The sequence below is a fragment of the Musca vetustissima genome, unplaced genomic scaffold (genome assembly GCF_032173495.1).
Source record: "Musca vetustissima isolate MV318-11 ecotype Yass unplaced genomic scaffold, APGP_CSIRO_Mvet_v1 utg12772, whole genome shotgun sequence".
Classification (NCBI taxonomy): domain Eukaryota; kingdom Metazoa; phylum Arthropoda; class Insecta; order Diptera; family Muscidae; genus Musca; species Musca vetustissima.
The window spans coordinates 1-144,179 of record NW_026882418.1 but is presented as its reverse complement, the minus strand read 5'-3'; the positions used below and the strand labels follow the sequence as shown (position 1 = coordinate 144,179).

General features: G+C 31.9%; 11 protein-coding genes across 11 annotated transcripts; 7 read left to right on the top strand and 4 right to left on the bottom strand.

Annotated features, from left to right (window-relative positions):
- The first annotated feature begins 43,781 nt into the window (after positions 1–43,781).
- Positions 43,782–45,888, top strand: LOC133328774 (uncharacterized). The gene is made up of 4 exons (XM_061537320.1): positions 43,782–43,992; positions 44,649–45,154; positions 45,245–45,614; positions 45,677–45,888. Exons 1-4 carry the CDS (start codon positions 43,782–43,784, stop codon positions 45,886–45,888), a joined length of 1,299 nt encoding a protein of 432 aa, XP_061393304.1.
- A 1,205-nt stretch (positions 45,889–47,093) lies between these two features.
- On the top strand, positions 47,094–49,003 carry LOC133328773 (uncharacterized). The gene is made up of 4 exons (XM_061537319.1): positions 47,094–47,311; positions 47,787–48,292; positions 48,363–48,732; positions 48,792–49,003. The coding sequence occupies exons 1-4, from the start codon at positions 47,107–47,109 to the stop codon at positions 49,001–49,003; spliced, it is 1,293 nt and encodes a 430-aa protein (XP_061393303.1). The 5' UTR covers positions 47,094–47,106.
- Positions 49,004–57,961: 8,958 nt separating this feature from the next.
- Positions 57,962–61,675, top strand: LOC133328775 (uncharacterized). The gene is made up of 3 exons (XM_061537321.1): positions 57,962–58,166; positions 60,539–61,035; positions 61,103–61,675. Exons 1-3 carry the CDS (start codon positions 57,962–57,964, stop codon positions 61,673–61,675), a joined length of 1,275 nt encoding a protein of 424 aa, XP_061393305.1.
- Positions 61,676–65,698: 4,023 nt separating this feature from the next.
- LOC133328776 (uncharacterized) lies at positions 65,699–68,562 on the top strand. The gene is made up of 4 exons (XM_061537322.1): positions 65,699–65,943; positions 67,380–67,991; positions 68,090–68,306; positions 68,367–68,562. The coding sequence occupies exons 1-4, from the start codon at positions 65,713–65,715 to the stop codon at positions 68,558–68,560; spliced, it is 1,254 nt and encodes a 417-aa protein (XP_061393306.1). The 5' UTR covers positions 65,699–65,712; the 3' UTR covers positions 68,561–68,562.
- Positions 68,563–71,819: 3,257 nt separating this feature from the next.
- Positions 71,820–73,181, bottom strand: LOC133328777 (uncharacterized). The gene is made up of 2 exons (XM_061537323.1): positions 72,074–73,181; positions 71,820–72,019 (listed from the first exon to the last, which is right to left on the bottom strand). Exons 1-2 carry the CDS (start codon positions 73,179–73,181, stop codon positions 71,820–71,822), a joined length of 1,308 nt encoding a protein of 435 aa, XP_061393307.1.
- A 2,843-nt stretch (positions 73,182–76,024) lies between these two features.
- LOC133328772 (uncharacterized) lies at positions 76,025–77,325 on the top strand. The gene is made up of 2 exons (XM_061537318.1): positions 76,025–77,055; positions 77,123–77,325. Exons 1-2 carry the CDS (start codon positions 76,155–76,157, stop codon positions 77,323–77,325), a joined length of 1,104 nt encoding a protein of 367 aa, XP_061393302.1. The 5' UTR covers positions 76,025–76,154.
- A 2,273-nt stretch (positions 77,326–79,598) lies between these two features.
- On the top strand, positions 79,599–80,953 carry LOC133328771 (uncharacterized). Its single transcript, XM_061537317.1, has 2 exons — positions 79,599–80,677; positions 80,757–80,953. Exons 1-2 carry the CDS (start codon positions 79,603–79,605, stop codon positions 80,951–80,953), a joined length of 1,272 nt encoding a protein of 423 aa, XP_061393301.1. The 5' UTR covers positions 79,599–79,602.
- A 1,760-nt stretch (positions 80,954–82,713) lies between these two features.
- LOC133328770 (uncharacterized) lies at positions 82,714–84,311 on the top strand. Its single transcript, XM_061537315.1, has 2 exons — positions 82,714–83,824; positions 84,112–84,311. The coding sequence occupies exons 1-2, from the start codon at positions 82,714–82,716 to the stop codon at positions 84,309–84,311; spliced, it is 1,311 nt and encodes a 436-aa protein (XP_061393299.1).
- Positions 84,312–86,018: 1,707 nt separating this feature from the next.
- Positions 86,019–87,359, bottom strand: LOC133328769 (uncharacterized). The gene is made up of 2 exons (XM_061537314.1): positions 86,288–87,359; positions 86,019–86,221 (listed from the first exon to the last, which is right to left on the bottom strand). Exons 1-2 carry the CDS (start codon positions 87,357–87,359, stop codon positions 86,019–86,021), a joined length of 1,275 nt encoding a protein of 424 aa, XP_061393298.1.
- A 2,828-nt stretch (positions 87,360–90,187) lies between these two features.
- LOC133328768 (uncharacterized) lies at positions 90,188–91,592 on the bottom strand. The gene is made up of 2 exons (XM_061537313.1): positions 90,509–91,592; positions 90,188–90,387 (listed from the first exon to the last, which is right to left on the bottom strand). Exons 1-2 carry the CDS (start codon positions 91,590–91,592, stop codon positions 90,188–90,190), a joined length of 1,284 nt encoding a protein of 427 aa, XP_061393297.1.
- A 3,479-nt stretch (positions 91,593–95,071) lies between these two features.
- Positions 95,072–144,060, bottom strand: LOC133328779 (uncharacterized). Its single transcript, XM_061537324.1, has 5 exons — positions 143,968–144,060; positions 138,774–138,857; positions 102,990–103,110; positions 95,344–96,285; positions 95,072–95,271 (listed from the first exon to the last, which is right to left on the bottom strand). Exons 1-5 carry the CDS (start codon positions 144,058–144,060, stop codon positions 95,072–95,074), a joined length of 1,440 nt encoding a protein of 479 aa, XP_061393308.1.
- Between the last annotated feature and the right edge of the window lie 119 nt (positions 144,061–144,179).

Here is a 144,179-nt window from a genome sequence, read left to right as displayed (position 1 = left end):
TTAATCACTTTGAATATTTCTTCATTCCGAAAATTTATTCGTTTTTAGTGCGAATGTTCGCAATATTTCTAGTCAACGCATAGTTATTCCTTATATTTTACAATTTTATCAAATTTCAAATTTGCTCGTCCTACAATTTAAATATGTATATGTAAACAAACTTCATCAAGGACAATCGACATAAAAATATGAATACATAGAATAAAACATCAAATACCATAATCCTTGTTAGGAATTATAGTTTACCTTTCCAATAAAACAAACCTGTCACAACCATACCAATTATATTCAAAAGAAACAAGCACTTAATTTTCAATAATCTTTAGTTTGACAAAACATTTTAACACTCTCCAACTATAGACACAAAGACATTTTAATATTTTGGTATACCCTTGTCAAAGTCAATTGGCAGAAGGACACTACAAATATAAATTTACATATATTTCTGGTCATTTATAGAAAATACAAAAGATGTTCTCGGAAATTGCCTCTGAAGGTAATTTGCAAAAAAAATAATAATAAGTTTCTCCTTATAAGCACAATTTACATCGTCCATACAAACATTGAAAATACATGAACTAAGAAATCAATATTTAAGATTACAGGCAATGTAAGAAGCTTCAATGGCATCGAACTTTAAAGTAAGTACAGCCAAAAATCCTTTAAAAATGTATTTTGCTTACATTTTTAAAGGATTTTTTAAAATCTAAAACATTTACGTGTATACACAACAAATGCTGTCCGTTTTAAATTTAAATTTTAAAAATAAAAATTATGTATGTATGTCATGGCAAAAGATTTCAACATGACCAAATGTCCTTATATCAAAGAAGACATAAGGCGTGGTTGCTTATGAGGCTGCTGTACCACACCAACATACAACTATAAAAACACACACAATTTACATAAGAAGACATTCAGCCAGCCAGATATGCTGGCAGGCAAGCAGTCAGCCAAGTAGTCACTTTGACAAAACCATACAATCTTCCTGCTGTGTTGTTACAGCAACAACAACACAAAACTTGAATATTTCTCAAACCCACCCCTTTTTTGAGCGTCAGGGCCCACAGAAACTCACACTAATGTATTTACACAAATTTATTCATCTTTTATTATATACAGTAAATATATGTGTATGCATCTCTGTGTGTGTTTGTCTGCCTTTGTTGCTTGTCCTTCCATCTATTCATGCATATGAAATACGAACATAAAAAAAGACTATTAACACAAGACGATAAAGAATATTCCAATAAGAAACAATGCCACCATTTTTAGGATTTTTGCCTTTGTTTTCGAAAAGACGCAAAACCCACCCTTAGTGTGCTCTGCTGCTGTTGTTGTTGCTGTTGTTCCTGTTACTGGTGCCTTGTATTATCCTTTTGGTTCTGGTTAGATATCTCTATATTTTTTATAGCATGCTATTAAAAATGTGTGCATTTGATGTTCACATAAAGAAAACAAAATTATGAAATGTCCCTTTTTTATCATTGTTTTTTTTTTCTTTTTTTGCCTAAAATTTTATATGACCTTAATATAACCTTTTCTTTATATATACTTTTGTAAGTGTTCTTGTATGGGTTGTCTTGATTACACCCACACATACACACATATTTTACATTATCTTATATGTATATTCAAAAGTTTTTTCAGAACTCATTAAAAGTTGTAGGGATATTTTCTTGTAGTAAGGGAGATATTTATTCCACACCACGTCTAAGGATTGGAATAGAAGCCTGACGTGAATTTCTCTAAGATATCTCCAGTATACAAGTGGACTATGCATATATGAAAATAAATATTTGCAAGATCTGTAAGAGAAAAGTCAAACTAATTTCCCTAAGTTCTTCCAGAGACATAATAATGTCATTTTAAAATTCTTTATAAAAGCTTTAAGCGCGATTTCTATTTTTTTTAAATGTTCATATATTGTAAATATACTTGAGTGCTTTAATCGAGGAATTTGTAAATAAAGTTTTTGAGATTATAAGCGGGGCTGTGCAATGATCGCTTTTTTTTCAAAAAAAAAAAAACTTGGTCATATAATAGTCGCATTTTTCCGAGGAACTATAGAAATTTTTAAGGGCCTATATGAGGATTTTTTTGCAGAATATATTTTCTACTATTGAATACTTTTTGTAGGTCCTACAGACGTACATTTTCCATGAATATTTTAAAGGACTTATCGACGTGGATTTTTTTAACGAATACTTGTTCAAGGCGAAACAAATATTTTTCGAAAACCTATTAGCGTAGTTTCAAAAAAAAATTTTTTCGAGGATCTATAAGCGTAGATTTCTAAAAATATTTTTTCGTGGACCTATGGGCGTAAATCTCTAAGCAAATATTTTTTCGTGGACCTATGGGCGTAAATCTCTAAACAAATATTTATCGTGGACCTATAGGCGTAGATTTCTAAAAAAATATTTTTTTCAATGATCTATAAGCGTAGATTTCTAAAAATATTTTTTTCAAGGATCTATAAGCGTAGATTTCTAAAAATATTTTTTCTATAAGCGTAGATTTCTAAGAAATATTTTTTCAAGGATCTATAAGCGTAGATTTCTAAGAAATATTTTTTCAATTACTTATAATCATGGGTCTTTTCAAGGTCCTATCTATATATCGTGTGGATTTTTTTAAATAAAAATTTGAAAAAAAAACATTTAAGAAAAGTTTTTTTAAAGACCTTCGTCTTTTTTTCAAGGATCTTCAGACGTGGATTTTGTAAAGAATATTTTTTCAAGGACCTACAGGCATGAATTTTGAAGAGCCTACAGGCGTGGATTTTGTAAAGAATATTTTTTCAAGGACCTACATGCCTGGATTTTGTAAAGAATTGGGTTTTGTAAATAATTTTTTTTAAGGGCCCACATGCGTGGGCTTTGTAAAGAATTTTTCAAGAACCTACATGTCTACATGCCTGGATTTTTTAAAGAATTTTTTCAAGGCCCGACATGCTGGATTTTGTAAAGAATTTTTTCAAGGACCTACATGCCTGGATTTTTTAAAGAATTTTTTCAAGGCCCGACATGCTGGATTTTGTAAAGAATTTTTTTCACGGACCAAGAATATTTTTTTAAGTACCTATAGCCGTGGATTTTTCAAGGTCGGATTATTTGCTGGATTATAATTAAAATAATATTTTTATTTATAAAAATATTTTTTTAAGAAAATTCAGAGTTTTAAGCTTTTAAAAAATCCGAGCCCTAAGCATAAATTAAAAAAAAAACTTTCTTTTTCATAACAACTGTCTTCAAATGCATGGTTTAAGCCATTTGGCTCCCATCAAACATATACAAATAGAGTTTGTAAACCTCTCACCGTCATTCCCTCTACAATATTTAAAAAGATATCGTTCAGTGTCTGTAATTAATGTGATTACCCAAAAAAGCTTTTGCTTATCCTAATTACATTCAACATACAATTTAATTACGAAACACTATATTCATAAATAGTGATAATTGAATTAAATTCTTACAAAAATCAACAATTAATCATAATAGAAATTTGGAAACCATTCTGAAAAGTCACTATTACATCGAAACTCAACCTATACAAACTTTCTATATACTCGTAATGTAAAACACCACAAACGTCAACGCCTTCTAACTGGAGAAAATTTAATTCTAATTCAAGGAAGTGTCAATAATGACATAGAAATTGATTGTAACAAAAACTGAAAATGGAAGGTTTTCTAAGGAAAGGCATAGACATAACACCTACATCTTTACATATCTATGTTTGTATATTTAACTTTCTAGCATAATATCCAGACATTTTTCATTAATATTAGATGAAGTCAGCAAGGATATTGACAACCAGACAAACACTAATCAAAATCATTTTCGGGTAATGAAGTGCAGCTAACAAGAGCATTTTCAAATACAAGAACAACAAGGTATATAAATAACTCAACGTCTATAGAATACATTCTCAAAGCTATAGCAAATTAGTTTATCTCAAACGTTTGGCGAAATGGAGACATTTAGTAGTGTAATAGTGCATTTTTTTGGAAAAGTTTGCTCCGGATGAAATATTGGAAATTCTTCGGCCTCGTATGACTATGGCGCTATTAGAATTTAATTTATATGATTTTTATATATCATTGTCCTCTAACGTATGCTTGATTTATTCAATAAAATTGTCATCGGAAACCTACCCTACAACGCCTTTATATCTCAATAAATATTTTTATAATTACTATTATATGTATATGAATTATGTCCATATACAGATCTATTCCCTTTGTTAAAAGCAGGTCATTTGTATTGTAGGGCACAATATTGTCGACCAAAACAATTATTAAATTGTCATTGCTTATATATATTTTCTGAAAATAGTAGTAGTAAATTTACAATTAAGTTTGTCATAACATGCTGCTTCTTTAAAATAAAGAAAAGAAAGGGTTGGGTTCAAAAATAGAAACTAAAATCCAGGGAAAGAATATGTGTGTGTATGAATGTCAAACCTTCTATCAAACTATAACTCCCAAGTTTTGTAATATGAACACCAAAAGATACAGTCTCCAAAGGACAGTAAAATCCCTACAACATCCCCTGTATCCCCTCTCTTAGTTGTCTTGGTGAAAAACAAACTTAGGAACCATTTGACTTTTTCATGTCCAGCCTTATTGGATAGAATCATGAATCCACAAATAATAAATATGACCAAAAAATGAAACAGCCCAAAATATGCTGTGGCACCGATACACACAGACGCACTCACACTCTCCATCATACACAAGTGTATTTTGTGTATCCCAATTGGCATTCAAATGTGTCCTTAAATGTTCAAATTTCTGAGCCAAAGATATTTATAAATGGACCAACACACATAGAAAGAGAGAGAGCTGGCCATAAGGGCAGGAGTATTTGTGTATAAGATACCCTTACTTTTAGATTAGTTTTCTAATCAACAACTACAAATACATTGGCCGTAACAAACAACAACAACAACAGCTACAGAAACCCAAACCAAAAAAGGCAAGACCAAGACACAGTTAACTTTATAACATCAGAAGCTAGGAAATTAACTCCACTATGGTATTTAGGAAAGAGGGTGGTATGAAAGGCATTGGGAAAGGAGGACAAAATATTTAACATTGAAAAAAAATGTAAGCCTGTATTTTTATTTGAATCGTTTATTTTGAAAGTGGTTTAAAACCATTTTAGGTTCTGATACAAATCTTGTTTTCCTAATGGAAATGTGGATTTTGTAAAAAATATTTTTTTAAGGGCCTACAGACGTGGATTTTATAAAAAATATTTTTAAAGGACCTAAAGACGTGTATTTTTTTAAATGACCTGTAAACTCGGATTTTGTAAAGAATATTTTTCAAGGTCCTACAGGCGTGAGGATTTGTAAAGAATATTTTTTAAGCACCTGTAGGCGTGGATTTTGTAAAGAATATTTTTTAAAGGACTTGTAGGCGTGAATTTTGTAAAGAAAATTTTTTAAAGGACCCATAAGCGTGGATTTTGTAAAGAATATTTTTTAAAGGACCTGTAGGCGTGAATTTTGTAAATAAATTTTTTTTAAGGACCCATAGGCGTGGATTTTGTAACGAATATTTTTTTCAAAAACCCATAGGCGTGGATTTTGTAAAATATATTTTCTTAAGGAATTTCAATATATATATTTTTTTCAAACATATTGTGATATATATTCTATCATGTATAAGGGCTCAAACCTACAAACAAAATTAATACCACTTAAGAATATTTTGGAAACTACAAACCCAAACCTTTAAATATCTCTATATAAGAAAATATTGACTTAAACCTTTTTAAAAGTCTTACAGGTCTACCAGGTCTCTGGTGTGATATGGACATTCTCTCTACTTAAGAAATGAATTTATTGTAAAAAAATATAGTTTCGAAAGAGCCCGGCACACTTGTCCCCTATTCTTCTGTCTATTGTCTTCGAAGCTGAACAAAATTCAACAAAAGTTGGCTGTGGAAGAATCACTTCGAAAAAAATTCTGCAAAATTTGTCATGTATTCAATTTTGAGTGGTAACCCACAATTTGTTTGCCTGAAGTCTTCGAAGAAATTCAACAAAAAAGAGAAAGAGAAGAAAAATCCCTCGCACATCGGCTCGATTAATGGGCCATCTGCCTTACATCCTCGACCTATCACCTAATTACCTTTGTAAAACGATAACACAATGTTGATGACAAATATTCAAAAATGTTCGTTATTACACCAGAAATCTATAGTAGAATGCTCAATAACTAACTATCAGAATCTTTTCTAGAAAAATAATTAAAAGGAGTGTTTATTTAAAAAAATAATTAAACTTTAACTCTTTTAAACAAAAACATGAAACAGAATTTTCTGAACCCCCTTGTGAATGCTTTTTCAGAAACAAAAATTCCAGTCCATTTGTAGGGTTCAATTTGCTTTAAAATCTCTTGGGTGAACATTTAAAATTATTCCTTGTTAATTCACTTATAAAAAATATTTTGAAAGTAGATTTAAAAAATATATGTTCTATATTTTATATATTTCTTTTTTTCTATATTTTCTCGTGGGCGTAGATTTTTATAAAATGTTTCCTCAAATTACAGATCTATCCTCCTATATGAAAGACATGTTTTATGCTTACGTTTTCTGTATATCATTTTAAGAAGTGTGTATGTGTTTGTGGAATTTTTGTAAATGACTATAAACCTAACACCGACATACATCCACACAATTGCATAAATGTAACCCACATAAGAAGACCACACTATAACTTTAACGAAGAATACACATGCCTGTTACTATTTTGGTTAAGTGTCCATGTTCATACACACACAAACACATTCACACATACACATAACTAGAAATCAACAAGGATGTTTGTCTTCTTCTTTGTACATATGTATACATGCATAAGAAATTAACTGCCTTACACAAATACATACATAAATAAATGTTGTTGACTAGTTATGTTGGGGAAAATTTAGTAACTAAAATTCATTAATTTTCATAAAAAACTGGAGTATATATAAAATGGTTCCAGATAAAATTACGCAGTCTTATGAAAGTTGAGCAGTATCAGACTTAGGATACAAAATCACGAATAAGTAAACACAACTTCTTGCCAATAATAGACTACCTTAACGAATGTGACGAACATTTTCTCAAGATTTAATTAAGGGGCTCATAATGTCATATCGCAATGAATTAAAAATATAAAATATATTATCTATAAATATAAGATTTATTAAAATAAAAGACCATGTTCTCTAATAAAATTATCACAATTTTGCGGCTATAACAGTTTCTCAGTCTAAAAATGGGTTAAAAATCACTCAGATTCCCTTACATAAATATTAACTTTTTTAAACATTTTTTTTAATTCATTAAATTATAAGTCAAATCTGTTCTCGGTACATAACCATCCCTGAGAAGATAGTCTTCAAAAATCATTTTGTTCTTTTCGCGGAATTAAATACTCTCCACATCATTTTTAAAATGTACTTCGGTCTTGGATTCAGATACCCAAAAATTCTCTGTATTAAATTTCATTTCAATGAATTGTACCATTTTTTGTTTTTGTTTTTTTTGGTTCTTTAATTTTTTTCAACATAGTTTTTTGGTTGTTTTGCTTCTTTGTTGACCGAGCAATAAAAATGGTTTGCTAATAAATGTAAATTTTAAGTATTTCCTCTTCGTTAGAAACTCAAAACTTTATTTCACCAAATAGAACTTTTTTTCTGAGAAAAATTAACAAAAATATGCAAATTAAGATAAAGACATGGACAGTGATGGATGAAATTATAGCACAACTACGATCAACATTTTATAGGACATTAACACCACTTTAACACCACTTTCCAAAGTAAAATCGAGTGACACCATAGTGAGGACCAATATAAGCATATAATAGACACGTTTTATGAGAATATTTCTGAAGAACTATCAAATTTTTACTTATGGATCATACAAATGTTTCCAAATTAATTTTTTTCGAAAATATATGAACAAAGATAGTTCTGAATATCTTGACATTTTTAAGAATAATTTTCGAAGGATTTGCAGATGAAGATTATGAAAGAATATTATTATTTTCTGATTATTAAGCCTGTATTTTAAAATATTTTCCAAAGATTATCAGATTATAATCTTATAAATTTTTCCAAAGATAGTAAGAGTTATGAGTGTGACATTTTCCCCCACAGTATTTTCAGAGTTTTTTAATGATTGGATCGGATTAATAAGCATTTTCCCGAAAACTTTAAGGATTTTCATGGCTATAATCGTGATTTTTTTAAGAATATTTTTGAGGGATAATCAAAGTAGAATTATGTCTATGAAAGTAATAAAGTATTAAGTCTATCAAATATGCCTATAATTTATTGTAGCCATTATAGTGGATTTTAAGAATATTTTCTCTGGGACATCAGCATAACAACCTGACATTTTTTAGTAATATATTCCCTGGGACTAAGGTTAGACCTTGGACCCTTTAACAATATTTCCTGAAGCATTATCAGCATAATAAAAAGCGGAGATTGTTTAAGAATAGTTTTTGAAGCAGACCTACAGTCGTGGATTTATTATTATTGATCATTTGAAAGTAATTTTTATATGATTATTTATACTCTTTCGAGTCGAGCTTAATGATATAAGTTTTGCAATGAAAAGGAAAGAACCTACGTACCCACCATTATGCGACGCGTTCCGCCATTGGTTAAGCGGCTCATCAGGCATATTGGGCTATGTGGCTTTACAAAGGTCGTATGTTGATAACTTGTATTTATTCCGCCCAGAACGTTAAGTGGTCTGGTAACATTTGTGTTTCTCCGATGACCGAAATTCGAACCCTAGCCGATTTTTTGATTTTTTCTAAAAGACTGTTGTCCCGATGGTCTTTTAGAAAAAATCCAAAAATCGGCTAGGATCTAGCATGGATTTTTAAGAAAGACTATCAGAACAACGTACATTATAAAAAAATATTTTTTGAAGGGCTATCGGAACAAACGTGGATTGTTAGGAATGTTTTTAAGGACTATCAGAGCAAGAGACGTGACATTTTTAAGAATATTTGCTGTAATACTATCATGACAAAAGGTGTCGATTTTACAGATTTTTTTTTTTTTGTGTAGGACCATCAGATCATCCTTGGATTTTTAACATTATTTTGCGAAGGACTATCAGAGAACAGTCGTAAATTTTGAAGAATATTTTCACAATGACTATCTAAGGCACCATCAGGATTTTTTTCTGAGCAAGAAATGTTGAACTTTAAAAATATTTTCTTTAGAACTATTATAGTAAGTAAGATGCGTGGAGTTTTAAAAATGTGTAATGAAGGACTATTGAACCAAGAAACGTTGATTTTTAAGAATATTTTCTGAAGAACCATCCGAGTATTCAAAATAGGTTTTTGTACCATACACAACTATGCTTTAAGGGTTTTAATGCTTGTGAAACCCCAATAGTTTGTAACGCCAAGAAAAATTGGTTCTACACCCATCTTTTAGAATACCGATCATATCTCGAATAGCTGACTCGTTCCAGACATGTACCCCTCCGTCTGTCCATTATTAAACACGATACAAGCCACAGTTATTGACCAATGTCACAAAATTTTGCATATAGGACGGGTTCTGCCCAAAGAAGACCCCTATTGTAATGATTGATTAATATTTAGTGGATCAAATGGACCGAAAACTTTATTTTTGTATTTTTCGGCCACGCATAAAATCTTCGACAATGTTCAGTTGATATTTCGTGGATGAAATGGACCGAAAACTTTACTTTTGTCTGATTTTCTAGTAGCTATAGACGTCACAATTATAAACCGAACATCACAAATTTTCAATGGAAAAGGGAATCTGGCCAAATAATTAGAGGAACTGTTTTTATTTGATTCGTTGAATATTGACCGATCATTCAACGGATCAATCACCTCGGGAAACAAAAGTCGGACAATATGCTAGGGTAAGAAAAAGGAGCTGCTGACCTCTAATCGGTCAAAAGAGTGGACATGTGGCGAAATATTGCCTAGGTTCAGAATATAGATTCGCAGAAATTTTGAGTTCAGAGGTAATTATGTAGGGTATCATATGTTCGGCCCCGTTCGATTAAATTAATCTACACACTGGTTATAATATTTTCTGAATGAATTATTTTAGTGTTATTTTACTGAAATAATATATATATATATATATATAATTGTCCCCCATAGCATATTGCGCTAAAAATACTGCTATAATTTTTAACACTTGTGTTCCTACTGTTATTCTTTTAATATCATACAATTATTTCTTCCAGTTACTTCCGATTGCCTTTGTGTTTGAGTTAGGAACCAACAAAAAAACTACAACAACATAGCATAAGTTATAGAAGTTATGGAGCCATGAACAAAATTTCAACTTTGCTAACCAAAAAAGTTTAGGCACCTATTTTGTGGAACCCAATGCTGCCATTCATAGTCGAAAATCGACCTCTTCTCTGTAACATCAGGCAATTGCCTGTATATGTATATGTGTACATAGAAAAAAGCAACAAAAAAGGAAACTTTGAATATGTTTCATGGTGAAACATGAAATTGAAAATAGAGCAGCAACAACAACACTATCATATGAACAAATGAAATGTAACGAGAAGAAATATATATGCGTACATGTGTAAAGAAAAACGGAAGGATAAGAAGTCCTACACTCTATTTTCGGGTTATGAACAAAAAAAAACTATGAGAGGGAATTCAATTTGAAGGCACATCAAATGTAGATACTAAGGGCAAACAAAGAAGACTTTTTGAATATATGTAATTTTGGAGGGATTGCCGGTATGAATGAACGATTTACATATTTGACAGCAAATATAGAAATGTTTATATATTTTTTTATTTTTATTATAAATCGGCAGTTGAAATATGAAAATTGTATAAAAGAAATCAATCAATGATGCTTTGTTTATGGTAAACACTGTGTGGCCAAAAGAAAGCATGACGGAGGATAGACCTTAAGCTGGCATGTATGATTAAATCGATTTAGAATTTATTTTTTTCTTCACGATTTTATTTGATAACTTATTTATTTTATTCTTGCTTCATGTTAATTTGATATATTTCGTCAATGCGCAACATTTTAAATTATATATAATCAAAATTATTCAATAATTTATTGGAATAAGATTTATATATTTTTCTATCACTCATATTCATACGATCCATTTTATCCACTAATCACAAGTCATTCAACAACGTGGCAACACCAATTGTCGCATTCACAATACAATCCATGAAAAATAACCGCCAAATTATGAACGTTTGAATTACCTATTGTGAATAGCATATCCTTGTGCACGCAACAATCAAGAGTCCCATTTGGGAATGACGAAGAGACGAAGAAACCACCCCTTTTTGTTCTTCCTGTCGCATAATTTGCATGTTTTTTTCTCATCCTATCCGCTATTAAGAAGAAAAATGTCATGGCATTTCGCTTGACCCCACCTCTAACCCGTAGTTTTGCATTTAAATCCTAATTTTTTGAGGGTTAATAGCACTTTAACAAGAATTTACAAATACATGAACACACCTCATTCTCTGCAAGCAGTCAGTACGAGTGTGTGTGTGTGTGATTTTGCGGGCAAATGTGAGTGCGATTTAACCTTGACTATATTACGGAAGTCATCAACGGGACACACAGTGGGATATTTTGATATGAATAAATATAGAAAATTTTATCAATAATTTCAGTTGAGCTCTGATGTTCAAATATAATAATGGGTGACAGAGGATAACTTAAAATCGCTGGCTAGAAATGCATCTGGCAAGAAATGCATAAAAGCGTGCAGGGACCATACGTATGACTAATATATTATGATGCTATTTAATTATTTCGGCGATCAGATAGCACTTCGAAAAGTCGTAGTAATGACTTTCTAATCCAGGATCAGGAACACCCACGAAGTCGTGATCTCTTTGAGAGTTTTTTTTTTTTGAAAATAGGCACATAAACGTTGCTTGCTCCCCAATCCTGCTCTAATTCGTAAAAGAAGATGTATGAATCCTTTGGATTTGGCTGATTTTATATTAACACTTTATTTTTTATAACACTTTGTTTTTTTCGTTCCTCTGCTGGCATATGACCTAACAACAATCCTTCGACATTGTCCCCTCAATTGGTTTTTCATCTCACTATCCCACAGTGCATTTGCCATCAACTTTATAGTTCGTTGCACATAAAACCTTCAAAATTTAGCAACAACAACAGTCCAGTAGAAACAAAAAAAAAACTAAAAAAAATAAGCCAAACGTTGAAAATACCACAAAAAGTGGCTGACTGGCTGCAACCCTTAAACTTGTTGAATACGTCTGCAGACCAGTCGAAAAATAGAAAGAAAAAAACATTGGATTTGTCTATGTTTTCACAGGAGAGAAGGAAAAAATCAACGAAAAGGTATTCCCTGTTTGTTTTGGCTTAGTTTTTACACATTAGCGCGTTGAAAAAAAAACTGGATTTTTTTTTCTAGGAAATATTTGAGGTGAACTTTTTTCTTTGGCAAGGTCATGTTTTCTGATATGGGATAGTAATGTTTGGTTGTCGTTGTTGTAATTTTTTCATTGTTTTGGTGTCTATGGTGATATATTAGTTAGGACAATACAGGAAATGCGAGTATCTGTTGATGAAGCGTGTGAATTTATTGGTTATTATTGACAATAATCATTGTTTTAGTCGCCGTATACCACAGGATAATCAAGTTGGTTACTGACTTCTACGAGTCCTCTATGAAAAATAAATAAAAAAGCTTAACACATTCGAAAGTTATAACGAAATTTATATGATTGCTGTACATTGATTTTCATTTAAACGTGAATTTTAATATGTATTTCTTTAATGTATTTATCATGTTGAGTACCTACATATAGCTCAGATCCCCATAGACTACTTTCTAAATAATCAGCATGATAATCTCATTTCTGAATGAATTACAGCGCTAACTGTGGATGGGTACAAATGCACCGCGGTTATTGATTTAATTTTAAATCAAAATTTAAAAATTTATATGGGAAATATTTATAAGTGGGATATATTTAAAAAAAAACGTCATGATAGACCCATGTTTAAATAAATTCAGATTTATGTTCGTTGGAAAGGTGAAATTTCGCAGTAAGAAAACATTATTTTGATGTTTTTTTTTTTTTTTTTTTGGTTGGTGCATGTGATTTGCACGATGTTAAAAATGGAAGTGAACACAGAGAAAATTCGGTACATTTCTTTTCTTAACAAAGGCGAAAATGCAAGCCAAGCGGCTAAAATTATGAATCGTGTTTATGGTTCCCATACTGTAACATCCAATTGTGTGCAATTTTAGTTATGTAGATTACGTTCAGGAGTTTTTGATGTTAAAGATGCGCCTCCCACAGGTAGGCGGGTCGTCGAAAATGCCGATAAAATCTGAGAAATTATTACAGTTGACAGGCATGTCAGTAGAGGTAACATCGCGGAGGAGCTAAAAATCGATCATAAAACAGTTTTAAACCATTAACCAGAAATTGCCAGAATTGACCAACAGGATGTCCATATTCCACTAGGACAACGCTAGGCCACACACATCTACAGTGCCTCGCCAGAAACTTCGGGAGCTTGGTTGGGAAGTTTTAATGCATCCGTCATACAGTCCGGCACCAAGCGATTATCATATTTTTCTTGCATTGCAAAATTTCTTTAATGATCAAAAATTGATATCTAGGGAGGATTGAGTTAATCGACTACTAGAGTTTTTTTTGAAAATATAGAGCAGGACTTCTATGAGAGAGGCATTATAAAATTACCTTTACAATGGCAACAAATCATACATACAACAAAACGGTGGCCCAAATCGGACATTCCGAAGCATGTTAAATTAAGTCCTATAGTTCATATAAAAATAATGGATTTATTTCCCTCGAACTAATATTAAATTTTGGGTTATGTTTGCACCGCCATCTTGGACTCAATTTATCCAATCAATTTTCAAAATCCCTCATCATACGAAAAGTCACGCGTCATTGGACGAACATCCCGAGGTTCGGCCTATTTTGAATCCTATATGTCTTTGGTATTTCATTTTCTCATCGCAGGAATCTATCATGGAATCTAGGTTAAGATAATTTGAATATCCATATCATAGTGGAGGATAAACAAATTGGTCCGACCGAACTTAAGGACGTTTTTACACGTTTTTCTTTTCCGGAACACATAAGTCTTCTGTCATACACATGTTCTGCCTATTTTTCAAGGCATTTTACGTTAACCCGGGCCGAACTTGGATATCGTCCACCATAGTTGTACTGACAATTACTTGAAATAAAATATTCCAAAAAGTGGACCTATAAAAAGGGAACAATTCTACCAAGCGATTTTTGCAGACCAAATACAAATTTCATCCATTTTTAATGAGATTTTTCCTAAAACTTCAAAACGCTATTAACAATGCATGGTAGGGTGGAACATGTGTATAAAATTCTCAAAATACTGCAATTTAGAGGCCAAACTTATATGAGACCATCACAGACTGCTGCTGGTTCATTATAAAAATTTACAAAAAAAATGTTTGTATTCGTACGTGTCTAGAGGCTATATCTAAAGCTGGACCAATATCAATTACATCATGTAGGAATTACCTAACAGTTGGAGTTACCATTATATGAGGTCCTCAATTTCGAACCTAGTATTTTCCATCACAATACCTTCACTCTAAATATTAAAAATACCGAAAATCGATCATTATATGGTGGTTAGGCCGATATAGTTCATTCTTGAACCTTACGTTCTTATATTTTATATCTATATCTTCCGAAGGTAGAATGATTACAACAGATGACTAAATCTTCTAAATCGTCTTAGAATTCCATACTTTGACGGGTATAAACTGACAATTTCGTGTACAGAATATCCCCAATACGTTTAACAAATCAGTTAACTATTTTGATATAAAAAAGGAGGTTATATGGGGACTAAACCCAAAAAGCGGGGAATATAAATAATTTTATGGAGGGAGATTTGTTACCAAATACGACTACAAAATACCCAATAGCAGCGAATTCGGTTGAAAAACGCGCTGAAAATACTGCAAATTTGGCTATATCATTATATGGTGCTACCGATAAAAGTGGGCCGATATTTATTATTTTTAGTGGAGACATTTGGTACCCAAAACAAACCGAACGTATCAAATTTCAGCAAAATTGTTTGAAAATTGCGCTCAAAACCACCAAAATATCGAAATTTGGGGAGAGAACCAATACATCCCATTTTCGAACTTGACAAAAGACAACTCTATGGAAAATTTTGGCGATCTACCTTCGTTTATATGCTAAAGTGATTCCAACAGACAGACGGCCGAAAATGATTATTTCGATGATTAAAAACTTAAAAACAAACTTATTATTCCTCCAAACTATGATGGAGGGTGTACAAATGCAATGGTATGCTTCGGTATCCGTTTATAAGATCGTAACATTGGAACAAATCATAGATCTATGTATGAACCAGAATGAAAACAGAAATTGACAGTAATAGGTCTTATAACACGAGCCAAATCCAATGAAAGTTCAGTTTGTTCACATTTTCAAAAAATACGATATAACCCGACTTCATAGCTTTCAATCGTAATGGATCTACAGGTCATATTTTCGTTTGAGTTTTCGTCAAGAACATTTAGAGGACTAAATTAAAAACAAGGATATAGACCTAGGCAACAGATAAAAATGGTATTTAATAATAAATGGACTTTCGGGTGAAAGTGTCCTACATTCATTATACTTCCCCGGGAAGTTGTCCCCGTATCATCCAGTGGTATTTATGTAGGGTATCACATTGTCGGTACCACATTGTTCGCCCCATTCAAGTTTACCGCATTCCTTATTCTTTAAAAAATCTGCTAACTCTCACAAAAAATAAGTTCTTATAGTCTAACTGTACTCAAATAAAACTCAATATTGTATATCATAAACAGTGGTAGTTTGTCAACATTTCTCATATGGCTAATTTGTGTGCTTTTCTCTTTGTCAAATAAAATAATTTGAGGTTATGACCAGGAAATACGAACGACCATTCATAATTTCAATTATATGACAAATCAAACAAATTTTAACATCACCTTGGGGTCATTGAACACTCACGGCATTTGGGTGAGAAACACATAGAAATGTGAAACTAGCAGACTACAGACATACAGCATCCTGTTGGTCCTATGCATGTTGTAGTTGTGGACGCACCCAAATCAACAGAATAAAAAAAAAACAGATTTAATTTCATACAAAAACATTCAAAAAAAAAAAACAAAAGCTTTCATACAAAACCCAGACTATAGATTTGCTATTGTACGTGTGTAGCCAGGAAGATCAATGGTCAAGGATATGTTGACGAAAAGAGAAATACCAACTAAAACGGAAGCTTTGCCTTCCGTGCGTAGCACCCAATGCTTTAGCAGAACAAACGAAAACAAGTTTCAAATTTGCCATTGATGCTGTTCAGCCGTTGAGATCCTTTTGCCAGACAATGGTCCAGTGAATGTGGTCTCTGTGTGTCCGTTGATGTTAACAATACCGAATATTAGTTGTTAGACAGCTTGTGCGAGTACAACTGGACCAGGTGTGGTGGTAGTTGAGAGACACAAGCCACAATCAAAAGCTGATCACTGACACAATGATCAGCATCGTCAACATCATCCGTGCAGCAGGAAGTAACTACCACCAAAAACAACACAACTAAAATCTATAGAAAATCACCCAAAAGCAGAGGTATTTTTTTGTATCTCTTGTTTCTATTGAACAATTGCATTAAACTTTGTTCTTCCTTTCATTGTCACCGTATTGTTTTCCAAAGAGGGGGAAATGGAAACTTGAAAATCAAGTTTATGTCTCTCCCAGTGTGTGCGTGTGTGTGTGAAATTTTGTTATTATTTGTCAACATTGTTGCATTACTGTTGCTGGGGAATACCCATACATAAACACAAAAACTGTAATTGGAGATCCTTATCACCGCTGCAGGGTCTCTTAGTTTCGGTATAAAAGCTAAGGCTGCTGCGCAAACGCATTCAGTTTCATTTCAACCTTTGCAGCAGCAACATTTCAACAAAAATTAAAAAAACGATCGCCATCGTCGTTCTACGGCATCGGTCGTGCGACAATGAATCGAAATGATTCAAAACGCGATGTGTTTTAAAATAAAAAATATGTTTTTGTTTCTAATATTTTGATACAAATTCAATCAACAAAATTCCAAAATAAATAAAAAGTTAATTGTGTTACCCAAAAAAATTGAACAATGCAGTAGCAGCCTAAGTATAGCTCACCCACAACAAGCAATGTCAGATTGTTTTCAATTATTTAAACAAACAAAAAAAGATCAGAACCAAATTGTTTAACAACAACAAAAAACACTTAACAAATGCAAATAATGACAATAGTGTTAAATCTGCAATAGTGTTTTTTAAACAAACAACGATCACGAAAATTTCATCATCATCATTGCAGTGCTGAAAAATAATATGCATTATTTTTTCTTTTCTTTCTATATTTTCAACAGGTAAGTGTGTGTTCATTAAAATAAAAATAAACTAAAGAGGATTAGATGTTCAATTTTAAAATAAATAATTTAAGAATGTGAATCCTTTTTATCAAATTATGAAAAGTTGAGAAAAGCGAAGCTAACATGGTGAAAATGATGACAATTGAAATTATATATGGCTAAAAAATAAGAAATGCTAACTTTTCTCATGAACAGTTGTTTGGTAAAAGATTGATCAAACGTTTGAAAAAATAATAAACCATTTTTTTAGGTCCGAGAGATAAGATAAATTTCAAATAATAAATAGTAATATGGGGGTGTGCACTCAATGGTGAAAATGATGATGGTAGGGAGATATGATACCCAATAAAAACCCTATATAACTGTACAGCCAATGCGGTTGAAAGATGTGTCAAAAATCCCAAAATTCCGAATATGGAAGGCTATACAAAATGATCCTCAACTCATTTCCCAACCGAAGTGGCTGTTATTTGGCGTTCCAAATTCACGAAGTTGAAAAAATATATGTTGAGTCTATGTTTCGGCATAGTTGCCTATATAAATCCCCGCCTCATTTTCGGTATTTTAAAGGTTTTATTTTCCCACGGAAGTGGATGTAATGTGGTATACAGGCTTTTCGGGGGCTTATATACAGCCATATAAAGGTCCTGCCACATTTTCGGTATTTTAAGGTTTAAGACGTATTTTGCCACTGCAGTCGCTGAAAATTGGCAATTCGAATTTTTGCGAAAAAAAAAACTTTTTTTTACAAAACATTCAGGTGTAATTCCAGTAAATATATTAGTAGAAAAAGTATGACCATTGTCTACAAAGGGGTAAGACATAGAAATATATATGTTCGGATATCGTCACTAATCCTCATCAGCTGACTTAAGTTTTTGTTAGGCTATTCTCCCCAGAAGCTATTTATTGCTTCTTTACAAAAAACCTTTCATACCCAAATGTCTCTTGTAGCAACTCGAAGTTCTTACTTTACCAGCGATACCACATCACTTTAAAAAGGCATTTTTTCCACAAAATGTCCCCTCTAGTCTAAGTTTTCAAATAGCACCGACTCAATGGTCTCACATTTTGATATCTTGGAATTTTCTCAAAGCATACAATCTTCTAGCTGACAATTTATAATGACATAGGCTCCGAATAAATGTTTCAATCGATTGGAAAAGTTTTTAATATGATCCCGTAAAACTTTGAGTTATGGAAATTAAATATAATGTGCCTCCTTAGTTGTACAGTCATTACATGTGCTTGGTCTTAAAGAAAATTCGAGCAAACATCCATAACTCGAACCACCATTATGCCGAAAAAAAAGCTTCGACTGAAATTAATTATAATTTGCCTCTTTAGTGCTTCTGTCATTACATGTGTTTCGGCTTAAAAAAATCGACCAGTGAAGGACTGATGTATGGAAGTTCGACTGTATTTGTAAGGTCCTAACCACAATGTGTCTGTAATACTTTCTTAAAAAAGTCTTTAAATAAGTATATAAAGATAATGGATATCTTTATTTTTTTATAATTCGCAAAAAAATGTGTTTTTTAGTTTTTTAATGAAATGTGTAAATATTAATTTTATTTCAAATTTCATTCATTTAAATTCTACTGACCCAGTCTAGCCTCATTATTTTATATATTTTTATATCTATTGGATATGAAATCGATTCATCCTATCCTAACACATACAAACCATATAATACTTGAACTTATTTTTTCTTTATTCTTCTTTATTAGTTTTTTGTCTTACTTAAAAATGTTCTATGCGATATTCAGGATTAACCATAAAAAAGTGTTTAAAGGAAAAACTCTTAAAAAAAAATTTTCAATTTCTTGCCTTAAATAATTCAATATGATATAATTTTTTTCCAATCATAAATTTCTATATTCTAGGATGGATGCCACAACACAGCATACATATACGTCACTGGATCACCCAGGAAGTCAGAAGCAACGAAACTCAACGAAATGAAGCTCAAAAACAAGCAAAGATATCCAGGAGCACTTTATAAATCCCAACCCAAACAAAAATTCAAAATTTTCAAAAGTGAACAAAAAAATGTGATAAACAATCTTTAAAATTTCCAAAGAACGAATTTCAAAAACAAATAATTCAAAGTAAAATCAAGATATATATTCAAGAAACACCATTATCAGAAAAACAATGTGAAATGTATGTCAAAATCATATAACTGCAAAATTAATACAACAAAAAGCAAACAAAAAAAAAACTCTGCTAAAGAAAAACGCCATTTTGTAAGAAACTCAACAAAAAAATTAATAGTCCTGAAACTAACACAAGGATAACACAACTCAAGGGCAATACAAAATTAAACTCAAGAAAACTAAGCGAATTTCTAAAATAACCAAAAATAACTCAGGCAAATTCAAAACAAAATTCATAAGGAGAAATTACTCACAGAGACGCAGCATCAGCAGCGAAGCCAAGAAGACACTCAAAACTCCCCTCCCCCTTTTTCATATATTTAGAAAATATATATTTTATCTAGATAACCATTACATGCAGAGGAGAAATAGTATCTAACCCAAGGAGAATAAATGCGGAGCGAAAGGATAATTTTCTCCAAGCACAGCATCACAGGAGATGCTGTTATCCAAAATCTAACAAACTAAAGCTAAGCACACACACACAACCACCCCTTAACACAGGCGACAACCACAGCAGCAGCAGATACATTAGCATCACACTCAACTGTTTAAAAAAAAAAGCTCAAAAGCAGTAACAGAACTCTCTTAAGCCAGCAAAACACGACTCATTTGAACCAACCAACCAACAAAAAAAGCAAACAAAATTCAACAACAACATCATCATAATCATGCTTAGCAGGAAATGTATTTCAACTGAATTTCATTAGAAACTCGAAAAACAATTATCAACTTCATCATCATCGTCAGTAACAGCAAGCGAACGGCAGTGGCAGTCTATGCCTTTGCTTTACATTTCAACCAACCAAACCGGACAATCCAAGCCACACCGAACCAAACCCAACCTCCCCTTTAAACGAAAGCGAAATTTCTGTCAAGAATTGAATTTCTTACAACGAGCAAATGAATTCATAATGATGCTCTTTGGCTTTTGAGAATCTAAGGAATGGCAAGGCGTATGGAATTGGATGGATGTGGACGGACAGCTTCCACTGGCAAACCGGTGGATGAATACTAAATTAGTATAACGCCAAACAAAACGGGTAAATTTTTTTCTTTCAAAAATCTTTTGTTTTTTGGTTGGTATTCGTTCTTTTTTGTTTTTTTTTTTATATTCTTTATTTACTTCTCATCAATTGAAATTTTTTGAAATTATGTTCTGAAGTATAAGGATTAAGACGATATTCTAGGTGGTGCCTTTTTACTTTACTTTTTTTTTTGTTTAGCTAAGGGTTTAATTATAAGGGTTAACTGTTAAAAGAAATACAAAACAGAAAACGAAAAAAAGAAATAATCTATTTGAGTTTAAGGCTAATTAAAAAAATAATTTGAAATTGAGTAGAAGAACTTTTTATAAAAAAAGGACGAACAAATATTCCAAAAAATCACTTCAATAAAAAAAGCTAAAAAAATTTAGAAAATTAATTCAATATTTCAAATCTAATACAACATATTATTTCGAACGATATTTACCATATTTCGAATTACTTTAATGAGTTTCCATAATTTAATGGATGTTTCTCTATCTCGAATGAAAACTTAAGCTAGTCTATTCAGCAAAAGAATAGCAATTTGATATGTCTCAAATGATTTCATAATTTTTGAATGATGAGATAAACAGAAATATTGACAATTTAAATATTTAAAAAAAAATATATATAAAACACTTTATATTTGCACTTAAAAAAATACTTATATCAAATTAATTATTGAAAATATTTTAAAAAGACTCTCCGAACTGTTTCTCTATCTCAAAGAAATTTACAAATTCTCATGTAAAAGAGAAGAAATAATATTTTTCGAACTATGTGTGTTAATTTTGCCTCGAATGAAAAGCAATAGAAAGAAAATATATACAATATTCGACATTTAATTGAGATATATTTAAATTCAATCAAAGAGATAAAATAGTTTCAAATTATAAATTTCGTTTATAAAAACTGACATTTGTTCTACCTCAATTTTCCTTAAAATAGAAAAATACTTTTTTGTATAATAATTTTTGTTTGTTTTTAATTAAAGTCATAAAACTCCGTTTCTCTACTTCGAAACAAAATCTAAGTTTGACGTTTTAAATTTTATAAAACGAAATTTCACTATTCTAGCATACTAACAAATGTCTAAAAAGTAATTTGCACTTCAAACTCAAAGAAGAAACAAAAATACTAGTTAAAAAATATGACAAATTTTAATTTTCCAGAATTATTTTCTATACTCCTCAAAGCAAGAAGTCCTTTTTGGTACTTCATCAGATTATCATTTATCATTTAATTAAACATTACTTTTGACAAAAAAATTATGATTTCTAAAAATAATTTAATTTTATTTTTAAACTAAGGAGATATTTGATAATATTCAAAATCAACCCACATTTCTAAATTAACACAAGTATACACTCCTATTTCGAAACAAATTCTAGTCCTAAAGTCCACAAAATTTTCCATTTTATACAATTATTGAGTATAATATACTGCAATGATAAATAAAAATATTACAAAATAAACATTATTATTTTTTTTAAATCAGCAAAAGTTTATCTGGATAAAAAATAACCCATTTCAAGATTTTTAAAAATAATTAATTAACGCTCTTTTATCTCAATAGATAATTTTCCTCATTGGAAGAGGAAAAAAAATTAAATAATTTAATAAACCGTTTTTCTATCTAAAAAATAATTTCCCTAAAAAAATTTATGTTTTTTTTAAAATTATTTAATTTTTTCGTCCGTATTAGTAAAAAATTATGAAATTGGCTCTATCACGATAGACATTACATTATTTTTATTATTTTTTTTTTTTAATAAAAGTTCCTACATGAAAAACATTTACAACACATTGTTTTCGAGATTTAATATAAGCCTTTCACAAACATAATTCATTAACTTTGTTTCCCTATCTTAGAAAATATAATTAAAATAAAATATATATTTTAACTTTCTGCAAATCAAAAAAAAATCGTAAAGTGTTAAATATACCAACATTTCTAAATTGAACCAAATATTATTTCGAAAAATATAAATTTTTATATTTATCATTAAAAAAACATAAAAATCCCTCTAAAATAAAAACTTTAATGAAAATGGAGTATTTAAGTTTATATTCTAAAGGGATTTAATATTTCCCATTCACCAATGTGTTTCTCTTCTTTTTATTTTTTATTCTTTTAAATTTTATAAAATAAAAAATTAAATGTTATTTTCAAACTAAAATGGTTTTCAAAAAATATGGAACACAAATCTGTTTAAAATTCCTCTATAATAGAGGCAATAGCAATCAGGAAATTGAATGCCTCTATTATAAAGTAATTTTTAATTTCGGAATTTAAATTTTGAATAATGAAGCCATTATTTTCTAAGATACAGAAACGATATTTTTTTTAAATTTTTTTCTTAAACCAAAAATATAATAATTGAATGTCAACAAATAAAATTAATGTTTTAAATTTTATTGTAGATAAAAGGAATCTGATTGAAGTCGAATTTTATATGTATTAACAGAAAAACAGACATTTTTAGATTTCCTATATATGCTACTAATATTTCTAAATAAATAGTTTGCATTTCATATATTATTATATCATCCAAATACTTAATGCCAGAAAAAATATGTTTCTTGTACATACTATTACTTAAATGCTATTACTATTACTTAAATTACTTAAATGCATGACTTTCTTTGAGATACAGAAACGCAGAATAGTTAAATGCATGACTTTCTTTGAGATACAGAAACGCAGAATAGTTTGAATTAATACAATGATATTTCAAACCCTGAAAAATGTACTATATCGACCGGCAACATATTTCTCTAAAAAAAAATTAAATGCACACAAATTCATTTTCATTGTACTTTTAAATGATTTTAAAACATTCGATATTTGTGCGTAATGTTTTTAAGAATTTGATATTTAATTCATAATTCATTATTCGTTTTTCTTCGAGATAAAGAAACATAAAAAATAACATTGACATTTCTGGAAATTGTTATGACAATATTTCCATATTTATATATATATATTTTTACAAGACCATTTTGAAATAACCCTTTTTTAAATATTATTATATTTATTATTTTAAATAATAATTCTAACTACTTATAAATATTTTACACAACGAATAAACCCATTAAAAATTACCACACGAGGCCTTAATTACATTTACAATTAAACAAATTTTAAATTTATTTTAAATGATCCATTAACTTTAATTTATATTTTAGTAAGAAATTATATGAATAGAATGAAGTAATATATATTAAAAAAGTTAAAAAAAATGGTTTTTACAGTTGGTTTCAATGTTAAACTGAAAGTCTGGCATTGCCATTTTCAATCTGAATTAAATTGAAATATGCAAATTTCACTGTTTTCTTTGCTGACTAAAACTTTTTCTTAATTAAAAAAACCTAAACATATTCGTTAAATGCACTCAAGCCACAAATGCCATGAAATGAAATGACAGTAAGAAAATAAGCCATTATCGAACTTCGCCAAGTATTTAACAACTAATTTCCAATGAATATTTTCTTAATATTAAACATCTTAATACTAAAATCCCTTTGAAAAAATACCAGCTAAAAAAAATTATTAAAAACTACCGATGCTGAGAATTCAGACCAGTTTCTTAAATCACCCTTAAATATTCTTTACTTACAAACACCCAACAAAAAACCCACCCCTTTTTTGTAATACAGGACATAAAAACAATAAAAATGGCGTCCTTAGGGAAAATGTTGGTAATAATATAAACTAGAAATACTCAAATAATACCTACTAGAATTTTATATACAATTTTCTTATAAGAAAATCTTGAAACAGAATTGTAGTACATAATTCTATTTCATAGATATATAGTAAAGAATTGTATTAGGAATTTATCGAAATTGGAATAATTGGTAAGGAAAACTGTATCGTTCACAAAAACTACCATAAATCCTTTTTTAATAACAAAACTAATAATTTTAAAGCTAATTTTAAACCTTAGTTTATTTTAAATCCGCAACCCAATATTAAACTATACAATTAATGTAGCGAAATTTTTAGTCGACTTTTGTCGAAGAGACTGGCTATGTGTTTCATTTCTATAATAGTTAATCTATGGAATTTCTCACATTTTAAAACAATGTTTTTGTAATGTAGTGTAAATATATGGATTTACTAAATATATGAATTGCAAGAATTCTTTTAAACTTTCAATTAAAAAAAAACTTCCTTTAAAATATTTTATCGTTCGCATATTCGGAACCAAGTCTGTTTCTTAACTTTTGATATAATGTAATAGAAAATAGTCATATTCATAATATAATAAATTCTCAAATAATCCAAAAAAATATTTTCCAAAAACGATATATAGATTTGTACATACCGAAAAATATGCATGCACATTGTTGATACCTGGAAAAAATAAAAAAAAATGTTAAATAAATTTGCATAATAATTGAACAAATTCTAAAAAAAGACAACAGCAATATTTCCATAAAAAACTATAACAATGGCATTTGAATTCTTTAAACATTGTTCCTTTTTGGAAATTTCCAATGTTTTAACTATTCTTTGCAATGATTTGCCGCTTCAAAGCGTTCATAATGAGCATAGAAATCAATTATAGTAATGAGATAAAAAATTTTGCATCTAAAAATGTATAAATAATAAATTATATTAAATTAAGTGTTACGAAAATTAATAATTGTCACAATAACACATTTCACCATTACCAATGTCCAACTAAAAGTATATAAATAATAAATTAGTAACAATTACCCATACACCATACTTATACATCTGCCTGTGAACATAATATTTTAAAATATATATCAATAACTGTTATTAAGGACTTCATTATATTTATAATATTTACACTATATCGTATTTTTAAGTTTATATTTAGTCACACACACTATTTCCTTACAAATACATACACTAATCTTTTCTCTTTCTCTCTCTCTTTTTTAGCAGGTACAATGTGAAGGATACAAAACCAAAAAGGCAACATAACTGTTTTATAAAAAAAATGAGAAAAAAAAATAAATTTGGCAAGAATTTGTGATATTTGGCAATAGAGTTTATTGGGTAAATAAAAAAAAAAAACAACAACAAAACAAAACCAAAAAAAAACATAAGTAATAATTATAGTAATTTATTTATTAAAAACGAAATATTGGAAATAATCTTCATACAAAAAATCGAACAAAATAATAGGAAAAATACAAAAATTCAAAATCAATGTTTAACAAAAATTTATATTTGAACAAAGAAAAAACATTAATATTATATAAAATTATAAGGACATTATTATGGTTATATATTTGAGGGTTCTGGTTGTGTGGAATTTAAAATCGGCAAATACACATTTAAACATATTATTTTTAATTTGATTACAAAAACTAATTTCAAATTTGCATTTATTTGCTTTCAAATTATGCGGCAAAATTATGTTTGTAATTAATATATGAAAACTTTTTGTTATTGCAAAATAGTCAGGCGTAAACCCAGTTTGTTCTTTTTGTTTATAAAACAAACATTTATTTAAAATAGTTTTTAATCCTATAACCAACTTGCTGCCATCTTCAGTTATCACCCTGTTCCTCTAAAATTAATAAGGCACGAAAATATTTAGCTTCTTTAACAAATGAAGAGGTAGATAAATTCTGAAATAAAGAAATGATTCTTCAATCCATTTCTTCAATCCATTTTATAAAAATAAAATACTGTGAAAGAAACTCATAGATTATAAAATGCTGTGTATGACCATTGGCCAAATAAAAATTGAATTGTCAATGACACACAAAAATGTGACTGACATTAAAAAAAAATGTTCATAAACCGACACCAAAGCCAACATTACAAACAAAAAATAAACAACTTCAAAACTGGAAGTGTGTGTAATAAACTTCAAAATCCTGCTTATAACAAACTATATTTGAAGAAATAGTCTTGATATGGTATTGAAAATTCACAATTAAACCATTCCAAAATACACTTGGAGATACATATTTTGCAAATGCGTTTTCACTTAAAAAAGGCAAACAAGTTTCAAAAACACCAACATTTTAATTTCTACTATTCTCAATTGAAGCAAATTTTGAAAAAAATTACATAAGAATACTTCAAAAATTTTAATATTTAAATTGTATTTAAATTTTCATTATTACTTTTCACAAATCAATAATTACAATAAAAAGATTCCAAAACAAGTTTTACATTGTAATAAATTTTGAAAAAAAAATCAGATGAATTTTTGGGAAATATTATGAACACTGACATTGATCTGTATTCGAAAACTACATTGACTATGATCAAGAATTATTATAAATATAGAAAAAATCTTAAAAACATGTTTTTAATTGAAGCAACAAAAAATTCCTAAATATGAATATTTAAAATCTAGTTGATCCCAACAAAGCACCGTAGAAGAAACTTTCCATTTAAAATTCAAAAATCTGCCTAAGAAAAATATACCCACCAAAATTGAATACATGTTCATATTTCATTTCTTTCACAAATAATGAAGTAAAATTATTTGTTGATTTGTTAAAAATATAGGGTTAATTTCTTTCTTTGCTTCAAAAATTATTTTTATTTCTATAAAACTGAACTAGAATATCTTGAAATTTAAAATTACCTTTACAAAAATACCTATTTAAAAAATAAATAGATACAAAAACAAATATTAAAAAAAAGCAAATCTACTTTTATTATTTTTCAAAATCTCTCTCTTCTAAAATTCAAGCATTGATTTGTGGGTATTATTCCCGAATTTCATTACTTAAAAAAAAAATAATGTCCAAAATCAATGTAATGACCCCATTAAAAATTGCCCTTCATGGAAATTGAAAAATTTGCTTCACATTTCTTATTTAATATGATATAAAAAATTACAAAAATTATGCGACTAGCTTCATAAAGACATTGAAATCACCATTGCAAAAATCTACACACACACAAACGAAACACAAGAAAACTGCCAACACCAACAACAACGAGTCATCTTCATCATCATAGTAATAAAACTGACTGCTCAACTGGATTTAAAAAGATAAATTACAACATTAAATTACACGCGACAAAGTACCGAAAATTGTCTAACTTAACGGAAGTCATAATGCGCCATTATAATGCTGCTTGCGAAAAGAAAACGACGACAACAAAGAACAAGAAGAAAATAAAAACAACCGCCAATTCAAACAGCAGTTCCCATTCCTAAAACAAGTTTAGAGATAGACATTCAGCCGTTTAAGAAATATTTTGGCCTAGGCATAAAACAAAGAATAACGACCAAGAAAAAGTAATAAGTTTGTTCGGGGAAATGTTGGCAAATTTACAAATTGTAATTTTGAAAATGAATTATGAGATTTTTTTGAAGTTGTAAAATAATGTTTTGGAGATGGAGGGGGAGACGAAATTTTGAAATTATAAAAAAAAAAAATATATATATATATATAAATTTTTAATCAATATATATAATATAAAAAATATAATATTATTTATGTAATTTCCATATTTACAGAGAAGTGTTGAACACAAAAAATATAACCTTTAATGTGTGAAACATTAAATTTAAAAGAAAAATTATCATATACCAATCTACCGCAATCAAATAATGCTAAATATAGAATCCATTAAACGGCTCTAATTAAAAGTATTGATTTCAAAATTTAGTTTAGAGTTTATCAAAATTAAAAAAATGTTTTCTTTTTTACATTATTTAATCCAAATACACATTTTCTAACATCGTACACAATATATTTTGGAACATGAACATTTTTTATGGAAACATATAAAAATATATGAAAATTTTGTCCAATGTTTTTAAAAAATACATTTAAATCTCAAAATAAGCCACGAAAACCCAAATAAAACAATCTTAAAAAAAAAAAAAAAACATAATGTTTTGTGGAAAAAAATCCAACATAAGTGATTAACAAATATTTGTGCTTTAAAAAAACAAACTGATTCCGTCCCAAATCGAAAAAAAACGAATCAATGGCTTTCAAAAACCGCATTTTTATCACATCGCTGGAATTTTAATATTTAACATGTTGTTACGAGTAAATAAAATGTTTACAACAAAAATATACCAAAATTAAAACAAAGAAAAATATCAAAAATATACAACAAATTTAAAATTAATTGCCAAAAAATTGTTAACTTAAAAAAATGCTATTCAGAAAATAACAATTCAAAAAAAACATAATGTTGTCTGAAATTCAACGCAAAAAATTCTAAAATAAAATGATCAAATGGCAAATTTCCTGTAAACTACACATTTTTTTCATACAAAAAGAATACCAAAAATATCAAACATGTTTGGATGAAAATACAAAATTAGTAACATCTTTAAAATAAATAAAATAAAAAAGTCATATAAAAATAAAATCGAAAATACACTAATCAACCAAATCCAAAATCCATTAACAGCCAAAAAATTTTTTGACCAGTTTTCCAGAAAACCCGAGAAATATCAAAAATCATAAAAAATCCGGTAAATTGTAGACCTGAGGAGCAAATAGGATATGGCCTTAGCCGCTCAAAACAAAAAAAAAAACTGATTCCGGCTTCCAAAAACCCTATTTTATCAAAAGAATGTGAACACTTCAAAAAAATATTGAGGCTACTGACGAGTAATTGAAATGTTTATAATAAAACAAAAATATACCAAAATTAAAACAAATCAGAAATATACAACAAATTTAATATTAGTTGCCATGGTAAATGCTTTTCAAAAAATAATTATAAAAACATATTTGATGTCATCTGAAATTCAAAGCAATAAATTTTAAAATATTTTTTAAATAAAAAAATTAAAATAAGTGATCAAATGATAAATTTCTTATTTTGTACAATTACGTCTCCAGACATCGAATGATAACCGAGTTTAAAAATATAAAAAATGTTTTTCTACTGGATTTAAAACGTGAATACCATTTTTCTTTTAATTATGTTGCTGAATTCATCATTTGATTTTTTAACCTCCAAAATTGTATATACATACATAAAAATATATTCTTAAATATACTACTCTCGCAATACCTTGCAACAATTTATTAAATTTCTATGTAATACAATAAAAATTCAAATTTCAAATCAAAATTAAAAAATTCAAAATCTGAACTTCAAAATCATGCCAAAATAGAACTGTATATCATAGAAAAAATTCACAAAAATTAATCCTTAAAATTTCTTTTTTGATTCTTCCTCTTCTTTAAAATAATTACAAAATTATATATAGTTTTTTAAAAATAAATTATTGAATATCGTAATATATGTGCCACAAACAACAAAATCATTATCCACAAATTTATATTTTTGATCACAAAAACAATAAAACAAGACTGCAATGGCAGTATGTAAAAAAACTATAATATTATTACAATAACAAAAAATATGATTTTTTTCTAATCTGGAATATTTGGAATTTTTTATGAAATTTAAAGCTCAATAATCATAATAAGGATAAGAATATACTGTTATTACAATCTTTAAGCAAAAATATGGATAAAGCGTGGTAACTTTGGAAAAGTAAACAAACATCTACAAAATGTAAACTTTCTTACAGATATTCAAAATTAAATATTTTTTAACTTTTGATAAATTTATTCAATTTTAAAATTAAAAAAACCAAAATTTATATTTATCTATAGCGCAAAATCATAACATTTATACGGACTCAAAAACAGTAATTTCCATAAGCCTCTAATAACTGAAAACCATTTAAAACAAACCCCAAACCTAAACATTTTCTAAAATGTGGTCAACTATTACAGATAATATTAATCTATACAAATAATAATCAAAGAAATCAACATAACCTCAATCTTGAGAAAAAATATCAAAATGAAAAGAATACTCCACCCGCAGAAACAAAAATTCATCCTTTCATCTACAAATTTCATGGGGTAAGAATCCACCACCACCATTGACAATCCAAAATTCATTCAACTGACAAAATTTGAAAAATAATTGCTATCATCAATATAGACAGGCGGCGGGCGGCCCCATACCAACAAAATTGTCCATTCACACACACTTGCAGACAAATCTGTGTATAAGAAAAAAAAAAACAAACGCCAGGATAAGACATAAAAGAAGAACATCCTCGACATCATCGTCACAACATAATCAAACAGAACAGCCTCCCAAATTAATTGAAGCATAACCCAATTGAATGGTACTGTCTGAGTCAATGGCAGCTATGACCACTACCACCACCACAATTATAACTTGGCAAAGATTTACATTTTCCAACCACATCCAGTACGTCCCATAAGGTTTTTTGTTTCTTTTACTACTTCTTTTTGGCCAAAGGTTCAAGTCTTTTGAGAAAGTTTGCCATATTTACAACTAAAACCTTGCCTACTGCTTTTAAGAAATCAACTTCTTTGAAAATATTAATTTGAGAAAAGAAAAAACAAATCATCTTAAATGTGATTATAAGACATTTCCGTATTCCAAAGTAAACTGAAAATATAAAAGAACGCTTTACCAAAAGATATACACTGAGAAAAAATAAAGTAATAAAAAATAACTATAGACCAAAATTAATTAAAAAAAAATTTGCAAAACTTTTAAAGAAAATACAATTTAAGAGAGATCAATCAACAAAATGCATTCAGCCAAATATGTTAACAACAACACACAATGAAATTGTCAAATTAAAAAAAAACTTAGTAAAACAATCGAACTAAAATTTAAAAAGCCAACATTTTGAAAAATATGTTTATAGAAAATTTTTTGAAATTTATTTTAAAAATATTTAAAAATGGCATAATTATACATGGTAGTCTCATGCAGTCCAATTGTTCATAAATCTAATTTTGACAACATTCAGCTTTCAAAATTAAAAAATTTGAATGAAATTTATTTTCTTGGAAATGTACGCACATCATTTGTTCAGTGGCAAATATTGCAAAATTATTAATATTTATTAAAATTTTGAAGTTCAGTGCCTCTAAAACATAGAAATTATATTTTTTTAATTTGTTGACATTATTTAATGGAATTTATTTTTTATTTTATTTGAAATTGATGTATAAGTTACATATTAAAAAGGGGTTTTCATTTTCAAATGGGACTACCTTGAATTATTATGACAGGATACAACGCAAATATTATTAATCGGATTTTTTTATGTAAATCCAAATTTCATTCTAAACCCTCAGAGTACATTTTCCGTCCAAAATCAAAAGTGAAAAAATTAAGCATAAAAGTAAAACTTACAGCCTGGTTTTGTAAAAATCCAAACGAACGAATTAATTTTTATTTATGTTTATAAATGTTTTCTGATTCAAAACAAAATTAAATGACATATTTTTCAAAACCAAGGATTTTTGTCGTAAGTCACTCGAATTCGTTCAAAAACAGGCTGTTATCTAAAAATTTAATTTGAAGTAAAAATAAATAATTTTGACATGTTTTCCAAAAAAAATGATGTTTAAAAGAAATCTAAGACAATATTTCAGATAAAAAAAAAGCTTCAGACGACCAACAAAAAATATTTTATAGTTATTACTCAACAAAATATTTTAATAACAACAAAAAATATTTTCAGATTTTTTAACTCAAATGGATACAAACTTAAATTAATTAAACAAAAATAATGAGTTTTCATAAATTCCAACAAAATATTTTTTACTTTTCGATTTGATATTGAAATAATTAGACACAAGAAATAAACTAAATATTTGCAAACACAAAAAACCCCCTCCAAAGACAATATTTGACGTTTGACAATATTTCACGTAATACCCAAATTATAAAACTACAACAAATTTACTGGTTTAAAAAATATTTTAATATTAATATTTTAAATTTATATGAAGACAGCTGTTATATCTCGATGATTTATTTATTTTACTTTGAACATAAAATTAAACCCATCCAATTCAGATCAGATCATCTGAGGATATTTTTCATCACATTGATATCCAGTTACCCAAATATATAACTACTTCAAAATATATAAAATCTATTATCTATAAAAAAAATAAAGCCTCATGCATGACATAAAAGTTCATTCATAAAATGAAAACCACATTTTATATCCTGTGCTATAAACATTTTATAAATGCGCTTCAAAAAATTTTAAAGGTCTCTTTCATTTTTATTAAAAATTATTGTTCAATATGTTTACAAAATATTCTACTTGTCTCATAAATATTGATGATTGCTGTATAAAAAAACTCGAAATATAAATTCAAATTTTGTGTATATAAAAGTGTGAGAATTGCCAAATTTGAAATATAATTTTTAATATTTTTTATTGAATTTAGAAATATTGATTTTAGCTGCACAATGACTTACCAAAAATCTAAATTAAAGTACTGCTATTGTGGCCAAGAAATTGTGTACATAGAGAATAGTTGCATTCAGAATATAATTTTCTATATATTCATAATAAAACGCAAATCATTTTATAATAATTAAATAAATTTTCAAACCATTCTAAACGTTTGAGACATTAAGTCTAGACTATTGAAACATTTTTTTACAATATTATTATTTTTAACTTAAAATTTTGTCATAGTTCTGAAAAATTATTTTTAATTATAAAATGTATTTTTGTTTGTTTCAATATCAAATACATTTTCAGAAACTAGTTTTACTACATGCAATCAAATTTGCCACTTTTTATAACTAAATTACCTCTTGAGGCAGCTAAAATCAAAACTCAGATAAGTGAAATGCAACTAAAGACAATTAACGAATTTAGGATAAAAAGTCGTTTTCAAATGAGCAAATAAAATATATTATTTTAAACAAACATTAAAAAATATGAATTACAATCCTAAAAAATCTGCCTTCGGGAAAGAAGTTTTTAGTTACACAGATCTAAAACGCTAATGACTTCCTGATATAGGCTAACTTTAAAAACATATTAATATTTAAAAATTGTTCATTGCAATACCGATATTTGGAATCAGCCTTCGGGAATGAAATTTACAGATGACTTAGGTAATAAACTGATGACTTCCTGATATAGGCTAAACTCAAGTAACAAAGCAAATTCAATAACAAATTACTTTCTTCGGAAAAAAGTGTAGCCTTCAAGAAAAAGGTATAAGTTTGTTTTATCCACAAAACAAATGAGCTAATGACTTCTTGATATAGGCTGAACTATAAAAAAAACTTATTTTTTGCAATTCAAATATTTTTCCAATTTCAAATTACAACTTTGTACCAATGATCACAGCATTTTAATCTATGAGTTTTCGCAGGAAAGTAATATCCGAAATTTCTAATTCAATTCAATACACAAACAGCTAACCTGCAGTAATTCTGAATTTCAGAAAAAATAAAGCGAAGCAATAAGTAACTCAAAAATCCATTTAAAATACAAAAATAACTAAAGATAACTTTACGCTTCAAAAACTTTTTAACAATTAAGTCTCCCAAAAAAATATATATATCACAAAAATCAATGAATTAATTAATAAAAATTTGAATTAAATCATTAAGTTAACACAGATTTTTCTTTTTTTTTGTATTTTTGATATCTTATATACGCCGCAATAAATATTGTTTATTACATTTATCCACTTTGTAGCTACAGTGATAAAGAACCTTTTGACCAGATACAACATCCTATTAAAAATCATTACCAACATAAAATGCGCTTCACATAGATGATGTTTATATTTGTGTATTGTCAATATTTATTTTTAACTTTTTAGATTTCCTCTTTTTCAATTTTAATCCAATAACAAAAAAATAACAAATTTTATTTATTAATTAAAAAAATATATATTTGTAATATTTCAAGAAATTTCGTTAAAAATATTCTTTACATCAAAAATCCACGCCTAAAAAATTATACAACCCCGTCTGCAATTGAGCTTGCAAAAAATTAAAACGAAACCAAATTAGGTGTGATTTTGAAAAGGATAACTTACAACTATGCTCAAATTCATACAAAGGTAAAAAAACAAAAACCACATTTTTTATACTCAAATGTCGATTCGAGAATATCCTTTTGAGGACACTCATAATTTTCTTTAGACTCAAAAGTAAAAAATAAGAAATTTTCTATTGGGATATATATAATGTCCTAAAAAAAATTTCATTAAAACAATATTTTTATTGGAAAAATAGAAGCCTTTAAAATTGCATTGATTGAGCAATAACATTTAAATTCTGTATTATTATGTTAAAATTCAAAAAACAACAAAAAAAGAGTCTAACTCAAAATTTCATTAACTCTTTTAAATAGTTTCAAAAACTTTAATAATTTTCAACTATTGAAATATAAAAAAATAATAAATTTACCATTTAAATATTACAAAATTCATAGAAAAAACATGTTTTTAATTTGAAATCAAAATTCATAGAAAATCTACATTCTTGGAAATGATGCTGTTTTAAAAAAGGTCCTTTGGATAAATTTTCGTTTTCCATAATAAATTGATTGGAAATCAACATTCACACAAAAGTCAATTTTTAACAAAAAAAACCATAGAAAATGCTCAGAAAACTAAGGCAGACTTGTATGATTCATTTTCAGACCCAGTTACTTAAAAATAATAATTCAAATTCGCACAAAGAAATAATAAAACCAGTAAGGAAAGTAGTAAAGTCGGACGGGGCCGACTATATGATACCCTTCACCACTTTGAGTATATTCAAGAAATGAATCCTAACAGAAGTCGTATGTGTCAGTCTCGTTTCCTTCTGCCTGCTACAAACATATGCACAAAAACATAATATCCTGTGCCAGAAAAAAAAAATTGGTTCAACAACCTCAAAACCTGGGGGCTACCAGAAAAAATTGACCAATATTTATAGTGTAGAGATGTGCTACCTAATAAGAACTCGACGTACTAAATTACAGTCAATTTGGTTAAAAAATACGATCAGAACCCCCAAAATACCAAAAATTTGGGGTACCGTTATATGGGGACTACCAGAAAAACTAGACCTATTTTTATAATTTTTAGTGGAGTAATTTGGTACCCAATAAGAACCCAATGTACAAAATTTCAGAGAATTCACAAGCCCAATTCAAAAATACCGAAAATTTATATGGGGGCTATCCGAAAAAATTGACATTTATTTTTAATTTTTGGTAAGGAGATTTGCTACCCAATAAGAACACAAAGTACCAAATTTCAGCAAATTCGGTTAAAAAACGCGCTCAAGAACCTCAAAATACCGAAAATTTTGGGGTACCCTTATATGGGAGCTATGCCTAAACGTGGACCGATTTTCTCCAATTTCAATAGGTTTCGTCCTTGGGCCAATTAAGTGACCTGTGCCAAAAATAATAATTCAAATTCACACAAAGAAATAATAAAAAAAAATCTCGATTATTTTTGCCTGTTACAAACATATGCACAAAGATTAAAAATTAAAAAATTCAAATTTTAATAAAAATCAATAAGAATACATTTATTTTTCAAAATTCCTAATCTTATTCAAATTTTAATTGAAAAGAAATTTCCAAATAGAATTTCCCTAAAGATGACTGTCAAAGACATTCGAAGTATTGGAAAATAAAACCTGAAAAGAAAGTACTGAATTTTATTTAACCTAAAGCCGAAACGAATCCAAAAAGAAAAATTCCTTTTAACGAAAATAACCATTTTCAGATAAACTTTAAAAGTAGCATTTTATTAAGATCAAAAATTAAAATTCAAAATCCCAAATAACCCGCCAAAAATTACCCAGAAATTGAGCACCTTGGCAGTGATGCTGTTTTGAAGATTAAGAAAACAAAAATTTGAATTGCATTCAAAAATGTGTTCCAAAACTACCAAAATTAAAAAAAAAAATAAAAAAAAAACAGAAGTTCCAGAATTTTACTCCTTTTGATTATATCAAATTGGAAATCTAAACAATTTTTAAAATTTCTTATAGCGATTCAATCTGAACAACATTATGATTTTAATTTCAAGCGGCGAGGATGGTCTTTTATATTGCCCATATTTTAAATGAAAAAGTCAAAAACCAAATTTCTAAAAAAACTGTGCTAGAACACAATCAGGAATGAAGCAAAATTTTGATTTTCAAGAAACAAAATTAAAATTTTCCCATTAATTTGCCCTTGTGTTACGAAATTTAAGGAACATCAATTCCATATACCCAAATCGACCTAATAACCTGCAAAAATGTCTATTGGTATATCAGAAGCCCTGTTCGCAAATACCATGATTCAGATACGACTCTTCCGATCCTACTGATGTAGGCAATTTTTAAACAAAATTATCGATCAGTTGAATCTCAATAATTATGAAGAATTTTCACTGAAATTGACAGGAAACATTTTCCGCACTAATTCACATCCATAAAACCTGCATCAGCCAAATATGACTGATGATGACGTTACGCAGGCACTTCCACGTAACGGTAAGGTTAAAATGGTTGTTAAAACCTATTAAAAAACTACTTTTAAAAATAAAAAATTCCAGCAATGACAAATTTTTAATTTCACCAATCATATAACAAATCCCTAATATTTTCAAATCCAAATCATTTTTGAAAAAAAAATCTTTATTGTATTTATTTTCTCTCAAAAAAAGGAACTGGAAAAATATTAACTATCATTTTTTATAACAATTTAAATAACATTTTTTTTAAATTAATTCCTATTTGATCAAAATATAAAAAAATCTATATCCACCATTAAAAACATCTTTTCAAAAATATTTTCTAATTAAATAAAAGGATACCAAATTCTAAATAAATCGTTCTTTTAAAGTTTTTGAAGAACTCTCCATTTTTTCAATAATACATTTGAAATCATTCAATTTCAAACCAATACAAATTTTCTCACACTGTACAACTAACCGTTTCAGTTGTGGACGGAGTAGATCTTTAAAGAGATTGCCCTTTTCTTGGACTCTTGATAATAACTTCTGGCTCGACCCCCAAACCGCAAGAAAATATTGTAAAAACATATTTACATATAAACTATACTAAACGCACTTACGCACATACACCCATCTAAGTATGTGTTTGTAAGTCAATGGACATAAAATGTCCTTTGAATAGCAGCAATGCCCTCGTCATCGTCATAGTTTTTGTCCCAAAAGAGGGGATACCTAGTGTAATTGCTGGTGTATCGAACAAACAAACAAAAAACATTAAAAAATATTGGGGGAATGGGGGAGGGTGAAAATTGAAAAACTAAAAGCCATTTAACTAACCCTTGAAATTAGTTTTAGTCATGAAAGCAAGAAAACAAATCGATTTGAAAGCAATCACATGGAAAATTATTGTGATTATAAAAACAAAAACCAGACCAAGCACAAAATGTGCAAACCAAACCAAAAAAAAAAAAAAACAACAAAAACAATTTCTATATTTTTATGCAAAGCCAACTGTAAAAACACAAAAATAAAAAACGAAAGCAAAATACAATATTGAACAAAAAAAAAACATTTTTAAATATTATTTTACATATGCAAAAAGGAAATTTCCACTATAGTACAAACTAAATTATTGTAATTACACTCTGTATCTCCTTTATAACAATAAGTCATATATAAGAAAGAAATCATGTAATAGATGTAACAAAATGCCTATTCTTTCATTTGAAATATTAATTTTTATTTTTGTAATTAAAAAAAAATATATATAGTATTTTAAATGAGACAACTAAGGCATTGAAATTGCAAAATTATATACAATATTATAAAAATAAGCTAAAAAATATTAAATAAATTCCAATATGTAACAGAAATATTACAAAAACAAACGAATTAAAATTGTAAACCAATATTTACCCAATAACTCTCTGCTTGTAATCAACAATATACATATTTATTATATCATTATACAATCTCTTTACAAGATCGATATGTAATTGATCAAAAACAAACAAACATACACAATGTATTTTTAAAAGAAATATAAAATTTACACATATAAGCAAGAAATTGTCCATTTTCACTTTATATTTGAAATTATCATGAAAATAAAAATTATATATCATTCCACATCATCATCATCACTGTAATTCTAATTGGTTGTTTTATTATTTTATTTTTTGGATTGGGAAATGTTTATAGCTTACGCATAATATAAATCCTAGGAGTTTGCAATAAGAGATGTTATTTTCATTTGATCCACAAATATCTGTTCCATTGTTAGTATGTCATAGTTTCAAATTGTCAAATATTGACAGCTTCAAAAGTGGCAATTTAAAATATAAACTCTCATCAGCACCAGCATCATCATCATCATCAACGTCAATCAACACAGCAAGCATATTGCTGCAGTGGGTGGAGGAATGGCCCACATACACATGCACCACGGCAATTCACCACATACACACACAACACCACTGCAGCATGGTGGATAAGGTTGGATAAGGTTGGTGTCTTGACTATATTTACGGATAATAAAATTTTTCGCGGAAAATTTTTTTATCCGTGAACAAAAAACATTGTTTTTTTTGTTTTTCCATCCAATTTTCGCGGAAATCGATCAACAAAATCAAAAAAATAATCAAAAATCATTAATTTTGGAAAAAAATTTGATGAAAATTAATAGTATAACAGATTTATAACAGTATAACAGTTAACGGTGCCGCCATCTATTGATTGTTATTCACAATTGTAATGCAGGGTCGATATTTTATATTTGCATCTGTGAGTTGAGCGACATCTATCAGATACGAATAACAACAACTAGTGGTGGGTGTCAATGCTAAACAGGGTGTATTCAAAATATATTACTGCAGTTACTGAGAGGAGTTTAACAATTTACTTGTTTTTTTTTTTTGTATACCCTTCACCACACTGTGGTACAGGGTATTATGTCTTTGTGCATATGTTTGTAACAGGCAAAAGGAAACGAGATATACACATGGTTCCTTTTGAGAAGATGCATATAATCACTTTCTAAGTCGATTTACGCATGTCCGTCTGTCCGTCCGTCCATGTATTTTTTTGAACAAAGTACAGGTCGCATTTATTATCCGATTTGGATGCAATTTGGCATAGCGTTATGAATTAGGTATAGAATGATGTGTGTTAAGTTTCCTGAAAATCGGTTCAGATTTAGATATAGCTCCCATATATATTTTTGTCCGATTTAATGTAAATGGTGCACCAAAGTCCCTATATATCTATCGATTTGCCCGAAATTTGGCACAGCGTAATGAATTAAGTATAGAATTATGTGTGTTAAGTTTCCTGAAAATCGGTTTAGATTTTGATATAGCTCCCATATATATCTTCGTCCGATTTATTGTAAATGGTCCACCAAAGTCCCTAAATATCATTCGATTTGCACGAACTTTGGCTGAGCATAATGAATTAGGTCCAAAATGATGTGTGTTAAGTTTCCTGAAAATCGGTTCAGATTTAGATATAGCCCCCATATATAGCATTTCCACATTAAATGAAACCTTTTCCAAATTAAATGAAACCTTTTCCACTTGAAATATAACCTTTTACAAATAATTTTAAACTTTTTCCAAATTAAATGAAACCTTTATTCTTACAAATATATAATATATGGCTAATTTTAAACCAATATTTGAAAATTAAATCAAAGAATATTCAAATATAGTTGTATGGCTATGTAATTAACATAAATATTCTTTATTTCTTTACATTTTAATAAATAAATATTTAAGAGCAAGAATTGAATACCCGGTCCTAAATGCGAAATACATATTTGTCTTAATAAATTGTTGATGATAAGGTAACTGCTTATCTGTTTTTTTTTTTATGCAAATTATGCTCTCGTGTAATGATTATGCTACAATTTTAAGTTAAGTTCTATACGATGTAATTGATTTGACTAATGGTTAGCTGGTCACAGAAATGATGTTGCATCGTTCTATTGCGATCGAGCTGCGAATAATAAAGGTTTGGATTGAAAACAAAGTGTTTTATTTTGAAAAAACTAAATAAAATAAAATATATGCTAGACTTTGGAAGCCTTAAGGCTACAACAGCAAGCATCCTGTAGACGAATATTGCCAGAGTTTGACTTATTCCGCATAAATTATTCAGCATAAATAATAAAATTAATAAAAATATAATAAAGGGTGATTTTTCCATCTGGAGATTTCTCCCCTTACAGCAATAAAAAATTTGACGGAAATAAAATGTTGATTTATTTAAAATGAAATATTTTTCTGTAGAACACATTACCAAAAAATGAAAGTAAATATTTTTACTAATAAAACGGTATTAAGGTCTTGGTGTACAAATCTTTGTTTTAAGGTTAATAAATTATTGATATTTATTAAGAAATTAATTTTATCCATTAAAACATGTTTAAATGTTTGATTTTTTAGAAAAACCCTGAAAGAAATGTCGAGTGTTGTATCGCTTTTGTCTACCATTGTGTCGACATATCTCCATATGTTCAACTACTTGTCTAGATATCATGTAATAAGAAGAAGCATTTGTTATGTCAACAGCCAGCTGAGCATGGTTATGCTTCTTCTTATTTTTCTTTTATTAAGTGGGCCGTAGACGATCATGCATGCATGACATCAAAATCGTATACGTGTGCATGAAGCTTCAGCGCACACGGTTCATGCATTCATTTTGCATTTGCATTTCGTGTTGTGCAGACAATGTCCTTGATTTTGTCCTTGTGCTTACAAAATGGAGAAAATGCCGAAAAAAGGGGCTGAGACCGACTGGCATACTTCCAACAACTCTATAAAATTTTTTCGCAGTATCCGACATCTGTTTACAGCCATTCCCTTTGAAAAAAAACGTCACATATGAGAATATGGATGATGCCTGCACCGCACACACGTCAAAATCGAACGTCATTCATGCGAAAAATCAAAAATTTTTGATTTTGCTTTATGCATCGTAGGTGTGACACATACATACAAATTTCAATAACACCACAAAATGCATGTCATGCTTGCATGACCGTTTACGCCGTAAACTTAACGGGTCACTTTAGAAATAATTTTTGCGGCAGTAGAAAGAAATTTTGTTAAACAACATGGTAAACATTTTCTGCAAAATCGATTTTTTTGATTTATGCCAGTCTTGCAGCAAATGAGCAATATGTAATTCCAGCCATTGACATTTTAATTTTTTTCTACTTTGAGATTGGTAAGTACTTCGTAAACAAAAGCAAAGTCTAATTATCGCAGTCACTACACTCATGATTCATTTCATTTAAATTAAAATATGAACCAAATATTTCGTAAATGCTTTTTTCATTCGTATACAAATTCAAGTTCAGCCTTATCTCAAAGTCACTTGTATTCAGATTATACACCCTATAATAAATTTGTGTTGCAGATAACACAAGACATGGATTGCAAAAATTTGTATTTGGTTAAGAAAAATAAATTCATGTGTTTTAAAGTAAAAAAAATCAGTTTCATTGACATAAAAATTGTTATTTGTAAATAAATACGAGGGCAGATCCTTATTCCGGCCAAAATTGAATTGAGTCTCTAAAGACGTGTGTTGTCGGGTATCCATGGGAATATATGTGGTCTATCTCTTAGAGGAAGAAACATTTGAAAAATAAAGAACAACAAGTCGAAAAACAACTAAAGGTAATGTTGTTTACACATTTCATTTCCTACTTTTGAACCGTCCAAAAACTATATCGGTCCTCTTTGGTCAAAACTGAACCTAAAAGTTAATTGTTGTGGCAATTTGTCCATAAAGGATAGATCGATTCTGCTCGTTTAAGGTATAACGATCGGTGTACAAATTCAGGTCTGTAGCTTTGGAAAATTTATTTCTAAAATAAAACATGTACATACATTGGAAAGCCAATAGAAACACTTTTTTTTAATTCCTTACTTGAGGTACTTAATAGGATTTCCCTAGGGACCTTAAAGTATGGAAAGCATTTGCCAACCTTTGAGCAACTCTACAATTAACACCAAAATGTTTACACACCGAAATAAAAAGCAATCGCAATAACATCATATTTGAAGATTTAAAGGAAAGAAATTTTAAAAATCCCGAACGTTGTGATACACGAACACATGAAGAGAGTGTTTGAAAAATTTGCTGAATTTCATTCCGCAAGTGCTGTCAATGAGGAAAGAAATGGGGCATATCCAGAAAAAAATTTCCGTAATTTATTTTAAATGTAAAACATGCACATACATTGGAAAGCCAGTAGAAAAGCATCTTTTTTCTTACTTAATATCCTTAGAACAATTCTTTATAGGATTTTTAAACAATCCATGCATGTAGAAAACAAGAAAAAAATATGTTAAATGTAAAAAAAAATATTTATAATTCGTGGATTTTAGAAAATTGTCGTCATAGACCGATGAATCCACAATACAATTGCTATTTTTATCGATATTATATAAATTCATTCGAAGTTAACGACTTTTTATAAAAATTCGTTCAAACTTAACGAAGTTATTTTCAAGACAATGCCCTGCTTCAAATTTGTTTCTATACTTGAAGTAACCAGCAGAGTCTCCTTTGAGTACAAATTCGAAAGCAATCACTAAAAAAATTATAATATACAATTAAATTCAATATATTTCAAAATAATATTAAGTGTCGTGGACTCTAATATGGGTTGAAATTATAACAAATATACGACAACCAGACATGATTATCGAATATATTTAAAATTTTCCAATAGTCAAATATTGACAAGAACATGATAAGTTCAACAATGCATTTTAATTAATAAAAAATTTGCAATGTATGATAAATTTGTATATTATTTAACATTACTACTCCTCCTTCTTAATTATATTATTTTCAACAACAAGAGATTTGCAAAAATCCCTTTACAATCCCAGGAACCGATTATATCAACACTTCACTAAAAAATACATTTTTTTTAATTTAATGCTAATTAAATTGACAATCCAAATGTTCTTTTTTAATATATATTGTCATATCATTGTGTTAATAATTTTTAATTGTCTAAATAAAATACATATTAATCTTTCCCCCAAAAAAAGATTAACAATAAAAAAGTAAAAAGTAATAATGCATTCTGAAATAATGCGACACTCATACCAAAATAATATTCGAATTACTCAATGACATTTTGTTTTTGGCAAAGTTGTTTTTTTAACAAAATTTAGTCTGTTATCGTCCGTCGAGCGGTATTCTACTTTATTCGATTTCGCTTATTCAATTCGAATTGCATATTGTTGCTCTTAATTATTATTTTTATTTGAAAAAAAGTATATTGCCAAAATGCCACCAAATAATGATTCGAACATCGCAAATCCAAATGAAGATTTGGCTATCCCATCATGGATAAATGTGGATTATTTTAAGGATATCGTGGCGAAAGATGAAACAGATTTAGTAGAAATTAAAAAATTCACACCCACTGCAGCCATACCACCGGGTGAAAATTTTACATCGGTTATGTTACGGCTACACTTTGATTTGGAAATGAAAGGTGGGTAAAAACGAAAAAAAAAGATTATAAAATTTTAAAGATTATTTTTGAAATACGACATTGGAACCACACCACAGAAAATGTTGCCTTTCGGTGGTCTATAAAGACTTGTCTGTAGGAAATCCTTTCATCCCTTCATTTATAGATACGCTCTGACTCCGTCTATAAAGCAAAAACTCCATCAGCTCCCTTATAAAGATTCCCTGACAAATAAAAATCTTCAACTGCTATAATCCCGTCAATAAAAATACCCGATATTTTAGCTGTTCGAATACTCTCTACCGATATTGCCTTCACTTCGTATATAAATAATCCGCCTCGTCTATAAACATTCTGATATTCCTGCTGAAGATTCTATAGAGACTCATTTTCTGCTCGCCCATAGAGACTGTTTTCAGCTCGTATATAGAGACTCCCTTTAGCTCATCTATTGAAAATTCCTTTAGATCATCCATAGAGGCTACCTTCTGCTCGTCCATAGAGACTCCCTTTAGCTCGTCTATAGAGACTTTCTTTAGGTGGTCTATAGAAACTCCTTCAACTCGCCGTAAAAGACTCCATTACAAGTGATTCCTTCAACTCCTCTATAAAGATTCCCTTGAAATCGTCTATTTTTTTTAATAGAAATAAAATAAAACATCGGTTCCACTTTTCAGATGGCTCCACGAAACACAAAACTTACATTTTCAAAACAATGCTGGACGAAGAGAAAGGAGGAAAAGTGATCAAAGACATGTCTCTGTTCCCCAAAGAAATGAAAATGTACAGCACCTATCTGCCAGCATTTGAGGAACTTTATAAACATGTTGGTTGGAATATTCAATTTGCTCCGAAATGTTTGCTTACCGAGAAAAAGGATAATCGAATCAATTTCCTATTTGAAGATTTGGGATGTAAAAATTTCAAAAATTTAGATCGATTAGAAGGATGTGATATGGAACATATGCGGTGTGTTCTGCGGAAATTGGCTGAATTTCATGCTGCCAGTGCAGTGTATGAGGAAAGAAATGGTCCATATGGAGAAGATTTTAAATATGCTTTTGCAGATCCACGTCATGGTCCGGGTTTCCTAAAAACGGTACATGATACCAATACGGCTCCCTATAAAAAGGCAATGGCCCAGTGGGGTATGGAAAATGCCGAAGAGTATATCAAGAAATATGTAAGTAAATTTCCCATGGTTTTTATTTAGCACCTACACCTTTTGAGATTTTTATGTGTGTGCGAGAGAAATATTTTCATTTTTTCCCAGCCCACTTATGATCAATTTTGGAAATGTGCCCTGGCCACACTGAAACATGAACGCAATAAGTTCAATGTTCTTACCCATGGTGACTTTTGGTCTAGCAATATGATGTTCTCGTATACGGAGAATAAGGAAATCCACGAAGCCCTAATGGTTGATTTCCAACTCTGCAAATGGGGTAGTCCGGCTGAAGATTTATTGTTCTTCATAACCATATCAGCGGCTGCCGATATTCGTCTTAAAGAATTTGATAATTTTGTGGCCATTTATCATGGACGTTTGCTGGAATGCCTCAAGAAGTTGGGTTACAAAAAGCCATTGCCTTCTCTAAGAGAATTGCAACAAGCTATGTACGATAAAAATAATACCTTCTATGGTAAGTCCTTATTATTTAACAATATGTGATAATGTTTAAGAAAGAATTGTTTTTTTCTGTAGCTTTCTTTGCCTGTATCAACCATTTGCCGGTTGTCCTGCTGCCTTCCGATAAGGATGCAAATATTGAAAATTTTTCCAGTCCCGATGATGTGGGTGAAAGGCTGCGTATGAAAACCTATACGAATCCTCGTTTTGTTGCTGTCATAAAGGATATTTTTAAATTCTATGTACAACGTGGCCTGTTCAATTTCGAAGACTATGATGAGGATTAAGACGAGGACTTGGAATCTGCAGGAAACTACTCAGGACTACCAAAACTATTTACCATAAAAATAATTTTTTAAAATAAATTTTTACGAATACAAAAATGAGAAATGAAAAGATTCTGCTCCCATAAATTGATCCTTTATAATGATAAGGATTCCCATCTATAGAGAAACTATTCATCTCGTCTGCTGAGATTCCCTTTCCCTCTCCAATAAAGGCTCCATTATGGTTTTCTATAGAGAGAGACTCCCTTCAGCTCGTCTATAGAGATTCTTCCCTTCAGCTCGTCTATAGAGACTCCCTTCATCTCATCTATAGAGACTCCCTTCAGCTCGTCTATAAAACTCCGTTTATGTCGTCTATAAAGAATTTCTTAAGCTCGTATATAAAAGTTCCCCTCAGCTTGTCTATAAATACTCCCTTCTGATGGCCAATAACGAGTTTTCTCAACTCGTCTGTAGACTCTCTTCGGGTCGTAAATAGAGACTCTCACTAGATCGTCTATAGAGATTTCAAATTTCAAATTATCGCAAGATTTCATCATATCATAAAAATGACCAAAATTTCGTAATACAAAGTTTAGTCACGTAAATTTAAGTATTCAATATGAATAGATAACAAAATATTTTGATTAATGAGTTGCAAACATTTTCGATAAGAACACAAATAAGGGAAAGTGTTATTGCTCGACAAATATGAAATGCCAAAAATGAAAGAAGGTAAGAATTGCCATTATGATATTCTCAAAATTGTTTTTTTTTTTTTTTTAAAAGATTAATTTAAAATTAAAAACTATTTGTAGTAATTATCAAAACACAAAAACGTTAGTAAATTAAACTAAATTTTTATTTTATGCCCCACTGTGCAAGTAATTAATTGTTGTACAAAAATAAACAGCCAAAAATTATCTCCTAAGCTAAGAGCTTTGCAGAACATAAACCCCTGCCATTTAGATATCTAATTTTGTGCGTACTCATTCTGAGAATTCTAAATAGTTTTACTCTTCAAAGTTGAGAATTTAAGTTTTAGGCTCACAATGTGGACGTGAGTAATCTACACGATCGTCGTCCAACTACACTACACTGTGTAGGTCAGTAAACGCGTTTTCTATTTTGTCTATTTTTCAAACGAAATTAATTTCAGTTGCAGTTAAACAGTCGCTTTACACAGATCGCGGGAAACTAACGTCCATTCACCTTGTGAACTGAAGGAAAAAAAACAAAATGAGTGAAAATATCGAAATAGTCAATCCAAATGAAAATCTGCATATACCTGAATGGATAAATGCTGAATATTTTCGTGATATTGTGCAGAAAGATGAACCAGAAATGGTGGCTGTGAAAAAATTCACACCGACTGCGGCAATACCGCCGGGTGAAAATTTTACATCGGTCATGTTGCGGCTGCATATGGGTTTGGAAATGAAAGGTTGGTTGGTTTGTGCGAGAGCGAGTGTGTGGGTTTTGAACTTGACCTTGGCTTCAAATTGTAATTTTATTAGTTATTGTTTTGTTTTCGAAGAAGAACAATATAAACAGTTGTTTGCAATAAAGAATATTGAATTGCTTTGTTTGAAGTACAATAATAATAGAAGAGAATCGTAAAAATTAAACATTTTAGTTGTAAATTTAACTAAAATAAATTCTTTGTAATGTGGAATGTAATTTTGGTAAATATAAAAATATTTTAAACCAAATAAACTGATATAAAGATTAAGGGCTCTATCAAAAAATGAAAAACATAATGACGTTCAAGATGTAGAAATTGTCAAATATATTTAATATTAAATAATATTCTTTCAGAGGTCCCGCTCGTTTTTTATGTTGTAGTCTCCAGCCTCTTTTTGTAATTTATAGTTTTTTTATAAATATTAATCCTATAAATCCTCTTTTGCTCCTTTCAGATGGCTCCATCAAACCGAAAACATATATTTTCAAGACAATGTTGGAAGAAGAAAAAGGCGGTTCAATAATCAATAAATTATCTCTATTCCCCAAAGAAATGGAAATGTACGGCAAATATTTGCCAGCATTTGAAGAACTTTACAAAGCTGTGGGATGGAATATACAACTATCACCGAAATGTCTCTACACTGAGAAAAAAGGCAATCTAATAAATTTCCTTTTTGAAGATTTGAAAGAGCGTAATTTTAAAAACATCGATCGTTTGCAAGGTTGTGATATGCAACATATGACTTGTATTTTAAAAAAGTTAGCAGAGTTACATGCTGCCAGTGCCGTGTATGAAGAAAAACATGGACCTTATCCCGAAGATTTTCAATACGGTTTTGTTGACAATCGTCAGAGTGATGATTTTTTAAAGACTACCTATAGCATAAAAGTGGAAGCGTATAAAAAGGCCATGGCTGCATGGGGCTTGGAGAATGTTGAGGAATACATTAAGAAATTTGTAAGGACAATTATAAATTATATAACATCATATTTTAATAAAAAGATATATTTTTGTCGCTTTTTTCCAGCCCACCTGCGATCAATACCAAAAATGTGCTGCAGCCACCCTACAACAATCCACAAATTCTTTTAATGTCCTGTGTCATGGCGATTTTTGGTCCAGCAATATTATGTTCAACTACTTACCAAATGGTGAAATCAATGAAACTCTTCCACTCGATTTTCAAATCTGTAAATGGGGTAGCCCAGCCGAAGATTTACTCTTTTTTATTACAATATCACCAAGTGCCGATATTCGTATAAAAGAATTTGATCACTTTGTGGCAATATATCATAAACGTTTGGTGGAATGCTTGAAAGTGCTGGGCTACAAGAAACGCATACCCACATTACGTGATCTACACTGTGATATGTTTGATAAGAAGAATTCATTTTATGGTATGGTATAAAATCGTATTTGAATTTAGATAGAATTTAATTTATGTTGTCTCTTGCAGCCTTCTTTGCCTGTTTCAATCATTTGCCTGGCATTATGTTACCCAGTGATAAGGATTCAAATATCCATACATTTTCCCGGGGCGATGCAATTGGTGAGGAATTTCGTCGTCGTGCCTATGCAAATCCATTGCTAGTTTCTGTATTGAAGGACCTATTTCCATTCTATCATAACAGAGGCATATTTAATTTTGAAGATTATGATAGGGAATGAATAATTCATTCTTGTTAAACATTTTTATGAATATACTGCAAAATAATTATAAAAAATTCTCGAAATCTTGTACAGAAAATCAGCAAATATAAAAAGATAATACAAAAAATAAACAGTTATGTACCAATCGCCACGAAATTTTGCACGGATTGGCCATTTTTTTTTTTTTTTTTTTTGTAAAGACCGTTTAATGTTTAAGGGTTGAAATAGACCAAAAACTTATTTTTTTCTTGTCGCTCGAGATTCGAACAACACGAAATGTTACACCAGGATGGGAATCTGGCCAAAGAATAAGCATGGAAGTTTTGATGAAGATCGGGCAAATGGACATAGACTTTTGTGTGAAAAATTACACACAATTTGAATTCTGGGGCGTAGTTATTTACTCCTTATGGACATAGACCCGAGAAGTTGACAGTATATCCTAGAGGAGTGGTTGACCTTGAAATTGATACCAATTATGTTGTTGTATATACTCGGATGTGGGAGTTATACTAAGTTAATAAAAGGTATCTACGTACTTTGATTTGAAGGCAAATCAAACGATCGCACGGATCGTTTTGAAATTTTACATGAAGTTTTGAAATTTTACATGAAGTTTTGAAATTTTACATGAAGTTCCGGTTATGGTCAAGGACGACGTCCATAATTTTTGGTGATAATTTTGACTTTGATTTCTACGAGGTGCAATGAACCGGAAACTTTATGTTTGTCAGATTTTCTTTTTTCTCTAAAGACCTTTAATATATGCAGAACATCACATATTTTACACGGTGAAGGAGATCTGACCAAATACTTAGAATGATATTTTAGATGATGATCGGTCAATATTGCGAGGGTCAAATCAACCAAAACCTAGAGACCAAATTTTTATTTTATGGTGTCAATATTTAAATAAGATTTGGAAATATGTCAGTATTTCGAAGTGGAGCTGTTGACCTACAGTGGTGGTCACAGAATTAAAACATTTACTGTGGTTAACATTTTTTGATCAGCCCTCGATTCGTTTGAAGTATTTTTGAAATTTTTTTAATTCAGAACACTTCGATATACTGCACTTAAGAGATTTAGTGTGAAAATGGAAAATTATTGCATGCAATTTTTCCATAAATAACGGTTTTTATGAAAATACGTCGACTTTGAAGTGGCCATATAATTAAAACATTGTGTAATATTTTACTTTACTTCATTTTTGGAAAATATTTTTAAAAAAGCTCTTTAATTTAGTTAAAATACGTAAACTAAGCACCGATAAAATCATTTACTGATAAAATTTTTTGAAAAAATTGTAAAATCTTTCAAAATTGCCAATAATTTGTACAGTACACCTTACATTCAGAAAATAACCCTTATTATAGAAAATAAAGGTCCGAATGCACCAGAAATTGCTAGAATTAGTAGAAAACAATAAATTATTCTCAAAATAAATAAATATTTGAAATAAAAACTGAAAAAATAGTAATTAACATAAAAGAACGACTCAATTTCGATAGCCTTTATTGAAGAAGGCCGGAATATTTTTGCAGTATGTGAGGAAATATCGATTAATATTGGCATTTATTATACCAAATCGATTGTTCGAGTAGTACAGAATATATTTTATCAAAAAATATACAAGTCACAACAGAAAGAACAGAGATCAACGCCTATGTTGACGAGTAAAAGTTTCTGCCACACAGCTGCATTTTTAATGCTCAACACAAGACTTTAAATATTTGTCAAATTGAATATTTTTTCTTTCTTTTAGGCTAAAATAGATTAAATGGGCATTATTCTATTCAAAAAATATTATTTTGGAAAAATATTGTCATGTTCAATACATTTTAAGGGTCAAGAGTTGACCATCAAACATGCTGCTGTGTACCAGAAACGTTTTCTCGTCAACATAGGCGTTGATCTCTGTTCGTTCTGGTGTGACTGATATATTTTTTGATAAAATATATTCTGTACTACTCGAACAATCGATTTGGTATAATAAATGCCAATATCAATCGATATTTCCTCACATACTGCAAAAATATTCCGGCCTTCTTCAATAAAGGCTATCGAAATTGAGTCGTTCTTTTAGGTTAATTCCTATTTTTTCAGTTTTTATTTCAAATATTTATTTAATTTGAGAATAATTTATTGTTTTCTACTTATTCTAGCAATTTCTGCATTCGGACCTTTATTTTCTATAATAAAGGTTATTTTCTGAATGTAAGGTGTACTGTACAAATTATTGGCAATTTTGATAGATTTTACACATTTTTTTCAAAAATTTTTATCAGTAAATGATTTTTTCAGTGCTTAGTAAACTAATAATTCAACTAAATTAAAGAGTTTTTTTTTAAAAATATTTTCAAAAAATGCAGTAAAGTAAAAAATCACACAATGTTTTAATTATATGGCCACTTCAAAGTCGATGTATTTTCATAAAAACCGTTATTTATGGAAAAAATTGCATGCAATAATTATCCATTTTCACACTAAATCTCTTAAGTGCAGTATATCGAAGTGTTCTGAATTAAAAAATTTTCAAAAATACTTCAAACGAATCGAGGGCTGATCAAAAAATGTTTACCACAGTAAATGTTTTAATTCTGTGACCACCACTGTATATTCGGTGAAGAGCATGCAAATATCGGGAAATATTGCCAGGCTCAGAATTTAGAACCACAGAAAGTAAGATTGTCGTGGTAGTTGTGTAGTGTATCACATGGTCGGCCCCGTCCAACTATACTGTTACGCTCGTTGCTTTTAATATACATAAATCAAATATGAGTTCTAAATCAGGAAATATTTTCTAAAGGGGCCTTTGCACACCTGGATACGGAACCTTTAAAAATATTAATACAATTTTCGAAATATTTAAAATCAAGAAACGCATTAAACTAATATTAAGCTTTATGAAAATATGTGTTAAATGTGTTGTTTTAAATGCCTTGTTAAAATGAAGATACAAATTCTGAAAAAAAATTAAATTTTTTTAAATTGGCTATAAAAAAGGGTCCTCTACATTCTTCAGAGTCCAATAAATATACATTTTATAATTTGATGCATTAATCGGAAAGAGTTTAATTGACAACACTTGGAAACGATCATTTTATTAAAACATAGTCATAAACAATTAAAGCATATTTTAAGGCGGAAAATACATATCGCTTCAAACGGAAATACTTATTGCCATTTACAGTTGAAATAAGAACTTTATCTAAATGTGCCGGGAAAAGTTCTTCCCAATTAATATTTGATTTAAATTTACGTAGGCAATAAAATATTAAAAATTGTATATTCAATTTATTCGATTAATATCATGTAAATAGATTTCATTAATCAGAAATAAATTACCAATAAAATCGCCCACCGCCAATGTAAACGTTTACTTATTTAGTCACTACACTACATATTTTGTAAACAAACTTACCTATCCATCACAACACTAATATCTGTTCACACTGCCCATGTCCCCAAAACAATAACAAAAGTAAATGAGAGATGAGACTCCCCTCTGTGTTCTCCAAAAAAACCACCAGCATACTCTTTGACACTTGAGCGAGCGACCGACCGATATGCTAACAACATTCAACGAACCGCATTGCAATGGAACGCAACAACAACCGACCGAAAGAAGATTACCGAAATGCACTAAACAACAACAATTCAAAGCATTCATTCTCTTACTACACACACATACGAGCTCAAATGGCAAAGAAAAGGCCAACAATTGCTGAGTCACTGCATTGCCAAAAAAAGGAAAAACACACTATTCGATGATTTTCGTAGGAAAACACTTTAATTTAACTATTATTTTAATATAATTTAATTAATTACACTATATTTTACACTTTTTATAACGTTTCAATGTATATTTCCTTTAATATTGCAATTAAACGATGAACGAAAACATTTCGCGGCCGTCCGTTGTGAAATCAAATTAGAACTGAAGGAAGAGCCAATTAGGAGAGAACAGTGCTGCCAATATTAACGACATTGAACGAAACGAATTGCCATGAAACGCAACAACAACCAACCAACCGAAAGATCAACAACAATGCAATGCAAATATTCTCTCACTACACACACACATACGATGTTAACGGCAAAGAAAAGACAAACAATTGCTGCGTCATTGGTGTACCAAACGAAGAAATACTATTTTTGTAATGACTATCATCGGAAAACAATTTGATTTTACAATTATTTTAGGAGTAATTAATTAGTGCACGATATTTTACACTTTTTTATAGAATTAACTTTTAATTTCCTTTAATTTCTGTATGGATGATCAGCGAAAAAAATTACGACCGTCTGCCACGAAATGTAATAAAGAGGGGCTAAAAAAGAAGACAGGTGTATCGACGTTTTGAATGTTTACGTGGGGGTAACATTAAAGGGGGCGGGAATATTTCCCCTTTTCAAGAATTTTGATAATTTTCAAATTATGATTTCTTGAAATCCTTGAATTCTAGGTATATAGTGTCTTCGGCAATATTACTGCTAAAATATCGAATAATATTTTGGTATAAAACTTTAACCCTCGGCTGACTCATTGAAGGGGTCTTTTTGGCAAATGTAAAACTATATTTTCTACTGCTTTTTTTCAATTAAATTCGAAAAGAACGATACCGATTGGATTTTGACCACAAAACAATATTATATTGATATTTAACCCTTTGTGGCCCAATGTTGCACACAGGCAAAAAAAAATTTTTAGAGCTTATATTTAATATACAGTTGGCAGATATAAATTCCTTGGATTTCATATGTCAAGACCAAATTATGGACTAGCCATATCAAGAGAAAAATCTAAAAAATTAAATTTTTTGGTAAAGTTATGCGCTTTTCAATATAGAGAAGAGTGCAAATATGTGTACAGTACTAATTTGTGTATGCAGTCCAAATTATTTAAATCGTAGAGAATAATTTCAAATGATTTTACCGTCGATTTTGCTTTTGGTTTTCATGATATTGGACTTTTATTTTTCAGAAAGAATGTACTGTATCTCCCGAAAGCGAGGATGTAGCGATGTCAAATTTTGTTTATATCGTATTTAGGATAGTTGCATTAAATCTGTGAAGAGAAAATTGTTCTATGATTATGGAAAAAAATTTCGCGACTTTCAGAATGTATTTCTATAAATTTAAATTTTAAGGGGAAAAACAATTTTCAATACCCATCACACTATGGGCCAGAGATCCCATTTTTTGACCAGCAGTGGGTTTATGAAATAAATACGATTCTGCAAGAAAAACCAAAAATATAAGGGGTGAATCGAGGACGGCAGTGATTTTTTTTAAATTGAATTAATCAAATTGTTTTAGAACAGGTTTTGTAGTGCTATGGCCACTAATTACAAATGCGGAAACAGATTTTGAAAATCAAATAAAGTGATTCCAAATAATATTTTTTGGCAGTATTTGAAATAAATATAGGATGAAATCGTATTTTATGTATTATGGTTCCAAAACTATGACATACCTTAATTAAATTTGAATTTTAGCCAATTTGGTTGAAAAATGTGCCCAAACTAACAAATAATGGGGGATCTGTTTATGTGGGGCCTACCCCGAAACCTAAGTGAATATTGTTAGTTTTTGTAAATCTCAAAGTCCCTAAATTTCAAATATATAAAATTTTATTGGCGCTACCTGATATAGACTTTTTGCCAAAAAATTTTATTTCTGGCCTTGCACTATAATTAAATAAATCAAATTAAAAAAACATGAAAATATTAATTGAATTGGAATAAGGATTAAACCTTCTGTAATTGATACCTAAAACAGGGGATGTTAATACTGCTCTACTCCACTCTATTCCTTCAGACCAGTTCAATTTATTTTACTTGAGAAATTTCCCTATTTCGATTGGCATTTAGTGAAAATATACATAAGTACAGACATGAATGTCACAACTATTAGTCATCAAGTAATAAAAAACAATTTTAAGTTCCAATGTACAAATGCTGTTATTTTAATTAGCACTTGATCGGTCAATGCCATACCATTAATATTTCTATAAAAATAAATTCACTTAGCTATTTGAGTAGAGTAAATAAGAGAAGTTTATGCAAAACAACACAACACTTTCCTACATACACACTAATTATTATTGTACATCTAAACTGAAGTGAGAATATCTTAATATGTACTTTCAAAATATAATAAATAAAAAAAAAATACTTAACATATATGCCTTAATTTTCTTACTCTGGTCTTCGCACCCACACTAGAAGAACTATGCTCCCCGCCCCCAACTCCTGCATGTAGTATCTTATCACAATTCAATAACTCGAGACTGCATTACTTTCGTTTGCAACCACTATCTGTATTTCTATTGTGAGCTTTATACTATAACTAAATACTAACTAACACTAGGAACGTAATCAGCCACCAGAACCGTAACCGCCACCATCACACCCCAACCCCATGCACCACAGATACACCACCCATGTGTGTACGTTGTGCCAACAAACCGACTGTTATCTCCTTATACCGGGCAAAATAAACTGATAAAAAGTGTAAAATCCAAATACACAAACAAAAAATAACAATAATAACGCATTAACTGCGGATGATAGAGAAGTGGAGTGAGAAGAGAGCCTAAATACTGGCTGTTTGTTATGGAGCGTCCTAAAGTAAAGAGAGGCAGAGATCGAGTTAAAGGTAGATGATCTTTTAACAACAAAAGTGTGTAAGGGAAAATTTAGAGCGGTGATCAAAATATTCGGTTTGATAACATGAAACCAGATTACAGAACTAAATACAGAAGCAAAGTAAATGACTTACTGTCTGACTGACTTAACAAAATTTGGGGTAAATGTCACTCTTAATCCGAAAGTATCAGATAAGGCTGGGGTTTTGGAAATTAGTAAAAGAACGGTACGAAAAGTGTTAAAAAGTACAAAATATGGTACCATTTGTATTTGGCGAACCGGTAGAGCTAGAAATCCTAAATTTAGAATGAGGATCATTGATGAAGTGGAGGATAGAAGTTAAAGTGAAATTCGAAATATAAGTATTTGAAAAGTACTACTTTTATTCTTACGAAAAACTACTAAATCGTACAATATTTAGTACAACTTGAATTTAGAGTGAACCTATATGGCTGAAATCCTCAAATTTGGAGATAGTATGACTGTTTGGATGTAGGATTAGGGTATGTAGAAAGTTTTGAAAATTCGTACTAATGTGTACTAAATGGTACGAAATTTGGAACAATTTGAACATTGGGTGAACCGATAGGCCTGGAATGCCGACATTTGGAGTTAGGATCACTGTTAAGGTGTAGGTGGGTTATTTATGTGTTTTCACTAAATGGTACTAATTAAATTTGATAAAATTTTTCAGATGTTGGAGTGTAGAATTGAGATATGCAAAAAGTTTTAGAAATTCGTACTTATGTGTACAGAATGGTATTAAATTTGAATTTTGGGCGAACCGATATAACTGGAAACCTAAACCAATTAGCTCGCATTATGAAATGTGGAATTAGTTTTGGAAATAAGCACTACAAGGGTCCAAACGGTACCAAATTTATGGAGATAGTTTTGGAAATGCATCTAATAAGAGAACAAAGGTACTAAATCGTACCAAAAAGTTCGATATTGGTGTCTAGGTTGATTAATAAATTTTGACATGTTTTATTAATTCCCACGTTCACTAAAGAACTGGCAGGATAAAATAAAACCTATAGAACCATATACCTACAGAAGGCCTTCCGTCAAAAAATAAATAATATCTTCCGTTTGATTTTTTTCTGTCTGTAGAAGAGATGAAGATGATCTTCAGAAGGTCTTTGTCCATAGAATTCGTTCAGAAGGAGGTCTTTTGTATATAAGACATTCTCTCTGTAGAAGACTTTAAAATCTTTGGTCTACAGAAGATTTTTAAAAGGTATACTGACTACGGAAGACTTTCAAAATGTATTCTGAAGTCTTCTACCTTTAGAAGGGTTTCTGTCTTCTAAAGGTATTCTGAAGGATTTTTTTAGAGGTCTTCTGAAAGTAAAAATTTTGAAGGTATTCTTTTCAAAGAAAACCTTTAGAAGTTCTTCTATTTACAGAAAAGGTATTCTGTTTATAGAAAACCTTCAGAAGTTCTTCTATTTACAGAAGACCTGAAAAATACACTCTTTTTAGAGTACCTATAGAATGTTTTTTACCTATGGAAGATTTGTAGATATTTTTTAATTTATAAAAGACTTGTAGAAGGTATTTTGTCGAAATTCTTGAAGGTCCTCTGTCAAAAGAAGAACTGTAGATGGGTCCCTAGAGTAGACCTTTTGAAAATTCAAAAAAGATCTCATTGAAGTTTTAAATATTCATTATGTGGTTAACCGTAACCAAACCGGTTTCTTTATTTTTTTTATATCTCTAACTGAGTCACTCACACTCCTTCATTTGTACTCTCTCTCTCTCTCTATCTTCCTCTCTCCGTGAGAATGTGTTCATTGCTTGTGTATATTGCATTTCGAAAAATAAAAAAAATTCAAACGTTGTCTGATCGTCGGCGATAAAACAACTGTTCGATGGCAGTAACGAACGGCAATGACGAGGCGCGCATCGAAGAAATAAAGAAAATTCATTTAAAGACGTTACGAATTTATTTGAAAACCATCAATATCGAGCCCGCAGTTGCTGTTCAGAATTTTCAGTTCGCAATAAAACAAAATTGATTTGGACGCAAAGTGTGATAAATTGCCGCAATCGTTGTTGTTGCTGTTATTGATCGACATTTTCAAGTTCCGCCTTACAAAAACAAAAAACAAGTAATAGAAATAAAATTGTACATACGTAAATTATGAGCAACGAACCAGAAGTGTAATAAATACTAAGCGCCGGCAATTTGTCAATATTATGAAAATATCAATTTGTGGAATATTTCAAAACGAATTTCTTGTGTGATAATAAAAAAGAAAGAAAAACCAAAAAGTAACAGTTGCTGTGATTGCTTTCGTATTAAATAAAATCTAACAACATGCCTGATAACAGTACGAAATTTAATCCCAATCTAAATGTGGATATACCCAAATGGGTCACTGAGAATTATTTCTATCCAATTCTAAAAAATGATTTACCAAATTTTGTGAAAATTTTGAATTTTACCACCATACCAGCCACACCGCCCGGAGAAAATTACACCTCGCTTATGATGAGAATTAAAATGGATATTGAAATGGAAGGTAAGGGGTATGAATGGTTGGTTTATCTGACTGACTGTTTGTTGGTTTGTTAGTTTGTTTGCCGTTGATTATGATGACAGTACCTTGGATGGTTTGGTGGTGTTCAGCTCTTATCTAAAGATTTTGAAATATTGCTGATAACCATAGCCAAGCATTTGAAATTCTGTTCTGTTTCTCCAAAGGAAAATTACTTAACGTTGTTTTATTAACAAGTTGTCACTAATTTTTGTTTAACCATCGACCTACATAACAGCGTTGTTTCTATGGGGGTTTCTGAACCAAGGGAATATCTATTAAAATACGTTGTTTATTTACTTTTGGTTTAATGTGGAATTAAGTAGATATATTTATTTAGACTGGTGTATATTTTGCTCTTCTGTCATGCTGTTTTATTATTTACCAGACATTTACACTAAAATTCAATTAATTTAATAATAATTGTTTGAATCCAGTATTTACCAGGTAGATCAAAATCGCTAAGCTCACTTACTGGGAATGGTATGGTCATTAGAAAATTATCAGATCGGGAAAATTGAATATATTCTGTCTTGGATGATAATTAGAACCATATCTATGCATTCAGAAAAACACTTCTAGATTATAGAAGACTTGACAGACGTCAGACATTAAGGCTATAGGCCGACATATAAATAATCTATAAAAATCATATCCATTGACCCGATCCCAAACATATTTAAATTAACTTTGTTATGGGAGTTAGTTCAGCATATTTCAGGAGATTTCTACGGAGAAAAAAGTTCCGAATTTGGGTTGCATGGTAGTCGAAATACCCACCATAAAGATGAGTATGCTACAAGAAATCCTATAGTTATTTCTATCTTTCTGTCTGTCCAAATTAGAACATATCAGGACAGGACATTTTTCGAGCCATACACCTATTTGTTAGTTAGACGTCCACTTACATTGGTCTAAATTTAGAGAGTATGTTGCGTTTAGGAGCTCATATAACTTTTAAGGGGGAAGTCCACACTTTCCTAGATATGGGCCTTCTGCAAATTCATTTGCTTATAACTTCACCATTTAAAGGCCAATGAAGGAAATGTGTATAGTTGTAAAGCTTACACAATATTCTTCCACATTAAACTCATCCTAGTTAAAATTTTCGGTCGGATATTTAAGACTTTGCCTATGGACCGGGGCAAAGTTTTGTATTTTATATTTTTTATTCATTTTTATTAATTTAAAAACCAGTGAGCGGAACAGTATAGTTGGACGGGGCCCACCATACGATACCATACACAACTACCCCGGAACTCTAATTTTTTGCTGATGTTTATTTCGAGCCTGGGCAATATTTCGTGATATTTTCAGCCTCTTGTCAGATTTGAGATCAACAGCACCTCTTCATTACACTGACATATATTCCCAATATTCAGTACAACCCTTCTAATTACTTGTCCAGATTCCCTTCACCGTGGATTGTGTTGTGATTTTCGTCTTGTGGCCTATAGATCGACTCGAAAACACACACAAAATTAAGTTTTTAATCCACTTCATCCCTAATTTGTAATGTGATCATCACTGAAAATTATAGGCGTTGTCCTTGACCATACCTGGAACCTCTTCGAAAATTGTAAAGCGAACAGCGCTATGTTTCCGCTCTCTAATGTTAATGGGTTACTAAATAATATCTGAATACGATATTATATAATAATATAATTGGTATCAATTTAATGGTCAATCACTCCTCTAAGATATACTGTCAACTTCTCGGGTCTATGTCCTTCGCTATAGAATACAAATTTTGTAATTTTTCAACAAAAAGTCAGAGTCCATTTGACCCGCCAAATATCGACCGATCTTTATCAAAACAGGCATGCTTATTTTTCGGCCCGATCTAGAGCTTTCTGGTCGCTCCAGAGACCGCAATTATAGCCCGAACGAAATTTTACATGGAGAAGAGGATCGGGCAGGACAAAAATTAAGTATTTGGTCCATTTCATCACCTATCGAAGAACTTTCCTTTTCGCAAGAAACCCTTGTAGCTACACCTGCCAAATCGACGGCCACTAAAACTTTTCTGACACATAAAAGAAGAAAATTTTACATTTTTAACCATTCATGAAAAACATACTACCCTGCATATCTCCAAATCCAACCATCAGCATCTACAAAAGGTCTCAGTTCTACTTTGTGTCCCTTCATAAATTTGAGGATGCCAGTGTATGGAAAAAGAATCCACTCATGTAATTTCCGTATAGTGGAAATCCAACTACTGATAAAATAAACAGATTTGCATATAGTTATGTGTATTTTCGGAACATCAAAGGCTCGGGATGATAAGAACTATTTCCGAGAGTTTTTAATAAAATGTATCTATAGACTAATATCTCGTAATATTTTTTTTACAGATGGCTTCACTCAACAAAAATCGTATATTATGAAAACAATGTTAGACGATAAAAAGGGTGGAACCTTTATCAACACCCTGAATCTATTTCCCAAAGAACGATTAATGTACGAAGCGATATTACCACAACTGGAGGCACTCTATGAGGAATGTGGCAGTAAGGTGAAATTTTCACCAAAATGTCATTGGATTGAAGATAAATCGGGAAGGATAACATTGGTTCTTGAAGATCTCTTAACGAAAAAATTCAAAAATGTAAATCGCCTAAAGGGATTCGATATGCAGCATATGAAAAGGGTCTTAGAAAAATTGGCTGAATTTCATGCGGCCTCTGTGGTGCTGAGAGAACGTCACGGGCCATTTCCTAAGGAATTTAAAAATACGTATTTACCGGCAAATTACCAAAAATCGAAATCATATCAGTCCCGCGTACAATGTTATAAGGCAGCCATGGCCACCTGGGGTCTAGAAGATTATGAAAAGTACACTAAAATGATTGTAAGTTCGAAGAGAAATAAATAAATTATTATTATTATTGTTAATAGAGAATTCATTTTCTTTTCAGCCTGATGCCGATCAATATGTCAACGCCACAATGCAGTGTTTCAACAACAGTCACCCCGAGGAATTTAAAGTCCTCAATCATGGCGACTTTTGGTCCAGCAATATAATGTTAAATTACACATCGAAAAATGGCCACAACGATATCAACCAAATCCGCTTTGTCGATTTCCAAATGTGTAAATGGGGCAGTCCGGCCATGGATTTATGGGAACTGATCATTTGTTCGGTGGAAAGTAATTTGCGTATACGCAATTTTGATTTATTTTTAAGATTATATCACAGTCATTTGTTGAAGTGTCTGAAATTCTTGAAATACGAGAAGCCCATGCCGCTGCTGAGTGATTTACACATCAGTATGCTGAGATATGGATTTTGGGGTTATTTTACCACCTTTACACATTTGGTATTGATATTACTGCCATCGGATAAAGAAGCCAGTTTGCTGAGATTAATGCAACCGGGCGAAGAAGGTGATAAATTTCGCATGAAGGCTTTCACGAATCCACTGTATGTGAGAGCGGTATTGGATATTTTACCATTTTTATATAGACGGGGTATTTTAGAATTTCAATAAAAATAATAATAATTTAACGAAATTTTGTTTGATTGATTGTTATTTATTTTATCGGGGTTTTTGTATTTCCGACTACTTCGGGGGATTTTTTATTGTTGTTTAGATTATAATTTGTATTACCCATAGATAAAAATTTTGTACTTACTTCAAAAATGGACTTTACAAAATTCACTAATTTTGTAGAAATGATAAATAATTAATTGTATATAAAAATCTTATCTTGTATCCCAAATCTAAAGATACTAGCAAATAAATTAATAAACAATTTTAAAATATTTAACATTTTTCTTTGGGTGTAAGTTCAAAAGCTTTTTTTCCGTTAGGGTTGCCATAATATGAGATTTTGGTTTGTATTCTAGGTAAATATGGTAAATTTATATTACATGATTAGAATATGGTAAATTTATATTTCATTCTAGAAAATAAGGACGAAAAAGACATGTAAGGACTCCAGATAGAAAGAGGATATATTTTACAAAAATTCATCCATTCGCCTGATATTGGATTAAAAAAAAATGAGAAAATGTTGACCCTTTGTGGGGGAAGTACCAGAAGGGTCCCATCTTCGGGCTTAACCTAGACATCTTAAAGATATTGGGTTGTGCCTGAAATTAGATTTACAAATATTGAAATACAAATATTTTACCATTTGTGAGGGATCTACCAGAAGTAGTGAACCAATGGGTCCCAAGATCGGACTTGATATAGGCTTGGTAAAGATAATGTTTTGTGCAATGTTTGGTTCAAATCGGACATTCCATTGTTATTGGATTTATAAATATTGAAAATGTTGACTATTTTTGTGCGAGATACCAGAAGGAGAGGATTGACGGGTCCCAACTTCGGACTTGATCTAGGCTTGTTAAAGATGACAGTTTGTACAAAGTAAGATTCAAGTCGGATATTCCATTCGCCTGATATTGGATTCATATATTGAACATTATTGGGCATTCGGGGAGGTACCAGAAGAAGTATCCCATCTTGGGGCATGATTAAGGCTTGATAAAGGTATTAGGTTGTACAAAGTTTTGTTATGCTTACATGTTTTTAAAAATTAATTTTTTAGCAAAATTTTGACCATTTTGTGAGTGATATACCAGAAGGAGTGAACCGATATTCTCCATCTTCGAATTTGAACAAAGTTTAGTTGAAATATTAAGATGGACATAAGGCCAAGCGTATAAAAACCTATTAAGAATTTTGTCTTTCTAAATTCTTCATTTACTCGGCCCATGAAGAAGTTTCTAACCCCCAGACAATGAAATCGATTTTGTGTCACAGTGTCATTCATAAAAAACTCATGTCGATTGGTTTATATCACTGATGGTCACCCATATACGCTACCGTAATATAGCGTCAATCGTTAAACACGTTTTTCTTTTCATCAGTCGTTTTTATAATGAATTATCAGTTACACTCATATATAAGTTTTGATGCACTTCGAAGCAAATGGTCGACTGTTTCTTCTGTAAAACTGTGGCGACTGTTCTGCTTGAGCGACGTAGGACGGGCAATTCTAAAGCGGTGTACACACTATCATTTTTGACTGTCAATTTTTTATCGATTACTGACTGTCCAACAACCCTAAATATTTTCGTGGTTGCCTGATGAATGACAAACATGTGAGGCCACACTATCAAACAAGCAAAATTTGGGCAAGAGTGCCATTCAAAAATGCTAGTGTGTACACCGCATAAGTGTACATCACATTTTTTGTGTTTAGACTTCAAAGATATTCAAAAGACGGACCAGAGAAATGTTGTGGACATTGCCATGGTCCACAATTACTTCTTTTGTCCGTCTTGTCTGAACTCTCACTCAACGACTCAAGCCAATGCCTGTTCAATCGGTTGAAATTAAATAATTTTATGACTCAGCTGACGTACAGCCCTGACGCGGCGCCCAATCAATTCTATTGATGCTTGGTAGACGATTTTCGTTGCCAAAATTTGCTGTTGAAGCATTGAAAAATCAGAAACATAGTTGCATTTCTATCATGTCGCATTCAACGTTGAAATATTTGTGAAGCCAATTGCATTCGATATGTAAGAATGTTTCCGAATGGAGTGGATTTGAGACAACTATTCTACAGAATAAACTGAAATATTTGACTTTTTCACTGCCCCTGAATTCGATAAGCTTTTAATTCGATTTTAAATTAAGCCACGTAACAATACTGTACTAATTTGTTCCAATCCGAATTTTACTGCCCTGTAGTTATCCTTGGTTATATATCACCTATAATCCCCCTTTTGAATCTCTCGACAAACACACATGCTGGTAACTCTCTAATTCTTATCTGCTACCCTGGCAATGAACAACATTTGCGTTCTCATCCATTCAAACAATACCCTCGCACACATGTAAATTATATTGATAAATAAAAACATTTATATCTGCAAATTCTCTGTTATTATTTTCATTACAAAGCACGTGAGTGCAGAGCGCGCAAGAGAGAGATAAAACATAAAGCTTTCATTGTATCTCTCTCCCATGCGTTTCCAACCAAGTGGGGTGGCTTGTGGGCAGGGCTGCCAGATTTGACGATTTATCGTCATTTTGACGATTTTTTGGTCAAAAATTGAAAAATGACGATTTGACGATTTTTGCCCAAAAAATGACGATTTTTGGTCATTTTAGTAATATTGCAATATTTGGGTTCTTTTTGTTATGGCAACATCAAAAATGTATAAAGCGAAAGAAAAAGTGAAAAGAATTTGAATATTTGGCAGCTATACTTTGTACTGTTACAAAGCCAACAACAGTTTACGTTTACCCAGATAGATGAAAAACTACCAATCAGCTGTGCCGTTCTCTGGGTAGACAGCAACAAAACAAATAAAAGTTAACGGTTGTTGTTTTTGACACGGGCAAATTGAAGAAAATTGGTGAACGGAAACGTTGTTATATTAAATTTAGGTTTCAATATATACAAAGTTATTACAATTTTAAAAAGATTCGATTTGAAAGCATTTTTAAAATTGTATCTATGATAAGTCCCACGTATATTAGTAATGAAAAGAATAATTCATTTTTCGATATCCTTAAAGAATTTCCACATTTTGTGAACGAAGATGAAAAACAAAAAATTGGATTCAGAATTTCGCGAACTAATGTTGTTTGATTTTGATTTGTGAAAATGATGAAACCGATTTATTTCCTTTTTTGGAATGCAATATTTGATTTGAAACGTGGTGATGGTTCATATGTTTTTCCTATAATAACTAAATTTGTACGGAAGGTAATGGTATTACCCCATTCCTCAGCAAATATTGAGCGTGTTTTCAGCCAAGTAAATCTTAATAAAACGAAAAGTCGAAATTCCCCCAATAAGGATTCAATGGAGAAATTCATACCAAATATTATTTAAAAGTTAACAAAACAAATTGTTATGATACGATAATTAAAACCGACATGTTGAAAATGATTAACACAAATATTTCCTTTCAAAATGAATGACTTTATTAAAGTCGAAATGACTATTCATATATTTATTTATAAAATAAATGAATTTCTTGATTAGCTTTAAAAAAACGTGTTTAATAAATTGAATACCTCTTTTATGTTCCTTTTAATAAAAAAAATATATTTAAATATATCTAAATGTGCGTATTTAAATTTTTGACGATTTTTGATAAAAAAAATCGTCATTTTGACGATTTCCCCAAAAAAAATCTGGCAGCCCTGCTTGTGGGGCTGCATTCAAATAATTATCAAAAACAACAAATGTTTAAGTTAAACAGAGTGGTGTCGTTGTGTTTGCTTACCAGCAACAACAAAAACGACAAGCTTTTCTACAAGACAACAAGTGCCACTGAATTTTTCGTATCAAGAAAGAGCGTGAGAGAGAGTAGCTCTTTTGTTGTTATTTCGAAAAAAATAAAGCTATTTTCTGCTGCTTCTAATCAGGTGACCTGTTGTTGGGAGTCGACTTGTTGTAGGGGGAATTTAATTTCAGTCTTTTGTCCAAGTATCTGGCGGAACGTTGAACGAGAAAATTAAGAAAATAAATTTTGAAGGATAAATAAAAATAAAATATGGGAACCGGTAGCGCAAATTACACCCCACCAGAATGGATAACAGCTGAATTTCTACAGGATGTGCTAAAGGAATATTTCAAAGATGACACCTTGGAAGTCCATGAAATTGTTGTGAAAAGTGTTGGCACGGATTTGGCCAGAGGCAGTGGTTTTGCTAGTGAAATGCATCGTGCCATTTTCAATTTGAAACGTAATGATGTTACCGGCAAATTTTCCGTCATTATCAAGGTAAGAGATGAAGTTCAAGGGGATATTATGAAATATCGATGACAGGGAACTGGAGATTCTGAATGTTTGAATAATTATTTTATGTGACAAATATTCTGTGACCACATTTTTTGAGTGTTGTTTTTGTAAAGGTTTTCTTATCAAACAGATAAAACTATTAAATGGCGACAAACATTAGGTTTTCTTTTTATTATTTAACAAACTCACATGGACACGATTATAAAAAGCGTTTAAAAAATGTTCACTAAAAATCGTTGTATTTTTATTAGCGGATATTTGTATTGTGAAAAAACGTAGATAGAAAATGTAAATAAAATATGAAATAGGTGCGTATGTGTACAATAGGGAAGGTCGATTTTTATTATATGGAAAATGTTTAACATATACATCTAAGATAAAATCGCGATCTATTATGAATCTTATTTTAGATGTCATCATTAATATAGGAACATGTTTTGATATAGCCCCCATATAAATATCCCTAATTCAAGCCTCATCGACTTTAATAACATCGATAAGACTGTAATTTGCCATTCTGGGTTACCGTGGGCTGAAAATCTCTTGGCATAAAATTTTCATTACAGGTCCATGTCTTGACATAGTCCCCTAACAAAAATTCCGAATCAATATTCATTACTTCGAAAGTCATAGCCGAATTTTCGGACCAAAATGTTGAATTCATTCGATTAGTATGGAATATATGATATTTTAAAATCTAACCCTTTGTAGAACAGGTGGCGGAAAAAGTGGGCCCACATATCCACCTTCAAATTTGATATAGATTCTGTAAAACAGGTTTGATGTACAAAATATAGTTCGATTTATGAATTGGGTATCAGAAGGACCGAATCTGATCCATATTGAGCACAAACAATATTTATGTAAATCGAGAGAAATATAGGAGTTTTGGTTAACCATTTAAATTAAATCGGATGAAAATATATATATGGGAGCTACATCTAAATCTGTACCGATTTTCACAAAACTTGGCACACATACTTCTAGAATCAATTCAGAACACTATACACTATTTCGTGCAAATCGGAAAAATATAGGGGCATTGGTCCACCATTTACATAAAATCGGTCGAAAATATATATGGACGATATATCTAAATCTGAATTGATTTTCACTAATTTTAATAGCTTTGTCCTTGGCCAAATAAATGAGCATCTCCAAATTTCATCCAAATCGGTTTATCAATACGACCTGTACTTTGTTTAGAATTTTACATCAAAAGACGGACGGACATGCATAGATCATTAATTCATGTTTTTTGACCTATGGCAAATTTTTCTTTTCGAATTCTCGATATACTCGCCTTTCATCCTAAAAGAATTGGGGCACCCCCTCCTGACCACGAGCTGCACTCTTCGCAAAATGTTATTTATTTATTTTTTTACAAGATCTATAAGAATTTCATTTTGCATTTTCAGGAACATCCCAAGGGTTACACAGGTGTTGTGGCACACAAGAGTAAACTTTTCAAACGTGAAATTATGGCCTACAAAGAAATAATACCACGCGTTGAAGAACTACTCGCCTCCATTGGTGATACCACCAAAGTTGCTCCCGCTTGTTACTATACCACTGAGACACCACAACCATTCCTTGTACTCGAAGATATGAATTTAACTGGTTTTGAAAATTTCGAAAATGGACGTTTACTCAATTTGGATCATGTCCTACCGGTAATTGAGAAATTAGCTAAACTGCATGCCTGTTCAGCTGTTATTGCTGCTGAAAATCCTAAAATTATGGAATTCTTTGAAGAGGCACCAATATCCCGCAATCCTGATCGTAAAGATTTCTTAACATTCTTTCCCGTCAATATCCGCTGTGTAGCCGAGGAGATTGCCCACTGGAAGGGTTTCGAAGAAATCACCGAGAAAATGTTTAAATTGGCGGAGAAAGTTTTGCCAGCCGCTGTGGAAATGTATGAATCGCATGAAAACGGTTTCCGTGTATTCAATGTGGCCGATTTGTGGGTGGATAATTTAATGTTCCATCTGAATAATGAGACCAAGGAGCCCGATAATGTGGTGTTGGTGAGTTAAAAAAATACGAATATATATTCTTCTTAAAAAATTATCCACGTTCAATTTTGAATTGTTTATAACATTTGTTTCTTGTTATTATCCTCTAGTTGGATTTCCAATTGGCCTATTATGGTTCACCAGCCATGGATTTGAATTATTTCCTCTATGGCTCACTTAACGAAAATGTACGCAAGGTCCATTTGAAATATATTGTACGTGAATATCATCGCATCTTTAAGGAAACTTTGGAGAAGTTACACTATGAAGGTGACATACCTTCCTTGAAGGATACCACCATTGAAATCATTAAAAATAGTTTACAAGGTAAGACCCATTGATGCTTCATTCCAGCATACCTTTAATAAATGTATTTATGTTTTTTAGCTGTCATCGCTGCCACCTGCCTCACACCCATCATTTTCATGGACAAAGATGGTTTCCAAAATTTGGAACATCTAACCTCACGCACCGAAGAAGGTGATCTGTTGCGTCGTCAAAATGTTGAAAATCCAAAATATCGTCAATTTTTACAACGCACAGTTAAAGAATTCGAATTGAGTGGTTTCCTAGACCTATAAAGTATTTTGCATTTTTTCTTTTTGTGGTTAAGTTTGTTTGTAAGCTTTGATCTGTTTTAATGTTTTTGATTCTTTGTGTTGTTTTACAAAAAATGTTATAAGCAATTTGTATTCCTATTAAACAGTATTTTTACACACTAAATATTTGTTTAATTTTTCATTTTTATAATCAATTTTCCAGCCACATATATCTACAAAAGAAAGGGCTTGGGCATAGTGGAAACATTCTATGGCACATCTCTACCCAAAAAGCTTATAAACATCCTATATAGTTTGCAGATCTAAATAATATATTTTAAGAATAACATTCAAAGTTAAAAACGCGGGTAACATTCCAAGCGTCTTCGTAGCTAGATGCGTCGATTTTGAAAATATGTTTTTCATTAAAGGCGTGGATTTTGGCAGATTGCATTTTCTTAAGAATATTTTTCAGAAGATTCAGAAGAAGATTTCCTGGATTTATTGTTAAGTAAAATTTTGTCAGTTTGTTTAGGGAGAGTTTTTAAATAATATTTTATGAAGCTCAGATTTATAAAGAATATTTTTGAAGGTCTGTCGGAGATTGAAAATAGCATTTTTAAAAATAATCAATCTGATCTAGATCAGCAATAATCATCAGAGCTAGAGTGTATATTTTTAATAACGTTTTTAGAAGGCCGATCAAGCCTCATTAGAGCTGAGAAAAATTTTAAAGAATATCTTCGAAACTTACAAAGTAGATTGAAAATGTAAATAAAATAATAAATAGGTGCGTATGTGTATAATAGGGTTGGTCGACTCTTATTATATAGAATGTTTAACATTATTTCAGAGGCCATCATTATTATAGCGTAATTTTTTGATATAGTCCTCATATAAATAAACCGGATTCTAGCCGCATGACACCGATAAGACTATAATTTGGCTTTTTGGGTTTAGGTAGGGTGAAAAACATTTATGCAGAAAATTGTCATTACAGGTCCATGTTTTGAAATTGTCCCATACAAAAATACCGACTCAATATTCAGAAAAAAAAACAATTCGTATATTATATGAATAGTTAGGTTTTCTATGGCACAGGAACTCTGTGTCGTTTTAATTTTTCTACACTTATTCCATGTATTGTATTTGACATTTATATCGAAATAATTTGAAAAATACACATGTGAATTATACAATACAATGCAGAGGTCAGTAACAGTATTTAAAATAAAGAATAGAATACCAAACAAGGACACAATGAGTTAGTTAGTGTATGTTAGCAAAAGAAACAGTAGTCGAACAGTTTCTTGAAGAGTTTTATGTGAGTACCTGCCTATTGGCCTGCCTCTAAGAGGCTGAGCCACAGGCGGAAAAGGGCCCACCAGCACCCCAGCACCGATGTGCTGTACCAATCGGAGAGAGTGTAGAAGACACACTCTCCCCCTTGGTGAGGGGCGAAATCACAACCCCAACAGTTGCAAAAGGAGGACGATACCAAAACCAAACACTGCCGAACAATAGTGGTGGCGTTTTCTCATGGAAGGAATACATTTGTTTTTTGGAAAGAAAGGAAAAGAAAAATATGGGAGCAAATAGGGTTAAGTAGATCAAAGTAGGAAAGTAATGTTGATATTAATGAAAAATCTTGCGACATTGAACGATCGTATACAGTGTTAAACATTCGGATTGGCGTGGTGCTTGTATTAACCCATTTTTCATATATTGTATTTGACATTTATGTCGAAATAATTTGGAAAATACATATGCGAATTTTATAACACAAAAAATGGAATGCAAAACAAACCACACAATAGAGTGAGTGGAGAGGCGGCGGTTGTTAGTAAATGAAACAAACGGTTGCAAAAATAACAACCATCAAGTGTGGGGCAGAGAACAGTGGTGATGGTGTTGTTTTCGTTTTTTTTTTTTTCTTGAAAGAAATACATTTGTTTTTGTCAAAAAGAGAGGGAGAAAGAAAAATATGAGCTCAAATAATGGTAAAGTAGATCAAAGTATGAAAATAATTTTGATAATAAAGAAAGTTTACATTTTTTCGGAAAGAAGTGGCTTTTCATGATTATAAGAATTTTTACTTTTTTCTAAGCTAAGTATATCTACAAAATGGAAGAAATAAAGTATGAATTATAAACTTATGAAAATATTGATAAAAAATTAGTTTTCTGTGTAGCCGAACTTTCGAAGCGAAATTCGGGTTTCATTCGAATAATATGGAATATATGATTTTTCCAAATTTAATCATTTGTAGGGTAAAGGTGCGGGTATAGGTTTAGTAAAAAAGGTTTGATGTTCAAACTATAGTTTATTTTAGGATTTATATTTCTCAAAATATTGACCATTTCTGAGTGGAGAGATCAGAGTGATATGCTTCATGTTAAGCATAAAATATTCCGCTGAACATGGGACATATAATTTTTTCTAATAATTAAATATTTGCCCAACCTCCATTATTTAACATTTTCCGAATTTACAACATTAGGGCCAAATCTATTCCGATCAATACTAGAAGTGTGGATTGTTTTAAATAATATTTTTGAAAAGGCGAACAAACTGGATGCGAGGGTTTTAAAAATAATATTTTTTCAAGGGTTACCAGAACTAGAGGAGTGTTTTCAAATAATATTAGTAAAAATCTCATCATAAAGCTTATTGGACTCAGAAGTACCATCAGAGCTAATTGCGTTGATTTTTCAGCCAAGAATCGTTTGAGCTAGAAGTGTAGATATTTTATATTTTTCAAAGGATTATTGAAGCTTGAAGAAAATTTGTCAAGTGCCAGCAGAAGTAAGAGCGAGGGTTTTTTAAAGAATATTTTTCAAAGATCTTAATGTGCAAGATTTGTTGAAAGGCTTAAAGATTTTTTTTTTTGAATATATTACAGATTTCAAGTCAAGTCTCACATAAACTGAAGTCCCCATATCTATCTTCTATATCTATAGGATCTATACACAGATGTCCTTGTCGATATATCCTACTGTCATTTCCCAAAATCTCTTATTTTCTTCAGGTATATTTGGACTTGTTAAATAAAATTCGTCCTCAATATAGCGACTCTCTAAAACAGATATTTTCTGACAGATATTTCATATTTATAGTTTTCAATGCATTTTTACATAAAACACAACTCTTTTTCGTTAGCCTCCTTGTTATCACATCCAAAATTACATATGGAGAACAAAATATTTATCTTACAAACGAAATTGACACTTAAAACTAAACCACACCAAAATTTCAAGATAAAAACTATAAAATCAAAATAGAATTTTCCCCCTTTCCCGCTTCATTGATCCTTCTCGAGAAGACCTCGCTGATCATAGACGGGCAATAATTGGCGTACCATACGATGAACAAAGGGATTTGTGTAGCAGGTATTCTTGAAACGTATGGCCCGTTCGTCGGTCTGCATGAGGGCATTGAAATCGGCATCGTCATTTATGACATTGCGCTGAATGGGTTGGACCACACAGGTGGTATGCATGGCTAAAAATAAACAATTTTTTTATTTCCTTTAAAAAGCAAATTTTCTTCACCTACCATAAAACGACTTTTCCTGCAATTGCTGATGGAATTTGTGTAAACTTGGTATGTCACCTTGATACCGCAACTTTTCCAAAGTCTCCCTTAAGTGGATGTAGTAATGTTGTATCAATTCATCCTGCTTGTGCAAATGCATCTCTTCGGTCAACGAAGAATTGAACAAATAGAAGAGATCCGCTGCCGGTGTTGTCCAGGCGGAATATTGGAAATCAATGATGATAACATCGAGGGGTTTCTTGGTTTTCTTATCGTATTTAACCAAAACATTATTGGTCCAGAGATCACCATGAGCAAAAACGTTGAGATGTGAGGGTAGAGGATCAAATACCCTCTTGCCCAATTCCATGTAAAATGGTGTCAGTTCCACTAGTTTTTTGTGCAAGTGCTTAAATTCTGGCCATTGGGCCACACGACGGGTACAAGCCTCAAAACAGCCCACAAAACATGGTGCATACACCTCAGTGTGATGATTAAAAAATCCCTTGTCGTAGTGCTCCAAACAGTGGGGTTGGCGTTCATTTAACACTGCCGAACAGGCATGCATTTTGGCCAATTTCCTCAAGACAATTTTCGTAGTTTCCATATCCAAACCTTGGAGGCGATCTGGCATAATGAAATCCCGTTCATTGAGATCTTCAAATACCAAGACAGATTTTTCACGATCCACAGTCATGGTTTCGGCAAAGATCTGCTCATCATCACCGATTTCTTTAAGTAAGGCTTTCAGCTTGGGCAATACCTCCTCATAGATTTCAATTTCCCGATTGAAAATATCGTAGGGTTCCATGGTTTTGCAGGCCAATTCATCACCCTCAAAGGAGGTCTTGACAATAAAACCGCCCTTTTTCAGGCATCCTTTGGAATTTTTGTATTCAGCCTTGACACGGGTTAGGAGACCACCATAATTTTCACCCTTGCCCAAGGCAGGTTTGGCATGGAGTTTTACCACTTTGATGCTGTCATCCTGATAATAAGATCTCAGACATGACTCCAGATAATCTTTGGTAAACCATTCGGGACAATCTTCAATGATAACGTCTTCTGGACACTTTTTTGCCTTGGGCAAAGATTTTTCAATATTGGCAATTATTTCCGATGCTGACATTTTGAAATGTTTTGTGTTTGTTGTTCTTCTTCTTTTTGGCGGATGATGTCCTTGATGTTACGAATTTTAATCTAAAATTGACTACTACTTGACATTGTCTGCTGTGTGTAAGTGGTTAGCAGGCAATGACGCCGTTCCTTAATCCCGTTACTCTATATATTTCAAATTCTTTGGATTTTGATATCTAAATATGACGGTTTTGTTGTTGTTGTAGTTGTTCTCCAAGCTTATTAATTTTGATTTATGTCCGTGACTTTTTCACAGCAGTAACAGCGGCGGTGGCGGCTACTCGTAATGCACTTTAGCCATATACAAATATTCACCTCCTTTGTGTAGTGTAAAAGTAAATATTTAAATAGATTTGATTATTAGCTAACGAATCTGACGACAGTCATAGGCTGATAAAATAAAAAAAAAAATCTGTTATATATTCCTATCATAAATGACGAAACCCTGGATACACATTTTTATAAACTTGTCTCCTGTTCAAGTCGTATGTGAAATGGGGCCCCTACACGCTTACCAATGACGCCTTGCCCAACTAAAAAAATATTAAGAGCCGCGAGCCTATCTGAAAACCCAGATAATACTAAGGGATATACATATGTTTGCATAAATTCTTGAATTATGTGAGTTTTCCAAAAAATCTAGAACCTTTTAAGAGATTTTTGAGAATTTCATTTCTTATAACACACAAAAATCCCATTGTCATCCAAGGATCCTAGGCTTTTCATTTATATTTCCACTTTTGATACCGATTGTAAATCGCCATATTTTTTATTACGGTCGTAATTTCAATTGGCATCTCTTCTTTGTTCGGCTACAGTTAGATAATCCCGATTACCCTTTTCTTTTGTTTAAATGAAAGAGCGTTGATATCATTACTTTTATTTAAGTAAATCATAAAATGACACTTGCCTTTGTCGTGTCGCAAATTATAGATGTAATATTTTCGTAATTGACTGACGGCGAAGAGCATTCCCGGTGCATATGGAAGCCGACAGTAGTGGCATATGTCTAGCTGCCGGTGACTACTATTCTCATCACCAGTGGTGTAATAAAAAATCACGATTTAGACATTCTTTAGTCACAAAAATTATAACAACAAAAGTAAGATTTGAGACAATGTATTCACTTCCCTGGCACACTGTTTCGAATTGGGTAAAAAATACGGAATGGTATATAAAAAATTTATTGGTGTTCACGTGACTAAACATGTATTTTTTCCTCCAAGAGGAAATTTAAAGACCTACCTTAATGTATTTTGTAAAATTTGTGAAAATACACAGACCTTTATGCATATTCTATAGAAAATCTATAAATGACATATAAAAGGTGTTCCATCTACAAACGACCTTAAGGATAATTTATCTCTTTTACATCTTTTAAACATTGTAGGTCATATACGCTGAAAAGAATTGTTAATGACTATTTTCATAATTTCATTTATTTTTTCTCACGCACCTCGATTAGGATGCAAGAAAAAAAAATTATAATCATTAGAAAGCCACTATTTTTCCTAAAAAATGTAAACATTCCTTTAATATCAAAACTATTTCCATACTTTACTCTCTTTTAAAACTATTTGCTCTCAATTTCTTTCTCTCACACTCCCCCTATTGACAAAACAAATGTATTCCTCACCATTCATTGTTCGGCTGTGTTTTGGTTGTGGCAACGTTCTCTGTCTCTCCCCTCATTTGGTGGTTGTTAGCTTTGTAACCGTTTGTTTGTCTACCGTTTCTCTTGTTTACAATCGCGGTCTCTCAATACACTCGATTGGCTAGTTTTGAATTCCATTGTTTTTTATTTAAGACATTGTTACTGACATTTGCATTGGTCTTATAAAATTCGCATATGTATATTCCAAATTATTTCGATGTAACTATTAAATATAACACATAACTGTTGATAAGAACAACAAACTCAACCGAAATAGGATTCTTATAATGCCGCAAAATAAGTACATCATGTGTAAATATAAAAAATGGAGACAAAACAATAAAGAAAACATAAAATCAAAATAGTGAAATAAAATAATAAATAGTATCTGTGTCATAGAAACCCATCCACCAACACCAAACACTACTCTGAAATTTGTTTACGCTCTCTCTCTCTCTCTGAGAAGAAACCAGTATTCAATGTTTTATGAACTTCATTCATAAAATGCAGAAATACGAAAAATTTCTTTCTTCCTGAACAATATTCATATAATATACGAATTATTTTTTTCCCCTATCACATGTGTAGGCCTCATACCGGGATTCAAAAGGCAGATATATTTCTATAGATTTTCAAAATAAAAATAACATTCTGCAGGTCTACAATTAGAAGGTCTCTTTAGCATAATAATTTTTATTTTAATTTTTTAATTATTATCTGCACGTAGGAGCTTCTGCTGATCTGTAGATCTTCTACAGATTATTTTGTAGGTCCTTTAAGGGTTGTGGAGCTCTAATAGGTGTTCTAAGGATACAATATCATGGATAGACATTTCCTTGCATATGATGGAATAACTTCGAGTGTGCAAAATAGTTTGTAATCATGACTCTTATGGTTGAAGGAATTCCAAAAAAAATTTTATTGTGAACATGTCCTCAATTTTTTACAACTTGGCTACAGTGTAAATGAATTGAAAATTGATTTTTTGTAAAGGAAATGGTGTTACAATTAATGTAAATAAGATTCAATATAAGTAAAGCGCACTAAGCGAATAATAACACATATCTTTCCTTAGCGGTCAGTAGACATACGTTTGAAACGCTTTCAGTGTAAAACAATCAGTATCAAAAAAATATTTCTATCAACCATATAAACTCTCCTCAAACATTTCCCGACATGGCAATTCCCAATTGGCTGACGCAGGACTATATTGAAGAAGTCCTCAAACTATATCATCATGATGTTACAGTGAAAATCAACAATTTCAATAGTAAAGCCGCCTTCGGTAAAGGTGAAAATTATGGTGGTGTTATGACAAGAATCAAAGTCAGCTATGATCGCCTGAATAATTCCATAAAGGAGGAGAAAAATTTATTGGTGAAAAATTCATATGAAGATGATGAATTTTCAAAGGAGAAAATGAAACCCTACGACATTTTCAATCGTGAAATGTCCATTTATGATCAGGTATTGCCAAAGCTAAATCAACTAATGGCTGAGATTGAGGATAAGGATCAACTATTTGCAAATGCGCTATATACCGACTATAAACGACAAGCTCTAATTTTTGAAGATCTTTCCCAACAAGGGTTCGTAACGGCTAATCGCATTGAGCGGCTAGATATGGATCACGTCCAGTTGGTTTTGAGAAAATTAGCTAAAATGCATGCCACATCGGCGGTGCTCAATGAACGTGAGAAAGGTTGTTTGGAAAAGTACGATCGAGGATTCTTCAATAAATACACCGATACGTACAAAACGTTTTTCGTTAACACCTTCTTGGCATGTGCCCGTTATTTGCAGAGGCAACCAAATGCACAATATTATGCTGAGAAAATATTTGCCATGGAACCCTATTATATGGATATTGGTTTGCGTTGTTTTATGCCCACGCCGGGGCATGTCAATGTGTTGGCTCATGGTGATGTTTGGACCAATAATGTCATGTTTAAATATGACGCGGCAACTAAGAAGCCTATTGATGTTATTCTAATTGATTTTCAATATTCATTTTGGGGTTCTCCGGCTTTGGATTTACATCATTTCTTTAATACCTCACTCAAGGAGCCATTAAGGAGAAATCATCAGGATGCTTTGTTTCAATTTTATCATCATTGGTTTACCGACACATTAAGGAAATTGAAGTATTCATCCCTTCCCATACCCAGTTTGAAGACATTCAATCAACATGTGGAACAGAAGAGATTTTTTGGTAGGTATTTTGTTGTTGCAAAATATTTAAATTAATTTTTTTTCATTAATTTTATTTTTTTCTGCAGCTCTACATTCGGGTGTTGTCATCCAACCGGTAATGTTGAATCAAGATCCCACAGATGCTGATTATCAAGCCTTAATGGATGTGGATGAGCGTGCCATGAACTTCAAGGCCCGCCTCTATAATAATAATCCAATAATTCAGGAAAATCTTAAATTCCTATTGCCGTATTTTGATCACAAGGGACTTTTGGAAGTTGATCAGTGATAAAAGTTTGAAGGAAAATAAATAATTATAAAGAAATCCTTAAGGGAAGGAATTTAAATAATAAATCGATCAGTGATAAAAGGTTGACAAAATATAAATAGATATAAAGAAATGCTTAAGAGGAGCGATTCAAATAATGAATCTATATGTATAATTATAATTAAACATGTTTATGTATTTTTCAATTAATTAATATTTTTCAAGAACCTTCACAGTGGAAAAATTGATTTTTAAAGCGAATACATAAAAGAAAAAACGTGAATTTTTGAAGCTTGATTTTTTTAAATAATATTTTTGCAAGGATCATCGGAACTAGAAAAGTGTTTTTAAGAATATTTTTACAGGGATTGTTGAAGCTAAAAGCGTGGACTTTTTAAATGATACTTCAAGGATCCTTGAAACGTGGATTTTTTGGCACCGATGATCTTTTCAAGGAACATCGATGATATTTTTTAAAGACTTCCTCAGCTTGGATTTTTTTAAGATAATATATTCAGGGACGTACACAGCCATAAACGTGGATCTTTTTATAAAATGTTTTTCAAGGACTTCCACAGACATATGCGTGAATTTTTATAGAACAGCCTAAAGCTTGGATTTTTTACAGACCAGATAAAAGCCGGGATTATTTTTATGAATATTTTATGGACTATCCCAGGTAAAAGCACATATTTTTTAAAGAATATTTTAGACTACCCTAGATAAAAGCGTGGCTTTTTTACAAATATTTTAAAGAAACTTTGATTTTTTAAAGTGTATTTTTCAAAGACTTCACAGCCTAAAAACTATCTCAGATAAAAACGTGGATTTTTGGAAGACTATTACAGATAAAAGCGTGAATTTTTTAAATAATAACATAAGCACTATCCCAGATAAAAGCGTGGATGTTTTAAAGGAAAAATTCAAAGACTATCCCAGATAAAATCCTGCATTTATTAATATTTAATATTTTCTTGAGGTCCTTCAGAGCTGGAAGAACTTCTACAGACATTTTGTGGACATACGCCAATCGGAGAGCCTTGTGTAGAATAACTAACAGATCTGCTGTTGAAAGAATACCGTTTAATAGCCATTTTAGCCAGAAGACCTTCCACTGGTGTAATATAGATGTAAGATCTTTCAACGATGATCTACTGTCCTTCTAAGTTCACACAATTTTTATAAATCCTGTAGAGGAGCTTTTATTGACACATTATAGACTGTATATATAAAAATTGGGTCTATTTAGAGGCCTACAGAGTCTTCTGTAGACAAATGGCCTCCTAAAATCCTGCCATAGACAGACGACTTCCTATAGACCGGATTTTACACAGGTGTTTTATAGTTCACCAACATGCAGAATGTCTATATGCACATATATGGCCTTCTACAGGATCGATGTCATTCTAGAGAAGACCTTATGTAGGTATCCTATATACTATAAAGTCTATAGATGGTCCTTATATTCTATACGCAGATGAGCTACTGCAGCTTTCCCACAGATAGAAGACATTCATTCACATTCTTCTTTTGTAAGAATGCTCTCTAAAGATTCCTTTTAGATTTCCTTGCCATAATTCATTTATGGGACTTTTTATTCCATCTACCGTTAAAGGACATTGTAGAGATATCCCATATATGTTTGCCTGTGCCTTTTGGTCATTGTATAGAGTATAGGATCTCGAATACCTCTCGCTGTATTTAGAAATAAAAATTAATTTCCTTTCTCTTCATATTTGAATAGAATCGAGTTAATTTCAAACATTCAACTAAACTGAAATGCCTATAATACAGGTAATAATAGAAAACTTGGAGATTAGTTTATTTACATTACCAAAAAAAAAAAATGTCGTAAAATGTCTAAGATTTGACATTTATAATTGTGACATTTATCTCAATTAAAATATCACAATGTAAATAATAGAATTGTACACAGGGTAACAGTGGCAACGAATTTGAAATACCTTACAAAGGGAATATTTGCGACAGTTAGACGAAGAGGTAAGCCAAAATATATAACAGAATCGGCAACGTTAGCTTCTATAAGAAATATAAAATAATGATGACCCTCAAGTCCCCAGTAGATAGCCGCATTTTTCCACGTTATTCCTCATATCTCACATTTAGTCTTAATCCCCAACACCATGCCATCATTTAGATGTGTAGCAGTTCTAATAAACGAATTTTATGAAAGGTATAAAAAGCCTTTTATCAGCTACTAGAAGCTTTTAGATATTCTGAAATCTCGCACTGCACACAATACCTGACACCAGTTTCTCTTTTGTATTAAATTAAATTATGAGTGAAGCAATTTCCTGGAAAGCGCCACAATGGCTAAGTAAAAAGTATTTGGAGGATGTACTCAAACATTTCCTGCAAGATAATACAGTTCGACTGCAAGGAATGGACCTGAAACCAGCCACGGCCAGTGGAGAAAATTATGCTAGTGTTATGACAAGAATAAAACTCTCGTACACTACGGAAAAGGATTTCAATGTTCGGAATTTGCCAATGATTATGAAATGTTCTTACGAAAATGATCCATTTGTGGCGAATATTATGAACGGTTACGATGTCTATAATACGGAAATGAAAATGTATGAAAAAGTGTTGCCACAAATGGCAGACATTTTGAAGGCATCTGGTGATAATGAGAAAATATTCGCCACCACCTATAAAGTGGATTTTGAGCGGTGCACCATTATCTTCGAAGATTTAGCGGCAACAAATTACATCCTCTCAGATCGTCTTAAGGGTTTGGATAAGGAGCACACCTTTGTGGTTCTAAAGAAATTGGCAAAATTCCATGCAGCAGCCGCTGTGCTCAATGAACGTCTTGGTGGTGCTTTGGAATCATTTCAACGGGGCATTTTTAATCGTCATACTCGCGGCTTGGGTCGTATGTTTGAGTATTTCACAGAGGCCTGTGCAAATTATGCCAAAGAATGCCCTGACTTGGGTCCTTACTATTATGATAAATTAATGAAATTAAAACCCCATGTTGTGGTCTATGGTATTAAGGCCGCATCGCCAAGGGAGGATCTCAGTTTTTATACATTATGTCATGGTGATTTGTGGATTAATAACATGTTAATGCAATATCGTGAAGCGGATAAGTCGGAAAAAAAGAAATTGGAAAATCTTTTATTTGTTGATTTTCAATTCAGTAATTGGTCTTCTCCGGCTGTAGATTTGTTTTATTTTTTTAATACCTCATTGGAACCGGAATTACAATTGAATGCTGACATCCAAGCGGAAATTGTGCAATATTATCATTCGATTTTGTGGGATATGCTAAAGAAGTTGAATTACAAAGGTCACATACCAACATTGCATGAGTTGTGTGTGCAGTTGGAGGAGAGACGATTTTTAGGTAAGTGTTAAGGACTTCTTGAAGGGGTACTATAAAGCTGTCATCCTCTATGGAATTCTGATTTTTTTTCTTTCTTCAGCCCTCATTACAACTATAACAAATCAAGCTGTTGCCACCATAGACCAATGCGATGATGCTGACTTCCATTGTTTGGTTGATGACATAGAGCGGGCTAAAAAGTTCCGCAATAATTGCTATGAAAATAAACGCCATCAGAATATTATTAAGCAAATTTTACCTTATTTTGATCGTTGTGGTTTATTGAATGTACAATAAAAGAATTGCCAATGAATACCTGAGAGAATGTTATTTATTTTATAAAATATACAAAAGGTCATCTAACGATACATGTTCCTCCGAACCTGAGAACTCTAACCGTTTCTTTAAAAACCGGACCCAGGTAATAATTTGGATATTTGAAGAAGATTTATCTAACTCCTAACAAAGAAAGACAAAAAAATTTAATTTAAAAATTTAATATTCGGGAAAAAGAAATCCATTATTTTTATATTAACTATAGGAATGTCGGAATGTCCATATATGCAATGTGTTATATGATTTGTTGCCATTTTAAAGATAACTTCATAATGGCTCTCTCATAGAAGTCCTGCTCTCTATGTCCAAAAAAGCTCTAGTAGTCGATTTTCACAATCCTCCCTAGATACCAATTTTTTATCATTAAAGAAATTTTGGAATTCAAGAAAAGGATGATAATCTCTTGGTCCCAAGTCCGGACTGTATGATGAATGCATTAAAAGTTATCAACCAAACTCCCGTCGTGTCCTGCTGGAACACGACGCCTCTCCCGTTGGCCAATTCTGGCGGTTTCTGGTCAATTGCTATCTTCAAGCGGCCTAGTTGTTGACAGTAGAGATAAGAATATAGCGTTTGACAAGTTTGGAAGCAACTCATAAAAATAATCCACTTCCAGGCCCACCAAGTGATTATCAGAACATTCCTGGCCGTTAGTCCTGGTTTGGCCACCGTTTGAGGTGCTTCGCCGCTTTTTGACAACGATCGTTTTCGCACAGTGTTATCGTATTTGATCAATGCTCTCAACGGTTCGACACATATTTTAAAAAATTAATGAATATTTTCATAATTTCATTCATAGTTTTTTCCACGTTTGGAATAAAATTAAAAATTCTTATAATCATGAGAAAGTCACTTTTTCCCAAACAATGAAAACTTTTCATTAATATCAAAATTATTTTCCTACTTTGATCGACTTTACCACTATTTGCGCTCAAATTTTCTTTTCTCCCTTTGTTTTGTTTTGGTATCGTTCTCCGCCTCTCCCCTCACTTGATGGTTGTTAATTTTGCAACCTCTCTTTCCCTCTCTCTCTCCCTTTCTCTTACAAGAAAGCAGTATTTAAAGTTTTATGAATGGCATTCAAAAAAGCGCAGAAATCCAGACATTGGCAACACTTTTTGAACACTATTCATATAATATAAGAATTATTTTTTCTGTGTATGACTTTTTACATGTCTTCTATGTGTAGAAGGTCTTCTGTTGGTATTCCATCTATGAGACTTACAACTCCAATTTTCTATTCACTCTCTCTCTCCCTCTTAAAGAAACCGATATTTAATGTTTTATGTATGGCATTCATAAAATGCAAAAATTCGGACATTGGGAACACTTTTTGAACGCAATTCATATAATATAAAATTTTTTTCTGGGTAGAACTTTCTATCCGTCTTCTATATGTAGAAGGTCTTCTATTGGTATTCCATCTATGAGTTCTACAATGGTTCTTCAATATAAGCCTATGTATATGTTTATAACTGTTCCAGCCCTGTATCGCCATTCATCATAAACAGCACCCACTGTATTTTCTTTATTGTTCATTAGGCTTTGTTAATTTAAATAATAGTATGTATTTATGTGTGTATGTTTGTAATACACAATAAAGCTCGACGTTATTCTGTAAAGCTAATTCTCAAACACTATCACTTCGAATAAGACAACTGTACGGAGAGGAGCCACAGCGGATTTATTTTGATAGAACAAAAACCCGAATAGTGAACATTATGAGTGATACAATTACATGGCAAGCTCCGCAATGGCTAAACGATTCTGAATTTGTAGAGAAAATATTAAAAAACTATCTTCAAGATGATAAAGTGAAAATAGAAAATATCGACTTTAAACCTGCAACAGCAAATGGTGAAAATTATGCTAGTGTTATGACCCGCATAAAAATCTACTTCCATCAAGGAGAAAGTGAAGAAAATATCCAAAATTTGTCTTTCATAATAAAATGTTGTTATGGCAGTGATCCCATATTGGAAAATCTCATGAAAAATTACAATTTATATAAAACCGAAATGACAATGTATGAACACGTGTTACCCGAAATGTCGACACTTCTCCAGGCCGCCGATAAGGAAGCGGCGAATGAGCAGTTGTTTGCAAAAACCTTAAATGTGGACTATGAAAAGGCGACCATTATTTTTGAAGATTTATCAGCCAAGAATTATGTGATGGGTAACCGTTTGCATGGTTTCGATAAGCTGCATGCCCAGTTTGTAATGAGGAAATTAGCTAAATTTCATGCAGCCGCTGCCGTCTTGAATGAACTTCGGAATGGCGAACTGCAACAATTCGATAGGGGCCTTTTTAATCAACATACCCGTGGCTTGGGTTGTATGTTTGAATACATGATTGAGGAGTGTGCCAAGTATGCCTTGCGTGAACCCCAGTTGGGCAAATACTATCATGACAAATTAATGAAACTGCATCCCCATGTCGTGGACTATGCCACAGAGGCATATGCCACAAATTCTCCAAATCATTTTTATACTCTCTGTCATGGTGATTTGTGGATGATGAACATAATGGTTAAATATCAAATGGAAGATGGTGGAGTTGACGATAAGGAGGAGATTGCGAATAAGATTTTGGAAGATATTCTATTTGTGGATTTTCAATTTAGTTGTTGGGCTTCACCAGCCATTGATTTGCATTATTTCTTTAATACCTCTTTGGAGCCTGAATTGCAAATGGATGAGCGTGGCATAGCTGAGCTGGTTCAGCTTTATCACAGTAATTTAAGTGAAATGTTGATGAAATTAAAATACAAAGGGCATATACCTACACTGCGGGAATTGCGGTTACAATTGGAGGAGCGGAAGTTTTTGGGTAAATATTTTTGTTATATTTCCTTATAAGATAAATAAAAAATGTATTGATTATTACTATTTACATTAACAAATTCAAAATATTTAATTAAATTAAATGTTCGTAAAAAACCACGTACTGTTTTTGAAAGCAACGTGAGAGAATGCGGGTTGAACGCATTTAAAATAATGAATCAAATTCCATAATTTCCATGTGTTTAATATTTTGTCCTGTTGATATAAGTTTGGTTTATTCAAAAATGTTTTGTTTGGTTTCCTCCATAATAATTTTATATTTGTTTTTTCCAGCTGTTACTGGCATCCTTTCGGACCAAGCCATTGCCACCTCAGATCAATGTGATGATGCCGATGTCCACTGTTTGTTGGGTGATAGCGAGCGGGCCAGAACTTTCCGACAAAACTGCTATAAAAATAAACGCCAACAAAAAATTGTACAACATTTCCTGCCCTATTTGGATCATTGCGGTCTATTGGATATACAAAATTAATTGAAACCCATTAACATAACCTTAAAAAAGACTATGGTAATGCAAATAAATTGCAATGAAAGAAAATTCAAGTACATTTAATTAAGGCAAATTTAATTATGTGATATGAAATTTGTGTTGCTATGTAAAACCTTAGACATATAAGAACCCCAAGGGAAACGGGTGAGCTGCAATACAATACACCATTTCGGAGTAGAGGTAGGAGTGTGAGCTTTGGCTAAAGCTCTTGAATCCCGGATATGAACTGAGACACAAATTGTAATCAAAATAACGTAGTTCATCCTAATTCTTTGTAATATCACAACCGAAGAAATTATAATAATTAAGCAAGACAGATCCATATGAATGTTAGGTGGCGGGTTTCTATGACACCAAAATTCTTTGCCGTTTTAATTTTATGTTTTCTTCTTCTTTATTATGTCTCGTTTGTTCTTCTTTACATGCATGTTCATGTTCGGCGACTTGAGAACGACAATGTTAAACATTCGGTTGAATTTAGCATTTATATCGAAATAATTTGGAAATCACATTTGGGAATTTTCTAACACCAATCCAGAGGTCGGTAGCAGTGCCCGAAATAAGGAAACAATGGAATGCAAAAGTAGTCACAATCGAGTGAGCGAAAAGTCGGCGGTAGCCAAATAATCGGTTGCAAGTGAAAACACAGCCGAACAATGAATGGTGGTTGTGGAGGGAAAATGAGCGCAAATAGTAGAATGAAGTAGGAAAATAGTTGTGATATTAATGAAATGTATACATTTTTTGGATTATAAAAATTTTTACTTATATTCAAATCGAAATTACTCATTACATATTTTTTTCTAGGCTAAATACCACGCGGTGGTAGAACAATAAAAGTTATCTTACTGACAACCAGAAGTTTTCATCTTATGTTTCTCATGTAGAAGTATCATATCCTGTAGAATTTTCTCCTCACAAAAAAGTCCATTGAATACAGAAGAATATATTCTTAATATACTCTTATATATTAGGATCGGGAAAAAAAATCCATTAGGTCGGTCGTCGAAAATGTCGATAAAATCGGAGAAATAGTCGAAGTAGACCGGCATATTAGCCATCGTAACATCGCCCAGGAATCGACTATTAAACTGTTTTAACCCATTTATACAAAGCTGGATATGGCCAAACGTTAAAGTCTCATCTCTCCTGTCAACAACTGGACCGTTTGAAGATAGCAATAGACCAGAAACGGTCAGAATTGGCCAACAGGAGAGGTGTCGTGTTCCACCGGGACAACGCTAGGCCACACACATCAACAGTGACTCGCTGGAAAATTCGGGAGCTTGGTTGGGAAGTTTTAATGCATCCACCATACAGTCCGAACTAGGCACCAAGCGATTATCATCTTTTTCTTGCATTGCAAAATTTCCTTTATGATAAAAAATTTATATTTAGGAAGGATTGTGCAAATGGACCACTAGGGTTGTTTGCAAATAGAGAGCCGGACTACTATGAGAGAGGCATTATGAAGTAACATACCTATAAAATGGCAACAAATCATACAATAATGGAAGTTCAGATAAATCGACTATAAGATCAAACTCACTCTATATAGAGAATATGTCAAAGGTGGCATAAATCAGTGCTCCTGAACAAATTTACTAAATTTTATTTCTATAATTTCATCTAATTATTTTTCTAATTCTAAAATCTTAAATAATCTACGTTGATACTTTATGGCTTGTCTCATTTCTGTAAATCAAGCAATCCACGGCGATCAAATATTGGTAACATTTTCTTCAGGACACTTTGGAATTCTTTATTGGCCGTGAAACATGTGCGGCGGAATTTGCGGGCTCTTTCATTATCATCCAGCAGGCTGTGGATATCGGCATCTTCACTGTTACTGGTTGTCATAATGGAACGATGGGCCAAGATACCAATTAAAGCTGAAAAAATTAAAAAAATATGATTATTCAATAAAATTTCAGAAATGTGAATAATGTCAAACCTACCTAATATACGACTTTCTTCCAATTGCACAGATATTTCATGTAGACTGGGTATGTGACCCTGATAATTCAATTTATTAAGGGTATCACTTAGAACCGAATGATAATATTGAATTAACTTTTCCTCGGTATCATTTTCCATCAATAACTGGGATTCCAAAGAAGTATTGAAGAGATAATGCAAATCAACTGCCACCGATGACCAATTACACAATTGAAAATCAATAAACATTATATCCTTCAGGGACAACTCCTTATCGCCTCTCGACTTGTCATATAACATCATTACGTTGTTGGTCCACAAATCACCATGATTTAGACTATAGAAATTCCATGGACTTGGTGCGTATGCCTTGATGCAATAATCCACAATGCTGGGTGTTAATTTCAATAACTTCTCCGAATAATATTCACCCAATTCGGGGCAGTTTTTGGCAAAGTGTGCCCCCTCCTTAGTGAAATATTCGAAAACACAGCCAAAACCTTTGGTATGGCGATTAAACATGCCATGATCGAATTTTTCCAATATTCCACCTTGACGTTCATTTAAAACAGCAGCGGCCGCATGGAACTTCGCCAACTTCTTCAGACATATTTGGATGTGAGGAAAATCTAAACCTCGCTTGCGATCAGCCATTTCATAACCCTCCACCGTGAGATCTTCAAAAATAATGGTGGAACGTTCATAATCAACTTTAAGGGTTTGGGCAAATAACTTTTCCGTATCACCAGATTCCTTGAGGATTTCGGCTAATTTTGGTAGGATTTGTTCATACATTTTCATTTCCGTATTGTAAATGTCATAACCGGACATTATTTTCGATACCACCGGATCATTTTCATAGGAATATTTCATGATAAAGGATAAGGTTTCGGGTTTCGCACTTCGTTTCCTTGTGAATGATATTTTTATGCGACTCATAACACTGGCATAATTTTCACCATTTGCCGTAGCCGGTCGGATATCCACATTCGTAATAAGCACGGTGTTATCCTTGAGATAATCCTTAATGATTTCTTGTAAATATTCCCTGCTTAGCCATTGCGGAGCTTGCCATACATTGTTTTCACACATAATTTTTTTGTTTTCCGCGAAAGATAAGATCAGAATTTACACGTAAAGAGGACGATCGTGTCTCGAGAATAATCTGACTTTGATAACACTACCACCACTGTGGTGTGGTGCTCCATTTATATATTTTTGCGATATATAATAATTTTGGGATAGTATAATAATGTTTTGCTTAGTAATTTGCCACATCATAAATTGCAGGGCGCACTAATCTTAATTCTGTTGTCTACCATTTTTTTGTTCTTATTTTATGACGACAATTATTTAAATGAGAAAGTAAATAAACCCATGGAGTTTATTTCGTTTCTTTTGTTCGAAATGTTCGCGTGGTAGTGAAATACATTTCCACTGTTGCTTGTGATATTAATTTAGAATTTTTCTTATTTTAGAAAACATCTGGAATTGTTATAATTGAAAAAAAAATGCCTTCGGAAACTATTGCAAAAGTAATAAAAATGTGGTATATCTGTAGAAATTTATTAGAGGCTTTTCTATTTGAAGAAACCCCTTTAAATGTGTATAAACTATTAATCGCCATGGTCTATATATTGAAATCAAATCCCTTCCGCATAAAAAATATTTTAGCTTGAAAATCCTAGGTATGGACACAGAACAATAAAAATTCTTAAATTTGGGAAGACCTTTTTATTGGAACAATGACGAAGAACATGGGTCTTTGTTGAACATTTTCTGCATATCATGCCAAAAAATGCCAAATTACAGTAAATTAGGTTGGAAATTGTACCTAGGACCATCAAAATACTTAAAATGGAGTGTGAACTTTATATGGATAATATATCAAAACATGGATCCATACATTTTCTGAGCTGACTAGATAACCCACTTGTTTATCCCAATACAATATTACAGCCGCTTCAAAACCCTTTAAAATAGGCATATTGGCTTTATATTGGTAGAAACATTTTCAAGCCACTTACAAATAAAATCTAATCCTACTCAAAATATTGAAAATGAGGGAAAATGGGAAATATCGGTCCACTCCTTCATGCACCTCCCCACAAAATGATCAAGATTGTGCTAAAATTCACTACACTATCCGATTTGAACCAAACTTTGTACAACCTATTATTCTTGCCAAGCCTTAATCAAATCCAAAGATGTAAACCATTGGTACCTCCCCCCTTAAGGGTCAAAAATTTCAATATTTATAAATCCAATATCTGGCGAATGGAACGTCAAATTTAAACCAAACTTTGTACAACCTTTTGTTAAAAGGTGATAAAATTCAAAGATGGAACCCATTGGTCCACTCATTCTCATACCTCCCACACAAATGGTCAAAATTTTCAATATTTATAAATCGTATATTAGATCAATGGAATGTCGGATTTGAACCCAACTTTTCACAACCAATTTTCTTCACCAACCCTAGATCATGTCCGAAGGCCTTCTCCTTCAGGCACCTCCCCCACAAAGAATTAATATTTTATAAACTTATAAATTTAATTTGAAGCAATTTGAATAAACGATTTGACCACTTGATGCCAGTAGTAACATTTTAACGATTTTTTACAATTTTCCCTTGTGAAAATAATAATGATGGTTCTTTGTTAGGAAGATACTGGTCAAGGAATGGGCCAATACGTCTGATTTTGGTTTGGTAAAAAAAATAAAATATGCGAAATGTGGTCATATCAAATACTTCCTTCTCAAGATATGATAATTTTTTGTGTTGTTCAACAATTTTAATATTTTGTTGGGAAATTATTCGGATATTCTCCATCTTCAAATTTTGACAAAGCGTTTTGACACATTCTTATAACCACGATAAAGTCACTATTTTTTCCAACAAAATGTAAAAACTTCATTAAAATCACAATTATTTTCTTATTTCGCTCTACATTATCACTATTTGAGCTCATTTGTCCTCTCTCTCACTCTCTCTTTTTGACGAAAACAAATGAGTTCCTCCCAAGGGAAAGCACCACAAGCATCATTCATTGCTCGGCTGTGTTTTGATATCGTTCTCCGCCTCACCCCTTACTTTGTGTTTGTTATTTTTGCAACAGTTTATTTGACTACTGTTTCTGTTGCTAGCAATCGCCTCTCGACCTCTGCATTGATGTTATAAAATTCGCATATGTATTTTCCAAATTGTTTTGATATAACTGCTAAATAGAATATATAAAAACATTTTGATGCAAGCAACAACAACCGAATTTTTAACATTGTAAAATGTTGTTTTAATGGCGCAGAGCATGAACAAGTAAATAAGAAGACGCGAGACTAGACATAACGAAGAGAAACAAAACACAAAATCAAAAGAGAAAATTTAAAACGAGAAATAATTTCTAAGCCATAGAAACCCGTCACCGCCACCTAACACACACAATCGAAAGTTGTTTTTCACTCTCTCTCTCTCTCTCTCTTCCTCTCTGACAAGAAACCTTTATTTAAAGTTTCATGAATTGTGTTCATAAAATGCAGAATTGTCGACATTGGCAAAACTATCTGCACGCTAGTCATATAATATACGAATCTGTTTTTTCTGTTTGATCTTTAATATAATTAAGATTTAATCATGAAAAAATGTCAAGCATTCGAGATGCGAGTGTTTAGACGTAGCATTCATTAAATTTATGATATGAATCTCTGGCCTACTTACATTTAAGAAATATAATACCAAAGTTAAGTGTCTTCAATTCTGAACAACATTATATAACACATCGATAAATCAGATATCCACTTTTCAATGCTGATGTACAAATATGTAAAATACCTATTGTAAAAATAAATTTTCCTATGTAAATTATTTCAATTTATTTAAATATTATTTACACTTTTTAGTTTTAGATTAAATCAAAATTAAACTATTTTTGTAAGTCCAATAATCCAAGTCGATCAAATCGAGGTAGCCAACTCTTAATAATAGTTTGCAATTCCTTGTTTTGAAAGCAGCCCTTTCGAAATCTCCAAGCCCTTTCGTTATCGTCCATTAGGCTGTGGATGTCAGCATCCTCAGTTTGATCTGTGCTCATAATCGTGCGGGATGCCATTATACTTAATAAAGCTGGAAGAGAAAACAAAACGAAAGAACGATTTAAAGAGATAAAAACCACTTACTTTTTGACAAATACTAATAGAAAATGCAGTATTCTTTCCTTTAATATTTTTGATTTTTCACTACTCACCTAATATTCGACTTTCCTCAAATTGCACTGTCAGTTCATGCAGTGTTGGAATGTGGCCTTTGAATTTTAATTTCTTTAACATTTCACACAAAATCGAATGATAATATTGTAAAAGTTTTTCCTCTGATGTCACATCCAACAGGATATCTGCCTGCAGTGATGTATTGAAATAATAATGCAGATCCACGGTAGGTGATGACCAATTACACATTTGGAAATCAATAAACATGATATCCTTAAGTGTTTTACTCTTTTCCAAATCACCATCAGCATCATTATTGTTATATGACATCATAATATTATTGGTCCACAAATCACCATGACTCAAGGTAAAGAAATTTAGAGGGCGTGTGGAATAGGCCCTTACACCATAATCAATGATATGACTAGAGAGATTCATTAATTTGTCATGATAATAGAGCCCCAATTCGGGACAATCTTTAGCAAAGCGGGCACCCTCCTCCATCATATATTCAAAAATGCAGGCAAAACCTCTCGTGTGGCGATTTAAAATTCCATGATCGAAAGCTTCCAAAATACCATTTTGACGTTCATTCAACACAGCAGCTGCGGCATGGAATTTTGCCAACTTCTTTATCACCAACTGGGCATGAGTCCAATCCATACCCTTCTTACGATCAACCATTTCAAATCCGGACACACTTAAATCCTCAAAAATAATGGCGGAACGTTCATAGTCTACCTTTAATGTCTTAGCACATAATTGTTCGATATCTCCAGATTCTTGCAGGATTTCTGCCAATTGTGGCAAGATTTGTTCATACATTTTCATTTCCGTATTATAGACATCATAGCCGGCCATTAGTTTGGATATCACAGGATCATTTTCATAGGAATATTTCAAAATAAACGATAATGTGGTGGGTTCTGTGTTTGTGCTTCTCGTAAATGTAATTTTGATTCGGCTCATAACACTGGCATAATTTTCACCATTTCCTGTAGCTGGTCTGATATCGACGTTCGTTATCTGTACCGTATCGTCCTTGAGATATGTTTGGAGGACTTCCTGCAAGTAGTCATTGCTTAACCATACAGGTGGCTGCCAAGAATTATTTTCACACATTTTTTCACTTATTTTTTATTATTCCGTAATTTGATGTCCCGCCGTTGATGCCCAACGCGTGCCGTTTTTAATTTTCTAGTATTAGCACGTCGAGTAGTCAGCTACTATTTATATGCTGTTGGAAATTTTGCCACATATCACAATAACCTCATTTAAATGTTAGTAATCTAAATTGTTTTATATTTTATTTTACGTCTTAAAATATGACTGCCAAAAAATCTGGGAATTTAAGCAAATAGGCAAATTTTGATGTTTTATCTGTTTTAAGGCACCAGGTGCCATTTGCGAGAGACGCCATAAAGTCTCGAAACACATCGCTTAGCATTATGATAAATAAATGTGATAAAATTACTCTCAATTTTAAACTACATAAAAACTATTTTTAGTAATACACAAGCTCCTATAGCCCTCCAAAAATATTCTTTGAAAATCTGCATGCTTTGGTGATCCTCCAAGAATATTCGCTTAAAATATTTGGGATTTGAAGGTACTCAAAAAATATTCCCGATTTGACCCTCTAATAAAAACTACTTTAACGAGTAAAAAAGTGTCAATCAGTGTTGCCGGCTGCCCTCAGCCTAAGGTTTGCGGAATTACACAAAGATTTTATTATTCGCCTTATATAATCATATGTTTTCATAAAAGAAGTTTCCGATTTAATGTTGATTTAGGGGAGTTACCAGAAGGAGTGGACCAATGGGTCTCATCTTCGGAATTGATCTAGGCTTGGTAATGATATTAGGCTGTGCAAAGTGTACTTCAAATCGGTTATTCCATTCGTATTGAAAATATTAACCATTTGTGGAGTAGGTACTAGAAAAAGTGGACCAATGATATCTTCAGGCTAGATATAGGTTTGGTTAAAATAATAGGATGTGGAAATTTGGGTTAAATCGGACATTATTTTCGGTTAATATTGGATTTGTACAATTTGAACATTTTGTGGGGGAGATACCGAAAGAAGTGGACCAATGACTTTCATCTTTGAGCTTGATCTAGATTTGGTGAATATAATGGATTGCACAATTTTAACTTGAATTAAGTTTGGGGAAAATATTATGATTGAAATCGGTTACGCTCTTCGAGAGTTATCGTGTACACAACCCAGCCTGACAGATAGACGGGCATTTGTAAATCGACTCCAAATTGCCTGAAACTGATTTGATCCAAAGAAAGATAGGGTCTAAAACCAATATTTCATAAGGCACTTTTTGCCACATCAAATGATTTTCCAAAATTTTTTTTTGATTTAATTCGATTCTACACTAATACAAGAATGTCTCTACAAAATTGCAAGTGAAAATCTCAAGAACTCTTGAAGATATAACCGATGTTTGTGTGGTTCATCAAGTGACGGCGTAAAGGGCTTCTCAAACTTTAAACGCGTTTTTCTTTTTTCCATTAACCTTGAGATGTGTTGTGACGTCGGCTTATAATTGTGGCATATAGATCCACTCAAAACAAAAACACACAAAAATTATAACCCAATCGATTTCAAATTTTTACACGTTTCTCTGTGAGTGTATAGCTATCGTATGAACTAGGATGTGTTAAAGCCAATCGGTGAAGATCTTCCTTATTTTTTAACTTGGTTTTTGGCAAAATTGGCGATTTTTCAAAATTCGCGATGTTTTAATACCATCAATAATTACGGCCACTAGAGGTCCGCCATTTTGTTAATTTTAGATTTCACGAAGTCAATAATCCTAGTTCATGCAAAATTTCGCCAGTACATGTACTCTTATAACACCGTTGGACACACATTTTCGTATTCCGATGATCCAGTGAGGAGTTATCATGCCCGCCATCAAAAATAAGGACTTTTTTTAATTACAAAAAACAACAACAAAACAATAACAAAATTTTTTTGTAAATTATTTTTCTTCTTTTTTAAATCTTCAAATATATATGTGCAAAGATGCAAACCTTAACAAGCATTGGTATTGATTTACCAGCCCATTGAAAATCTTGAAAAATTAAAATCGAGAATGGGTGGGGTTCCCTTAAAAGCAATATGTCATGAGGCACTTTTTGCCGCATCAAATGATTTTCCAAAAAATTGACTACCTTTAATGACCCATTAAAAATTGTAAGATCTCCTAGTTGTGGTGGTCCTATAAAACTATTTTTGTAACTCATAACATCTCGTAGCCCTTCAAAAATATTCTATAACCAGTGAGCGGAGTTTGGGCCATAATTACGGCCACTAGAGCGACCAGAAAATCAGACAGAAATATAGTTTTTGGTCCATTTCAGATTTTGGGTATTAAAAACATCGCCTGGAATAATATTTTTCAAAACCCCCTAAATTTGAAGATGAGTGTTAAAAAGTAGCCTTTAAAATTTCGCCACTGAAAATAATTTTTATTCCTTAGTTAAAAAAGTGTATTATTTTATCCTGGCCTGCATCCCTGTTGTTCAATTCTGTAATTAAAGGTTTGAAAACTTTTTGATTTCGGTCGGTAGAGCTTAACGACTAATTTATTTTGGTCGTTAACTTACGGAATATTTTCGTTAATTAACGTAGTTATAGGCAAATGTAAATTTGCAGTTATCGGCAATCGTCGATAATTCTGTCGTTAAGCTGATACAGAATAGCTCTACTGGTGGGTCTTAAAAAATGTTTTGTATACATCCTAGCGTGGGGCGTTGAGCAAATATACCACGTTGCGTTGAAATAGACACCCCATAAATTTGAATTTCGATTATATGGTTGTCGTCTAACATTCTGTACATCATCTGTTATTATGAGATATATCAGACAAAGATGATGATATATTTAGACGTGTTTATATCTAACAAACAAGATAACATAACTATCGTGCGTACAATAATGACTAGGAAAATTTATAAAATTTTTAATTCAAGTATATAACTATATGATCTATATTTTATATAGACTCTTGCCACTGTACCATGCTTAAAGATTAGATATTCACTTGGTAACCTATATAATTGTCTAGGAAGATATGGTCCATAAAAAATTAGTATCTCAAAATGATAAAAATAATAAAATCGTGAGGTTTTTTTTTGGAATCGGCTACCATAATACTATTTCGACATATGGGACGTGGAGCTGATCTTAAATCATTTATAATTAGTGTAATAAGTCTAGAAAATCGTAACGGTGATTTAAATCCATGTTTTCTCATATTGAGATATTTAGAGATTTGGGTTTGATTTGTTTCAAAGATATTATTAAGTGGTATTAATTTTGTTTGTGGCTTTGTGCCCCTAAACATAATATAATATTTAACGTAATATGTTTTGAAAACTTTTCTAGAAACCCAGATTTGTATCAGAACCTAAAATGGATTTAAAACACGTTCAATATAAGCGACTCGAATTAAAATACATATTTGGAATATTTACTAAAGATTTTATTTTTCTAATTGCGAATATTGTCTACATTTTTATTGTCCTTTTTCGTAGTTGTTTTCTAGCCTAGTTCCAAAATTTTTTATAAATATGACAAACGCTTAATCCAACATATCTAAATATCCCAAACGATCGAAGTGTGGCAACATAACCATTACAACACTCTGCACCCGTTTATTTTCATACAAAACTTTGCGAAATCGTCGAGATTTTTCATTGTCCAGCAGAATGCATTCAAAATCGGCATCTTCTGTTTGATCGTTGGTCAGCAATGGGAGATTCGCCAATAAAGTTGCAACAGCTGTAAAAATAAATTATAAAATCATAATAATTTCACTTTGCCTCAGAAAATCCCATTCAGCCTATAACATACCCAGAAATCCTCGTTGCAGTAGTTGAATCTGCAATTCATGCAGGGTGGGAATGTGTTGCTTATATTTTAATTTCCTCAATGTTGTCGACAAAACTTCATGATAATATTTTATAAGATAATCCTGCTTGTGAAAAAGTAAATCATCCGCCAATGAAGTATTGAACAAATAATGCAAATCCACAGCCGGTGATGTCCAGTTGCAATATTGGAAATCAATAAGTAAAATATCTTTAAGCTTCTTCCCCTCCTTGGCATACTGCATCATGAAATTATTTGTCCATATATCACCATGATTGAGAGTTAAGAAATGGCCCTCTTTCGGATCATAACATTTAGTGGTATTTTCCACCAAATGAGGTACCAAACGTAATAATTTCTTTGTGTAATAATCTCCCAATTCCGGACATGTTGAACAAAATTCAGCACACACCTTAGTGACTGCTTCAAAGAACCCACCAAATGCATTAACATGGCGATTGAATATTCCCCTTTGATATATTTCCAAGGTGCCACCCAATTTCTCATTTAACACCGCAGCAGAGGCATGGAATTTGGCCAATTTTCTCAAGCACAAGTGCATGTGTTCTTCATCCAAACCCACCAAACGATTGGCCATAACAAAGTGTTTCACTGACAAATCTTCAAAGAAAATTGTCTTCTTTGAATAATCCACATATAGGGTCCTGGCAAACAACCGATCCTCATCTCCAATATCCCACAGGGATTTTTGCATTTGTGGCAACACCTTTTCATACATTTGCATTTCCGTATTTAAGACATCGTATTGTTCCAAAACACTGGCCAAAAATCCGTCATTTTCAAATGTCGTCTTATACAGGAAAGTTATTTCACAAGGATTTTCGCTAAGAGGTGTCGTATACAAGGCCCGAACACGATTTATAACACTCGAGAAACTTTCTCCTTTGGCTGTTGCGGGTCGCACTTGCAAATTTTGCAATTTTAATTCATTTTCATTTAAATATCGTTTTAATATTTTTACCACGTAGCTGTCGCTTAACCAGTCCGGCCGTTCGATTTGTTCCGTTGCGCCGCTCATTGTTTCTGTGCACTCAGTTTACAACTATTTCGAACTACAATAACTAAACAATTGAGCAGTAATCTAGCGTGGCGCTTCTATTTATTTCAATTAAGATAACGACGAATATCGAGTGTGCGGCAATGCATACCCTATTGTCGGGATAGTATAGAGGACATCTAGATATATTGATCAAAGAAAAAATCCAGTGAAATCCAGATCGTGTTTAGATAGAAGCTCGTTTTAATGGACATACAACGAGAAACTTTAAAGGTCTACTAAGGAAAAAAATTTAAATGCATCCAAAGGAAATAACTTTAAAGGCTTCATAAGGATAGACGTCTCAAAGATTTCCTTCGATAAAAAACCGTATAAAAATAATTGTTCAAAAATAAAAGCTTAAAAATTTAATTGTGTATTGAAAAATATTAAAAATAAAAGAAGTCCATGCTTAAAGCTCCGTAAGATGTAGAAAAATCAACGCTTCAAAGCTTTGTTTGCTATTTAACACATAATGAATTCATAATCGATCCTTTGTTAAATCTTCAAAAATATTTGTTAAATAAAATGTTGCTTCTCTCAAAGACCCATATTTCATGGTCCCTTATATCAGAATTTCTCACCTGCTGTAAGGGCTTCTTTAGTTTACCTTTACCTCACATAATATATTTATTATATTGAATTATCATCTACTATTCAAACAATGAAAAACAAATTATTACCTCTTATCATTGTCAAGTACTCTTAGCCAGTGATGAAATTCCGAACTACCTCCCCTACTGATCAGTGGCGTAGCTACATGTTATATATTTTCAATATATATTTTCTTTTTTTGAACGAAAATTTTATTTTAAAGATACATCTGTTTTATTGAAAAGCATGCATCAGAATAAGTGAATGTAGTTGGAATTCGAGTAGTAATCTAATAAACAGACATATCATATATTTTCAATACACTTACACTGCTGAACATCATAATATGGTGCTTGGCATATGAGTCGTTTATTTTGAAAGTGAGTTAAGTCAATTTTTTCTTATATTGAGATATTTAAAGGTTTTGGTTTGATTTGTTTCAAAATTATTGTTAAGTGGCATTAATTTTGTTTTGTTGATTTGTGCCCTTAAACTAGATAGAATATATAAAGTAATATACTTTGTAAATTTTTCCAGAGAACTAAACTTCGTATCAGAACCTAAAAGGGACTTAAACAAACAATGACAATTTTTTGATAAATGTGTCTTGGGACCCATGTTCAAATCGGACATTTCTTCGCCTGATATTGGATTAATAAATACTGCAAATCAGAAGGACTGGACCCATGGGTCCCATTTTCGGACTTGATCTAGGTTTGATAAATAGAATAGGCTGTGCAAAGTTTTACCAAAAGGAGTGGACCGATATTTCCCTTCTTCGAACATGAACTAAGTTTAAAAAAAATATTACGATATGCAAAGTTTGGATGAAATCGGTTACTCCATTTGAGAGTTATCGTAAATCGACTCCAAAATGTTTGAAACGTATTTTGTCCAAAGAAACATGGGTCCAAAATAGGGATACACAGTCGAGCGTGACTTTTCAAAATTTGCCTATGACAAATAAGTCTATTTTTAGACTTTTACATTTTTGCCAATGGATAAAAAGTCGACTTTTGGACCTTTCGGTTTTGTCAAACGTGTTTTTAAAAACGATTTTCGAATTTTACCGACAAATGCAAAACTGACAAAAACTTGATTTTTTATATTAATTGTTGTCAACAGATAAAATAAAGTTCTGGAATGTGTAAATTTTGGACAATTTGGGCTTTGTGATAATAAACAAACTATTTATGAAGAAAATCAAAAGTCGATCTTGAAAAGTCAACTTTGTGATTTTTTTCAAATTTTTATTTCAATTTTTAAATGCAAATTTTATTAATAAAATACTGTGCGAGAAATAGTAGCAAACATAAATGCTGTACGATGGTGCCATCTAACGGAGTGTAGTAGTAGTTTGTTTAGTCGATTTTATGACGTTCGTGTACTGTACAATAGTTAACTTGATGGTGACTATTTTCATAAAAGCCAAGTGGTTTGGAGACATGATTGAAATTACCAAATAATGCAAATTATTAGTCAGGGCCGATACTGACATTTTTTATTAAGAACGATTTGCTACCCAATGAGAAGTGCCAATATATATTACTACAGCTTTTTTGTTTAAATGAGACTTTTGAACCCTTGAGCCCCTATTTTTTCCGTGACCATTTGCTATTTGCTTAACGTATATTTAATGCAACTATCCTAAATAGGCTAGGTTATAAACACAATTTGACATCGTTATACCCTTACAATATCGACGAAGAAATCACTTTTAATTATTCTTAAGGTTATTTTTTGCAAGAATCAAAAAATAATTCTAAGGTACAATTCGAATACTAAACGATTAAATAATTTGCATTGTATACACAAATCGGTACTGTACATATTTTTTGGCATCAACTGTACATTGAAATACGCATAATTTAACCCTTTGTGGCCCAATGTTGCCCACAGGCAACCAAATGTTTTATAGCTTATATTTAATGTACAGCTAGTATATATGTATTATTTGGATTTCATATATCAAGACCTGATTATGGACGACACATATCAAAAGAAAAATCCAAAAATTTTGGTAAAGTTATGAGCTTTTCAATATAGAGAAGAGGGTAAATTTGTGTACAGGGTGAATTTGTGTGCAGTAATCGCTTCGTATTCGTATTGTACGAATTCTGTCATCTGAATTATTATTGATTCTTGTATAGCGAATAATTTTTAAATTCGACTTTGTATTTGGTTTTCTTGATATTGAACCTTAATTTAAACCGTAAGAATGTAGTGTATCACCCGAATCCAAGGATGTAGCGATGTCAAATTTTGTGCAAATCCTATTCAGGATAGTTGCATTAAATCGGTTTAAATGGTTAACCAAAATTATGATTTCTTAGATTTTTCTTTTTATATGTGTCCTACAGTACCAGGGCCTAACTTATGTAAAGCCAAAAAAATAATGTTTAGCTTCCTATTAAATATAAGTTCTCAAACATTTTGTTGCCTGTGGGCCACAAAGGGATACCCTATAAAAATTATTCATTACACATATGCTTGCAAAACAATGAAGACATATTCTCAATAACCTTATTAACGCATAATAGACATCATGAAAAATGTCAAGATATTTTTTCTATTTTTCAATAAGTACTTCAATAATAAATAATTAACATATGATTTAATAATAGAGTAAAATATTGACAATTCCTTGCAAATTATAATAAATTTGTTCATATATTTTGTGTATCATTCAATATTCAATTTATATGTATCTCCACAGCTGTGTTAATTTTTTAAATATAATTTCATTTAAACATTTTTATTAACCCTTTGAGCCCCGAATTTTTTCCGTAATATTTCTGTTCATAGATTTAATGCAACTATACCAAATAGGATATGCACAAAATTTGACATCGCTACATCCTTGCATTCGGGAGATACAGTATATTCTTTCGGAAAAATTAAAGTCCAATATCACTGAATAATCATTTTAAATTATTCTCTATATTCATTTTTACAAGAATCAAAAATAATTCTGATGGCAGAATTCGTACAATTTGATTACGAAGCGATTTAATAATTTGGACTGTATACACAAATTAGTACTGTACATAAATTTACCCTCTTCTCAATATTGAAAAGCTCATAACTTTACCAAAATTTGGGATTTTTTCGATTTTTCTTTTGATGTGTGTCGTCCATAGTCAGGTCTTGACATATGAAATACAAATAATATATATTTACTAGCTGCATATTAAATATAGGCTCTAAAACATTTTGTTGCCTGTGGGCAACATTGGGCCACAAAGGGTTAATCGTAAAATAAATTACCAAATAATCAGATAGCGTCAATGTAAACGTTAACTTAATTAGGCACTAAATTACATATTTTGTAAAAAAAAAAAAACTTACCCATCCATCACAACACTGATATCTGCGCACACAGTTGATGTCCCAAAAAACAATCACAAAAGTAAATGAGAGTTAAAAGTACACCCAAATGAGACTCCCCTCTATGCTCTCCAAAAAACCACCAGCATACTCTTTGACACTTGACCGACCGACAATCAAACACAATATTAAACGAACCGAATTGCAATGAAACGCAACAACAACGACAAATTACCGAAAGAAGATTACGGAAACGCACTAAACAACAACAATTCAAATCATTCATTCTTTTATTACACACACATACGAGCTTAATGGCAAAGAAAAGGCCAACAATTGCAGTGTCACTGCATTGCCAAAAAAGAAACACAAATTATGCAGAGATTTCATAGGAAACACTTTAATTATTATCAATAATAATTATTATAAACTATTTAATACCCTTTATTTTACTATTTTCACAATTTTTCAATTTATATTTCCTTTAATTTTGCAATAAAACGTTTGACGAACACATTTCGCGACCGTCCGATGTGAAATCGAATTAGAACTAAGGGAATAGGCAATTAGGAACAACGCAACGATGTAGAAACGACATAAAACGACCCGAATTGGTATGAAGGGCAACAACAACGAACCGAATGATCAACAACAATGCAACGAAAACATTCTCTCACTACACACACATACGAGCTTCACGGCATAGAAAAGGCCAACAATAGCTGCGTCATTGGTTTGCCAAAAAAAAAACACTATTTATTTAATGATTTTCTTCAGAAAACTATTTAATTTTGCAATTATTTTATTACTCGATAATAAATATACCATAATTCACACTTATTTTATGTCATTAAATGTTATATATCCTTTAATTTCCGTAAATACGATTAACAAACAAAATTCGCGACCGTCCGTGCTGAAATCTAATTAGAACTGAAGGAAGGAGCAATTAGGAGTGGACGGTGTTGCCAATGCTAATTAATAGTGCACTTTTTGTGTAATGCTGCCAAAGGAAAGGGACTAAACCAATAGTGCACATGCAAGACAACATTGGAATATGAAAATGTCACCTAATAATGAAATTTTTATTAAGTAATAACTATGTTATTTATTTATTAACTATGTTATTTATTAAGAATTATGGTACGTGGGTGCCATCTAACGGAGTATAGTGGTAACTTTGTTTAGTTGATTTCATCTCCATTGTTATGGCAATTGTGTACTGTACAATTATTAACTTGAAGGTGACCATTTCGCTCTTAAACATAACCAGAACCATTTAAATGCAGTGAGTAACAGTCAAATTAATCCACTGGTGTTTTTTTTATAATAAAATGCCGTTAATGAATGAATATCTTAACTTAAAATTAATACAATAAAATAAATAATATTTATGTGAATTTAATATAAAAAATTCAAATCAAAAATCAAAAGCAATTGCAAACTCAATTGTATATTGAAGATAGATAATTTTTTTACAAACGGATTTTTTGAATGGTTAACAATTAGTATGATATACCTTGTTATCTTTTAAAGTTTTCAACTTTGCCGGCATAGATTTTACCAAGTTTTCCGTCTAAGATGTCTAAATTTTCCCAATTATATTTGTAAAAAATATTTTCAAGACTTGGTATGCTTGAGATGTTATGGCTTCTAATATTTTTCTCTAAAATTCTCCATAAGTTCTCTATAGGATGCAAATCCGGGGTCTGAGGTGGTGTTTGAATCACATTTGGACAATTATAAAGCATCAATTCTCTAACGATCTGAGTCTTGTGTTTTTGGTCAATGTCCCTATAAAATTGAAATGTTGTCCCCAATCCCAATTTTCCAGCACTATTTAAATACATCTTTTCCGTAATTCCTTCATTAAAACGAAATTTTATACTCCAGCTTCGTCCATACTGTCCCATACCATTACAGAGCCTCCTCCGTGCTTTATGGTTGGGATTGTGTGCCTAGGGTCCATGGCTTTATACGGGCTGCGCCATACCTTATTTGGTCCATCCAACCCAACTTGTCGGAGCAAACACAATTCGTCTTTTATTTTGAATATTTTTTCTCGTTGGTTTTCGGCTTGTTTCAAATGCGATTCTCGGTTTTGTGAACATCAAAATGTTTTGTTGGACAGCAGATCGGGTAATACATATTGAGTATTTCCGTTCATATGGTGAAGAACTAAATTTCTTTGGACAATCGTTGTGTGGCGTCCCATGGTCTAAATTCCTCACGATTGCTATACAAATAAGCAAAAGTTATTTGGTTGTAAATAATACCGATGGATACTTTTCACAGTGATGTTGTAATTTCATTTTTAATGCTGAATTTATATAAATATTGACTATTTTATTTCAAATTCCCAAATTCCCAAAATATCCAAAATATAGACATATATAAAAAATCCAATTGGCCTTTCTTAAAAAATATTTAACATTAGACTTGAGAAAAACAGCTTAATTTCTCTAGCTAGGTGATCTTATTAATAGATCTTGCAGTAGTCCATTCGGTAAACTTATATAATATGTTTATCCAATATTTCAAGGTGCTACACCTGAAATTATAAAATTGTAGCAATTAATTCATTTTTTATTTTTCTTTTACTTCATTTCAAATTATTGAATTTTTATAAATTTCCTTTATTTCTACACACCTGTTTTCCCCAATTTACAAGAATTTTCTAATTTACCCAATATGGCAATGCTGGGATCGTGTACTTTGAATGCACTAACCAAACTGGCATCACTGCAATTCAAAATACCTTTCATTTGCGGCTAATACAGCGAGAGAGAGAGAGAGAGAAAGAAATAGAGCAAGAGAGATAGTTGATTGGCAGCATTTTTTTCCATTACTCTCGCGGGCCAACAAACCGAATTAACAAATTCTCATTTAGATATTTCCAACGGTTGAAAGCGCAAACAACGTCGACGGATAAATTTTACGAAAGAAAAAGAAGAAACAAAAAAAAAAAAAAAGAGTTAACGTGTGTGCGTCCGTTTGTGTATTGAAGCAACAACAACAAAATAATGAAAAATTGTTGGTAGTTTTTTATTTTATTTCTATTGTTAACCATTGTAAAATTTACAAATAAATAAAATAACAAAATGCAAATGAAGTAGCAAAAGCCAACAAGCAACAAAGTGAAAACCACAACACAACAACAAATAGCAATAACGAAATCAAATAAAAAGAAATTAAAGTGCAATTTCATTGTAAGAAAACCCCCCAAAGTAAGAAAAAAAGAAGTTGCAATCTAATTCAACAACGAAGAAGAAGAAGAAGAAAAATCTAAAAATTTTCGCATACCTTTGCACTGAGGCGGGCGACGACGACGACAAAGTTTCATCAAAAGCCGAAGTCAGTAACAACTGCGCGCCGTTGCGCAGGCCAAGTTAGCGAACCCAGGTTGTTATTTGGCAAAGTTGTGTGCATGTGTGTGTGCGACGAGTGTCTGTGCGTATTTTTCATTTGATATTTCGTTGTGTGTGCCAGACAAGGATAGCAAGTGTGTGACTAACTAAAGCGGAGTTGAGAGTTGAACAAAACAAAAGAGCAACAAAGATCGTGGATTCCAATGTGAGATTCGAATAAAAACAACAGCAACCACGACGACGACAACGCAACTTGTTTGAAGAAAAAGAAGAAAAAATCAAGAAACAAAACATAGAAGCAAAATAGAAAAAAGGAAATTGCGAAAAGTGAAGTGTTTTACAAGAAAAAAAATATTAAAATTTTTTTTAAAGAAGTGCTAAAAACAAAAAGGTTGAAATTATTAGTGATTTTTTTAAACAACAATTGACCATTCTCTCTACTTTACTCTCATCAAGTGAAGTGGCTCTTCTCTGTGCAACAACAACGACTGTGACAAGATTTCAGTAATCAACCCAATTCTCATAACAAAGGCGGCCTAAACACAGCAACCACGAGATTTTATAGATCACCAAACGAAAAGCAGCAACAACAACATTAATTCACAATCCAGGTAAAATATTTTTTTATTGTTATTAAAACAATCTTGCCGTTGTTCTTGTCTGTCGTTGTTCATTTGAATTCCAGGTAGCAGCAACAGCAAAATATTCATAATTCCAATGAAATGATGATAAATAAAACAGAAGACAACAACTACAACAACAACGGAAAATATTTTTGTTATTGTTGGTATGTGTATAATTTGTTGTTCTTTTTAAAGTGTGTAGTACTTGATTAAGGGGTATTTGGGGGAACGGTTTGTTTTAATTCACTTGGTTGTGAGATAGCGCCACCAGTACTAGGCTGACGTCAGAGTGCGCGCGAGAAGCGATGCTATGATATGCCGCTAGACGACGCTATAAACCTCTGCGTGTGTTTTCTTATGGCATAGCGCAAAAGCTGTCAGAGTGGATGCTACGCTACAAGCGAGACAAAGCGAGTGCAAGCGATAAAGCGTGTTGTGCAATGGTTTATAGCAAGAGCTCGCTTTGGCTCTGTTTGAGTTTCTTTGTTTATTATTTTTATTTACCGTTATTGATCGGTTTTTGGCATCGTTCTTTTGCATCATATCGAATTTTAATGGCGTGGACCAATCTGTCGGGATTTTTGTGGACTCAAGTCCAAATCTAATTAAATAATAATAAAATAATTTGGAAAAAATAAGGGAAATCGATGCAGAAATATTTGTTCATTACATGAATTTTCTTTAAAAAATTACTTTGAAAATATTTTGTGATATGAAAAATTCTTCGTCGGAATCCTTCTTGAGTCAATAAACACCAGTTTACAACAGAAATAGGCGATATAAACCAACAACACGCTTTGCTCTCTATAGCACTCACTCTGACATACTACAGCATTGAAGTAGCATGAACTATTATAGCATGTAGTATCGCATCGCTTCTCGCTTGCACTCTGACGTCAGCCCTAGGCTTTTAGTCTGGGATATAAACGCCAATAGATATTGGAGGTAAATTAATTGTATTCAATTTGTGTTTTTTTCGAGGCTTGGTAAATTTACTTCAATAGTAAAAAGAAGGATTTTCGTGACTTTGGAGTCCCATATCTCGGGAAGTATTCACATCCCCTAAAAACAAGTTGTTGTTGTCAGAATAAAAAGGAGTTTCTATGGTAAAAATTTCTTCAGGGTCACCTCTCAGAAAAATATGAATTTTTTCCATGGGTAGCTTTTTGTTTCCTCATTCAACATCATTTTTTTGTCTCAATTTTGACTAAATATTCATTCGAAAAATTTGTTTTATTGGCTACCTCCCCATAGGCAGATTCCAGAACCGGCTACGGGACAGAATCTCCTTTAAAATAGAATAGTTTGTAGTGTTGCCGGCCATCAGCATGGAGCAGATACCAACCCTTCACAGTATTTAGATTTAGTCCTGTCTTTTTTAAGTACAATATCTTCCACACGAAGTAAGATTGAAACCAGAACGGGGTTGCGCTCGGTCGGTTTTTGACGATTTCGTGCATTATTCGATTGTAGATTCCAAATGTTGGCCATTATTCAGTACATTATATTATTAGCAATAATGGCGCCCAACATAGGGCACTGACTTTCGTTACTTTGGGTTCCTTTTTAAAGAAATGACCTAATTGTTGGAAAAATTTCATTTATGTCGATCTGAATGGTCATATAATGGAGCCCAATGTGGGGTACTACCAATATGATTTAGTTTATTTCGTTGAAATACAATCATGCAACAAAATCTGTGATCAGCGTGGGGCATTGTAAATAATGACAAATATCAGAAAATATCGGTTAAGCAGTTTAGATAGAAGTTTCTACATTATTAAAAGTGGCGCCCAACGCGGGACGCATATATTAAATAGATACAAATATATATAACTAAAAAATATATTTAAGGTTGTCTGATTAGCGTCGAAGATAATTTAAGAATTTAAGTACGAATGTTTAATTCATGATTAATTGACAAGTTTTCCTGGGTTCTCAATGAGCTAAAAATTGTATATTAAGATCTACATTTAGGAATACCTATTAAGCTATCTAACATGTTATATGTATCTTGAATGTCCTACGAGATTTTGGTGACGGCATTTAAATTTGATTGTTTGTTTTTGGTATTTCCGATATATAGGTCTTATATTGTCTTATACCACACTTTTAAAGAAAAAAAAAAACTGCTATATATGAATTTTTATTGCAGTTTATTTTCGACACGACATAAAAAATAATAATTTGGTATTTTATATCTTTAAAAGTCATAATGATTTCAAGAATGTATATTTATATATGAAAAAGAGTTTCGATCGCATTTGCAGGTAGTAACCAAAAATAATCCATATGTGAATCGATAAATACTTTCGAATAAGGTATCTTCGACATTAAATCTTATAACAAATAATCTAACCAAAGGTTTCCAAGCTCCCAAATACCTGTACTTACTTTATTTATTTCTCCTGTATTAATTCTCTCCATCAATCTTGATAATATTCCTGCATTCTTAAAACAATAGCATTAATCCAAAAAGACGACAATTTCACCGACTGTCAAATACAAAATAAATATTATTTTCATTGAAAACCGCCAATCAGGTAATCTGAGAGCCTGACTTTAAACCTCAACAATGGTTTCGGCCAACAATGTTTTGTTTCACTTCTTTTATTTTTTGTTTGTTTTGGACCCGACCCGCATATATCCTTTTATTTTCACTTTACTGCAGACAAACACAAAAGACCTGTCCGTATGTCCGGCTTAAATGACATGAATTATTACATAAAAAACGAGAATTCTTCAAATTTACTTTGTCAGCTCTATGGCCAACGACGATTATCCTTTCAACAATGAAAACAACAAAAATCAACCCCTAATTTGGATAGTTCGCTTGTCCATTGAGGTGTAGTAGTAGGAAGCCCTGTTTGTAATGCTTGAGTGGTCTTTGGTCTTAACTGGAAAACCAACAATTTCTTTCTCATCGAATGTCTGGTCGATTGTCGCCCCTCAAAATGTTGCAATACTCTCTGCCGCCAACACTAAATACATCGATTTTTGTTGTTGTTGCTGTGTCCTCCCTAACCGATTTTTCGTTCATTGTCACTGGGCTTTTTTTGAAGGCATTTTTTCTCTTTGTTTGTTGTTTTGTTTTCTTTCCAAGACCATTGAATGAAAAGCCAAGGAACTTCAATAAAATGAACGTTAATTCAATTCGTAACGGCGGGATGTGGTTGCAACAACAACACCAACAACAGACGAACAATTTGTATAGTACTGAGGAGGTGGAGGAGGAAAAAAAGTGGTTAACTGACGACTGCCTGGTTGACTGAATTCAAGTTGTAGAATTCATTAAAATGGGTGCGTCTGTCTCACAAGGCACGTCCGTTTGTGCGCCGTCGCACATTTGCGACATCAAGCGAGTCTTAGTCGTCTTTGTGTTCTTGCCTGCTTATTCACCTAAAGGTTCTTTATGTTTATTTTTATGTTTTGTTTTTATTTTTAGCTTTTGTTTTTCTTCATGGCATAGGCTTCTTGCTCACCTTCAATTCAAATTTTCCATAGGTGCATTTATGTGCTGCAGCTTAAGTCACGGCCTCACACAAGATTTCAATACATTGACTCACTTTTGCGTACGTCCATTTGTCTGCCTCACCCATATTTTTTCCTCGCCATCTTTTCCACATTCTTCTCGGCATGACTACTAGCTGGCTGTGACGTATGTAAGATACTTAACCTTTTTCTCAACTCTTCTTTAAACACCGCCGACACCATGGAATTTCTCGTTTGTTTTCAATACCTGTTTTCCCATTTTCCCTTTTTCTCCGTTCTTTATTTTGTCGAGTTTCTGTTTTGTTTTCCATTTTCTGTTTTCATTGCAACCACTCGACTCGACTTAATGAAAAGACAACGAAAGGGTGCCATTGCTCTATAGGTGGTAACGATGTTGTTGGCGGTTTGGTGTGACCCTTTGCCAGTTGTTGTTGTTACTGATCTTTTCAGAGGTGTGTAGTTAATGGACGGACGTACAGTGGTTACAACATCATGAAAGGGGGAAATTTTGTAAATGTAACCACCTGTTGTTGCTGATGAGCCATTGATTTATGACTTCCAGTTAAAGAATTTGTACTTGCAGTTTATGGTCATGTTTCAAAAAGAAAAAAAAAATAACTATTTCATTGAAACGCATTGCGGGAAACCTAATTTACTTTAATTTACAAGAAAATTGTGTGTTATTTCCAATCAATAAATTGAATCAATTGTATGTGAGTTTGTTAAATGGAAATTCCTGACCTTAACTAGGTCTAGATTAATTGTAAAAAATACTCTAGTAGTAATCGAAGTTAGAAGAAAAACTCATAATTTCTTAAATTTCTATTTAATGAAGACATGCAAAAAATTTGCTAAATAAAGAAGGGGCGAGAGAAGGCGAGTCAAAGCGATAATGGCGCCCAACGTAGGGCACAACCTTTACAAGACGCGTAAACGATTATTAATGTCTTCTTGCTGTTGAATATCTGTCAAAGCGTTTAGGCTGAAACGATTGATTACTAATAATAATCTTTCGTAGACAAGGTGACCGTATATATATTCCGAATAAAGTTGAAATGCAACCTTTTGATGCCCTGTGAATCTGTTTGCAATTTTTAAAGCTTTGGTTATTTCGTTAAAATACAGTAATGGAACAAAGTCTGTGATCAATTGCCGTTTTATAAATTATGGCGCCCTACGTGGGGCAGTATCATTTTAAACAATGACAAATATCTTCAGACAGAGCATATCGGATAAAGTCTTTAATTTGCTGCATTTCAGACAGATCATATCGGATAAAGTTGTATAATGGCGCCCAACTTGTGACACTGCCATTTAATTTGGTACATTTCAGACAGATCATTTCGGATAAAGTCGTATAATGACGCCCAACTTGTAACACGTCTATTTAATTTATTGCATTAGAAATAATAGCACCCAACGTGGGGCAATATCAGTCTGATTTAGGCTATTTCTTTGAAATACAGTCATGGAACAAAGTCGGTGATCAATTGCCGTATTATAAATTATGGCGCCCAACGTGGGGCATTATCATTTTAAATAATGACAAATATCTTCAGACATAGACATATCGGATAGGCAACTTAGTTAGTACTTGCTATATTGTTAATAATGGCGCCCAACATGGGGCACAGATGTTAATGAAATGGGAAGAACTAAAAATTATTTAACTAAACTTCGAAGACAATTTTAGAAGTTTACTTAGAAGTACTTAGCCGATTTTTTATGTGTTTCCATGATCCAAAATTGTCCTGGTTGCAGAAACTTATATTCCAAAATTATTTAAATTTCATCACAATTAGTTTCTACTATTACATTACAATAGTTCCCAACTGTTTATTTACTTGCCAAAAGGGAAAAAGTTTTAACGTATTTTTTTCTTCTTCTCCTCCATTTATGCAGCTATGCATTCCCAAAGCCACATTCCAAAGAACTACTGACAACGATATCCATATTTTAACGTTTCACTTCGACATTTTGTTGTTGTTGTCGTTTTTTTCGTTCGGTTGTTTGTTTGTACAAGAACATCCTCAAAGCCAGTTATATCCGCGTTCCTGTTGCAATCTTCTAGAATGAATGTTGTGATGTGAGTGGCGGTGTATGTGTGCACATGCGCCACTGCCACTACCTTTCCCAACAACAGGTATTTTTCTATTCTAGCGCTGTTGCATGATGACTTTTTCGGTAACTGGATTTTTTCTTTTCTTTTGCTGGGAACCGAAGAAATACCTGTTTCCAATCTAATCATGTAATAGCTGTTGTAGTTGTTTTTTGCCATTTCTGGTTGAGGGTCGTCGAAAGTTGTTGTGACGAAGAAGAAACAAAAGGTTTACAATTTTCTGGGTGCTTTATGTTTGCAAAAAATGTTTATCAGAACAACAAACGTTGTTTGGTTTATTTCAGTTATTATATTTTGTTCTGTTCTTGGGTATTTGTTTTTCTTGTCTTTCTCTGCTGACGTTTCGTTTGCTGTGTGATTATTTTTTTTTCATTCCTATGCCATTTTGTCTTCTCTGCAAATACCTGAGTAGTATCTCATGTTTGTTTTTATTTATTTTTTTTTTTGCACCATAACCACCTTCGTCAACACCCTACTGATGGTCATTGTACCACGTAACACATATCTTTTTCTAGTTTCCGACTACATACTACATGTTCAATTTCAAAGAGATTCAAAGAAAGTCATGGCACTAAGCACGTTGTAGAGGGTTATTAAATAAGTGCTAGTATTTGCATTTTTAGAATTCGAAACTTGGGCCTTATATATTGGAATTGGTGAGAAAATTGGCGCCCAACATGGAGAAATACTAGGGAAAGTCTTAATAACTCTCAACTAGTTTGGAAATTTATTAGAAATGTTTAATGTTTATAGGTAATCAACATAAACGTTATTTACGTTTATTATTATTATATTTACGTTCAATTTACATTAAAGAAAAGGAAATTATACTTTTGGCGCCCAATGTTGGGCAATAGGGTTCATAGAAAATTAGTATATTTAATCATGCAGAGAACATTCAAAATGTATTAAACCATATATTGTATCAGTTTTTAAAATGGGTTCATTTTTGTAGGAGATAAAGAATGGGTATTGTCATAAAGAGTAGTGGCGCCCAAGGCGAGATATTATACAATAGCCTATATAAAGGCTTCACTAATAATCAAGTAACTTGCACTACCAATAAAGCAGAGAGATTATTTTTGAAGTCTTATTGATTTACATATTTTGAATTAATTACAATTGACGCCCAATGTGTGGTAAAAAGTCTACAAAACTTTATGTACTTATCAACAAAGCCCCTTAGCGTTCAAAGCCACTTCCTTACCTTCCCAAGGTTGCAGAATATGCCGTTGTATACCATGGAAGTAAATTATTGTAGGTTGTATGAAAAAAAAAGTTCGTTACTTCAAGTAAAATCTGCTCTGAAAAGGGGTGTTCACTATCTTTCCCAATTCCAAGCTACTGCATAAGGGGTCGTGATATCGCTCTCGATTTTCATTTCTCATTACATTTGGTAATTTTTAGTGGTCGTGTAGACTATATTTTCCATTTGTGTAATAGTGGCGCCCAACGTGCGACAATACACAATTCGATTGCAACTTTCCTTAAATTAATTTAAATTTTATTGGAAAATGAGGTATTGGAATAAAATTGTTAATTGTCTCCCTACGCGGGATTTTGTTCATTTGTTTAATTTATATTGCAATAAATGTAATTGATTTTCTGTTACAGACAAGGTTTTTGCTCACTTCGTTCATTTCATTGCCTGTCAATTTCTTAACCCTTTACTTTGTATCATTTTGTAATTGCTTCCACCATTTTTTTCTGTTCGTTTTTTAACTATTTTTTTGAGACTAGAGTGACTACGACCAGTACTTTTTCTTTTGCCATTTTTTTCTGTTTCTGTTCAACATTTCCAGCTGAGCAATGTTCTGTTTCTACGGATTTTGTTTTTGTTGTTCTTGCTATTCCAAGCTGGGGAGTTTAATGGCTTCCATAGTTCTGGTTGATGTCGTTTTTTGTTTCATTCTTGGCAAAAAACACATTCAAGCCTTTGACTTTAACCTGTTTTTGTCTGTTGGTTGCGCTTTCTGCCGATTGCCAGCCGCATTTATTTTTTGGTTTGGACTTTGACTTTATGACTCAAAATAGTAGCTTTTTTTTGGTTTTTTGAAAAATAAAAATGTGTGTTTCTGTGGAAAACGTATTTTTTGTAGGTTTGTAAAAAAATAAGTCAGCATTTTTCCTGGCCTCACTCCCTCGGTAACGCATGCCAGCATAAAATATTTTTATGAATCACGACAATGCGTTCTTTAGTTTTTATTATGAGGTCAGTAGTAAAATTTTGTTTATGTTTACAACGTTTTTTTTATATTTTTATTATTACAAATTTTATTTGTTTTGAAAAGTTTTGAATATGGTGTCATAAATTCCAAACTTTAGTGTTGTAAGTTTTAATTGTGACGGGGTATTACTATTTTTTAAAACTTATAATTAACTAGAGGTAGGAATGAAACACACCATAAATTGTATTTTTTTTAGAAAATTAAAAGTGATAAGCTTTGACAAACTAGCGCCCAACGTGGGGTTTTCTCTATAGGTTTTTGTAGTATGCTTAGAAAATTCAAACGATATCATTAGATTGATGCCAAGTCAAATTGTTGTTAGATGCCTTAATTTTCTTAACTTTTACCCTTTTGAACTTTGAGATCAATTATAACACACACACCCATGTCCACCCCATTGTCCACATACGACTACATGTTAACTACTTTTCTTAATTGAACAAAACGAGGAAACAAAAAAAAAAAAAAAAAACAAAAAAAAATCAAATCACGTCTCACTCTCGTTGCCGCCTTTACATGTTCCGTAATGAGAATAATTAGATTTTGTTATGGAATCACTCAAAGTGCATACCATTCAAATTGAAAGTAATTGCCAGCACTTTGAACGTGAAACAATTCCGTAACTATGCCTTCCTTACTCAAGTTCTTTTGTAATTTGAACTATCACACCAACACCACCACCAGCACTACCGCCATCATCATCATCGTCTTTTTCGTGCAACCATGCATGACACTGCCACCATCATCATTTTGGTTTTCGGTATTATTTTGAAATATTCGAAGGAAAAAAGTAGAAGAGTACCACTTAAATGCTAATTTAGATGTAAAGCTCTTCTTTTTTGTTACAACTCATTTATGGGCTATATTACACATTGCTGCAGCACCAAAATTCTACAGAGGTATTCAATTACACATGCAGAGATTTAAAAAGTACAAATCTGCGTAATTTATGAAGCTGGACCTAATTTCCGTCATATTTAAATGTAATTATTTATAATTTTTATTAAGAGTGGCAAATAAAATTGGGTAGATCGCAAAACATATAGGAATTTCCTGTCAGCAACAACGCTCAAAGTAATAAATTCATATATGTACTTTCAGAATGTGCATAATGAGGTCGCAAAATGTGTCATTGGATTTTCAGCTCTAAAAAGCTCTTTTTTCTATTTGTGTAAAATGTTTAGATTTCGCACAATCGGCATCGACGATGACTATTTAACTAATATCAATTTAAAAAATCCTTGATGAATGTTGTCAAGTTAAAGCGAATAACTATTGAAATTACCTTTTCGGAGTACCAAGTGTGCTATTTATAGATATCGCAAAATGGGTCATTGAATTTTCATCCCTAAAAACATGATAAACTGCTAAAAATAAAAAAAAAATAGTAAATTTATATGAAGAAGCTTCTGAGGTAGGAGATTTCGAAATACAATAATTTTTTACACTCCACAGTCCTCACCTTTTAGTAGATTATTTTCCGTGTCACTTATTACAAAGAAGATTTCCTTCGGAGTCACCTAATATAGAGAAGATGTCCTTTGAAGTTATTTACTTTAGAATATATGACAATTGGGGTCATCTATTATAGAGTCATCTGCTATATAGTAGATGAGTTTCGGAGTCATCTACTACAGATAGGATAATTTTAGGAGTTAGCTTCGATAGAGTAGATATCCTCACCTACTCTATAGTAGGTGTTTTTCGGAGTCATCTACTATAAACTAGATATATTTCGGAGGCACTTACTTTAGAGAAGATGTCCTTCGGAGAATTTCTGTAGAAAATATGATATGATACTATAAATATATGAAGGTCAGAGTCATCTGCTATATAATAGATAAGTTTCGGAGTCATTAAATTTAGAAGTTCGGAGTCACCTACAACAGAACAGATGAAGTTCGGGGTCATCTGCAACAGAATATATGAAGTTCGGAGTCATATTCTACATAATATATGATTTTCGGAGTTAGCTTCGATAGATTAGATATACTTTGGAATGGCTTAAAATAAAATAAACGTCCTTCGGCGTTATCTACTCTAGAGTAGATGTTCTTCGCAGTCACCTACTACAAAGTAGATATCCTTCGGGTCACCTACTATAGAGAAGATGTCCGTCGAAGTAATTTACTATAGAATATATCATACGGGTGCTTTCACCAGAGAATATACGAATTTCAGAGTAATCTGCAATATAGTAGATGAGTTTCGGAGTAATCTAATTTGGCATAGATGAAGTTTGGAGTCATCTACTACGGAATAGATGCCTTTCGGAGTTAGCTTCGATAGATTATATATCTTTCGGAGCAGACTGAAATAAAGTAGACGTCCTTCGAAGTCACCTACTCTAGAGTAGATGTCCATTGGAGTCATCATTAAGTCGACGGATTTCGAAATCTTGTACTACGGAGTAGCTACATATTATTGCTGAAGTTCGAAGTCATCAAATATAGAAGTCATTAAATATGGAGTCATCATTTGTAGAGTAGATGACTTTCGGAATGTAGTACAGCCTAAATAACTTTCGAAGTAATCAATTTTAAAATATATGACATTCGAAGTTATATAATATAGAGTAGATCACTTTTGAAGTCATCACTACAGATTAGAATTATTTTGGAACCATCTATGTTATAGTTCATTAATTTCGGAATAATCTACAATAGAGTAAATCGCGTTCGGAGTCACCTGCTCTAAAGTAGATGACTTTCGAAGTCGGGAACTCGGGAGTTATTCGTTATTAAATATATATGATGTTCGGTGGTATTTATCATCGATGCCGATAGGAACCATCTACAATGCCGTATATGACTGTCGAAACCTGTCGGAGTTTTTACCATTAAGTAAATGACTTTCGGAGTCTTCTACTACATGAGAACCGTTAGGCAATATTATAGTCTTAAAGTAGGAATTCTGAACTAGATGACTCATACCCTATTATGATTCATTGATTAACGAATAAATACGATAAATTCTGATATGCCTTATGCCACATGCAAACATAACCAACTGATATGTGTAACCTTTGGAGGGTGCTTCACGTGTTTGCGGTAAGCCACCGCAGCCGCCGCCGACGACATCAGTGTCGCCATTAAAACCGTTATCACATTGCACATTTGCTCTTCGTTGGAAAAATTTAATTCGCTTTGAAAATTAAAACCCCAAGCTCTAGTGGTTGTCTAACACCCCACAAATGTTGGCGGTATTGTGTGGCAAGTGCATAGAATCAATATTTATTTTACAATTACAACAACACTGACATTTATAAACATTAAGCTTGCAAAGCTAACTATGTTCTGTAAACCACGATAACACAACTGGAATTCCATGGAATAGCTGTTGTTAATATTTACACCGAGAACCGAGTGGGGCCATTGTCTCATCGCACCATATTAAAGAAAAAGGTAAGGTAAAAGATTTAAATTGTATGAACTAATATAACAACAAAGAGAAATATATAATAATAAATGTTGACACAATAACATTTGATATCCCAACGAAACCCATCGCCATAAAAACACTCTCGCCCATAAACCCTCAAATCAGTAGCAGCAGTAGCCATCAAGTGACATAAAACCCTCTTTTTGATATGTTCCATGGCAGAGCAAGATATGATTGCAAACAAGTTACTCGGGACTGTAATTTTGGTTACCAGCAGTTGGTCAAACTAACGCAACCCATCACCATTGCTTTGCAACAATGTTTCTTCGTTGGAATCTAACCAACACGAAACAGAAATGTGATTGCCTTTGGTGGATGGATGATGAAGGGAAGAGAACAGCAAACTACAGCAGCAGAAAAGAGAAAATCTCCGATTACAAAGTTTTCTAAACCAGTTGACTGACGGACTGTTTACTCCACCAGCCTAGCTACTTATCATCTATCTGGCCAGTTACGACAGGTTGTTGTACAGCCAACCATTCAGATAGCTAATGAAAATAGAGGCCGGCCATAAATGTTGACTAAGTTACAACATTTAAACAAAATGTGACCAAAAGTGTTTATTGTTGTTGTTGGTGTTGTTGCAACTAATTTTACGCAGTATTTTCTTGAAAGAAAAAACAACTAGAAAAATATATAATGCAATCTATTGTTCAATGGTGGTGTGGAGGGGGAAGCAGGGGAAGTTGTGGTTAGTTTGTAAACAAAAAAGATAATCGTGGAGCTTTTTTCCACGGAATGCAAACCACATTTATTTATGATTAATGATTGTGACTCCGAATGGAATCTACCTTAAGGTAAAAAAGGGCGAAAGTAGACTATATTACATCATTCCGATAGTTATTTTGATAACTTCAAGGGGAACCTACGTATAAAGTGAGTCCGAACGTCATCTACTATACAGCAGGTGACTCCGAACGTCATCTACTCTATATCAGATGACTCCGAACGTCATCTACTCTATAGCAGTGACTCCGAAATTCATCTACTCTATAGCAGATGACTCCGAAATTCATCTACTACATCGTAGAGGGGTCCGAACAAAATCTAGTCTATAGTAGATGACTCCGAAAGTCATACTCTATCGTAGCTAACTCCCAAAGTTGATGATTCTGATTCTACTCAATCGTAGAAGATCTCATCTACCATCTGTAACAGATGACTCCGAATATCTACAAATGATATTATAACCTAATCCAGCGACATCTGCAACTGATAAACGCCGCACAAAATTCCATGCGTTCTAACTTCATATTCACTACGCTATTTTATTTCTTCTTTATTGCGTGCATTCTCTTCTAATCGTTTTCAATTGTTGTGCAAAGTTTCAACATTTTCTCCCCGTTTGTTTTGATGGATTGTGAATTGCTTTTTGCCACTCAGCTATTATTTGATTATGAGCCATGCATTCCAACTCTTTCGCTGATAAGAGTTGTTCTTGGTGTTGTGGTGGTTACCAATGATTTTGTTGTTGCCTTTGCAGCTGCTATATTTTCTATTTCAATTTTTGCTGTATTGCTGGTAATTGATTTTGAACGCTACGCTAACGTGTCTCGGGTGTTGATTGTTTGTTTGTAGATCGTAGATATTTTACTTTCACTTGCCCTACAAACGCAAACGTAAACCTGTTGCTGCTGCACTTCCCACTGGAAAACAACGAAACAATATTTGTTAATTAAAGTGGGTTAACATTGTCAATATTGGCTCATTATTAAATGATTTTTTGTTTCGTTTCTAATTTTATTTGTAGAACTAATAGGTCATCGATGAAAAATAAATACCAAAATAGGTGAATGATGATGAATTTATTTGTGAGTGTTTATGTGTGCATGATAAGATTAGGTGACAAATGTAGGGCAGTATTACGTTTTTAATAACAATGGCAGGGGAGGGGGTATGGAATGTTGTAACATAAAATAATTTTAGGAAATCTAGACAAGCCTCCCCATAAATAAAAAATATAATTCCCCATATCACAATAACAAATTTTAAAATAATAAAATTAAAGTCATTTAGACGATTTTTTTAATAACCAAGGTGAGAGGGGTAAAACGATTCAGAACAAAAACCAAAGTAAACGAGAAATGATTCAAACGTCTTAATAAACAAACAAATTAAATTACATTGAGTTAAGGAATTTTTGCATACACAAAACAAAAATCGAATACAAATACAAAAAACGACAATCGTAGATAAAAAATGTGCACATGAGTGTGCATCACAAAAAAACACAAAACTCGTTTTCTTCAAGCACATACAACAAATAAGAATTCTAGATGGTCATTCGTATGTACGGGAGGTATTGTAAACATAAACAAGAGCCTAGCAAGTGGTTCAAAAAAGAAATAAGCTGGATAAGAAGATTGTGGAATTAAGTTGCGAAATAATTTTTCGGAGTTATTGCTTATTATAGTATCAAGACATTTCCTGCAGAGGATATGACATTCGAAGACTTTTTCTATAAGACTTTCGGAGTCATAAGCTAACTTGGGGATGACTTTTAGGACCATGTTTTGTAAACTGTAGGGTTTTCAAAGTCAGAGGGAACTTCGTAGTCAATTATTGCAAAATCGAGGTTCTTCGGAACCTTCTTTTGTAGAGTCAATGGTCATTTCCTGTAGACTACACGATTTATCGAGTTTTTTGCTGCTGCATAGATGACTTTTATCGACATTTGGTACACAGTAGATGAATTTCTGAATCAAATACCACATAATAAATTACTTTCTGAGTCATCTACTACAGAATATACAGTGGTGGCCACAGAATTAAAACATTTACTGTGGTAAACATTTTTTGGTCAGCCCTCGATTCGTTTGAAGTATTTTTGAAAATTTTTTAATTCAGAACACTTCGATATACTGCACTCAAGAGATTTAGTGTGAAAATGGAAAATTATTTCATGCAATTTTTCCATAAATAACGGTTTTTATGAAAATACATCGACTTTGAAGTGGCCATATAATTAAAACATTGTGTGATTTTTTACTTGACTGCATTTTTTGAAAATATTTTTTTAAAAAAGCTCTATAATTTAGTTAAATTATGTAAACTAAGCACCGTTAAAATCATTTACTGATAAAATTTTTCGAAAAAATCTGTAAAATCTATCAAAAATGCCAAAAATGTGTTCAGTACACCTTACATTCAGAAAATAACCCTTATTATAGAAAATAAAGGTCCGAATGCACCAGAAATTGCTAGAATTAGTAGAAAACAATAAATAATTCTCAAAATAAATAAATATTTGAAATAATAACTCAAAAAATGGGAATTAACTTAAAGGAACGATTCAACTTCGATAGCCTTTATTGAAGAAGGCCGGAATATTTTTGCAGTATGTGAGGAAATATCGATTGATATTGGCATTTATTATATCAAATCGGTTGTTCGAGTAGTACAGAATATATTTCATCAAAAAAATTATCAGTCACAACAGAACGAACAGAGATCAACACCTATGTTGACGAGAAAACGTTTCTGGTACACAGCATCATGTTTGATGGTTAACTCTTGACCCTTAAAATCTATTGAACATGACAATATTTTTCCAAAATAATATTTTTTGAATAGAATAATGCCCATTTAATCTATTTTAGCCTAAATGAAAGACAAATTTTACAATTTGACAAATATTTAAAGTCTTGAGTTGAGCATCAAAAATGCTGCTGTGTGGCAGAAACTTTTACTCGTCAACCTAGGTGTTGATCTCTGTTCTTTCTGTTGTGACTGGTATATTTTTTGATCAAATATATTGTGTACTACTCGAACAATCGATTTCATATAATAAATGCCAATATCAATCGATATTTCCTCACATACTGCAAAAATATTCCGGCCTTCTTCAATAAAGGCTATCGAAATTTAATCGTTCTTTTAGGTTAATTCCAATTTTTTGAGTTTTTATTTCAAATATTTATTTATTTTGAGAATTATTTATTGTTTTCTACTAATTCTATAAATTTCTGGTGCATTCGGACCTTTATTTTCTATAATAAGGGTTATTTTCTGAATGTAAGGTGTACTGAACACATTTTTGGCATTTTTGATAGATTTTACAGATTTTTTCAAAAATTTTTATCAGTAAATGATTTTATCGGTGCTTAGTTTACATAATTTAACTAAATTAAAGAGCTTTTTTAAAAAATATTTTCAAAAAATGCAGTCTAGTAAAAAATCACACAATGTTTTAATTATATGGCCACTTCAAAGTCGATGTATTTTCATAAAAACCGTTATTTATGGAAAAATTGCATGAAATAATTTTCCATTTTCACACTAAATCTCTTGAGTGCAGTATATCGAAGTGTTCTGAATTAAAAAAATTTCAAAAATACTTCAAACGAATCGAGGGCTGACCAAAAAATGTTTACCACAGTAAATGTTTTAATTCTGTGGCCACCACTGTATGTCCTTCGTAGTAGGAATATTTACAGCTGACATCTGTTGCAGAGAAAATTGCTTTTGGAATCATCTATTTCAGAAGTAAATGGCTTTCGGAGTAATTTTCTATGGATTATATATCTTATGGACACTACTCTATAGCAGATGACTCCGAGTAGATAGATGACTCCGAGCCTTTCGGAGTCATCTACTATAAAATAGATACCGTTTGGAATCATCTGTCATAGCATGACTTTCAGCTACTATAGACTGTATGAATTTCGGTGCAATCTACTAAATCTACATCTTCTAAATCTGGCGACATGTGGTGCACAGTAGATGACTTTCGGAGTCATCTGCCTTAGAATAGACGCTTCTCGCAGTCATCCGTCATGGAGCACATGACTTTCAAAGTCAGCTACTATTAAGTAGTTGGTAATACATAGTAGTTGGTTTTGAAGTCCTTCGGCAGATTATGGAGTTATTTTTCTTAAAGAATAAAAGGTTTTACTGTATAGTAAATGACTTTCGAGTAAGCTCCATTCATATTATATATTCGGAGTCCTTTAATATAATATATATGGCATTCGGAGACATCTTCTTCAAAGTAGATCACTTTGCGAAACATACAGGGTAAGGCTCTTTCAGAGTAATTAACTTCAGAGTATATACCATTCGAAATCTTCTACTACAATGTAGATGAAATTCGGTGTCATCTCTTCTTCAGATGAGATCACTTTCGGAAACATCTAATGCTTTATATATGACTTTCTACAAGAATACATTACACAAAAAAGGTAACATTCGGAGTCACCTTAGAGCTGGAACCACTTAATGGTTTCCGAGTTTTTGAGCTAATATATTTTTACAAATTCTTGAGTCGATAATATTTTCCTACCACTGTCCCTGCAAGTTTCCGGAGGATCATCCACCGTCAGCACCCAGCACACTAAGCTGCGGCGTTGAGAATAAAATCACGGTCAAATATTTTGTTGTTGTTTTTTTTTTTTTTTTTTTTTATTTTTGTCAAGAAACAAGTTTTTGTAATATGTTTTGGTTTTATGGGCCCAAAGTAAATGCAAGCGCCGCGAAGATGGGGAAAAGGGCGCACAGCAACCAGATGTTGGGTGTGTTGCAGCGACGAGTATGAAGACAACATGATCGATATGCTACGAGTATAAATGCCTGAGTTTTAAATATAGAACTCTGCAAAGAAATATTCATTGTTGTTGGAAGTCGTTTAAATAACCTCCGACGATTTAGTTTTTGTTTGAATGCTGGCGAATGAAGAAGACGAAGCACTAGAATTGCGATAATTTCGATGTTGTTGTTCTGTGACTCGACTCTTTGGGTGGTAGTTGTTGACGATGATGGTGTTGGCGTTGAAGCTTGAAACCATCGAAATGAAATGTGAAACAGAGTGCAGCATTGTTAAGCGAAACGTGATGTAGACCTAATGTTTGATTATTTCAGATTTTTCATGGAAATATGCAACAGCATGCCAGCTTTATTGTTGCTGTTGTTGTTGTGGAGTTGCCCTTCATTTAGCTTTTTCCTTGCTTTCTTTGCCATTGATCCATCGGCATCACTCTCGTCATTTCATTACACATGTGTCTGGTCTTCTGGCCCTATCATGAATAAAACATGTTTCCATGGACAACATCATTCGGAACTTACATAATTTTTTAATTAAAATGTATTCTTTTGTTGCTATTTTATTGTGTGTATTGTTGTTTTTTTTCTTTTTTGTTGTGGCTGGTCTCTTCTTAGCCGGAAGGCAGCCAATAAATGTGGTGTGTAAATTTTTGTGTTTTCTGTTTCGTAGAAATTTAAAAAAAAAACTAAACAAAATGTTTTAAAAAATTATGTTAGTGAAAATAAAAAATATCAGGTTTTTTAAAATAACTTTGTTTAACGGCATTGTATTTTTGCTTGTTTGTTTTTTGCTTTGATTCGTAAAATGGTGGACAAATTATGCAAATTGTTAAAATATTTAACGATTATGTAAATTAATTTTTTTTTTTGTTGTGTGTGAAAAAATATTAACTGTTCGTAAAAGTTTAAGAACATATTTTAAATTATTAAGTAACATGTGTGCAATAAGTTCAAATGAGGTTATACAATAAAAATGTATTTTTTATTGTATTGTCATAAAAAATTACAGTAAAAAAAACTAAAAAATATTCAGATATTATATAAAAACAGTTATATTTTTTTATTTTAGTTTTTCTGGTATGAAATGTTCTAAAGGAATTATACCTATTAAAGAATGTTATATTAGGTTGGGGAAAAGAAATCCAATATTTTTATATGAACTATAGGACTTTATTTAACATGCTTCGGAATGATGAAGATTTGTTGCCATTTTAAAGGCAACTTCATAATGCACCTCTCATAGAAATCATGTTCTTTATTTGCAAACAATTCTAGTAGTCGATTTTCACAATCCTCCCTAGATACCAATTTATTATCATTAAAGACATTTTGCAATGCGAGAAAAATATGATATTCGCTTGGTGCCAATTCCGGTCTGTATAGCGGATGCATTAAAACTTTCCGAAGGCGAGTCCCTGTAGATGTGTGTGGCCTAGCGTTATCCTGGTGGAACACGACACCTCTCCTGTTGGCCAACTCTGGTAATTTCTGGTCAATTGCTTCTTCAAACGGTCCAGTTGTTGACTGTAGAGATCAAAATTTAGCGTTTGGCCATATGAAAGCAACTTATAATAAGCAATCCCCTTCCAGACCCCTTCCTGGCCGTTAGTCGATGTCCGATAATAGACGTTACAACCTATGTTTCATTCGACGGCAATATTTACACTCGACGGCGATCGGCCCATAGATCTTTTGGATAATTTTTTTGTCAAACACTCCAAGAGATGCTTCATATGCTTGCGCCCACCTTGTCTCTGCGTAGAGTGAATTTGGGTCTGACGAGAGGTGACCTTGTTTTTTAATTGCTTACTCCATACCCTGTTAGCATCTTCTTCGGATTTCAAAGCTGAAGCTCTTCGGCAGGAAGTAACAAAATTCCAGCCCTCCTATAGGAAGAATACCTGCAGCTGCTCCATAGGAAAAAGAATACCTCCAGCTCTCCAATAGGATGCAGATATACCTACAGTTCTTACAAAGGAAGAAAAAACTTGCAGCTCCCCTATACGTGTTGGAAGTGTTATTTCTGCTCACATCAAATCCTGATTTAAACTGCATATTTTTTTATAGTTTTTGCTTAATCGAAATTGTCTTCTTTTCTCTTTTTAGGTACGCCATACAATTTTCCATTTCCCCCCGAAAGAACTATTTTGCAACATATTCTGCTACTAAAAAGTAAGTAAAGCTTAAAATCGAACATTTGTACTTCTGAACAAAAGTTCAAACATAAATTCATTATGTGGTAGAATTTTCTTATACATAAATATTAAGGAATTCTAAATATGATCTATGTATGTTACCGTTGATATTTGAGTCATTATTAACCCCTCTTCATATAAAAATCCTTGAAGGAATACACACATTCCTCACGTACACACCTCTCTCACATTACCGCATGTGGGAGAAATTCCTTAAGGAATTTGATCAATGATCAATCAGCATTCTAGGAATCCATTTGAGCTAAAAAAAACGAACAATCTAAAATGATTCATCAAAAAATAGTTAAAATCGCAAAGACAAGACAAATCTAAAACAAAAGGCAGCGTCGTCCAAGAATAAGATTCTTACCCTTCCAGACATATTCGCCTTCACATCTTCACATGTAATTAAATCCCCGTAACCTGTCAAGCACACTCACATGTTGTCTTTTTTTTTTTTTTTGGTCTAGAACAAGTCTCATGACTTGCTGCGTATTCTACTTGTAGCTGGTGTTGTTGCTAGACTTTGATGCGATCTCCATTACAATTATGTTCAGTCAAGGCATATTTATGATCGGTTAACCCGCCCCTGATATCGGCCCGCCATTATTTCTTTAATGGACCGAAAACGTAGACATGGCCCCAGCCACATTTCTTATAACTCACTCATCCTTGTGAACTTGTTGAGCTTGTCTTCACTGGATATTTGGTAGTAGACAATGTGTGGTTATGGTGGTGTCGGTTGTGGTCCAAGATCATTGTGATCTTTCAAGAGCCGGTATGTGTTTTCTTTTTGTTTTTTTGGTTCTGTATTATTAACTCAAGTGCAGGCTTGTTATTCTTCTGTTTACTGTGCTACGTCATTGTCATCTCTCATGATCATGCTACATAATTGATGATGATCATCAGCATCATCTTCGTCATTGAACAAAATATGTGTGTGAACATTGAAAAGTGTCAATGGAATGTGGGGGAATTTACGGGATTGCGATTTTCAGCTACATATTTGTTAATGAATATTGGAAACCAGAAGAAGATTCACAAAATCCATGAAAAATAATAAACAAATAACATGACAAATAATGAATTGCATAAAATAATAGGTTGTTTATTAGAAAATTTCTTTAATTCGAACGAAAATAGACACGGGAGTTATATTTCTTCTAACTCGAACATAAATAACTTCAAGAAAGGTTTCTACATATCTTCGGCTTTATTTCTGGGCCTTTTTTTGATAAAAAATACGTCTTTTTTGGCAAAGAATTTAAAAATATTTTCACCTTGTTGCTATGTTAAAATTTGAAGATTTAATTGTCACTCAAACGAAAATGTACCGGTTTTTGCCCTTTGTCATAATATTTAAGTTCGAATCATCCCCAAAGTTCATTGGAAGTTTGTTAAACCAACAGAAAAGCGATTAATCATCACCATCTTTAAATATACGCATTTTCATAAAATATATATTTTTATTTGAATACTAGCTTATCCGGCAAACGTTGTGTTGCCTGCACATTTTATATTCACCGGTAGTCTGTTTCCGTCTGACAAAGTCATGACAGATTTCTATTTCGAAGAAGAATGAAAGGTACACGATATTGACATAGCCAAGTATTGTTTAAATACCGATTACTGAAGAAGAATATTATGACACCTCTCGAACAAACTTCTAATTACACAGAAACACTACTCGAATCCCATAGATTATGTACATAAAGTTTGATCAAAATCGGTGTAATAGTTTTTGAGTTGCTGCACAAAAACACAAAAAATACTTAATATTGCGCAACCTTTCAGACGCACTTCAAACTACACAGAAACACTCCTCATGTCCTATACAGCATGTTCATAAAGTTTTGTTAAAATCGGTGCAGTAGTTATTGAGTTTAGGGATAATTTATATATTAGGTTAGGGAAAAAGAAATCCATTATTTGTATATGAGCTATAGGTCTTTATTTGACGTGGTTCGGAATGTCGAATTTGGAAATTTTGTTCATAATGCCTCTCTCATAGAAGTCCTGCTTTCTATTGCAAAAAAAAAAACACTCATAGTCGATTTTTACAATCCTCCCTTGATACCAATTTTTTATCATTAAAGGAATTTTGCATTGCAAGATAAAGATGACAATCGCTTGGTGCCAAGTCCAGACTGTATGGCGGATGTATTAAAACTTCCCAACCAATCTCCCAAAGTCTCTGGCGAGTCACTGTATATGGGTGTGGCCTAGCGTTGTCCTGGTGGAACACGACACCTCTCCTGTTGGCAAATTCTGATCGTTTCTGGTGAATTGCTATCTTCAAATGGTCCAGTTGTTGACAGTAGAGATCAAAATTTATCGTTTGACCATATGGAAGCAACTCATAATAAATAATCCCCTTCCAGTCGCACCAAATGCATAGCAGAACCTTCCTGGCCGTTAGTACTGGTTTGGCCACCGTTTGAGGTGCTTCAGTGCTCTTTGTCCACAATAGTTTTCGCATAGAGTTTTCATATGTGACCGATTTCTCATCCCTTGTCACCATTCGTTTAAGAAATGGGACTATCTCATTCCGTTTGGCCTAGGCTTCGCAGATGGAAATTCGATCCATCCTATTTTTTAGTTGGTGTGGCACGCAAAACATCGAGCTTAGTTTTGAATCCAGCTTTGTTCAAATGGTTTAAAAAAGTTTTATGGTCGATTTTTAGCTCCTGGGTGATGTTACAACTGCTAACATACCGGTCTACTTCAATCAGTTCTTCGATTTTCATTGATTTTAGGAAAATATGCATACATTTTAAGATAATATTCATAAAGTTTAGGAAAATATTTATCAATTTTTAGATAATATGCAGAAATTATTTAAGCAGACCCAAAAACAATCTCACATTAGAAAATATGCAAGAAAGTATGTTTTCCGGGAACTTTTATGAACATATTCATGGATTTTATGCACACACTATGAAAGAAATTCATATTTTTCGAATATAAATTATTTTGTAATCTAAAGCGATGATACATAATATTTTTTTCTATGAATATAAATTCCAATTATTTACCACCAAGGTGTTATTTGTTATGAATAATTATGACATGATCATAGATTTTTTTAACAATTGGGAAACTATTCATAAATGTTATTGGTCTGCGTATTAAATCACAGTGTCAGGCCGATGTATGATTTACACCAGATGTACCAATTCCACCAGTAAGAGAGCGCTGTAATACCCTCACACTTAGCTGGACAATAAAAAATTCCTCCCTATTTAAGGAAAGCATAGAAGGGTGATTCTACTGCGACAGGAGCTAGGGAAATAACTGATTGTTGGAAAATGGAGTGAAGTTTGTTCTTCAACACATTATGGATATGATCTACTTTTTTGAAAATCTTCTGAGTCAAACATTTGAGGGTCTAATCGGGACGTCTTCATTTTATGATATTGGAAAAAATATCGCAATGTTTTAAATTGCTCATATTTTCTTCCCAATTTTTAAAGACCCGTACGAATACGCATTAAATTAAATTACAATTAAAAACAAAATCATAATTATATTAACATTTTAAAAATAAAATTGTTTTCTTCTTCTACGCAAGTTTTATTAACATTTTAACATAGATCCCAACATACAAAACCGTTGTACTTTCTAATAAAAAGTAAGTGTCCCCTAGGAAAAAAACCAAACATAAGTACTTTGATACCGCCATTCCACTCCATCACTACCAGAACTTCTGACCAAATCTACCAACTACCAGCTGTTTATATCTGTCTGGCATATATTTGTTTCACTACATGTAATATTTAGTTACGGTTCGTTTAGTTAGCCCGGTTGGCCAGCCGGCCAATTGAGTCTAGAGAGTGCTAAGTGCCTTCTACGCCAACTGAAAATAACTCATTTTGGATGGAATGAATGAAACAACAAATGAATATGAGGCTTGAAAGTGTTTTGTGTTATAAATGATGATGGTGGCCAAAAAACAATAACAACAGCAACAACTAAATGTTAACAAAAAGAGAAATTTGCCATTAGCCATGGCACCCCGAAACACATGTTTAGGTGCTACAAGTGTTAACAGTTTAATTAGGCCAGGAAGCAATTAAACTTGGAAGAAAATTCACAGTCAAGTTAGACTCGTCTCAGTCAGCTGATACAAGCCAAAGCAAAAAAGAAAGAAACAGTCTTAGAGAGTTATTTCAGTTTGATTCATAGGTATATTTCTTCTTTTTTGTTTCGTCTTGGTGTGTTACAGTTTTTGTTTTGTTTTCCTTTTTTGTTGTTGCATTCCTTTCTTTATTTCCAGTTGCCATGCTAAATTGTAATAGGCCTGCAAATGTAAATCATGACCCGAGTCTTTGTCATGCTCTGGGAAAGTTTTATGATAATTGACAATGAATTAAATTAAATGAACCCAAGTTATTGTTTTTACATCCGCAAGTCATCATCAACAGTTGCAGTTGTAATTGTAAAGAATTGTAATCTAGGTTTTGCAATCTATAGCAAATGCGTTTGAAGTGGAAAGTGTGGGTATTTTCTTCGACTGAGAAATCATACAATGTAAATTTTCATTTTATTACTGAAAATGTTGGTCACAGGGTCAGGTGATAAACACTTGGATGTCTCTGACTATCGTTAAGAATTCTTAAGAATAGAATCAAGCTTGTGTCCTTGACATTCCATTAGAAAATATTCATGAATCTAAAATGTAAATTAAAGAATTTGTTCATACATTTAAGAAATTGATCATGCATTTTACGTAGATTTAAGAAATTGTTCATACATTAAGAACTTGATCATGCATTTGACGTAGATTTAAGAACTTTTTCATACATTTTATGTAAATTAAATAATTTTTCGTAGTATTAAAAAGACAACTTTGAATACATTCAATTATAGCCAACAATAATTATGACATGTTCATAGAATTTATGAATAATATAGAAAACTATTCATGAACGTTGTTCTGTGTACTAAATATGACGACGTATAGTGATAGTGACAGAGATTAAAAGCACCTCTTCCTTACACTGACAAATTTTCCGAATATTCCCAATATTCAGTACAGCGCTTCTAATTACTTGTCCAGATTCCCTTGACCGTGGGTTTTGTTGTGATGTTCGGCTTGTGGCCTATATATCTTTTCGAAAAGCACAACAAATTAAGTTTTCGGTCCACTTCATCCCAATTATTTATGTAATAATCACCGAAAATTATAGGCGTTGTCCTTGACCATAACTAGAACCTCATGGAAAATTTCAAAGCGATCAGCGCTAAATTTCCGTCCTCCAGTGTGGTAATGATTTGCTAAATCATATCCGAGTACATACGACAATATACTTGGTATCAATTTAAAGGTCAACACTCCTCTTGGATATACTGTCAACTTTTCGGGTCCATGTCCTTCAGGAGTAAATATATTCGCCATAGAATACAATTTTTGTAATTTTTCACTGAAAAGTCAGGGTCCATTTAACCCGCCAAATAGTGATCAATCTTTATCAAAACAGAAATGCAGATTCTTTGTCCCGATCCCTTCTCCAAGTAAGATTTCGCGATGTTTGGGCCATAATTGCGGCCTCTAAATATTAACCGATCTTTACCAAAAACAATAGGGGATTTCAATTGGCCAGAACCTATCATATATGCAAAATTTCGTGAAGATTGGCCCATAACTGTGGCCTGTATAGTGTTTACATATTGTAATGGACAGTCGGACGGACGGACACACATGTTTAGAACGACTCAACTAGTCGAGATATAACGATCGGTATACATGAAGGTGTGCCTAGGATCAATATTTTGCGGCGTTACAAACTCTTGTGGCTGCACAAAATATTAAAAAAAAACACTCTTAAATCTATGGTGGTCCCCCTGATAGGTTTACCGAAGATATTCAAAATTTTCTGATAGTTGTTCATGAATGTCCATCATAAAATATCCTGACATCCACTCATTGTGAAAGTCCTCCACAAAATATATAAAAAATCTTCGCTTATTACTCTGAGAATCCTCTAAAAATATCATCGCTCATTGCTCAAAAATTCCTTCCAAAAATATTTATAAAAAGTTGTCTCTCTTTTTGGCTCTCTCTTTTTTAAAAATCACTCTCGTTTCAAAAATATTTTTTAAGCGGCAACTTCTATATTTATTCATTTTCTAAGATTTTAAGTAATTCGAACTTTATTTTCGATTATTTGAAAGATTGAATATTTCATGATCAGATACAAATATGCTACACTCTCAAATTCCTTCTCTCTCGCTCTCTCTTATCTTCTACTCTACTCTTATCCTGTACATTCACCACAAATGACTCGGACGACAGGTAGACAATAAAAATCATGAAACGAAAATTCGAAAGGAATTAATTTTTTCATTTTATTATCTTATTTCTTGTGTAAGAATATTTAAAAGAGGGGTTGGATTTTTCTATTGCTTCCATTCACATTTGAATCTTTGTGATTCATGTCTTTCACGATTTTGAATTTCAACCACTATCAATTCAGGTAAATTTTGGTTCCTGTCATTAAAATTATAGAGGTTATGTTGTGAAAACATATGTCTTTGGGTGGTTCTGTTTAGTTTTCAAATTAATTCATGTGTAGAGAAAGGACAGTGGACAACAATGTGAGGGGTCACTTTCCTATAAAACATAAGGGAGGGTGTCTTTTTTTAATGTTAGTTTATTTTGAGGATTCTTTTCGAATTTCATATTTGAATGCTTAATAACAGAAATGGAAGTGCATTAGAAATTTTGTGTAGAAGAAACAGGTACAGTTTCGTCAATTTGGATTTATTTTAAATTTGTGGTCATTTGTTTTTAAGAGGGGATTTTTACTTTAAGATTAAAAAAAATATTGGAAATGTTTGGGAAAATGTTAGATCGAAGATATTTTAAAAATCATCTTGGCTTTTGTACGATAGATGAGAGTAACCAAAGGCTTTGGAAGGCCAATAATGTGTCATAGCTAGATCAGCAGTTGTTTTGAGAATGTTAGGTCCTATACAATTTCTACAAGACCTTATGAAATTAAGAGAATAAATTATTTACCCAAAGAAAAAATTCGATCCACCGTCTTTAAAAGCCCTGCCTATGCTACACCCTTTTTTCTGCCGGTACTAAATTTCTCAATGTCTTGCAGTTTCTATCTATTGGCTTCAGTTGCAAACGTTTGACGGCTGGTGATAAGATATTAGCTGTGATACCTACCACGGGCTAATGTGAAAGGCAATGACCAGTAGTTGCCAATAGGCAAATACGATGGCATATTTAGTTTTCTATGCAATGTGGTGGCTGACTCCAAATGCCAACTAACAGATTTTTAGTTTTGCATTTTGCCATTTGTTGTTGTTGTCTGCCCGAGCTAAATGACAGCAAAATGTGGGTAGAGTTGGTGTTTGCCCCAAAGGGGTGTGTAACGAATGGGCCAAGTAAGATTTGTTGTGGCCAAGCACAAAAGCTAATACATGGAAACATTTAAAACAATTGCCTTTTTTCTGTGAGTCTGACTACTTATTTGAGGAAATTTAGAAAAAAAACAAGCCAATCTGCAGCCGTGGCAATTGACAAACCAGCAATTGGACATAATATCTTTTGTTGTTTTTCCTGTGCTATGTTAATACAGCATGGTGGGTTGTTGTACTTAGAGTTTAAAATCCTCTTAAATATTTTTCTTTTAATTTTATAAGCGTCTAAACAGCATAAATATGTCCGAATATGTCCATAACTTAACTTCAATCAAACAGCAAACAGTTATTTGTACGCATGTTTTAGCCATATTTATTGACTTGGCTTCGAAAGAAGGAGAAAAATACGCCCGTCCGTCCATCATGGGGGAAAATATGAAAACTTGTTCGTCTTCTCTTTTTGTTTGGTTTTTCATTTCATTGCATTAATGTTAACAATTTTAGCACATTTGTCAATAGTTTGTTTGGGTGTGATATGTTTTTTTGGGTGTATGTTTTTGAGTGATGAAAGAAAATTTCAAGACACAGTGGAATCTGTAGGAAAAAAATGGTTTAAAAATTCAAGTTTACTGTGTTAATGGACTTTTAAAAATGTAAAATTTCATATCATTTTGAAAGTTCTAAAAAACTATCCATAAATACTCTCTTATTTTTTAAATAGTCATTAAAAAAAATATTTTTATAAAATACATAAAAAATCTAACCTTGATGTCATCAAAATATTAAAGAAAAAAAATACTTTTACAAAACCTAGATTAGCGTTTGTATACTCTTTCAGAAAATATTCATTAAATTGTTTGAAAAAACGCTTAAAAATATTTTAATTTTTTTCAATCCAGGCTTGAAAGTTTTTTAACCCTACGGTCAATAACCAAAAAAGTATACGTAGATCAATAACCGTGGTACATTTGTACCCATTCAAAGATAGCTCGGTAACTCATTAAAAAATTGGACTATCGTGAGGTTTTTTGTTTTAAATTAGTCTATACGGATCTGATCTAGATGTAGGAACTCAAAATTATATATACATTAAAATAATATATATTTAAATCCATGCTTAAATGATAATCTATCTGAAAAAATCATAGTAAATTCGTTATGGCTTTCGAATGTGTTAAGCTTTTTTAGTTATTTTTTTATTGGGATCTTATTTAGGTGTTCCTCAACACCTCTGCAAATTTTTGTGGCCCTAGACAACATGGGACCATCAGGGCGACTCGTGGAAGTCAGAAACTACGTTAGTTTTCCTTTGGTATACAGGGACTAAAACAATTAATATTGAGAATTATTCACATTTTATGGGTTTAGAGATTGTGATTGACGCATTTTTAACATTATTTAATACTTTAAAACATTATTTAATGATAGTTTATATATGTACGCCAATTTAGGATTGTAATCAATCAGACTAATTCGATTATGGAAAAAGTTTCAGGGCCAATATAAAGAATAATTGGAAAATTAGGACAATAATCATTGTTTTTGTCCCTGTATGCCAAGGGAAAACCAGGGTAGTTTCTGACTTCCACGAGTCGCCCTGATGGCCCCATGTTGTCTAGGGCCACCAAAATTTGCAGAGGGGTTGATGAACACCTAAATAAGATCCCAATAAAAAAATATCTAAAAAAGCTTAACCCATTCGAAAGCTATAACGAATTTACTATGATTGTTTTAGATAGATTATCATTTAAGCATGGATTTAAATATATATTATTTTAATGTATATATAATTTTGAGTTCCTTCATCTAGACCAGATCAGTATAGACTAATTTAAAACAAAAAACCTCAAGATAGTCCAATTTTTTAATGAGTTACAGAGCTATCTTTTGATGGGTACAAATGTACCACGGTTATTGATCTACGTAGGTAATAACTTTAAAAAATTGTAAAAATTATATATATATGGAAAAAATTTATAATTTTTTTCTTCGATTATGTGTGAAAATACCTCAAGAATGATTCCACAAAATTTGATCCAAATATCTCCATAATTAAAAATTTTACAGCAATTTTATTCAAAAAAAGGTACAAATGTACCCGGTTATTGACCGTAGGGTTAATCAAGGCTTAAAAATTTCATTTTAAAAAATCCATGCCAATACATTTTTTTGAAATCCGGGCTTAAAACAATATTTTAAAAATTCCAGGCAAAAACAAATATATTTAAAAATCTAGGCTTGAAAATAGTTTTTTTGGAAGACGTTCCTGAAAAATATATATTAAAATTCAGGCTTATTGCTGCGATATTCCCAAAAAATATATTATTTAAAATATATTTTTTTAATTATTTGGGTGTTTTGGAAAAAAAATATCCAGGCTTGAAAATTTTTTTTTAGAAAATCCAGGTTTGAAAAAAATATATTTTTTAAAAATCTTTGCTTAGATATTCCTTAAAAAATATTAAAAAAATACATTTTCCATGTTTATTGATTGATAATCCTTGCATTTCTTTAAATGCACTCTCGGTTTACTGATACTCCATCTGGAAATATTCTTTAAAATCTACACTTAATACTCTGATACTATTTTTTTTTAAATCCAAGCTTGATGTTTTTAAAAAGAAAAATTATTGTTTTTAAACCAGACTTGAAAAATATTTTTTTAGAAAAGTCAGGGTTGTACAAATATTTTTAAGAAATCCATCCTTGAAAAATATTTTTTTTAGAAAATTCAGGCCTGAAAAAAATTTTAAAAATCCAGGCGCGAAATATATTCGAAAAAAAGGAAAATATATTTTTAAATTAAGGCTTATAGGTTTGATATTCCTTAAAAATAATTTTTTTGATTGATAGTCCTTGCATTTTTTTCAATTCACGCTTAGTTTTCGGATACTCCTTCAGAAAATATTCTTTAAAATCTACACGTAGTACTCTGATATTAGTTTTTATCCCAGCTTGACGTTTTGAATGATTTTGAAAAAGTCATCGATAAAAACGGTGCACCAAGCAAAAATACTCTTCAAAAATCCTGTCTTTGTATTGCTTGAAAAAATATTATTCAAAACTTTGACATATTTTTTTAATAGATCGATTGCATTAGGACCCACCGTTTTTATTTCCATTAATATAATTCCAGCTACACACCTAACCCCCTACTCCCTTAACAAATCTATAAACTTTAAAAACATGTACTCTTTTTTTGTATTTTTTTACTATGCGCACAAACTTTTTCTCATTTACTGCTTATTTTTTATGACAATTTTTTCTTCTTCGTTTGGAGACTACCAGCAGCAGCAGCAGCGCACCAACATCACATTCTCATCAACGTCATGACCGTCATCATTAGCGTCAACGCAAAATGGGAAAACTAACAGTGTTTTTCACTTAACTTTTTTTTCAGTTTGGTGTAATTGATTTTTTGTGCTTTGCGCTTGCTGAGTTTTTTTTATTAAACGCATACGATTTTTTCTCAAAGATTTCCAGTTGAACCTCTTTTTTTGTCGTGGTGGGCATGCAAGCCTAACTTAGCTGGCTACTGACAAACTGACTGACTGGTCACAATTTGCCATGGTTGTTGATCATGAAATCCTAATAAAATCTCATAACATGGTAATGATGCCCGCCCGGTTTGTTGTTGTTGTCCATCCATTCAATTGCTATATTAAACGGGAGGCTAAATAAAAAAAAAACAACTTTCACATTAACATATGGGGTGACCATGGTTAAACGGACGCGGACCTACTGTTCGTTCGTCCGTCTCGGTAATTTCCAATGTATCGATTCTCTTTTTTATCAAATTTGATTTGCTCATTTTTAGGTTCCATAGGCTATTAATTAATTAGATTTGAAGAAAAAAAACGTGAAACTGAGACATAAAAAGTAAATGTTTTCTGCCTAATCAGGCATTAACCAAGATTTTTATTTGGCTGGTCACTGAGATTTTGTTCGAAATTTATTTGAAATAATTTTAATGACAGTTATCGATTGTGGCTAATGCAACAAGATACATTTGTTTGATATGTTTTCTTTGGGTGTAGCCTGAATTGGAAACGTGCAATGGCTTTCTTGAAGTGATACAAAAAACAAATCACGACATTTTTCCGATAAATTGTCAATTTGGTTTGTGGTTATATTTTAATTAAATGAAATTGTTTAACAACAAAAGGAAAATAATATGCATATCTAAAATGGGAGGATGTTTGGGGCTTACTTAAGCACATCCGTAAGAAAACTTCGATAAAAATAGTTTCTTCAACATCTCGGAACATCTTGAAATATTTGTCGGAGACCCCATAAAGATATGAATATACACTTTACCTTTCAGATTAAAATACTATGTCCATCCATGAACTCATAGGAGTGATTTTGAATAAGAAACGTATCGACCCACATTTTCGTATCGCCGTCTTCGTAAAAAAATGTGTGTTTGTTCATTGTTTTGATTTTAAAGGCCACTCCCCATTTAAGGCTAAAAGATCCCGCACGTTTAAAGAATTTCTAATGGTCCTAGGAGCATGTTCCAACAGAAAGGTCTGCAAATCGTCATTCTATGTTTTTGAAGGCAAAAACGTTAAATATAGGTCCATGTTTTAAAATGGAACTAGATCCTATATTAGGTTGTTTCAAAGCCTACGACTCAAGCTTTTCTATAAGATGACCTCTAGCCCTTCTATAAGAAAACCTCCAGCTCTTCAATAAGAAGTAATTTCATGGTCTTAGGCGCTTTTTCAAGCTGAAGTGGCTGAAATTGGTTATCAGGGTTCTTGCTGGGTAAAAAAGAACTTTTTCATAGAATTTTTTTAAGTAAAGTTCAATGATTTGATATTGCCAGTCCCATATAAAATATCTAGTTCCATTGTAGGTACTTTGATGATCTAAGTCACATTTTCCAACCGATGTGGATGTAATTTATTATTCCGGATACACATTTTCTTAGCATATGATACCCTATACAACTACCACGGAACACTAACTTTATACGGATCTATATTCCGTGCCTGGGCAATATTTCGCAATATTTGCACCCTCCTGTACGATTAGAAACTCTTACCCTGGCATATTTTCGTAATATTTTTTCCGGTGTGAAGATTTACGCCATAAGATTCAAATTTTGTCAGTTAACACAGGAAGTCTTGGTTAATTTGACTATTGACAGCTCTTCGAATTATTTGGCCACATTCCCTTTCCCATGTGATGTTCGGCTTATTATTGTGGCCTATAGAGCGACTTAAAAAAACTCACAAAAACTGAGCTTTTGATCCATTTCATCCTCTAATTATCATGTGATTTTAGGCTTCGTCTTTGACCGTAACCGGAACTATGTGTAAAATTTGAAATCGATTGTAATGGTATTCGGAATAGGTAGATATCTGTAAACATTTACGTATAACTCCCACATTCGAGAACATACAACAATATAATTGGTATATATTTTTTCTTTCACATTTTGAATTTTGTAGAAAAACCTTCGCCTAGTTTCATGACCAAGGCATCTCTTAATGTTTTCAATTTCTTCAATACCATTTTTTAATTATAATCAAATATTTGATATTTTTCATTACATTTGTCTCTTTTTTTCCTCTCTCCCATTCATGGATTTAAGCTTTTGCAGTTTTTACTATGATTAATTGTGTACAAAAAAAAGAAAAACTTCAACTATTGTTGATGTTCATTGACTCGGTCTTGTGTTCGAAATCAATTCATCTTTCACTTCAATATTACGCGGATGTTAAACTTTCCTTTTTTTAGCAGACAAAGAAATAAAGAAAGACAAAACGCAAAAATGAAATATGTTTCATTATAGCATCAGAGAGATTATGAAATAGATTTTTTATTACTTTTTTTCTTGAAATACTTTTTTTGCACTCTTTGTTTGATGAAATTAATTTTTATTGTGGGTCATCAACATGGTGTTTAAACAGTTTTTACATTTGTCTGTAATTTTTGGTTTGTATTTAATTACAAGCGAAATGTTTGCTACATTTTTATTTTTTTTTAGTATTTGTAATTTAAAATTATGTAACAAATATGGAGCATTTGTTTTTCATATGAAAGTAAAAAAAATTAAACTCGTGTATACTTAGCTTCGGTTTTGAACCCAACCCAACCTAACCCAACTTTTCTTCATTGCAAGATAAGATTTTAAGAACATAAAATTTCACATAACGCCTTTGGGAAGTAATCAATAATCACAATTTAAATAATTGTGACATATTTGCATTTTAATTACAAATGTCAGAAATGGGAAACAGAGAAAAAGGTGCGCCACAGAAGATCAGCCATAAAATATTTCCCATCAAAACAAAATAAACTTTCAATTTCATATATAAAATTATGAAATAAATAATTAATTTATTTGCTCACATACAAAGATGTTTAGTATGTGAAAATATTCACATATAAAAAATATTCATTGAAAACACCTGCATTTCAAATCCCTCCATGCACAACAGAGCTACTACATTTGACGAGAGATACGGAGGAGGCCAATACTTGAAATGTAAATGGAATTCCTAAGTAAATACATATGTACAAATTTATGATGACTAACAATACAACACACATACAACGTGTCATGCATTTTTAGTATTGTTGTTGTTGCTGCTGCTTGTTTGTTTTTTCTTTAGTTTAAATAAGGTTAATTTTGTAATAAATAAAATTCAAATTCAATATAATTGCCAACTTGAATAAGTCAAGCAAGCCACAATTACGATTTGTTTTGTGAATTCTTTATGGCCATCCATCCATCTATCCATTGATCGCTGATAAGTCCGGTGAACATGAAATGACCATATCCGTTCATAAGAAATGTAAGTGATTTTTTTGTTTTCATTGTATTCACCAAAACGTGACTTAGTCACTTTCTTTTATGTTATGGAATGTGTTGTAGATATTTTTTACGCTTATTGCAGTGGCCGATGGTATTTAGTGTATTTTAACTAATTGATAAGATATTTGTTTAGGTAGTAGGAGTCATTGGTAATGACTGACTAATATCCTTTAGTCCCAAATGACAACATAATGATTTTTATTAGTAGTTAATGTTTAAAGAAACTAATATTTATTTTTTTTTAGTTTTAAAGCAGAAACTATTTTAAATAAAAAATGAGGTATTGCAAAAAAAAAGAGTATACATTCTATGAGAAAGGAAGGACTTCCTATAAAATGGGTTTCAATATTAAAGAAGGAAATGTGTTTATTAATAGAATAGCAGAACACTTATAAGAAAACCAAAATGTCGCATTCTTAAAGTAGAACAGAAGCTACTCTTTTTATACAGTAATAGAAGATCTAGTAATAGATAAGTAGAGCTTATTTTTCAGTAAATATATGTACTGAAGTTCTTCTCATAGTAGATTAGGAAGTATTTTTTTCATAGAGGAATACTTATAGAAAATCAAAAGATTTCTTTATAACCGGAATGTCTTCTTATAGAGAAGAAAGAAAAAGAAAGGGCGAAAACATCTTTCGGTCGTGCCGAACATTTTATAACTAAAATATCTTTAAGATACGGAAGTATCAAATTACAGACATGAAATTATAAATTAAAAAATCTCTCGGGACCTTCAAAATATTGGAAAGGAAGGGCCATTATATGTGGGTTATGTAATACACGGGCCTACATTAACTATTTTCAGGGAGTAACCCACCATGTACCCGCAATGCTAAGATTCAGTTACTTCGGCTGGAAAGTGTGTCAAATGTTTAAAATGATGCTGAATATACATTATATGAGGATAATGTCAGAATATGAACCTATATTAAAAATTCTGAAATGTTTTTTAACCACAAAGAAATCGGATTGCCATATTTCTGCTAATTTAATTGGAATAGACCATGAAGACATTTCAAAGTGGCGGAACCAATATATGATGGCTATGTTAAAATATGCACATAATTATCAATATAGGATCTATATTGATAATTATGTGCATAGATGCTTGGATTGCCAAATTCATTTCAATTGGAAAATTGACCACATGGTAACATTAAAACATATAATGGGTCAAGGTCAAAACATGGACCTGTATTGAAAATTTTCTTACTTACTTACCTGAATTTCAGGCGGTCTTTTGCGCAGTTTTTCCAATTTGAAAGACCATATTTTCTTAGAGTAAGTTTTTTCCCCGCCAAGAACCTGGAATGACAAATTATTGTCACATAGATTGGAAAATGTTCCGCCCATTAAAATTCTTTACATCGGGCCGGAACTTCATATAAGCATAATGTGAATGCAGGTCAAATCGGATATTCAATTCGCTTCAAGCTACAAGTTAATGAAATATTGACCCCTCGTGGGGAAGGTACCAGAAATTTGTCATCTTTACCAGAAGGAGTGTACCGATATTCCCCATCTTCGAACTCGAACTAAGTTTGGAATGAATATAAAGATGTGCAATGTTTGAATAAAATCGATTAATCCCTTCCAGAATTATCGTAAGCACCAGCCTGACGGACGGACATTTGTAAATCGACTTGAAATTGTTTGAAACGTTCAAAGGAACATAGGGTCTAAAACCAATATTTCGATGAGACAAAGTATAACCATAAGGAGGAGGGTATAAATGTGCCTAGGATTATTGAAATACATAAAATATGGCCAAGCCGGGCCTATATAAAATATGGAACAATATAAAAAAATTGTACAGGTTCGTGTTGCGATAAGTTTACAGTCACTTCCTTTGGAAATGTGCCTAGAATCATCAAAACTATTTTAATGAGGACTTTTAAACGGGACTATGTTTGGGGGCTATCGTAACAGATGTCTGTTATCTTTCAAGAACTCGAAATGCAAAAATGCAAAATTATATCTAAAATATTCCGACCTCTATTTTGATCTAAGCACAGGGAAACTTTTTGTGGTGTAAAAAGTAAAAAAGAAATATATATCCGTTTCACATTATTGCAATTAACGGTATTACCGATCCCATGGTACCAGTTTTTTTTTATCAATTTTTTTCTTAACTTCCTTAGAACACCATCTAATAAATATTTATTAACTAAATTAAATATAAATTCTCAGCTGTTTCTGTCCATTGATTAAATAAACACACATTTTTACAATACAAGTTTCGAACTCTCTTAATTAAATACTTTAGTCACCACACCAGTATCTATCTATTCATCGGTACTCTCTTCGCAGTCTATTATGGTGTAAACATGACAATATTTGTATTACGAATTGTTTGTCTGTTTGTCGGTCGGTCTACACAATAACATATTGACACAAATGACATACTTATTTAACTAGTCCGACCGACAATGCATTTCACACTTTTTGAAAAGACCGCAATGGTTGGATGGATGGATGGATCGATGGATGAATGGAGTGCAGCGGTTCGAGTATGGGAGGGAGACATGCCAACAAATTAGTGTTAAATTTAATTTAATGTTGTCAATTGTTAAGACATTTCGAAATCAATTTTCATTCATATTTAATTTAATTTGAAAGATAGCGAGGGGATTTCTTTAACTACTAAGGAGTATGTGTATAATTCAGTAAAAAGAAATTTGTTATGACAAGTTTTTAATTTTCTTGTATTTTTTATCTTTTCAGGTATGTCTTCAATTCAATAAAGATAGATATCGTAAGTAAAACTATTTGAGTAATAGTAAGAAATTGAACATCTTTCTGGCACTATTACAATTATACAATATTTAATGGTATATTGCATCTTAATATTAAATGAGGTGTTTTCAAATAGGCCACAACCCGACTCCCTTTCAGAAAACGACTCCGTCCGACAATAGGCTGTTTCAAAATGCCTCGTAGCCATCATATATATAATTTAGCCGCCTACACAACATTGATTGATTTATTAGATACACAATTTATTAAGTAGATGCCATTTGTTATGGGCAAACAGTTATTACTCTTCTTGTGTGATTTTTCCCAATAACACCCTTTAATGTTATTCATGTTTTACGGTCCCCTTGGATATTGCCATTATGCTTATAATCCCACATAAATAATGTTTTGTTATCACATTTATTATTATATTCAACATTACAATCAGATAATATCTATGTTTAATAGCGTATTTTCCATAAGCTTGAACTTCGGAACACCTGTTCAAATTGAATCAGTTCAAAATAATATTTAAAAAACACAATAACAATTGCACACATACTCCTGAAGCTTTAAATGTGAAAAAGTATTGCGGAGTAATAAAATAATTAACACTGACATCTTGTAGTTTTCTGTGTCACTAATGCAGCAACAACAGCCGCAGTCGCAGCCTTTGTGCCGCCAGCTATTCTGACTCTTTATTTGCCCATCTGTCATCCAAACAACTATTTTCGCGTTGCATGAGACAATAGGAGCAGCAACTATTCCACATGTGTGTTGCTACTTGTATTCAGTGTAACGTACTTCATTTTGGCACAACTCCATCATGGAGTGTGATTGGGAGGTAGTGGGCACAGTGGGATAATTTAACGAAATTTATTAGGAAGACAAAATTTGGAATATTAGTATATACTCTCATGAAAAGAACCTCAACATATTCGACGGATATCTCATAGAGTATATTATAGATCAAAATAAATTTCGAAATCTATTTAATCATGTCTGTCTGTTGCAATCACGACTGCTACTTTTTTGGTATGATGCTTGGTGTTGGAAATACGATATATGGATCCCCGATAAAACGATACCGGTAAATGTTCGGTATTTTGAAGGTTTTTTCTAACTGAATTGACTGCAGTTTGGCATTTCTGTTTCTTGGAGGATGAAAAACATCTGATCACTTTTTGCATAAAGATCCGGCCGTAATTTAACATTCCAATACTTATCGAAATAAAATGTACAATGTTTTTGGAAACTACAATCCATGTCTGGATAAAGAACCTCCTTATTTTTCAGCGTGCTTATCGGTCGAAAATAGAATGGTTTCTTAAAAATACTTTCCCTAGGTCCGCCATTTTGAAATTTGAAATTGTTGTCATTTTAAAGAACCGAGGTCAATAATTCTATTTCATAACAATGATTTGAAAGTTGATTTTCTTCTAAAAATCCATTTCATGGAGGTTCGTAACACCTGCTTTATTTGTTTAGAATAATATATTCTGTGAAAATTTATATTTAGATCCTCACCGTTCAATTTTCATCGAAAATTTGTCTTGAAAATCGGCTACTCATATTTTGAAAACGCCAAGTTATTCCAGAATACCCCATTGGTTTTAGTTATAGTCCACACTGGATCGCTTGAATAGAATAGATTAATCGTATAGAATCGATTACCATTGAACTTTATCTTCCTTTCGATCTCAAAATTGTATATGGAAACTTGGCCGGACCATATATTCATATTCAATATATTCACAAATATATATATATATTTTTTTTTACACATAAATCTTAGTTCATTTGACCCGAAACATATTGACCAATTATCGTCAGTCTTGGCCATCCTTGCCCGCTCAGGTATTTGGATAGTATTCCTATATTTCCTTGTAATTTCGTGAAGACGGACCACAAATGTTTTATTAAAAATGCTCTCCTATTGACCCCTGTACAGGTATTAAAGTACTGTTAATTAGGAGTTCTTCAAAATATTGTTTGGAATTAGAAAAAGTCCAGTCTTATCGGTTTTTCAATGTCCCTCCAAATTAGTTTATTTCAGGACCCACTGTATATGTTAACACAAATTACAAACTTATCATGCGAGCTGTCGGAAAACCCGCACCTTTCGCTACACTCCATATAAATTGTCGCCGTCATTATGCCAAATAAAATTGAGTCATACCCCCAAAGCGCAATTGCAGGAGAGAATTGAAAAAAAATTGAAGGAAATTAAAGAAAAAATACACATATTAACTGCATCAAATCGGTGGTGGTGAAACGCAACATTATTACCCAAAAACCGCAAGCATAGAGATACAGACTTTGGCGGTAGGTTGCTGACTGGATGGTTGGGTTGGTTGGCTGGCTGGCAACCACCCAATCAGACCAAGTTAATGATAATTGGGCGTTATGGTGGCAGCCGACAAAGAAACACTTGACACACTCACACACAACACAGCACACTCAGTCAGTCAGTATTGCATATGACATACGACACAATGTAAATGCAGCATTGCAAAGCAAACGTGACGCATTATCGTTGTTGCAACAAGTGCCGCAGCCATGGCGAGGCAGGTCAAATTGCATGCAGCAGTTCCGAAAGAGTGTGTGTGTGCTCGAGGTGCCATACCTGTTTTTGGTTTGTCTGTTTTAGCTAATGATTTAACAAATTAATTATGATTTACATGTAAGCGAAATTTTAGATTAAGACACACACATCGACAGAGAACAAACATTCATATTAGCGACATGCATACTAATTTGTTTATGACCCGCAATATAGCCGGAATGCTACAAGAGTAAATGACCACACCGCGTCCTCCTTTATTGCATTTGTTGTCTAATAGCCAAACTTTCCGTTTTCCCTTTTCATCTACTAAGTGCAATTTAGTTAGTTAGTCAGGTACTTGTTTGTTTCTATTTGTTTTAAGGGTTAGGCTAGTCTTCAGTTTGTCTTCAGTCGTCATCCAACAATTTTCATAATTTCAGACATAATTCAACTGTCTTTGCGTGATCATTATTTTAACCGTTTTGTGTCGTCTTAGTCGTCGTTGTCATATTTTTTCTGTTTACTTGATTCGTGCAGTTAATTTCGTAAAGTTGAAAGAAAGAAAAAAGGCTTAAAAAATAAAATAATAATTGAAATAAAAAATACTACTTAAAAGATCAACAATAGCTTTTCCTTGTTACTCCATGCTGTTGGTTCTTATTATATTTTGCTAATTTATTAGTGTTTTTTATATATATGTGTGTGAGTGTAATTTTCATGTAAACAATGGCTTATGAGATAAGTGTTTAAAAAATAATAGGAAGAAACCATTGGAATAAAGATCAGAATATATAAATATTGGTAAGTTTTGCTCGTATCAAAGTAATTCAGCCAAAATGTTGATAGTTAAAATAAGAACTAAACTTTTTTATAAAAATAATGAAAATTTGAACCTCTGAGCTGTCCTAAAAATTATTTGATTTTTAAATAAAATTAATGTTTAACCAATTAAAGTAGTAACCTTTTTAATAACCCTCTCATCATCTTCCTCTGCAAATGTGCGTGATGACATATTTATTTTCTGTTTGTTTTTGTTAATCATATTTTTTTTTTGTTTTTTGCTTTTGCTAAGTACTTCGTCTCAGTTTGTAAAACAATTATTGTCTACATTGACTGTAGAGTACTACTACATACCGTTCGTTGTTCCCTCCGATTTTTACCCGCAGTTATATTGTCCACATAATAATTGGAAGCGTCATCACGGGCATTGTGACGGTACTGATTCATAAATAGGTTTATTCACCTCTCTTAGATTTTTTGTTGTGTTTTATTTATTTGTTTTGTTTTCTTTTTCTCCTCCACTGGTTCATAACTTTAAAATCGGTTTTACGTTATGATATGCTGCT

What these genes read in the sequence shown, in the direction of transcription:
- LOC133328769 (XM_061537314.1), bottom strand. Translation starts at nt 87,359, where the DNA reads ATGTGTGAAAACAATGTATGGCAAGCTCCGCAATGGCTAAGCAGGGAA. An exon ending in GGAAGAAAGTCGTATATTAG is followed by an intron (nt 86,222 to 86,287) that starts GTAGGTTTGACA and finishes TAATTTTTTCAG; the next exon opens with CTTTAATTGGTATCTTGGCC.
- LOC133328770 (XM_061537315.1), top strand. Translation starts at nt 82,714, where the DNA reads ATGAGTGATACAATTACATGGCAAGCTCCGCAATGGCTAAACGATTCT. An exon ending in GGAGGAGCGGAAGTTTTTGG is followed by an intron (nt 83,825 to 84,111) that starts GTAAATATTTTT and finishes TGTTTTTTCCAG; the next exon opens with CTGTTACTGGCATCCTTTCG.
- LOC133328773 (XM_061537319.1), top strand. Translation starts at nt 47,107, where the DNA reads ATGAGTGAAAATATCGAAATAGTCAATCCAAATGAAAATCTGCATATA. An exon ending in AGGAATACATTAAGAAATTT is followed by an intron (nt 48,293 to 48,362) that starts GTAAGGACAATT and finishes GCTTTTTTCCAG; the next exon opens with CCCACCTGCGATCAATACCA. An exon ending in TAAGAAGAATTCATTTTATG is followed by an intron (nt 48,733 to 48,791) that starts GTATGGTATAAA and finishes TGTCTCTTGCAG; the next exon opens with CCTTCTTTGCCTGTTTCAAT.
- LOC133328768 (XM_061537313.1), bottom strand. Translation starts at nt 91,592, where the DNA reads ATGTGTGAAAATAATTCTTGGCAGCCACCTGTATGGTTAAGCAATGAC. An exon ending in TGAGGAAAGTCGAATATTAG is followed by an intron (nt 90,388 to 90,508) that starts GTGAGTAGTGAA and finishes TTTCTCTTCCAG; the next exon opens with CTTTATTAAGTATAATGGCA.
- LOC133328776 (XM_061537322.1), top strand. Translation starts at nt 65,713, where the DNA reads ATGGGAACCGGTAGCGCAAATTACACCCCACCAGAATGGATAACAGCT. An exon ending in AGCCCGATAATGTGGTGTTG is followed by an intron (nt 67,992 to 68,089) that starts GTGAGTTAAAAA and finishes ATTATCCTCTAG; the next exon opens with TTGGATTTCCAATTGGCCTA. An exon ending in CATTAAAAATAGTTTACAAG is followed by an intron (nt 68,307 to 68,366) that starts GTAAGACCCATT and finishes TATGTTTTTTAG; the next exon opens with CTGTCATCGCTGCCACCTGC.
- LOC133328779 (XM_061537324.1), bottom strand. Translation starts at nt 144,060, where the DNA reads ATGAATCAGTACCGTCACAATGCCCGTGATGACGCTTCCAATTATTAT. An exon ending in TTGTAAATTGGGGAAAACAG is followed by an intron (nt 96,286 to 102,989) that starts GTGTGTAGAAAT and finishes AAAATTTGCAAG; the next exon opens with TGCGACCCGCAACAGCCAAA. An exon ending in ACTGCAACGAGGATTTCTGG is followed by an intron (nt 95,272 to 95,343) that starts GTATGTTATAGG and finishes TTATTTTTACAG; the next exon opens with CTGTTGCAACTTTATTGGCG.
- LOC133328777 (XM_061537323.1), bottom strand. Translation starts at nt 73,181, where the DNA reads ATGTCAGCATCGGAAATAATTGCCAATATTGAAAAATCTTTGCCCAAG. An exon ending in GCAGGAAAAGTCGTTTTATG is followed by an intron (nt 72,020 to 72,073) that starts GTAGGTGAAGAA and finishes GTTTATTTTTAG; the next exon opens with CCATGCATACCACCTGTGTG.
- LOC133328775 (XM_061537321.1), top strand. Translation starts at nt 57,962, where the DNA reads ATGCCTGATAACAGTACGAAATTTAATCCCAATCTAAATGTGGATATA. An exon ending in AATGGATATTGAAATGGAAG is followed by an intron (nt 58,167 to 60,538) that starts GTAAGGGGTATG and finishes TTTTTTTTACAG; the next exon opens with ATGGCTTCACTCAACAAAAA. An exon ending in AAAAGTACACTAAAATGATT is followed by an intron (nt 61,036 to 61,102) that starts GTAAGTTCGAAG and finishes TTTTCTTTTCAG; the next exon opens with CCTGATGCCGATCAATATGT.
- LOC133328771 (XM_061537317.1), top strand. Translation starts at nt 79,603, where the DNA reads ATGAGTGAAGCAATTTCCTGGAAAGCGCCACAATGGCTAAGTAAAAAG. An exon ending in GGAGGAGAGACGATTTTTAG is followed by an intron (nt 80,678 to 80,756) that starts GTAAGTGTTAAG and finishes TTCTTTCTTCAG; the next exon opens with CCCTCATTACAACTATAACA.
- LOC133328772 (XM_061537318.1), top strand. Translation starts at nt 76,155, where the DNA reads ATGACAAGAATCAAAGTCAGCTATGATCGCCTGAATAATTCCATAAAG. An exon ending in GGAACAGAAGAGATTTTTTG is followed by an intron (nt 77,056 to 77,122) that starts GTAGGTATTTTG and finishes TTTTTTCTGCAG; the next exon opens with CTCTACATTCGGGTGTTGTC.
- LOC133328774 (XM_061537320.1), top strand. Translation starts at nt 43,782, where the DNA reads ATGCCACCAAATAATGATTCGAACATCGCAAATCCAAATGAAGATTTG. An exon ending in CTTTGATTTGGAAATGAAAG is followed by an intron (nt 43,993 to 44,648) that starts GTGGGTAAAAAC and finishes TCCACTTTTCAG; the next exon opens with ATGGCTCCACGAAACACAAA. An exon ending in TAAAAATAATACCTTCTATG is followed by an intron (nt 45,615 to 45,676) that starts GTAAGTCCTTAT and finishes TTTTTTCTGTAG; the next exon opens with CTTTCTTTGCCTGTATCAAC.